The sequence below is a fragment of the Musca vetustissima genome, unplaced genomic scaffold (genome assembly GCF_032173495.1).
Source record: "Musca vetustissima isolate MV318-11 ecotype Yass unplaced genomic scaffold, APGP_CSIRO_Mvet_v1 utg73954, whole genome shotgun sequence".
Taxonomy (NCBI): domain Eukaryota; kingdom Metazoa; phylum Arthropoda; class Insecta; order Diptera; family Muscidae; genus Musca; species Musca vetustissima.
The window spans coordinates 1-140,249 of NW_026873023.1; the positions used below are offsets into that span (position 1 = coordinate 1).

At 33.7% G+C, this 140,249-nt stretch overlaps 5 protein-coding genes across 5 annotated transcripts; 2 read left to right on the top strand and 3 right to left on the bottom strand.

Annotated features, from left to right (window-relative positions):
• The first annotated feature begins 435 nt into the window (after positions 1 to 435).
• On the top strand, positions 436 to 4,281 carry LOC133322124 (telomerase-binding protein EST1A). The gene is given in 13 exon segments (XM_061531176.1): positions 436 to 1,179; positions 1,237 to 1,499; positions 1,501 to 1,711; positions 1,771 to 2,088; positions 2,160 to 2,221; positions 2,288 to 2,433; positions 2,498 to 2,615; positions 2,687 to 2,782; positions 2,852 to 3,473; positions 3,532 to 3,682; positions 3,740 to 3,890; positions 3,946 to 4,082; positions 4,148 to 4,281. Coding segments are annotated over 13 exon segments (3,153 nt in total).
• Positions 4,282 to 7,183: 2,902 nt separating this feature from the next.
• On the bottom strand, positions 7,184 to 16,784 carry LOC133322135 (nuclear hormone receptor HR96). Its single transcript, XM_061531187.1, has 5 exons — positions 16,067 to 16,784; positions 14,765 to 15,999; positions 7,736 to 7,945; positions 7,458 to 7,670; positions 7,184 to 7,384 (listed from the first exon to the last, which is right to left on the bottom strand). The coding sequence occupies exons 1-5, from the start codon at positions 16,773 to 16,775 to the stop codon at positions 7,184 to 7,186; spliced, it is 2,568 nt and encodes an 855-aa protein (XP_061387171.1). The 5' UTR covers positions 16,776 to 16,784.
• Positions 16,785 to 19,824: 3,040 nt separating this feature from the next.
• LOC133322160 (ER membrane protein complex subunit 6) lies at positions 19,825 to 20,250 on the top strand. Its single transcript, XM_061531207.1, has 2 exons — positions 19,825 to 19,970; positions 20,038 to 20,250. The coding sequence occupies exons 1-2, from the start codon at positions 19,838 to 19,840 to the stop codon at positions 20,244 to 20,246; spliced, it is 342 nt and encodes a 113-aa protein (XP_061387191.1). The 5' UTR covers positions 19,825 to 19,837; the 3' UTR covers positions 20,247 to 20,250.
• A 138-nt stretch (positions 20,251 to 20,388) lies between these two features.
• On the bottom strand, positions 20,389 to 21,485 carry LOC133322170 (beta-1,4-galactosyltransferase 7). The gene is made up of 3 exons (XM_061531217.1): positions 21,365 to 21,485; positions 20,722 to 21,301; positions 20,389 to 20,654 (listed from the first exon to the last, which is right to left on the bottom strand). The coding sequence occupies exons 1-3, from the start codon at positions 21,459 to 21,461 to the stop codon at positions 20,399 to 20,401; spliced, it is 933 nt and encodes a 310-aa protein (XP_061387201.1). The 5' UTR covers positions 21,462 to 21,485; the 3' UTR covers positions 20,389 to 20,398.
• Positions 21,486 to 29,426: 7,941 nt separating this feature from the next.
• LOC133322147 (titin) lies at positions 29,427 to 98,158 on the bottom strand. The gene is made up of 7 exons (XM_061531197.1): positions 98,039 to 98,158; positions 51,487 to 51,525; positions 41,448 to 41,645; positions 41,032 to 41,286; positions 34,746 to 40,939; positions 30,885 to 34,714; positions 29,427 to 29,679 (listed from the first exon to the last, which is right to left on the bottom strand). Exons 1-7 carry the CDS (start codon positions 98,127 to 98,129, stop codon positions 29,577 to 29,579), a joined length of 10,710 nt encoding a protein of 3,569 aa, XP_061387181.1. The 5' UTR covers positions 98,130 to 98,158; the 3' UTR covers positions 29,427 to 29,576.
• Positions 98,159 to 140,249: the final 42,091 nt, after the last annotated feature.

The following is a 140,249-nucleotide window of genomic DNA, read 5'->3' on the forward strand; positions in this document are numbered from 1 at the left end:
TTTTCAAAATCTGGTCGCCTTACCTTAAACAGCATCCAATTAGAAATAGGTTTTGTCGTTCATTTTAGGGAATCTGAAATATCATCAGCTGATTTTCTCTTCTTCCATGCCTTTTCTAATACTTAATTGTGTCCGTTATGCATTACACTCATTCGTAAATAATAGTTATTTCGGTTTTTTGTTTTGTGTTCGTTATCATCAATCGCTCTATCCCAACTCCTCTGTTTCTTGGCTGTGGAACGTTTTTATATTTGATAGGTTCATAAAAAAGTATCGCGACCAACTTCACTAGAATCGTCATCGTTTGATTTGATGTGTAGACCAAACCAGCAACAGCATTCATTTTCTATCCAAAAACCCAAGTGTAATTCTAAAATTACAAAACATCTAAAAAGAAAGAACCATAAATGCGGTTGATGGCGTTGTGTTTGAAATATGAATCGAAAGGGAACACGAGAACAAAATGATATTTCCATAATTATCGGGAACCTACCAAAACGACTACAGGATAAAATCATAATACGTGAAGGGAATAACAGCAATAGTGGTGGTGGCACTGGCAGCGGTGGCAATGTGATAGACACAAATAAAAAAGGCGCGGGCAAAAGTAATCAACATGAGACGACAAGGACTAACAACGATGGCTTGCTTCTGGAGACGCAAATGGCAGACGGAGGTGTGGTGGCCGATAGAAGGCCAACGCCAATGGATGGTGGTGTGACAACCATTGATTACTTTTTGCGATTGCCAACTGGAACAGATGTTGAACGTACGGGCAACGTTGTTAGGTCTGTTTTGGAAACCAGCGGACCTACAACAAAGCATAACGGGCAGAGGAAAGTGCTGCAAAAACATGCAACTGAGAATGGGGACAGTCAAGAATCGGTGTCAATACCAGGTTTGATACGTCTCAATGCGGAAAATGTCAAGAAACTGAACGAAACGTCGTCGTCGTCCCATTCGAATGGTGTGCGTAACCATGAACGACGCAACAGACATCAGACAAGACAGGAAGTCTTAGCAACGTCGAAGAATATCATGCCAATGTCTCCGGTCAGACATGTCCAGAGGATAAATCATCCGAATTGGTTTGACCTGTTGGAAGACACGTGGGCAAGTCGATTGCCACAATTGTTCGAAAATCTGCAACAGATATTGCAACAAAATCAGGCTATAGAGGTATGTTTCGGAGTAGCGATTTCCTTTTGAACAACTTTTAAATGAGGTTTTTTTCAGAACTGGAATAAATTACGTACTCTGCGCAATGAACTGCAAGATATCTTCCAACAATTGCTATTGAAAAATCTTAAATTTTGTTGTGAGCAGAAGGTTGATTCGTTCTTTTGGAAAGTTCTCTTCTACAATATGAGGGAACATTTAAAGGAACAACAACAACAGCAACAGGGTGAAACAGAAATCATCAAATATATACGAGCAATAATTGATGATGGCATCAAATTCTATGATCATCTATATGGGGAGTTGGAAAAGCAATATGTCTTCACAACGTTCTCAACAAAAACTGGAATTTATTGCCAAAGTTATGGCCCAGAAGATTTTAATATGTTTGGGTGATTTATGGCGTTATAAAATCAAAGACGCCCAGGGTCAGGATTATAGTACGGCAGAGAAATATTATCAATCCGCTCAAGCTTTAGTACCATCAAATGGTGTACCCTATAATCAATTGGCCATCATAGCAATACTTAATGTATGTATTAATATTTGTTTGAAATTGCCATGTAATTATTTATTGGAATATATTTTTAGCGTAAAAAATTCGATGCCATTTACTTCCATATGCGTAGCCTTATGTCTTCCAATGCCATATACTCATCAAAAGAATCCCTGTTGGTTTTATTCGATGAAATACGCAAAAAATATGAAGAGACCGAATTGAAATCATCACCAGTACATGCGAATTTTCTTCACAACAACAATAGTTCCCAGTCCAAATCAATGCGCAAAGAGGTGTGGATTTATCCAGATGGCTTGCGTCGTTTGCATCGCACCGATTTCAATGGTAATAGTAATTATAAATTGGCCGTTAGCGAAGAGAAACGTTTCAAAGAAATGCCAGTTGAAGAGGTATGTTTTTTCATATTTTCGAAATAAAATTTTAAAATTTAATATTTTGCGACTTCTTATAATTTTATTAGCTTTTGCGACGCATTATATCATTGTATCTGTACATCATTGGCAAGTTATTTAATGGTGTGGGGTAAGTAAAAGTAAAATTTGTTTTAAAAAATATGCAAAGTTTCTTATATTTATTTTTGTTTTCTAGCATGGAAACCATTGTGGAACACCAACGCAAACTTTTAATGCAATTTGATGTTTTGTTACAACATAACAAGTTAGGAATTACAAGAACAAGACTTTTGAAAATATTGGCCTTAAATATATTTGTGATGGAGCATAATTTAAATAAAGGTAAAAAAGTCTAATTACACGAGATATGAAAATTAATAATTTACCTTTGGTTATTTTATTTTAGACACACGACGTTATCATGCATTTAACTTTTGCAATCAATTCTTTGGACTATTGCTGCGAAAAACAAATTCACTGCTGACCGATTTAAATGACAATCCCGAGGAATTCGATGATGAAAAGTAAATATTTTGATTTCTTCATACCCTATTATGGTTGAATAACTTAATGTGTGTTATTCCCCTCCGCATAGGTTTATGGATTTGACTACAGTTTTGCAGTATAACAGAATTTATATATTGTGGCTACAGCACCATGTTAATATTTGGGAACCCATTAAAAATGAAGAGTAAATTTCGCAATAACAAAAAAATATAGCTTCAGTATAATAAACCCATTCATATTTGAATTATTTTAGACACATCTACTTTAACACCTGGCCTGAACTTGAAAAACTTTTCGAGTTATTGAAAGAAGAAAATCTTACCATACCATCGGACAATGAAATTAAATATGAAGAAGATATCTTTTTGGCCGGTTTCACACCCACAGCAGCAATAATACCCAAACCCAAAGATGATAACCTATCCGATGAGGGTTTACAGTTAAAGGCTAGATTGAAAATCATTTATGATTTTGAAAACTTCTATAGAATGCATAACAAACGTTTGGAAAACGTTGAAACATCATCACATTTTATTACTGAAGTATTAAATTCAGATATCAAACAGGCATTGGATGATTTACAAAGTACCCAGACACTTGGTGGTAATGTTGTTGCAGCTGAGGAGGATAATAATGAGAATTGTAATAATGTAAATGAGGCGAGGGATAATACAAATTGCGATGATTCGGAAAACAATACCGAAAATATTGTTGTCAATGGTGATGCTTTGCCAATGAAAGCCAATAATAAATCGTTGAAAGTAAACCCCATCAATGGTAAAATGGAAAATGACCAACTGTCACAATTGTCGAAACTGAAACGTGAATTGGAGGCAAAATCAAATGTCAAGAAAATGTATTCAAATAAATTGGAGGTAAGTAATCTATCTTTAAATCAAATTCCTCATAAATGTTAAACACTTGTTTCAATAGGAAATTTTAAAATTTGTGGACACAAAATTGTACATTGAAGTCCGGCCAAAATATCTATTGCCCGATACAAATTGTTTCATTGATTGTTTGGAAGATTTTGAACGCATTGTTAATGAGTTTAAACGCTATACATTAATTGTGCCATTAACTGGTATGTTGTTGTTTTCTTACTTTGGAAAGTTACTAAATTTTGGTCTTCTTGTAACAGTGGTCAAGGAACTCGATGGCCTTTCAAAGGGTGTTAAAGTGGAGTCAAGCCTAGAAAATATGCAAAAACATCGCATACATCACTATGATGATGTATCGACCAGGGCCAAAAAGTCATTGGATTTTATTAAATCTGCCAAAAGTCATGTGAAGTAAGTTAATTTTTTTAGAAATGAAAACAAAAAAATTATATAATTATTTTTTCAGGTGTGCCACAACCAAGGGTTCCATAATAAATGCCTCATTATTTGCCTTGGTCGAGGAGGAACATGTTTCGAATGATGATAAAATTTTGGCTACCGCTGTGGCATTATCCAAAACCATGAGCACTGAGACCATCAAAGGTAAATGCTTTGGATTCAAAAATAAATTAGAAATTTAATTTATTCCATCCTTTTTTTCATTGCAGATGGCAAATGTTTCATACAAACCGAATTGATTCTAATTACAACTGATCGTAATTTACGTGTAAAAGCTTTGTCACGTAATTTAACCGTTAGTGAATTACCCGAATTTATACAATGGGCCAAAGACTGTAATTAAATGGAAAAAAAGAAATGATAACTATGTGTGCTTCACAAGATGTCTCTACCACATATATTTATACTTGTCATTTGTCGCAAGATCATTTTTTTATTAATCTAAACCAAAACAATGGTGTTAAATTTTTTTTTAAAAGGTATACAGACCCAGCCGAACATTTTGTTCTCAAAAAACATTTTTTTAAAGGACTCTATTGGGCTATCCTTTACATTTTCTATATATCTGTGTACTCTAAAGAATATTTTTATAAATTATACAGCTTTAGCTGTATATAATGGAAGAGCATAGTTAACATAGAAATTTTATAAAACTTTTTATTGCGTGGTAAATCTGAAACTAAGGAAAAAATTTAATTTTATATGCAGTGTTTTACACCAAGTGTGCAAAAAAGAAATCTGTTGAAAAACATGAGCGGGCATTAAATTGGCAACAAACAAAAGTATTTGTTAATGTTTTGTAGTAGGGGGGTTTTATTTTTGAATCGTTATTTTGTGTAAATTGTATTTTGTTTTTATATTACATCTATGTTTGTGTGCCCTTCCATTACACAAGTGTTTTGTTAACGCTCTACTCTGTAATAATGGTGTTGGATAAGTAAAATTATCAGTTAAATTATAAATAAAATAAAAAGAATAATCACAAAAAAATAAACACAAGTGTTTTCGTTCAACTTAATCGTGAAGAGGCATGTATATGTAGATGAATAGAGGAATTCAAACGTAATTTATATTTAACTTTGAAATGTGTAAAAACTCCAATTACAAATTACCCCAGGATTCCCAAGAAGAATTTTTACGATCTAGAGAGAGAGGTCCAGAAGTACAAAAAATAGCCTCTAGATTAACAAGTTTGAATTATATTTACACTGAAGAATGGTTAAAAATAATCCTCGGAGAAAACTCGCAGAAGGACGACAGCTATCTAGACAAACCAACTGAGATGAGGGTGGGGTAGACGCCTCAATTCGCGAATTGTTAGCATGGTGCATAACATATGTCCGGCATTGTGGTAATGGTACACATGCCAAACCTCATCGGTTGCCCAGCCAAACCCCACTCAGCTAAAGCCTACTCCAATATGTACACAAACTGTACAGGTCGCTGCCTTTTTAATGCTCAAGTTCGAAGCCGAACATGGTTGAGAGAAAACAAGTAAAAAAATGTCAGTCGGTAAAGTTCTTAGCCTAGTACAAAAAGCACGGTATAAAAAGAAAAAAGTTAAGTATTTTGGAAACTTCCATCTCTGTTATGAACACATGTTAAATTTTGTTTCGATCTGGCAACTTCCTTTCTTCCATGTTACACAAAAACAAAATTTTACATGTGTTCATAACAGAGATGGAAGTTTCCAAAATACTTAACTTTTTTATGTTTATACCGCGCTATTTGTGCTAGGCTATGAACTTTGCGAACTGCCCTCGTATACCCTCAGCCTTACGGTGGACTTCGGAGTTACACACAGGTTATATTATTCGTTTTATACAAGTATGTTTTTATCACAGAGGTTTCGGATTTAATGTGTCCCCCCATCTTCCTACTTGATCAAGGCTTAGTAAAGCTAAGAGGTTGTAAAAAGTTTCGTTCAAATCGCATAGTCTGTTCGCATGATATTTTAAAATTATTTTTAGCACAATTTTGACCATTTTTTGGGGAAGGTACCAAATAAGATATACTAAGATATGCAAAGTTTGAATGAATTCGGATACTACCTTCGAGAGTTATCGTGCGCACCAGCCGACCAGAAAGACGGATAGACATTTGTAAATTGACTCCAAATTGTCTGAAACGGATTTGGTCCAAAGAAACATGGGGTCTAAAACCAATATTTCGATGAAGCACATTCTTGCCATTTCAATGTGTATATACCCTCATTAGCCATATTCCATATTCGAAGTACGAAACAAAAAAAAAAAAAAAAAAGTTTTGAAGACCATTCCTTTTCCTCTCTCTCTCTCTATCTTATAGAAAGGATTTACACCGCGTAAGCACGTCAAGAATGATATTCTTGATTCGTGATCGGCAAAAACTAGTGATTGTAGCTCAGTCAAGAGCAAAACCGCACTGACACATGCTGAGTATGTGGCCAAGCCAAGATTCACATGTCTTCGTTTTAATTTGGAAAGCAACCTTCCATCATTTCAAACCAAAAACAAATTTATTAAGAAAAAAACAGCAGAGCAAACATTTGAAAATCTTCAGCGAATCCACAGACTTGATGCATATATCCAGTTTGAAGTTTTGATGTTATTTCAGAGTACAACTCGTGTTATTCCAAATTAAACGGCGTTCCACAGTTCTATGGGGTAATTTTTGTATATTGAGTATTTTTTTCAAATTTTACTGCTAGTATTTAAGTTAAATGCCCACGAATTCAAAAATAAAGTAATTTCTTCTTATGGCGGGTTTCCATACTTAATTTATTTAGTTTTGTTTTTTTTTTATTTTAAAGCAAAATCGTATATCAATTTTTTATTGTTTGATATATAACCTTAAAATATTTCTTATTGCACAGTAAAATTAATTTTAGATAAATAAAATATTTGCATTTTTTCTTTTCTTTTTGTAGACATACATCATATAACGTGTGTAAATATATTTATATATAGATAGAAAGATAGCTATTTGTTATACACATTTTTTTAGGTTACTTCTTTAACAGTTTTGTACATTTATCACAAGTACAAAATAGACACTAACGAAAGAAAAAAACATTTAATTTTTAATACTATTTTTCTGTTGTACAATTAAAAAATAATTAAATTATAGGCATTGCAGAGCATTTGATGCTTAGAAATATTTTAAAGATAGATAACATATATATTTAAAACTAAAAAAAGTTAATATAAAAGGACATGTGTGGTATATAACAATAACAACTATAAATACAATATGAATTTTGGGTTTTAGTGATTTTTCAAATCGAATATTTCTCTTAATAAAGGTTCAACCTGTGATGGATTTACATTTAAATAGACACCAATAATAAATTGATTCAGACGTTCAACGTCTGATATTTTTTGTATTAGTTTTATAAACGCTGATTTAGCTTCGCAACCGGGATAAACAGATTCCAAATATCTTCGCAGAAGATAATAATAGGAATTCTAGAATAATTGAAAAAAAAAAATAATTTAATTTTTAATAAAAACAAATGACGAGCTGTGTAAACAAACTCACCTGTTCCAATCTGATGACATCGGAATGAATAATACGCGGCCTTGTTGGTGAGAACAATACAATGGCACACATTATTAATATGATATTTTCATCCATTCGCCATTTCTCATCGAATGTGCTGATAAATTTTATATGCTCTTCGTATACATTGCCTTTGGCCAATTTCAGAACTTCAGCTCTAATATTGGACATATCTTCTTTGGTATGGGGTATCTAATTTTGTTAAAAAAAAATTAATTAATATTCACTCAAAAGAAATCTGAAAGATGTTATAATACCTTCCAAGTATTGCGATCATAGTCATATGTCATCACCGATCGCATAATCATCATTTCTGTGCATCCACCTTTTAATAAGGCCACCTGATCCTCTTGACACATATCACGAAAAGCGGCAATCTTTTTGGCCATTTTAATTAGACGTTTTATAGCAACGGCAGTTAAATTGATGACTTGTAATAACTTGGGATCCTGATTACTATCACCTGGCTGTAAATGATTTTATATGGGGAAAAAATTCTACAAGTTTATAAAAAGTATTTAATAGAAATGTATTTACTTAAAAATTAATAAATTGTTCAGTATCAGCTCCAATAACCATCTAAAAGTACTGTGAAAGCACCAAACAAAAAACAGCAAAATATTTTTTTTACGGCGAAGTGTCACCCTTCCAACGAGCATAAATCTGAAATTGTTTGATCGATACTTTACGAGAAATATATCGGTACATTCATCTGCCGAAAAAATAATGGACTTTTTTCCCAACCGAATATAAACAAGTGGAAAAGTGTCAATCGGTGTTGCCGGCAGATATATACTCTCAACCTATGGTTTTCGGATTTCTTCAGAGTTACAAATAGGTTTTATTATTCTTTTTATATAAGCTATATGTTCAAGGAGGTTTCGGATTTAATGTTGATCAAATTAGCTTCAAATAAAATTTACAAGTTTATATAATATCGACCCTTTTTGGGGGTGGTGAGAAGAGAGGACAGAAGGGTCCCAATTTCGGACTTGGTAAAAATACTAGGTTGTGCCAATTTTTAGTTCAAATCGTTCTTTCTATTGGTTTGATATCGGATTTATAAATATTAAAAATTTTGACATTTCGTGGGGGAGGTACCAGAAAGTGTGGACCAATGGGTCCCATCTTCGGACTTGATCTTACTTACATATCTGGCTTATGGCAGAACGGTTGTTCTATAAGCCGAGCTTAAAAAAAGCCAGGCGCGTCGGTCTTGTGCGCATCTCATCCAATTTGAAAGATCATTTTTCGAGATGTTGTCTTCTACTTGATCTTTCCATCGGATTCGTTGCCAACCCCTTCTGCGTGAACCATCACTTGGCTCGCTTTTATATGCCTTTTGAGCTGGGGGCATTTTCATCCATTCTCTCAAGGTGGCCTAGCCAACGTAGTCGCTGCAGCTCGATCCGTCTGACTATGTCGATGTTCGAAAATAGATGGTATAGCTCATGGTTCATTTGAAGGCAATATTCACCATCGACGCAGATCGGTCGATAGATCTTTCGGAGAATTTTTCTATCAAACACTTCAAGAGTTTCCTCATCTGCTTGCTTCAGATCCATATAACAGCACGGGTAATATCAGCGTCTTGTAGCGTGAGTTTGTTCTGGCGAAAGGTGGCCTTGCTTACTCAGCTCATAGTATCATCTGTTGGCCAACATTATTCTCCTCCGGATTTCAAAGCTGATGTTATTAATTTTCTGTATGACGGTACCTAGGTATATAAAATCGTTCACTACCTCGAAGCTGTAGTTTTCGAGTTCCACAATTGGTCCGAGTCTACTGGATGACTTGCGCGTTGATACCATCAGCTTGGTCTTTACGCCATTTACCGTCAATCCCACTTTGGCAGACTCAGCTCAATTCATTCAAATGTGGCTGTTACCGCTAGCAATGCTCGAACCATTATGTCGATGTCGTCGGCGTAGGCGAGTAACATATGTTGTACAGAGTGACATTTCTGTTCACATTTGCATCTCGTATGAGAACCATCAGGATGTTGAGCAGGTCACAGGTCCTTGTCTGAATCCTCGTTCGGTTTTGAAGAGCTCCGAGAGGTCCTTTCCTGTTTTAACTGCTGACATTGTACCAGTTAAAGTTATCCTGCATATCCGAATGCGAACATGACTTTAAACACCTCTGAACAGAAAGTGCTGTCGGCTTTGTAGTCGACGAATAGGTGGAATGTGTCGATGTGTTTTTCGCGGTTTTTTTCCAGTATCTGACGCAGAGTGAAAATCTGGTCAATGGTGGATTTGCAGGCCTGAAGCCGCATTGGTATGGTCCAATAATGTCATTGACCATTGGCTTCAGTCGTTGACACAGCACGCTGGATAGCACTTTATATGCAATGGGAAGGAGACTTATTTCTCTATAGTTGGCACATATTGTCTTGTCATCTTTTTTGTTTACGGGACAAAGTATGCTGAGGTTCCAATCATTGGGCATGCATTTCTCTAGTCAAATTGTAAAAATGAGCTGGTGCATGTTCCTGACCAGCATCTAACCACCGGTCTTGAATAGTTGGGCTGATAAACCATCGGCACATCCTGCAGTCGCGGGCAATCAGCGGGTTCAAAGGGAGAGGAAATGACCTATGATCCCTGAGCTGATGAAGCGAGAATGGAGCCTCTAAATACCCATCTCAAAGGTCTGGGTGACTTCCTCTTAAAGTGACCCCCCTAACGCTGGGATGTCATGCGACCTCGTGCTCATCAGTGTTCTACGGTTTGCAGTCAGGGCAGCGACTGTATTAGAACGGAGGCTTGATCCCTCACTAAAATCATTTTCTATAAAGCCGAATTTTAATAACTCCCGCCTTCTAACAACAAAAACAATATGGTATGCTATTTTTCGACTGATGCCTGTGTGGCTGCCTAGGCACCCCTCAGTGTCGAACTCAGACTTCAATGAACCCCCATGTTGATGACCCAACCTCATCCCCTGGACCTCTCTTTTACCTCAAATCATGTGACTCTCGATGACGTGAACAAAAGCATGGAGAGGCAGACGGATCTTCTCCTCAATTTATTAGAGGAAACCGGCTCCTTCCGCCTTAATCAGGAGAGCATCCCTAATTAACTCTGGGACGACTCACCCTTGTCAGCCAAGGAAGACATCATGGAAACTACAGTGATTAGCACTACGGTGACGAACACCGTAGCTATCATGGTGTCTCATCAGCAAAGTGAGTCCTCCCAGATGATGAGTAGGGGTGTTAACCCTGGCGAGGTTGGGGATCCGAACTCCATCTCCATGGCCGGTAGTGACGTCGCGAGACTTCTCAGACAGTTGGCTGTCGAAGCGGAGACTGGGACTTATGAGACTCCCGTTATATATAGAGATTTAGTGTGAAGAAAGAAAATTATTGCCAGCAGTTTTTCCATAAATAACGGTTTTTGTGCAAAAAAAAAAACATGGACTTAAAAGTGGCCACATATTTAAAGTGGCATATTTTATTTGGCAATTTGTGGAAACAAATAAAATTAAGAAATCTATCTATATTTGTTAAATTTTTTACAGTGCACCTATCATTGGGAAAAACATCCTTAATATCGAAAATAAAGGTCCGATGGTACCAGAAATTTCTAGAATTAGTAGATATAATAATTTTTAAAATTGATAAATATTTGAAATAAAAATTCAAAACATGGGGAATGATACGATTTCGAAAGGCTTTATTGAAGAAGACTGGTATCTGTTGGCAGTATGTGAGAACATGTCGATTAATAATGGCATTTATTATATCAAATCGATTGTTGGAGTAATACAAAATATATTTGATCAAAAATTTTTTATATATATAAATCCGATATCAAGCGAATGGAAAGTTCGGATTGAACCAAACTTTGCACAACCTATTATCTGTACCAAGCCTAGACCAAGTTCAAAGATGGGACCCATTGTTCCACTTCTTATGGTACCTCCCCCACAAAGAGTAAAAATTTTTAATATTTATAAATCCGATATCAAGCGAATGGAAAGCCCAATTTGAACCAAACTTTGCACAATCTATTATCTTTATCAAGCCTAGATCAAGTCCGATGTTGAGACCCGTCTGCACTCTCCTCAAGCGCCACCCCCAAAAATGGTATATATTATATAAACTTTTAAATTTTATTTGAAGCTAGTTTTATCAACATTAAATCCGAAAACCATAGGCTAAGTGTATATATCTGTCGACAACAACGACTGACACTCTTTTACTTGTTTTAAATTGTTTTTTATTTCTATATATAGTGTGCTATAGAAATTTAGTGTGAAGATAGAAAATTATTGCGAGCAGTTTTTATATAAATAACGGATTTTGTGAAAAAACATCGATTTCAAAGTGGCCACACATTTGAAACTGGCAATTTATTTGAAAAAAATATCTAAAACAACAAATTGATGTTGTCGTTGGTACAAATAAGAAAATTGAGAAATCTATCAAAATTGACAACAATTTGTGTACAGTACACCTAACATTGGGAAAATCACCCTTAATATCGAAAACAAAGGTCCGATTGTAACAGAAATAGCAAGAATTAGTAGAAATCAATACACAATTTTTCAACTTAATAAATATTTAAAATAAAAATTCAAAAGATGGGGCTTTTGATGAAGGCCGAAACCTGTATGCAGTATGTGAGGAAATGTCGTTTAATAATGGCATTTATTATATCAAATCGATTGTTGGATTAGTACAAAACATATTTGATTAAAAAAATTCTTCGGGGCTAGACAAAGACATTAAATTATTCAACTTCAATGCTACTAATCTAAGTCGACAAAATATAAAATCGTGAATCATTGAAAAATGTATATTTTTTGTAGGCACAATAAAAGGAGAAATATCTTATCTAAATCTGCCTACTAATGTCCAAAAAAAAAATGCTTTGTATTAACTACCGCTCATCACCATACATCCAGCGCATAATGCTTTAACTAAAGGCCTAAAACTTTACAATGATCTTATGTTTTATATTCTAGTAATGTATGTTGTATATTAATGATATTGCATCCTTATTCCATATTCAATGCACATTTTGTGATGAATGTGCATAGAATCTATAATTTATAATAATATCGATTAACAATATCGATCGAGCCATTACTATCAACCCATTCAAATTAACTTTATTGTTGATGACATTTGGAGAATGACGATGATGAGCAAGTGTAATCCCTTGAAGTGTTAATTGCATGAACATACCTACACATGCAGTAGTCACCTATCTGTGAAATGATAAACATTTAAATTAATGACAAAAAAAAATAAAAATAATATCGTATGGTAAGATAGATAATGATAATAATGTTCATATCAAACCCTCTAACCGATATTGCTGTTGGCCTGATATTTTCATTGATAACGGGCCATTGATAAAAAATTATACGTTCAACAGGTGTTTTTATCAACAACAAAAAGGAAAACAACAATAGCAACAACAAAAATTGTATCAACTAGAGGAGTATTGTGTACGGCGGTTTAGTTTGTTTTTAAATGACTGTGAAAAGTTTTGATAAGCACATTAACACCAGACTGATATGGATTATTTATTTACAAATTACTGGAAATTTTTTTTGATGATTTTTGACTCATACAAATATATTGATTGATATAGTCTTAAGCTGCAGGTCACCATGCAGCAACAGGTGTTCAATTACAAAATCAGTGGGTGAAAATGATAACGTAATATCTATCGTCTATAGAAATGTTTGCTCAAGTAAAAAACAATTGAAGATAAAAAATTTAAAATGAAATTTGATCAAAAGCTGGCCGGAAATAACTAAGACAACTTGTGAGGTTTTCTATTAAATGGGAATGAAATGGATAAAAAAGATGGCTCGTACACAATTGCGACATCAATTGTGTAGAGTACTGTAATTTATCTGAGAATGAGGTGGACCTGGCAAAAATTTAACATATATTATATATAAATGTCCAGCGCTATGTAGGAGAAGGCATAGACTGTTTGATAGAGATGAGATTGTCACACACTATTCTTCTTCAGAATAGATTTAATTAGGCTTTAAAATCTAACCTCTTCGTCTCCTTTTCCATTTTTTCTATCTTCTCTTTTTTAGGTAATCAAACAGGGCACAATTGATGGGTCTCCAAGTGAAAAGAGCTGCTAAATGAATGGCTGAACATCCTTTATTCTAAACTAAAATACGGGTTTACTAATATTTGTGGGAGTAGGAACCAAAACGTTAGGTTTGAATTAATCTGAGGATATAGAAGGGTTTACAATATATCAACCCGATGGCAGCCGGTTCAATGGAGACGATTGACTTGGAGAAACTCTTCCCTTAGGGTCGGCTCCTCAACTACAATAAGAACCTGAGAGATTCTAACTCATGTATGGGTTAATAATGGATATTTAATTTAAGACACGATTGATTTCAAATAAAATACTAGGGACCGAAGTGTATTAATCTAATGGTTAATGGAGAACTTATGTTTTCCAATAATATGGAAAACATTTAGAGTATTTATGAAAGGTATGGAAGTGAGTAATCCAGACCTGAAAGAGTTAAGCAAAGGGAATCGGGTCTATATCAATAATAATATGGGACCTCAAAGAAACTGGGAGGATGAATATATATATGGGAGCTATATTTAAATCTGACACACGGTGGCTATACTAACTCCAATACGCTGTGCAAAATTTTGCGTCAATTGGTCTAACTTTAGGTCTTTGGTGTACCATTTACTTAAAATCGGACGAAACTATATATGGGAGCTATATGTTAATCTGAACCCACTTTTCCCAATTTCAATATGGGAGCTATATTTAAATCTGACACATGTTAGGCTATACTAACTCCAATACGCTGTGCAAAATTTTGCGTCAATTGGTCTAACTTTAGGTCTTTGGTGTACCATTTACTTAAAATCGGACGAAACTATATATGGGAGCTATATGTTAATCTGAACCCACTTTTCCCAATTTCAATAGGGTTCGTCCTTGGGACAAATAAATAATCCAATTCTGATCATAAATGCGACCTATACTTTGTTTACAATTTAACATGGACAGACATACGGACGGATATGCATAAATCGACTCACAAAAGGAACCATGTGTCTTTTGCCTATTACAAACATATGTACAAAGACAAAACGGACTAGGTAGCTATCGGACTAGGTAGCTATCTACTCCCAGTCCAAAATTTTGCGTGCTACAATTCTTCTAAAGCAGTTGCACGACTGCTTTCCTTTTTTTTGTAGCATTATATTTAAATTTTTTGAATATTATTAAAAATCTATATTTCGTCAATATCCAAAATCCACTTACCTTTATTCTTTCGTCACTCATCAAAACACTTAAATCATCATCGACCGGCAAATAAAGTGCTTCACTGGCCAATTTCAATTCACGCAATTTCATAATTTCCGTTTCATTTAAATCTCTCGACATATTGACACTAGACGGTGAGCACACCTGTTGCTGTTGACATTGTAACGGTTGTTGGTGCTGCTGTTGTTGTTGTTGTGGCATACATGCTATATTTTTTCCACAGCCAACAGTAGTCGCAGCCGCTGCTGCTGCTGCCGCATCATATAGTGGGCTATTGAAACTCATCATTGTATTATTGTTCTGGTAATGTTCTTGTTTAACACGAGGTTCAGGCGGTAAATTATTGAATGCTTGAAATTCTATACGTATCACTTCGGTTAGTACCGATTCTAATGAATTTAAACTATCGCCAGGTGCATAATGACCTGTAGCATTTTCTGGAAATGAATTTTGTATAAATGTTTTGATATCGAAATGTTCACTGGCAAATTCGGCAGCAGCTGCAGCATCAACGTCTGACGGCGATAGTAGGCCTACATTTGATGTGCTTGGTTGTTCATCGGCGTGTGAGGATAAAATCGATGAGGGTCCACTGTTCGTAATGCCTGGTGATGGATTTTGATAATCCAATGATGATGCCACCATACATAAAGGTTCCGTGACCGATGAAGGTGACGGTGTCACATAGTTATTACAATCCAAGGAAAAGGGCGTACTGGGTGATGGTGGTGTTACGGGTGGTAAAATGTTTGAAGTTAAATCATTTGGACTGGGATAGTTAAGCATGGATTGTATTAAAGCATTATTTGTTGTGGTCGTTTGTGATGTAGTTTTGGCTATTATCGTCGTTATAGGCGGTGTTAATGTATTTGTCATGTTAATTTGTTCTTCGTTCTTAGGCTCCACCGTAGTATCTTGAGGTGGGGTGCTTTTTGACCCCGATTCAATACTACTAGTTGCTGTCGCTTGCGTATCTTCACCCCCATTGTTTAAAATTCGATTCAACATTTTCAATGCCTCGGCTGGTGTATTCATAAATTTGTTCATTATGTCGACAGCATTTTCAGGCGAATCCATTAGATTTTTAATGAATTGCAAGACATCCTGCGGCGAACTAACAACTTTCGATATTATCTCTAATGCATCGGTGGGTGAACTCATGAATTTGGTGAATACTGTTAAGGCATTAAATGGGGAGTTCATAAATTTGCTAATAATCTTTAGAGCATCGCCTGAAAGTAAAAATAAAAAGTTGGTTAAAATAAACTGGTTTATAGCTGATAAGGCAGGCCTATTTACCTGGATAGTTGATAAGGTGTGATATCAACCGCAAAGCATCTTTCTGTGAGCTGATTATTTTCTCCAACGTTGTCATGGCTTCAGCTGGCGTACGCATTAATTTACTAATAGCTTGTGAGGCACGATCTGGATCACAAACAATAAATTCCACCATTTCCTCGCCCGTCATAAGTTCCGGGTTAATATTGGACATATTATCACCTGAAGTTGCACTGGAGGTTGATGTGGCATTTGCAGATACTTTTGCCGAGCCTGTATTGCTGTCAAATGATCCGCAACTCTGCGAATCATAATTAGCTGCCGCCAATCCGGCATCATAACCACTGCTATCAGCAGCCGCTGCGGCAATGTTACTTTGACCCTCTGTACTGCCTTCATCGTCGGCATCGCCTGTTTGACCACGCTCTGTCTGTTTACGTTTGGCGCGATTTGTTTCTATTTTGCGTCGTTTTATCATTTTGTCTTCTTCGGACATTATGTTCTCGCTCTTCATGCCAATGTCCAGACATTTTTTCAGACGGCATTTCTGACAGAATCTTCTAGTGACCACAGTGATTTCGCAATTCTGACTAAAGGGACAGGTGAATTGTTTCTTGGCCAAGGCGTTGCGGCGAAAGAAGGCCTTACAGCTTTCACATGTTACCGCATTAAAGTTATAACCCAATGCTTTATCTCCACACACGGCACACACTTTGTTCGTAGGTGACATCTTTGATAGCTCATCGACAATCAGTGTCCCTCCGTTTACTTGCTTGCTTTTGTTGTTGTTTGTTCAAATTTTCCAATTAGAATATGTTTGTTATTGTTGTTGTTTACAAATAGCCAATTGTGGTTTCGTCAATGTTTTTTTAGTTTACTTTTATAACGAATTTCATTATGATTCCAATTTCTAAGCAGAGTGTCAATTTTATGATTTTATTAGGTCCATTATTCTTAATTATTTTTTAATTTTTTTCTTCACGACGGACAATTCATTGACAAAGTTTAATGTCAAAAGCAACTGTTATATATTAGGGATGTATAGGTTGAATTTTGGCTAAGTCATTATTTTTTTTTTTTTTTTTTGGACTCGACAGTTGATTTTGGGATACCCGAAGTATTCATGTACCAGTTGCTAAGTTATCGGTTATCGATTGTTAGTTCCTTTTATTGGTATTTTCTTCTAGTGGTGTGTGCGTATTATAGTTGTATGTTGTTTTTCTTAATGAATTTGCACAAATTAAACAGAAGTTTTTGCAGAGATGGAAATAGGAAAACCATATGTTGGAATTTACAGCCTTTATTAAAAACAGGTAAGTTTTGCCATAGGTGTGTCCTGTGAAAAGACGATTAATGAGTTTTATGTTACCAGGAGTTAGTGCCATAAAACCAGTGACGAGTTGGCGGTTCAGGAAAAAATTCTTGCTTGTGATGATATTTTTGTAATTTTCATTCCATTCTCTTTTCTCCGCCGGTTGTCATATGATTGTCATGACATGATTAAATATAGATTTTTAAAGCAGATATACATAAAACATTTAATCATGATTAAAAGCTGAATCAGGGTTTATTTTCTTAATCAAACTGAATTTACCACGATTTATCATACAAATTTAAATCACCGACAGGTTTTGTGAAATTCAAGGCGGGGTTTGTACGAAAAAATACAACTCCCTCACAATGTACCAAAATTTTCAACTTTTTTCACATGTTGTTTGTTTTTAAATGTAACGGTTGCCAAAAACAAAAAAATAAAGGTCAAAGGAAAATAAAAATTATTTATAGATTTTTTGATTTGTGATTTATTTACTTTCCAAACGGTCATAGCATTGGAAAAACATCTCCATTGCTGTAATTTTCCTTTTCATTTTCAAATTGCAAACAAATATTTTTGGCGCAAATTAATAATTGTATATGTATACTAACAAATATCAGCCGATTGACATTGTATTTCTGGATTTCGTTAATCGAGTCGATTTAAATTCGTATATGTAAATGTACTTTTAATGCACTCAGTCACTTATGGCGGTTTAACAGCTCATCGATTGATTATGATATATTACGAGCGAACTCATTACCTATTTCACTCACTTTGATTTCAGCAAGCCCCGAAACCCAAGAAGACTAAAAAATTTATGAATATCTTGAATCTACAGTCGTAAGACGCATTAAACCTTATGCAGTTAAAGTTCCATCTTCTCCAAGATCGATACAATATCTCAAGATCAAAATGGGAGTACCGCAAGGCGGTGTCCTATATCCCATTTTGTTGAACATGTATCTTGCGAAACTCCCCATTTCTCCACCAGATGTTTCAGTGGTGAAAGATTATTTATTTGACGACGTAGGTGCAAGAATTTCCAACTATTTAGCCACCATCACCAACTTCTTCGGGGAGCGCAATTTAAAATTATCCACTGCAAAGTCTACTGTTTCACTTTTCACTTCCTGAACGCGAGAAGTCAATCTATAACTTGACATTTCCGTTGAATGTAGGCGCATCCCCACCGTCCACAATCCGAAAATCCTTGGGGTGGTCTTCGATAACCTCCTTCATTTCTCCTCGCATTCCAATTATATCAACCAGAAGGTGAAAGCTAGGAATAAAGTTCTGAAAGCTTTGTCTGGCACCTCCTGGGGCAAGGATAAATAAACGTTGGTAACGTCTTATAAGGCTATAGCTCGTTCCATCCTGAATTATGTTGCCCCAGTCTGGACTTCTTTAATTAGTGAGACACAATGGATACCCTAGCAAACAACCCAAAATAATGCACTCCGAATTGCAACCGGCTGTGTCCAGATGACGAGCGTCGATCACCTCCATGAGGAGACCAGGATGCTGTCAGACAAGCAACATAATGTGTTTTTGACTAGACAGTTCCTGCTGGCATGCTATCAGCGTGTCATCTTAACCACGTCATTCCATCGGACGTCAACAGATTTCATCAAGTGGCGGTCTCCGCCATAGACTTATGACTAAAGCCGATTGAGGTGGCACAATTTCTCCGGCTACCTTCTTCAAATCCGATTTCCTAATAATGAATTAATATATTTTCCTTTTTCAGTTTTTTTTCTATCAACTTTTTCAGGAAAGAACTTTTATCAACATCTAACCTGTTATAACAACAACAAGCTTTGATGTTTCTCCTTGAATTGGAGGAATTATATGTTTTACCATTGTGTCCTTCAAGGGCGAATAATACCAGAGGTAGGTCGGGATCGTTTACCTAAAACTGAAAGAAACGGTTTGTTAAATTCAATTCAGAACAAGGTCAGTTGGTATCTTCAGGCTCATGTTGATGTCTTCATACATATGTAGAAGTTTGGTCTGTTTCGATATCATAAATGAAAAATTGATATCTTAGTTAAAAAATTACATTTTTGGAGGTTCTTGGACGGACATTTTGTTTTTAAGTTGTTTAAAAAATATTTTTTTTTCTGGTTTTAGAACAGGACTTCATTAATATAAGGTTTGTTCCCGTACTGCAAGAATCTACTATTTTTTACTACGATAACACTTTTTTCCTTTATGATATCGAAAACAATATTAAAATCTCGTAGATTCTTGCACTACAGGAACAGACCAATAAATTATCATTGAGTATTTCACAATTTTCTACTGAAAATCGAATTACAGATCCCTAACTTATGCTTACTGAACACATTTCTCGCACAGCTGTTTTTGACAGTCTTCAATTATTTTTCTTGGTGGATGAGTTCGTAGTTCACTGTGTCGTGTTTCTGCAAGTTTTTAACATTTTATTAAATAAATAAATTAAAAATCATTTCAAAATGCAACGTGTAAAACCAACTGCATCTAAAACCGGCGAGCTTATTGCTTACAGCGAGGCAGCCATACGCAATAACATTTCTGCTGTGGAATATTGTCGTACATCTATGGCAGCTATTTCCGGCTGTGCTGCGGGTATGTACACATTTATGCCAATAAACATTTTAATTATCACTAATGCTTGGCTTCTGTTTGTTTTTAGGAATATTGGGTTTAAATGGCCTACTGGGATTCTTGTTCTACTTTTTGTCCGTATTTATTTTGTGGCTTTTGGTCCTAATGAAATCTGGCACCCATTGGAGAAAATTCTTTATCAATCGTCAAAGTTTGTTGACCAACAGTTTCATGGGTGCCTTGTGTACCTATGTACTATTTTGGACATTCCTCTATGGCATGGTTCATGTATACTAGAAAATAATCATCATATGCATTCTATGGACTTTTTATGTGGCTTAGGTTTAATTTAAAAAAAATAATGAGAAATAAATACAAACAACAAATATATAGGACAAAAAAGAGAAAATATTGATTTGTGTTAATGATGGCGATTTATTTGATTAGTATCACTGTTTCATTTGTTCTTCGGCAGCGGCTTGGGCATTACCACTGCAGTCACACCATGGTGTTTTATTCAAATCACATTCCAGTTCAATGTTGAGTACGGTTATTTGAGTGCCATCGATGAGCATGTCATGGACTTTGGTTATTTTGTATTGCAGAGTATTGAGGCCCGTTTCACGGTCACGTCTACGAGTTACCTCCTTTTGATTGAAGCACTTTTGAGTATCACGTTTGCGATGATAACGATTGTGTATGTGGCTATAAATCAAAATGAAAACATAAATATTAAAACAGAAGCACATCGATACGATTTTGGTGAACTTACTTAAAGGTATCATTTACACCAGTCTTTATACCCTGCGGTCTTGTCACCTTCAGACCTGCGTCTCTGATTCGAACAAAAAATTCATCATCCTCCAGACCCCAACCCCAATATTTATTCGACATGCCATTCATTTTCTCAAAATGGTCATTTCTCACCAACAGAATGCCACCCACAAAGTTTTCATAGTGATATTTGGGATGTAGCTCAGGTGCGGCAATATGCAATGGCCCCGCATCGCTGGGATAATCATAATGTAAATCATTATTTAAGGGCAACAAATCAACATCATGCATGGCAATATAGTCATAGACTCCGCTCACAAAACGAAAGCCCACATTAATGAGAGAGGCGCGATTGAAGCGATAACGATCAACTTGATTTAAAACAAAAATATGATGATGAACATGCTGTTTCTTTAGGAACGTTGTCATGTGTGGCACAAATTGTAGCAGCTCCTCGAAACGGTCGCGAAATGGCACTAACACAGCTAACTTATGTACAACTTGTAATTGATCCGGTGGTTTGTTCAACAAGTCGGCCGATTCTTTTGGCTTGGGTCGACTTATGGGACAAATGCAATCTGCAATGAAAAAAACCACTCTGGTTATGTTTCCAATTTACAAAACTAATTCATCAAACTCACCTGAGGGCAGTGACATAAAACTTAGCACCACAACACCGCCCAAACAGAAAAATAGGCCACATATAAATAGCCAATTTATGGTTGTTACACTCGCCATGCCGCCTTCTCTATTTTTGTCTATATGTACGTATATTTATAAATTCGTTAAACTAATGATACTACAATTAGATATACAATTTCTATGGGATTGCGTTAATCTCTTGCTTGATTATGACATGTTTTGTTGCGTTGAAATTGCTTTTCCAGCAGGATTTCATACAAAATTGTATGACTTGATCCTATTCCCTTTGGACGAACGGTGAGTTCAGTGTATTTTTAGCAGCCAGATGCAAAATAAATGAACGACCTAATCTAAAAACGTTTTGAACGTTGCGAACAATGAACGACTCTGTGAAATGAATCGGCGGATCTAGACCTAGCTATTTCATCGTCTAGTTACTTTAGTCAATTTACTTATTCATCGTTCTGTCTCGTTTGTGTTGCCGACGCTGCCATGGTACAATAATACAGGGTAGGATATCTTGAGGTGAATAAAAATAAATCAACTTTGTTGCTGGAAGAAGCCGCTTCTGTCAAATATAATAGCGCATTTACATACGTACTTTATATGACGTGGATCTACGAAATCCTGAAAATAAATTAAGGTTATGTACACAACTTTGAGATCATTAAAAATGAACGTCAGGTGAGCTAGTAAGGAGAGGAGTTAATAAGTAGAGACGGTAAATTGGGTAAATACCCATTTGTGGGTATTTTTTTTTATATTTACTATATTGAATCGGTGATACAGCATCTTATAGTACGTTTACATTTAATCGGATTTCATTAACCCAGTGGGTTTGAATTGCCAATTTCATTGTATATATGTCAAATAAATCCTGATAAAGTATGTTATCCCAGTTCTAATGTAAATGCAGCATTAGACCCTATTTCCGGGGTTTCTGTTATCAAATCGATTTAGAATGGATAGTTTTGCGATACTTTAAAGACATGGGTTAATACCCGAGTATTTACCCAAAAATTGGATATAAACTCATTAACTGGTAAATCACATGACATAGGCGGCCAAAATTTGGCTCACATGTTTTTAATGTCAAAGCAAATATTGAAATGGAAAATAGGGTCTTTGGGTCCATATAAGCGTACCTCCCATAGGGTCCCATATAACCGTACCTCCCGATTTACGGTATTTTTGGTCTATTAGACACATTTTACAATCAAATTGTCTGTAATTTGCATAGAGAATTCTCTCTGGGTACTAAATATCCATGCAAAAATTTATAGATGTGAGTCCACGTTTTCTGGTAGCCCCCATACAAAGGTACCCCCAATTTGAGTATTTACCCAAATGTTGGGTATAAACTCATTAACTGGCAACCACTTGATATAGGCGGTCAAAATTTTGATCACATGTTTTTAATGTCAAAGCAAACATTGAAATGGAAAATAGGGTCCCTGTGTCCAAGTTCTGATATAGCCCCAATATAACCGTATCTATCATTTTAAGGTATTTTTTGTCTATTAGACACATTTTACAATCAAATTAACTGCAATTTGGCAAAGAGAGTTTTCTATGGGTACAAAATAGCGTTGCAAAAATTTGTCTACGGAGATCCACGTTTTCTGTTAGCCCCTATATATCGGTCCCGATTTCGCTTATAAATCTGCCGAAATTATTGACGAATTGGAGAGCAGGAAAGCTGTATGTACACTTAAGATACCCTTTGCGGTGTATAAGTAAAGTATAGTTAATTCGGAACAATTTGGAATAAATTTAAAATTTGTGCCTCACTGATAACGATATTTTTTTCTTGTGAAAGTTTAGAAAACTCTTTTGGTTTTAAAATTTAATAATGGTGATGAGGTCGATGTCACGGTTACATCAATATATTTAAATTCTTTGTGTGGTTGAGTTTCGGCCGCGAATTTAGGACATTTTCATTTGGATTGATTTATAAGAGGCAAACAAGGTCTGTTTGCAAGCAACTTGACGACACTATTCCTACTTCTCAGCTTATCGAGATCTCTCTAGCGATCATTATTTTCAGCAGGATCTAAATTTCAGCTGTCCAAGTATATGTCTGGCGTCTACACATATAAATAATTTGCAAAGTTTCAAACCGGATGAAAGTGTTGTATTCTCTATATGCTCGAATAGCTTTGCGATTGACGGTATCGGAGGCTTTTGATAAGTCACGGAGGCTTTCTATTGCACGGCCCAATCTGGTTCAGTTCTCTGCATATAGTTGTGGTTTTGTATATACATCCATGTGATGTTGAGCAACTGGAAACCAGCTTTCTCGGATCAGAGAGAGGAGTAGTGTCTCAGCGTCATTGCTACTAGGGGCAGTAGAGATAGGCTAACGACATGTGGAGTATAGCTGTTAAGTAATCTTATCCAGGTACATTTAGTTGCTTAAACATTTTACTGATAATTCGTCCGAGTAAAACGCTTTAGATGACTTAAGAGTTTCGTATGACGTCGGCAATATTAGCCTTCATATATTGTGGTGGTACCTATTCGGCTCGATGAAACGCCCTCATTTTCGACCAGTCACTTCCGAGATGATCTATGCACTTTCGGTTAAAATAACTCGTGCAACTATTGTGGTGTTCCCCGGTCATTACGTATTTAAGCGATAGTTGGCTAATTAATTATAATGAATATTGAAACATTGTATTCGGAGTCCTGACAGGGAATCGCCCTAAGGTACCATAATGGAAAGTAAAGAAAATATTGTACCTTTTTTCTTCTGACCATCGACGAATACTCTACAGATGTAGAGGTTCGCAAATTTCTGTATTTTGGATACATCTTAACCATTGAAGATTGGAATTTGATTAAGATTTTTTTTCAAGCCTCCAGTTCGACAAGTGTCCTTATAAAATTATATATACATAAAATACAATCAACATTTTGGCCACAACTAGGCACTACCAGATCCTTTGGTGCTCTGGTATTCTCTGTAGACCAGACGGACGGACAGACGATACTAAACAACCTTAAAAAATAAGGAAAACTTTGAAAAAATTATAATAATTTTCTTAAGTAATTAGTTAGTAATTTTGTAATGTTATGACACAGAAAGGGTACTGGTAGGCAGCTCTGAAAAGTGATGGTATATTGGTAACAATTAAATAAGGATATAATCTTTTACAATAGTATAGCTTACATACCTTAACGATGTACATTCACTCAGCCACATACAACGGACGGACATTCATCTAGACAAAATCACCTGCAAATAATGAATCTGGAATGGAAAGTGATAAAAACTTGTAATGATCAATAACTATTAAACATGGAGGAGTAATAGGACAAAAGGTAAGGAAACGTAGATTAAAGTAAAGATTTAAAGGTGGTGTATTCTGTCAGTGAAACGTTAGGAATGGAGGGTGGGTTTTTCTCTTACAGAACCAATCTGGCTAGTTTATATTATGATCCGCTGGCAATAGAATTTTGGTTTTTGGCTAACTCACTGACAAGAACTGCGGCCCCACAGACTGAGCTTACACGCAGGTGTAAAATGGTCACCTAGCCAGTACCGTCAGTGATTTGGTTCCACTTCCAAACGCTAGGACACTCTTCGGATGTGTCATTGTTACCTCGTTAAATGTGAAAGCCGCTCTGTCATCCTTCCTACCAAAACTAATCTTATCTTATACTTATCTTATACTTTTCGAATTGACATTTAAAATCTAGTAGACGAAAATGCGTTTATATTTACGACACCCACTCGATCTCAAATGTCAATTCTATAGTGTATACGTCAAATATAATCCACTGAATTTGTGAACAGGATTAACGAGACGTATACGCTATAGAATCGACATTTGAGATCGAGTGGATAGCTATTAAAAATGTCATCGAGCTAGCGAAAGCTGGCTGTTTTTTCTCAAGTCTAATGACAAAAATTTGGACTTAGTTTACGATGTCATAATGGAAGTCAATTCACAATAATGGATTTTGACAGCAAACTTGAGTGGTAGCTGATATCCAGCTAGGCTAACTGTATGACTTTATCAATATACCTTGTAGTTGTCACGATGCACTCTAAATCTAAACGTAGTTTAAAAAGCAAGGGTTAAGTTCAAAATTTAGAAATAGAGGCGAGGTATAGTATAAACGTGCTTTTAACATACAACTTAAGAGAGTAAAAGCGGATTTACATATAACATTTAATCATGATTAAAGGCTGAATCAGGGTTTATTTTCTTAATCAGGCTAAATTTACCATGATTTACCACACAAATTGAAATCATCGTGCAGCAGGATTTATTTTAAATCATGATCGAAATCATGATACTACTGAGATGCAACGCGGGTTTTGTGCGAAGAAACACAACTCTCTCACAATGTACCAAAATTTGCAACTGTTTTCACATGTTGTTTGTTTTTAAATTTAACGGTGACAAATACAAAAATGACAGATCAAAGGAAAATAAAAATTAATTATAGAATTGTTGTGTTTTTATTGTTTTTTTTAATTTCCAAACGATCACAGTATTGCAAAAACATTTCCATTGTGGTAATTCTTCTATTCTTTTTCAAATTGCAAACAAATATTTTTGGCGCAAATTAATAATTTTGTATGTATACTAACAAACATCAGCTGATCGGCATTTATATCATGATTAAGGGTATGTGTAAACAATTAGTGTGTATTTCTGGATTTCGTTAATCGAGTCGATTTAAAATCGTATATGTAAATGTACTTTAAAAGCGGATTTACATATAACATTTGATCATGATTAAAGGACGAATCAGGGTTTATTTTCTTAATCAGGCTAAATTTACCATGATTTACCATACAAAATTAAATCATCGTACGGCATGGTTTATTTTAAATCATGATCGAAATCATGATACTACTGAGATGCAACGCGGTTTTTGTGCTAAAAAATACAACTCTCTCACAATGTACCAAAATTTGCAACTGTTTTCACATGTTGTTTGTTTTTAAATTTAACGGTTATCAAATAAAAAAAAAATTACTTATAGAAATTTTGTGTTTTTCATTGTTTTTTATAATATCCAAACGATCACAGCATTGCAAAAAACATTTCCATTGTTGTAATTCTTCGTTTCATGTTCAAATTGCAAACAAATTTTTTGCAGCAAATTTATAATTTTGTATGTATACTAACAAACATCAGCTGATCCGTATTTAGATCACAATTAATGGTATGTGTAAACAATTAGGTTGTATTTCTGGATTTCGTTAATCGAGTCGATTTAAAATCGTATATGTAAATGTACTTTAAGTCTAAATCCACTCGATTTCAAATGTCAATTCCATAGCGCATTGACATTTGAGATCTACTGTGAAATTGTTAACTCTCTTTAAGCCAGATTCCATATATAGGCTATCTTATTAAAGTTTATTGAGTAATTCATAATTTTTCAACAATAAATCATTAAATAAAACCCTAACATTTAAATAAAAATACAAATCGATTTTTTTCATAATTTTTTATTATCGCTTTTTCGTTTTAAACAGAATGTTTATATATAAAAAAAATTAAAATACAATTTATTTTTTTATTATTATTAAAATTACTTTTTTAGTGGTTCTTTTGTTATAACTAATTAAAAAACGCTACATATACATGGTGGCGTCTTGGGTTTTCTTTTGTTTTATTTTTTTTTTTGTTCAAATAATTTTCTGTTTTGTTTTATTTTAATAATATTCGCACATAATTAATTAATATCTACAATTGCAGGCAATACAAAATATAATTAATAATAATTTTATTTATTTTTTTTTCGTTTATAAAAGCAGTTTATACGAGACACAAGTTGTTGGTGTTCCATTAATTTTTTTGTTGTGTGTTTTTTAATTAAATAGAATACTAATAGCGTTTATAGGGGAGGGTCGGGAGGATAGTATAAAATAAACAAGAGCTGTTTAAAAATGGGCTAGTTTTGGGCATAGGGAAATAAAATAATAAATATATTTATATATATGTGTGTGTAAAAAATTGGTATATAAAAAAATACTAATAATCTAATGAAAAAAAGTATAAAGGAAAGTTCTTAATAAGCTAAATACGTTGCAAAAGGCTAGTTTGAATGGAAATCAAAGAAAAGAAAGAAAATTAAAAATATATGATGCTAACTTAAGCTCAAGTGATTGAAAATGAAAAAAATTATTAAAATAAAGGAATTGTTTTTCTTTTTTGTTTCTTGAAAAATAAGCTCTATCGATAACAGATTATGTTTGGCAATTGAACTTCAGAGGAGTGTGTCCCATGAAATCCGTTGCATTGCATAATCTCATTTATAAAAAATAAAATATTTGTTTTTTTCTTTTCTACATTTATAAAATTTTCTTACATTTATTAGTTTTTTTATTTACTTTACTTTAATACTATTCTATTTTTTTCTTTCATTTCTATATAAAGTACTTGCTTTTTTCAATCAGTCGAGCATTAGTTTTAAGTTTTCTTTTGTATAAAAAATTGAGTTTTCTTTGTTTTCTAAGTTTCCTTATTTTCTTTTTGTTTTTTTTTATTCATTTTTTTCTTTCGGATTTCGGGGACAATTGGGGAGATTGCATTTGAGGTTAGGATTTCAGTTTAGTTAACTAGCTTATCAAAACTACTACGTTTACACCTAACACTTATACAAATCTCTTTCTTATCCAGCTATTGATACGTCTAGTTTAAAATTTTTTAAAAATTGTTTCATTCATTATAAAAAAAAATTGTTACGTTACGTTTTCGTTTATAAAAAACACTACTATTTATATCTATTGGGGTTTAATTGAGAGTTTACATTCAATATAAATCTCTAGTTGGAATTTTAGATGTCCGAATTGAAATTGTTGTGGTTTGTTCGGGGTGTAATTTAAGCGGAAAAGGTAATACAGATTCTATACCTGTCAGGGTTGTAATATGTGTTAAATAAACCATTCAGTGTAAAAAACGATCTATAGAACCCTAATTACATATGTTTGTGCTATGACATCTGTATTATCCCCTTCCATTTCTAATTGGATTGAATAATTTGGGCTTGGCTATTTGTTTTTTTGTTATTATTAATATTGTTGTTGCTCTTTTTATTTATTTTTATTTATAAAAAAGAGAAGACTAGAAGCAACAGTTTTATTTTGCATTTAAAAAAATATTATATATAAAATATATTCTTTTAATATTATAATATATATAAAAAAATTGGAATAGAACTTAAAGCTAAAGTATAAAAAAGGTTAAAAAAAGATTATAGTTTGAAATACAAAAGGTTTTTTTTATATATATAAAACCGGAAATACAGTTTTTAGGTTAGGTTTAATAGTATAAAAAAATTTTTAATTTTTAGAATCCCCTAAACAGTCGTAATACTATTCTTTTATCAATTGGTTTTATTTTTTGCAGTAGATAAAAAAAGTAAATTTTAGTTAAGCGGTTTAAGAGTCTCTAATGAATTGTTTTATGATGTTTTTTAACTAAAAGAAACTTTTTTGGTTCGGCAAAAAATAGCCACGAAAAAAAACCATATTACAAGTGGGATAATGGGATTCTAAACCTAAATTACAAAATAAAGGAAAGTATATATTAGAAATTGTTATAAAGCGGTTAAATAATGATGTCAGGTTAATGTAAAATTTATTATTGACATAATTAAGATTATGTTTTTATGGTATAACCCTAATATTGTCAATAAATATCAATTACATTAAACTGACAGCTATAAGTTTTGTTTTTTAATATGTGTGTGCGTATTTGTTTCGTTTTTTTTTTGTTTACTTTTCACTTAATTAATTGCACCTATACTAAGTATAAAGTACAATATCACTGGTTGCTTTTCACAAGCTAATTCAAGTATTGTATTTTTTTTAATTTTTTTATGACAAGGAGAGTTTCTTTTCAAAAGGAAATCAAAATAAAATTAAAAAAAAATTAACTTATCTCTCCTTTGAAAATTCCGCTTCCATCATCATTCAATATTGGCACCAATTTTTTAATTATATCCGGTTTTGTGGCTAGACTATATATAGAGAATTTAGGGAAATTTGTAGGATAGAATTTAGTGTTAAAAGTTTTATAGTTTATAAGTTGTGAAAAGTATATAGTTGCTGGTTTTTTTGTTGGTTTCCGTTTTTTCTTGTTTTGTTTTTGTAACTGTTACTTAAATTTAATGTGTTTTTGTTTTTCTTTATATAAAAAAATAATTTTAATATAATTAGTTTAAATTATCATGGCTAGGGGTTCATCTTTTGCGACCAGCCGCTACAACAGCCATCACTTGTTGCATAGTTGGTTCAGGAACACAGGCCTGAGGATCACATTTCATTTTACCATCACCGCCGCATCTGTGAGAGAAAGGAGGAGAGGATAAAAAAAGGGGAAAAGGGAGAGAGAAATATATATGGATTAGTATTATTAATAAACAAATATTTTAAAAATAAAATAATCGGATGAAAAAAAAATTCACAAGATCTTTAACTTCTGTCAATAATAAAAATAATAATTGAATACTACTTTAATCGTGATTTAAATTGTCATTTTTGCTGTATAAATGTCAAATAAATGATGATTTCCGTATAACACTTTCAAGGTGAACGTAGCATTAATCTCAAATTGATCCTGATTGTTATTTGACGTACGTTTAAATTGTACCGGATTTCGTTAACCCAGTGGGTTTAAATTGTCATTTCCATTGTTCATATGTCAAATAAATCCTCATAAGGTAGGTTAATCCGATAAAAAGTTCTAATGTAAATGCCCTTTTTATTGTATGTAAATATTGGTCGACCTACATATCCCTGGTAATATATAAACAATTAAAACTATGTAAACGTATGAAGTATTTTAAGAAAATATGTCATTTAATTGTCTTCTACTTTAAATATATTCCTACAAATTTAAATTACCAATAAAACCGTATTTAATAGTCAGTGTATGAACATAAATGTCAAACAGATCAGGATATGTCAATTATTGTGATAATGCATCTAAATACCAAATTAGAGTTCCCATTTTATATAATTTTTTTTTTATAAAAACAACAAACTGGGATTCAGCCTGACTATTTTGCAAAAACATTTTATATAATTGCTAATGAATGGCGTCTTTGTTGCCTAAATATAACCATAAATCCTTTCAATATGAACGTAGCTTTATAATTTTCATAAATTAACTGTCATATCTTCGTGTTGATGATTAAAACTTCTATTAGCAGGGCGAAACCCTCGTTTCATTGGCAAAATAATTCAATTGATCAAATAGGTAAAAGTCGATTTACAAAACCCTGGTTGATTTCATTGAGACATGGCACAAGCCTCCCATGTAAAAAGTGTAGCATATTTCTAGGCGTTCACTTTATATGACTAACACCAATGAACCATTCAAATTTCTTTTGTGTATACAGTACACAATTGACCATGTACTGCATTTCAAATAGCAAAAGGACTGTGCAGGCAATCGAAATGATCGCATTTTTTTCTAACAAATTTCCCAAGCACTTCATTTTGTTGTTGTTCTCATTTCGATACAAAAAATGTTTGCGTATACTTACGTGCAGTTAATGCATGGACCACTTGTCGATTCGATTCTTTCACCCACACTATATGAACGTCCATTGATGAGACAACCATTACGCTGTACATTATTACCATACGAATGATGTAGGAAATGTGGTGGCAATGTGGTACTTGTTGTCGTTGTGCTTGTCGTGATATTGAGTACAGTAGCCATCGAGACGGGACATTCGTAACGTGGACAACAGAATCCAGAGATGGGTTCTTCATGGCAACCGGCAATTGGTGGTGGGCAAGATTGTTGCAAACAAATGATATCGCTGCGGAAGCAGAAACAGAAATCGCAAGGATCGTCGCGTGGTATTTGTTGAGCGGAAACGTAAAGTTTGCCACCATAACGGCAAGTGCCAGGACCAAAGATTTCTGTGTCTTCTTCGTCGGTATATTCATCTTCGTATTGGGGTGGATATTGTGGTGCTTGTCCATAGATTGGTGGTGGTGGTGGATAGTGGGCTGCGGGATGTGTTGGCACGGTAATGGGAGCAGGTGTTGTTGTGCTGGTTGTGGTTGTTGCGGCTGTTGTGGTATAGGCAGATTCATCGGCAGCAGGAGCCATTGTGGTTTCATCAGCATGTGTGGCATTTTGAGCTTCATCCAGACGACTATCAATGGCTGGTGGTGGTGGAAGTGTAGTAGTGATACCATGATGGGCAAACAGAGGGTGAACAGTTGTGGTGCGTTGCACTTCTTCACTTTCTGCCGATTCTTCAGAAGAGTCCTTTTCTTCCTCTTCTTGGGAAACAGCTTCCGAGGATTGTTCAATGGCCTGGCCAACTGTGGAGGCTTCAGCGGGTAATTCAGTAACTTCTTCGTGATGAACTGGCATTTCCTCGCTAACCTTATCTTCAGTCTTATCTTCGGTAGCCTCTGTAACATCGGATTCTTCATATTCATCAGCTTGTTGAATTGGTGTTCTGAGTGTGGTGGCCTTAACTTCATCTTCTTCACCTTCAGATTCTTCGACAGGAGCAACATCTTGAGCGCTAGTGGTTTCAATTGTTTCAGGTGCCTTGGTGACATCCTCTTCAGTCTTGTGTGGCATGGATTCCAATTCGGCTACAGTTTCAGGAACCATGGTAACAGGAGATGCCTCATCGACATGTGATTCAGTAGATTCGGATTCTGTTTCAGGTGCCATTGTAGCAGGGGATACATCTTCGCCATGAGCTTCAACAGATTCTGCAGCTTCAGTAACAGTGGGTCCAGCGGTTTCGGTTTCTTCCTCGGCGGATGGTTCCTTGGTAGCGTCTTCGCTAATAGCATCAGCAGTTTCGGGAATCTTGGTAACTGCTTCTTCCTCAGGATGTTCAGGGACAGCAACTGGGGCCATAGTAACTTCGGCATCAGTAGCTTCAGGAGCCTTGGTAGCAGAAACATCTTCAGGTGCTTTGGTAACTGCGGCATCTTCAGGAGCCTTGGTAACATCAGCTTCTTCTTCAGTTTCCGAAACAGTTTCAGGAATGGTGGTAGCAGCATGGACATCTTCTTCTGGCTGAGCAGTTACAGATTCAACACCTTCAACAGATTCAGGAGCTGTGGATACTTGTTCTTCGGATTCTTCAGCAGATTCTGCAGCTTCGGTGGCAGATTCTGTAACATGATCCATAGCAGCGACATGAGTGGTAACATCTTGAGGCACAGCTTCTGGCAATTCAGGAAGTTTGGTAACAACTTCAGCTTCTTCTTCTTCCTGTTCGGGAGTTTTAACAGTGTCGACTTCAGCTTCTTCAGTAGCTTGTTGAGCAGTGACGGCTTCAACATCTTCGGAAACAGATGGAACCATTGTGGTAGCACTAACATCAGCAGCATCGTGGGCAGTAGAGCTTTCAACATCCTCAGTGATTTCAGGCAATTTGCTAGGTACTTCTTCGGCTTCAGGAGCTTTAGTAACTTCGGCCATATCTTCTTCGGATTCTTGAGATGTAACGGATTCAACATCAGCAAAGGTTTCGGGTACTTGGGTTGATACTTCTCCAGATTCTTGTTCAGTGGCAACATCAGCGGATACAGGAGATTTGGTAACATCGGCCGTTTCTTCAGATGGAACACCTTCTGTAACATCCGATTCAGGAGCCTTGGTAACATCAGCTTGGTCATGGCTTGGTTGAGCTGTTGTGATTTCAGCATCTTGTTCTTCTTCGCCAGATACAGAAGGCATATCTGTGCTTGGTACAATATCTTCAACAGATTCGGATTCTTCTTCATGTTCAGGAACCTTAGTAACTGTGTCGAGTTCTTCAGCAGGTTGTTCAGCACTTGTGGCAGTAGTTGGACCAGCAACATCTTCCGAGGGCACAGCGGTGCTAGATTCAGAAACTTCAGCAGAGGTCTCTTCAGGTTGTTCCATAGCGGGAGCCTTTGTGACTTCTTCTTCGCCTTCGACAGCAGATTCGGTAGGAACAGCAACATCTTCTTGAGATTCTTCAACACTTTGACTTTCAGGGGCAATTGTAGCACTGGACACATCCTCTTCAGTTGATCCGACAATACCAGAAACATCATCATGTTCAACACTATCAGGAGCTTTGGTTACATCAGCAGAAATTTCCATATCCGAAGATTCGGTGATGGCTTCTTCTTCGGGACCAGCAACTGGCAATTCAGTAGCAGCAACAACATGATCTTCATCTTCTTCTTCGGGTAATTTATCAGAAGTGCTTTCAATACCTTCAACGGATTCTGGAGCTTGAGTAGCTGCAGGAATATCTTGTTCAATTGGCATTGTGGTGGAGGATCCAGTGACATCTTCAACAGCAGGAATTTCAGTAGAACCTTCAACAGGTTCAATGTCCATTGCTGCGGATGTTGATGTTTCTTCAGCTTCTTCAGGAAGTTTAGGAGCCGATGTAGAACCAGTAACATCAATTTCTTCAGGAATTTTAGCAGTGGAGGTTTCAACATCTTCTGCGGGAGTAGCTTCGGTGATTTCAACTTGTTCGTCTTGTTCAACCTTTGGTACTTCAGGTTTAACTGTAGCCTCGCCTTCAATTTCGCCTTCTTGTTCTTCTGATGACGTGTCCTTTTCGCCTTCTTCATCAATGCTGGAGGTGGTTGTGGGTTGTACAACTGGTTTGCCTGTAATTTCTTCAACACGTTCTGTAACAAAGGCACCAATATGTTGTGGAAGAGTTGGTTTGATTTCTTCTTCTGATTCCACAGATTCACCGGAAGCTTCTTCAGACAGATCCAATGTTGGTTCTTTGTGTTGTTGGGTCGGTACGGAAGTAACATGTTGGACGGGTTCTTCTTCAGCTTCGACTGGAGCCATAGTGCTTAAAACGGCTTCATCCTTTTCAGAAGGTTCTTCAGCTCCAATCATTTCGGTAACAGATTCTTCATAGGTAGCAGGAGCCACAGTGTGTTCTTTTTCCTCATCGGCGGATGGAGTACCAGATTCAACATCAGCAGAGATAGGAGCCATGGTGGTTTCATCAGTTTCACCTGCTGGCAATGAGGGAACGGTGGTATCCTTGTGGGTACCATCTTCAGCAGTGGGTGTGGTGGTTGCTTCTTCGGTTTGTTCTTCAGCGGTTGTTGGAGCCATTGGACTAGATTCTTCCTTGTCGGTTTCTTCAACGGATGAAGCGGTTGTAGGTGCCACAGTGCTGGATTGTTCCTCTTCTTCGGTTTCATCAGAGCCAACTTGTTCTTCCTCCTCAGTAGATTTGACAGTTGTCGATGGCATGGTTTCTTCAACAGTTTCTTGTCCTTCTTCTTCAGGTTTACTAGTTTCAACCTCATCCACAGTAGGAATTTCAGTAGCATGTTCAGATGTGGTATCGACTTTAATGGCAAATTCGGTTGGTTGCTGAGTAGCACTTTCGTCGATGGACGGGAACATGTTCTTCATCTTGTTCAATGGTTGGAACAGCAGCGGTTTGAGTTTCTTTGTCTTCTTCTTGATCTTCGGCTGGTGCCAAAGTAGTTTCTTCGGAAGCGATCATAGGTCCAGTGGTATGTTCTTCTTCCTCTTCTTGCGACTCAGTGCTGGTAACGGTTTCTTGTGGTACTTCAGCGCTTACAGGAGCAGCGGTAGAAGCGACAGCTTCTGTGGATGTTTCCTTGACCATATCATCTTCAACATGATCAACACTGGCAGTTGTGCCCAAAGACTCTTCAATGACTGGTACAGCTGTGGTTTGTTCTTCTGCTTCTTCTTCGGTTTCAGCGGATGTCTCAGCATCAACAGGAGCAACAGTGTGCACATCAGATTCACCAACATCGGATTCAGTTGAGACGGAGCTGGATTCCTCAGACGATTCTTCACTTGATGCAACTGTGGTCTGAGCTTCTTCAGCAATTGGAGCGACAGTGGACACGGCGGGAGTTTCTTCAATTTCATGGCCAGTAGTTTCTTCAGAAGGTTTCTCACTTTCAACATCGCTAGCCATAGTTTGTACTTCAGGTTCAACTTCCACGGGAGCCATGGTGGAGGAGACTTCATCAACAGCGGGTGAGGCAACGGTTGTGTGATCTTCTTCATCAGATTCTTCCATTGTTTCCTTTTCAGGTTCTTCTTCATCCTTAGCAACTGTTCCAGCTGTTGAGGGCTCAACTGCTTCAGCAGCTTCAGTTGAGGGAGTGACGGCAGCTGGTTCTTCGGATACCTTATCAGTGACAACAGGAATTTCAGTAGACATATCAATTTCCTTATCGGCTGATTCGGGAGCAACGGTATGAACTTCTTCTTCTTCAGTTGTGGTTGGTGAAGCTGTTTCAATTTCTCCAGAACCTTCTTGATCGACTTCTTTGTCACCTTCAACAACAGGAATTTCAGTTTGATCCTCAACTTCCTTATCTTCAGTGACAGTTGGTACAACAGTGGCAATTTCAGGTTCTTCTTCTGCTTCTCCAGAAACATCCTTATGTTCTTCTTCTTCTTGTTCGACAGCAGCCTCTGTGGAGGATGGTACATGGACATCGGTCTCTTCTGCAGCAATAGTTGTGCTTGGGAGTTCATCCAGACTAACGATGGGTTGAATTGTGTGTTCTTCGTCTTCATCCTTCTCTTCCTCCGATGATTCAATTGGTTTAACGGTTTGATATTCATCGGTCGAGGGAACAATTGGTGCCATTTCCATATCGGTAACAGTGGGCATAACTTCTTCGGGTTGAATTTCCACAGGCATTTCGGTTTCTACGGGTTTCACAGCATCCTCAGTAGCATCAACTGGAACCATGGATACGGGTTTAACCATATCTTCAACAATTGCCGATTGAGTAGATGGCTCTTCACTATCAACCATAACATCAGATTTGTCATCGGCAGCAATATCAAGTGGAGCCTTGGTTGTTTGTTCTGCAACTTCGACATGGTGTTGTTCCTCTTCGGTATCCTTAATGTGGGACATGGGTTCTTCAGTGCTACCCACGGGCATTTCAATTTCAGGAATGCTAACAATTGTAGCGGTTTCATCATCAGTCTTATGAGGAGCAGAGGTAGTAGAGGTGGTGAGTTCATCTGCGGAACTTTCATCCTTTTCGGTAGAGCTGTCTTCGGCCTTGGCAGGAATGCTTTCAATGTCACAGATATAGGTAGGACAACATTTGTTGGTGCTGCTCTCATCCAGAATACATTTCTCAACATTTTCTGGAGTTTCGCAGACAACACGTTCGCAGGTAACAATACTGCTGACACACTTGCAGGAGATTTCACATTCATCGGCTGTGGGAATGACGGAGTTATTGGCATAGGTCTTGTGACCAACCAAGCAATCGCCTTCACCAGGAATGACAGATGGAATGTGCATATCGTGCATGTCTTCAATGGATACATCTTCAGTGGTAGGTTTAATGGTGCTACTGACACCGAGTTCCTTATCTTGGTCTTCTCCTTCTTCGGAGATGGGAGCAACAGTGGTTGCGGCAACACCTTGTTCAGCTTCAGTCTTGGTTTCATCAACGGCTGGCAGGCCAGTGAAATCTTCAATAATAACCATGGGACTGTCGGTAGGTTTAGCCATTTCTTCCTCAGGAAGTCGTTCAACTTTGTGTTCATCAGTTTCGGGAAGAGGTTCTTGTGCTTCACCTTCAACGGGTTCGACAGCAGGCACAACAGTGGATGTTGGTTCTTCAGCTTTAGTTTCATCTTCCTCACTTGAGGTTTCTTCAGATGAATCCTTATCAGTAGCGGCAGTTGTGGGCGCCATTTCAACAGCTGGAGCTTGAGTAGTGACATCAACAATTTCGGTTTCCTTGTCCATTTCTGGTTGAGCTTCTTCCTCACCTTCGTTTTCGATGGTAGATGCAAAAGTGGCAATGTCAACTTGTTCAGGTTTCTCATCAGCCATTGTTTCGGTAGCAGTTTCAGTTGGAACTTCAGATTTGATTGTGGTGGCTTCTTCTGCTGATTCAGGTTGTTCTACAGCAGTTTCTGATGGTTCCTTGTGCTCTCCTTCTTCTTCACTACTTGGTACAGCAGCATCGGTATCAATCTTGTGTGTGGTAACCGATTCAAGGCCGGCTTCAGTTGGTTCTTCAACAGGTTTAGCGGTGCTAATTTCAGCTTCCTCTCCTTCTGAAACACGATCTGTAACGGCAGGTTTCATTTCTTCTTCTTCTTCGGTTTCAGCAGATTCGGTAGTAGCAAAATCGCCACTGCCCATTTCCTCAGCAGGAACAGTTTCTGGTTCGGAAGCTTCTTCTCCGGTTTGGACGGGAGGAATATAAGTTGGAGCCATAGTGCTGGGAGCAATTGGTGTGCTATCACCAGAAGCTTCTTCAGTGTCCTTTTCAACCATGGATTGGTCTTCGGCGGCAACGGTTGGAGTGGCAGCATCGGTGGCAACCTTTTCTGGTTCTTGTTCGGCAGGCATTTCAGTGGCCAATTCATCAGTGGATTCAGCAGATTCGGTGCTGGCTTGTTCCTTATCTTCTTCAGTTGATACATCAGCTTGTTCTCCTTCGGGTGCTTTGGTTGAGGTTTCATCAGCCATGGCTGAAGCAATGGTGGTAGCTTCTTCTTCGCTAGGTTTGATGTCTTGTTCTTCTCCAGCCTGAGGTTCTTCAACGGCAGGCATTTTAGTGTGATCTTCGCTTTCTTCTTCTGAAACTTCGGATGAGGCTTCTTCTGGTTTAGCTTCTTCAGGAAGTTCATCATGAGCCACTGGTGCAGCGGTAACAGTTTCTTTGTCTTCGGATTCTTGTTCTTCCTCAGCCAAAGGAGCCTTAGTTGTAACTTCAGTCTCCTTAACTTCTTCTTGTTCCTCTTCATCCTTGGCAGTTTCAGTGGATTCTTCAGTTTCAGTTACATGAGATTCAGTGTCCATGGCCATAGGAATATGGGTAACACCTTCAATTTCTATTGGTACTTGTGGTTGTTCTTCAGGAGCCTTGGTGGTGGCATCAACAATACCAGCAGCGCTATCAGTGACAATTGGTTCTTCTGCAGATTCAGTTGAAACATCAGCGGTGTGTTCGGGAGTTTTGGTAACCATTTCCTCAACAGATTCGGAAGATTGGTCAGCGCCAGTGGGCATGGTTCCAGTGGGCATTTGAGTGGCTTCTTCTTCGGTAGCTGGAGCCTTGGTTGCCAATTCTTCGACAGTTTCAGGTTGTTCTTCGCCAGCAGGAGTCTCAGTGGCCAAAGTATCAACAAAGGTTTCAGGTTCCACAGCAGCGGGAGCTTTGGTTGCCAACTCATCAACAGTTTCGGCATCTTCAGCAACGGGACCTTTGGTTGCCAATTCATCAGCAGTTTCACCTTCTTCAGTGACTGGAGCCTTGGTTGCCAATTCATCAACGGTTTCACCTTCTTCAACGACAGGAGCTTTTGTGGCAAGTTCATTACTTTCCTCTTCAGCAGCAGCATCACTTTCCTCTTCAGCAACGGGAGCCTTGGTTGAGATTTCTTCAGCACCTTCCTCCACATGTTCATCAGCAGCTGGAGCTTTAGTAGAGAGTTCATCAACAGTTTCAGTAGATACGTCAGTTTCTTCCTCAGCGACTGGAGCCTTGGTTGCCAATTCATCGGCGATTTCAGTGGATACACCTTCTTCAGCGACTGGAGCCTTGGTTGCCAATTCATCGACGGTTTCACCTTCTTCTGCAACTGGAGCCTTGGTTGCCAATTCCTCAACAGTTTCATCTTCTTCGGCGACTGGAGCCTTGGTTGCCAATTCATCGACGGTTTCACCTTCTTCAGCGACTGGAGCCTTGGTTGCCAATTCATCAACAGTTTCGCCTTCTTCAGAGACTGGAGCTTTGGTAGACAATTCATCGACGGTTTCATCTTCTTCAGCGACTGGAGCCTTGGTTGCCAATTCATCAGTGGTTTCAGTGGATACATCTTCTTCAGAGACTGGAGCATTGGTTGCCAATTCATCAACGGTTTCACCTTCTTCACTGACTGGAGCCTTGGTGGCCAATTCATCAACGGTTTCACCTTCTTCAGTGACTGGAGCCTTGGTGGCCAATTCATCAACGGTTTCACCTTCTTCAGCGGCTGGAGCCTTGGTGGCCAATTCATCAACGTGTTCACCTTCTTCAGCGGTAGGAGCTTTGGTTGCAGATTCTTCATCCAATTCAGTAGCCACATCATGTTCGGGAGCTTTAGTAGAAGCTTCATCAACCATTTCAGTGGAGATTTCGGCAGCTTCTTCTTCACCTGCTGGTGCCTTGGTAGCCAATTCTTCTTCAACGGATTCTGTGGAGACATCAGCGTGTTCATCAGCAGCAGGAGCAACAGTGGTAAGTTCATCAACAGATACGGTTTCCTTTTCTCCTTCTTCTTCAACGGCGACAGGAGCTTTGGTGGCGAGTTCATCAACAGTTTCAGTAGATTCGCTGGATTCTTCTTCGGCAACTGGAGCCTTAGTTGAAAGTTCTTCGATAGCTTCACCTTCTTCGGCAACTGGAGCTTTAGTGACATCAGCATCGGTTTCTTCTTCCTCTTCAGCTGCAGCCGTAGTGACATCAGCAGTCTCAGTAGATACTTCAGATTGTTCTTCTTCGCTGGAAGCAGTAACAGTTGGAAGTTCATCAGCAGCGCCCGATGTTTCTGTGGAAACAGCAGCTTGTTCTTCTTCTACAGGAGCCTTAGTGATAAGTTCTTCATCAGCTTCAGTAGATACGGAGGATTCTTCTTCGGTAGGTTTGCCAGTAGCCAAAGTATCCATAGCAGATTCAGTAGCTGAGCCAATGTCTTGTCCTTCTTCTTCGGTAGCCTTGGTTGTGAGTTCACCTTCAGTGGATATTTCTTGTTCAATTGTGGCCTTGGTACTTGTTTCAATTTCATCTTCTGCTCCTTCTTGGGCAGATGTGGTGGCACTTTCGGTAACATATTCATCGGCGGGAACGGGTTTAGCTTCCTTGTCGGTATCCTCTTCCTGTTCTTCTGTAACATCAGCCGTGGTAGCTTCTTGAGCTGAGATAGCTTCGGTAGTCTGGTCTTCTTTATCTTCGCTAACAGGTTTGATGGTTGTGGCAGATAATTCTTGTTCTCCTTCTTCTTCATCCTTTTCAGCGGAGACAGGTTCCTCTGTGGCCTTAACTTTATCCATTGGTGATACGGTAACACCTTGTTGTGATTCTTCTTCGATGTGTGTCTGCAAGAGCATATCTTCCTCGGGTATGGCACCATGGAGATCTTCAACGGGAGCAGATGTTGTAACCTTGGTTTCATCTTCATCTTTGCCGGGTAGAGCGGTTGTGGCTTCATAAATTTCAGTGGTGGCTGTATCATCTTCACACACATATTCGCTGGGACAGCATTCGCCTTCATGTGGCGGCATGGCATGACATTGTTTTCCATTGCCAGCCAACATGGGCATCTTACATTCTTGGACAGCACAGATAATGTCACCACGCATACAATAGCAGTTTTCACATGGATTCTTGCCTTCGATACGAGCACCATCAGCATACAATTCTCCATTGTGGATACAGTCGGTCGAGACACTGGGTGACATGGTGCTGGTAAGGATAAAGCCAGTTGTGGGACGTTCAGTTGTGGTGGTGGTAGTCGTAGTAGTGGTGGTGCTGGCCTCTGTGGTCGACGATAGATCTTCCAAGCCAAGAATATCGTTTTCATGGTCTGTCAAAAGAATTGAAAAAAAACAAAAAGTAGGCCAGACATTATCAATCATGCATCACACTGGGGTCCATAATGAGATTTGTTTCACTTACCGCAATTATAACGCACTGGACAGCAAGAGCCCTTGTTGTAAATTGGAGTACAGCCATCGATGTGCAGGGTACATTCTTGCATCAGACATGAGGTACGATTCTTAATACAATAGCAGAGTTCACAAGGTTTATTGGGATTCGAGGGAACCTGGGCACCTTCCAAATAGAATTTGCCATCAATACTGCAGCCGAATTTCTCTGGTATGCTCAATTCAGTGCCTGGTTCAGGAGCAGCATGAGAAATACCTACGGGAACTGGACATAGAAGGAGGAAAATTATCATCATTATCGTAACCATAATCATTGACAATTCTCGAGACAACGAGAAAATAAAGCAATTTTGCTGGCTATTCGAATGGGATGGATGGTGGTTCGGATGGATTGCATGGATTTTTTGCATAGATAAGTGGACTTACCTTCGGGACATGTAATGATTGGACAGCATTGATCCTCACGTTTCTCCACTATGCAATCATGTCCAATGGGCTTCGTGAACGGACATACACGCAAATAGCACATGAGCATCTTATTGTGGCACGTACAATTCAAACAGGGCTCATTTGTCATGATTCTATCGCCTTCATTGTAATGATTATAGTTGTAGTAGCAGCCTTCTGCAAAGAGAAACAAAAAAACAACAAAATTAGAATTTAGAAACCAAATTGCTAAAGAAATGTATGTACATATATATGCAGAAAGAAAGCTAACACCAAAAGGAGTAAGATGCAACAACCATCGTCTCTCTATATGATGACCGTCGTCAGTCAGTCAGCCAGGCTCGATTGGCTGTCTAAGGAGCTTAACAATCTTATTAGATGTTCGGATGGTTCGTTAGCATTTTTTTTGCCTGCTTTCAAAATATTCTATGTACGTATGTATGTTGCTATAGTTTTGGGAGCAGGAGCCGAGCGTACATGGTCATGATTGTGGTTATGTAAATTGTTTTATAGCCTCTAGGTTGCAACTAAGTGGCCTTACTGTCTTGGCTCAATACTAAAATTGGACGGGTTGTTGGTTTGATTGGTCTCTTTGGTTAAGAATTATTGTGCAATAGCCAACAGATCGTTGCAAATAACAGCCACAACAACATAATAATGCTAATAGAAATTCTATGGCTTTGGAGAGTAGAGAGTAAAAGATTTACTTGTGTTGCCACCAACCTCAACTCAACAACTATCATAACTAGCCATCATTCAACAAATATTAGTTTGAAATATTTGTTTTGCCTACTATTTTATTATGAAAAATTTAATTTTTTTATTTGAGGTTAGGGCTACTTGGATTTGTGATTTCGTTTCTAAGAAAGAAGGAGGAAAAACAGAAATAGGTTTCGTTTGCAGGGAAAAAAGGAGCAAATTTCAAAAATGTTTTTAAGGAGCGAACCATGATGCCATAGATTCCGTTAAAGCCTTTACTCAATTGGGGAATGTAATGGAAATTCCTTTGTAAGAAGGCTGATTTGGAAAATAAGAAATCTGATTTGGAATATATTAACACCTGGACCAAATTTTCCCTTTGGTTGCTATTTAAATTCTGATTTTATTTTAAAACATTTTTCCTTAAGAACCACTTAAACTAATCTAATTTAGCCTAATCTCAAATACACAATACTTTTATCATTAAACTCCATGTCCTAATAAAAAAATTAATCGTTTTATATAAAATACATAAAATGTCATTGCTTCAGCAAGTACATTTGTAAGAAAAGAGTTTTACGCGGGAAAATACGACAAGTGAATTATCGATTTATAAATCCCTATTTCAATTTTGAAATGGAAAATCAAAAACAATTTTGATTAATAAAGGATTCTTTCAGGTTCTGGAGCATACTGCAAATAAACTCTATGAGATGGGTTTTTAAGCATTTATTTACATATACGATTATAAATCGACTCGATCAAATGTGATAATTGTAAATGTCAGCCAGCTGATGTAACCACTAGCAGATGCTGTACTGTATCGTACAAATTCAGTGCTGCATTTCAATAGTTCGTTTAACGAAATCCTGAAATGATGTAAACGTTAGTAAATAATTGTAAATGTCAGCCAGCTGACAAATTTATCCCCATCTGCAACTTTTTCGTACTAGAACAGTGTTGCATTTCAAGATTTCTGTGATTTCGATCATCGTACTCTTCAAAAATATATCCTTCATTCTTCAAAACCATAGCATTGTTATTTCAATTCGATAAATTTCGTAAATGTCAGGCAGCTCATAAATTTATCCCCATCTGCAACTGTTGCTAATCTATTCAAAAAATATAGATTTTTTCTATAAAACTAGTGTTGCATTTCAAGAGCTCTGTGATTTCAATCATGTTTCAAAATGAATCGAAATAAAATATGACATATTTTGTGTATGGTATATCAACACACATAATTGTATTGGCGGAAATGCAATAACTCAAACATCGAACTACAGATCCCTTTTTATGAGAGGATCATGATGCAATAATAAGGTGATGTATCAAAACAAAAACATTTGTTTTTGTCTCGATTATCTGTCAAATATAATATAATATAATATAATATAATATTGCAAATGGTTGGCCACACTGCACATCGAATTCGAGTAGAAATTACCCACTTTGACAGTTAATCGAGACATCAGCTGCGCTAAATGGACTACCTATTCATTGTGCCATGATGCAATAATAAGGTGATTTATCAAAACAAAAACCTTTTTTTATCCGACCATCTGTCAAATTTTATCAGTAATATTTTACTTGGTTGGCAACTATGCACTTTGACAGTTAATCGAATGGTCAGCTGCGCTAAATGGACTACTTATTTTGCCATGGACAGGATGTGCAAGCTTTTGAAGCAGAGTACCATTATGCAATAATGAGGTGATGATAAAACTCTTGTTTTTGTCTTGGTCATCTATAAAATTTTTCCTTATATTATTTCAAATGGATGACAACATTGCACATCGAATTCGAGTAAAAATTACGCACTTTGACAGTTAATCGAGTCACCAGCTTCCCTAAATGGACTACCTATATATTGTATCATGGACAGGAAATGCTAGTTTTTATAGGAGAGTACACACAATAAGTTTGAGTATTTTACGGAAATCATCATAAATTTGACATACATAAAAAGGTTATGACAATATTTTTTTATGTACATGTAAACAATAATGATAATGTAAAAGCGTACTTGGATTTCAAATGTCAATTCCATAGAATTAAGGTGACATATACCTAAATTCTTTTCACAAAACCAGTGGATTATATTTGACGTATATGCTATGGAATTGACATTTGAGATCGAGTAGATTTTGTAAATCTAACCGCACTGAGGGTTTATTGGCTGATTTACATGGTATGGTGCAAACGCTTCATAAATTTAACACAAATATTTTTATATTTTTTTTTTGTAATTTAATTTCCTGCATGAATTTTATTTGAATATCTTTAAATCATAGCACTCTTGCACTGTACTAGATTTAGTAAATCCAGTAGATTTAAATTGTCAATATCATTGCATAAATGCCAAATAAATCTCCACGGAGGAGGTTAAGCCGATCAAAAGTTCCAATATTGATGCCGTTTAAACCTGTTTCCCTTAAATTTCATATTTATCTAACCGACAAAATCTACTAACATTTTGTACACTCTAATTTATACGTCATCTGATTTATTTATACATTGTATTTTTATTATAAGTTTTCATTCTCCGAACACAAGTTATGCATTATTTATAATTAATACTAACGCAAATGTTGTAATCTATTTTGAAAAAAAATTAATAATACAACAATAGTATATTTAAAGTTCCATCGCATCTTCATGGCTCATATCATGCAAAGGTTAAGTTTGTTGGAGTTCAGACATATCATTACTTCTTGGCATATTGTACGAGTACATGTAAACCTACTTACATAATGTAAGTTACTATAAATATATCTGTGTGTGTAATGGTATAAGGCCTTTTTTATAAAAGATGTAATGTTTTTTTTATTATAATGGGGAGACATACATATGTTCCAGTTTTAACATTTGTTCTTATTATAGGCTCTCTCATCACACATTTAACCTTAATTTGTTATGAAAAGAGCACACAGCAGACGGCATTGTATTATGCACATAAATATGTAAATTTAAAAAAATATATTACATGAGATTTACCTTGAAAGAAGATCGGGGTTTTTTATTGTACAAAAATGTAGACCTTTATTATAAGTACAGATAAAGTGCGTGACATTGTCATCAACAAGGCGCCTAGTTTGTTTGGCATTACCATCGTTATTAATTTTGACAGCTGATTAGATTTATCGATTACTAATGCGGTGTTATAGATCCCTACATTTGTGATACATTTAAATGGCATGTATCATGATGCAATAAAAAGGTGATGTATCAAAAGAAAAACCTTTCTTTTTTGTCTAGACCATCTGTCAAAATTGTCCTTATAATATTTCATATGGTTGGCAACATTGCACATCGAATTCAAGTAAAAATTACGCACTCTGACAGTTAATCGAGTCATCAGCTGCTCTACATTTTTATTGTACCATGATTAGAACTTTTTACCGGGTTAACCTACATTATGAGGATTTTTTTGACATATACGCAACAGAATTGACAATTTGTACCCACTTTTACGGAAATTGTATTTTTTTGGACAGGTTTACAAAGATATGACAATTAATTTTTTGTTTTATGAAAATCCCATATTTATTTCAATGACATATTGTTACGAAAAAATCATCTGTGATATCTATTCTATTGACCTTCCAATTTTAAAATCAAATTATTAATATTTTAAATGACAACTTTATAGCTTAATCTAAAATAATAATAAACTCATTATTTTATGAATTATTTCCTAGTTACTTTTTTATGTTTCATAAATGTTCTATTCCCAGAGAACATCGCACAAAAAATAATCGTTTAATACCATAGACAGACGGCAGCCTTAATTTGCATTAAAAATTTCTTAATTTGAATTAATATTTACCCCTAGTTTCTGCATTTACGAAACAGTTTTTTGCTTCAAAACAATTGTTTGTCTGTGTGTAGGATGAATTTTTTTTACATTTGTTTCGATATTTTTCGGGATTACATCTTTAGGAAATAGATACATGACATAATGGAGGAATAGCAACTATGATCATAGCTAAACAGCCCCCAATTTAAGAAACGGTTGAAATTTGCCTTCATTTCATATTTTTATTTTCATAAATATAAATAAATTTGACAAGAAACAATTAATTTTCGACAGCATTGCCATATTGAAATTGCCTAATTCAGTATAAATTCAGTTTGATTTTGTGCATTAACAAAACATAAAAATGAGGATAATGTACAAGTTAATTTGAATTAAGGCTGTTAATGCAAATTAAGGCTATCGTCTGTCTAGGCTATAACAAATATTGCAAACATTTTTATCAATATAGTTTTGTTGTTATTTTTTTTGTGTAAAAGTGTCAAATTGTCCAATAATTACAGATAATGGATAATTTTCAGTTGAACGTGTTGCGTTGAGCTGAACACAGAAGCATTTGTCTGGTATCTCTGTCACAAGAGACTTCAACAGGGTCTAGGAATGAGTTTTGCTCGCTGCGGTCATACATAAAGACATTATGTTTTGTGTAAACGTTGTGTATTTTTTTCGTTTATTTTTTTGTTCTCGCCATAATAACAATAATAAAAAATTATGAACATCTAGAGAATACATTAGTAAGTTAATCTAGAAAAAAAAAACATTCTACGTATTACAATCGCTGATACAGCAGTGAGCCAGCATGCGCTACTGGAGGCTATGTTTGTTGGATCAGGTAGAATTGGAAGAACAGTAGTTTGCAGAGAAATGATTTTTTTAATATTAGATTTTCTTGGTTTATAAATCCTGGAAGAAGCTTGGTGTCATGTGTCTCCAAGATCCTTCCCTGTCATTATTTCTATCGATTTTATAATCGACTCGAGATGATCTATATGTCAGTCAGCTGATTGTTGTCATATATACACAATGGATTTTATTTGACGTTTACGCTATGAAATTGACATTTTAAACTGATTTCGTAAATATAAACCTCCTTAAACCGTTTAGACATTAAATGAGATAATGATACAATAGTAAGGTGATGTATCAAAATAAAAACAAGTGTTTGTTGATCGACCATCTGTCTGTTTACATTTAACCGGATTTCGTTAACCCAGTGGGTTCCAATTGTCAATTCTCTTGCATATGTGTCAAATAAATCCTCATAAAGTAGGTTAACCTTTTAAAAAGTAAGTATATGTTGTTTAAGGTGATGTATCGAAATAAAAACCTTTGTTTTTGTCTCGACCATCTGTCAAATTTTTCCTTATAATATTTCACATGGTTGGCAACATTGCTCATAGAATTCAAGTGGAAATTACGCACTTTGACAGTTAATCGAGTCATCAGTTGCGCTAGATGGACTTCCCAATTATTATGCCATGGTAGAAACTATGCATTTTGACAGTTAATCGTATAGTCAGCTGTGCTAAATGGAGTACCAATTTATTGTACGACGCATGCGATGATGTAAATCCTATTCAGCTGATTATTGTTGACATACAATACAAAATCCAGTGTTGCATTTCATTAGTAACGGGATTTAAATCCTAAGGCTGGGTTTACATTCATTAAAGTTTCTGTGAAACCCTTTATATACAATTCGAATAATGTTTTATTATTTGTCAAATAAAATATTCAAATTTTATAAATCATGTGTGAATCGTTTTTATCTTCCAAATTTATTTATTTAAATTCCATACAAACCACTTTACCTCATCATTATTATCACCTGTTTTAGGTCTCTAAATGCTCACACAGTAAATTAGTCAGAAAAACAAGCCCAGACACAAAACATCCGCACATAATGGCACTCACAACGACAACACTAACAGCACAGCACAAATAATTTAAGTGATTTAATGCCACATTAATTTGGCTAGTATTTAATCAGGCAACATGAAATATAATCGGTCATTTAACAGCTTTAGGAATGGAAGTGACAAAAAACTGATTATAGTTTTTGTTGTTGTTATCCACTCGTTAATAATAATAATAAGGAGGTACGAGCATTGAGCGATGCGTGAGGCCCTAAACATAGACTATACCAAAATGAATAATAGGCCATTTAAACAAGGCAGGCAGTCAGACAGATTATTTGCAATATACGGCTGTGGACGACAATGGGAGGTATGGCTAAGGGGCAAAACACAACAAGTCTTTAATTGTAGGCTTAACAGACAATATATCTAGGAAGGCAGGCACGCGTATAAGTCTAGTCTTTGCTGCGCATACCTGCAATACCAGACGTTAAAACTATAAAATTATTGTTAATGTCGGAAACGTGAACGACAACAAGTACGACTGAAGAACGCAGAGTACCTCTGATTGCAGATATGGAATAGATGCGTAGCAAAAAAATGCTATCTTCTCCTGACCATTTTTATTTTCATGCGTTTTGTTCTTGACAAGAAATTGTGTCAAACGTATAAATGAAGGAAACAAAAAAATCGGAGCGAATACAAATGCTATCGATCAATTAATCAAACTCGTCTGATCACGTTTTTGTCCTCTTTATAGCGAATCAGAGATAAAATAAGACACAACTAAGATATTGGCAGACAGAGTGGCGCGTCACATGTGATTGTGTGCTACCAAGTGAACTATATAATTTATGAGGTGTTGTATTAATATTTATATATGTATGCTTCAGGTTTTTGTTTCATTCATTCATTTTTGAAACAGATTTCACAGTTTTGTTGGATAAAATAGCAAACGAATGAACATGGCAAACTACATTATTTTATAAAAATACACTCTCTTTAATTTTTATCACCAAAATTTGGAAACTCTAATTTTTTATATACGAATATTTAATAAAATACTGATGGATCTCATACAATTTTGTACAGTTTCTCCCAAAGAAAGCATGCTTAAATTTACTATTTATTGTCTTTTTGAAACGGCATTATTTTTATTACCAACATTTGGAAACTTTAATTTTGCATATACGAACATTTTATGAAATACTGATGGAACTCCCACAATTCTGTAAAATTTCTTTTAAATGATTAAATTTACTATTTTTGTTTTGGAACTCTTTTCGAAGGATATTAAATCAATTCATATATGACTAAAAAAATTACATCCATGATGAAATACAAAAATGGTGACGTTAGATCGAAATATATAATAAACGATTGTCTGTACTCAAAAACATCGCAGCAAAAAAACGTTTGCTATTTTTCTTATCACATCTGTATTCAGCTATTTGATACTATGGGGACTACCTCATAAATCTCCCATTTGCACATTGTATTGTTATTTTTCTGTTGTTGTTGTGTTTCATTAATATAATTTTTATTGTATTATGACATCAAATGATTTTGTTTTGTGCAGGAGGGTGCTGCGAATGGAAGAGGTTGAGGTAGTGCTACTGTTTGGCATACCAGAGAGTTTTGCGAATTTCTGATAAATGTATATTTTTTCTGTTTTGTGTGTGTTTCAATGCGGAAACGTGTTTTTGTTTAATGTATTTAACATTTAATTGTTCGTTTAGCACCTACCTCATCATTTTTTGTGTGTGTTTGATGTGAATTACTTTTTTTCTGGCTGGTTGGCCAGACATGCCCCGGTACGGTCTGGCAAAAAAGGAAGATGGACATTAAAGCAAACCATATCAGTCCAGACAAAATGTTTTTTTCTGTTTGCTCTCTGTGTGGTCAAAGTTTTATTTCATTCAAGTGGTTGGTTTTATTTGTGGGATGTATACATATATTTTAATTGAGGAGTAGAGGAATTGAAAACCACATCATAGACTTGTTTTTCTTGGCTCGCCTTTTGCTTTGTGTGCCAGCTGGAGTATTTTTCGTACAAAAAATACATAATATTTGCACAAAAATTGAAGTTCAAGGTAATTTTGTTGGTCTTTAAATAATAATATTGAGTATTGACGGAAGATGCTTTGTTTTTTTCTAATGCACTTAATATTCATTTTTATTTTTATTGGTTTTTCAAATCAGATTTGAAATGCGAACTGAAAAATTCCCACACTTTTGTTAAATTACCTTTCATATCTATCATGTCTAATTTGATTCTAATGAGTTCAGCGGAATGATTTAATGAGGATTTAATATTCTGAGAGATACTTTTTTTATAAAGAAAAAAAACATAATTGATGAACTCAACAGTTTTAGAATAATGCTCTTTCAGAGATCTTTGGAGGATATAATCTCAATATATCTTGGAAATTAGAGTTTCAAAATGTTGGTGATATAAATAATGAAATAATATACAAAATATAATTACAGTCTTATATATAAAATTAGAGTTTCAAAATGTTGGTGATAAGAAATAATGTCCTTTTAGGGATCGTTGAAGGATATAAACTTAATATAACTTCGAAATTAGAGTTTCAAAATGTTGGTGATATAAATAATTAAATGATAAATATTTAAATAATATACATAATATAACTGAAATAGGGAATCTAATACAACAGTATTCTATATAAAATTAGAGTTTCAACATTTTGGTGATAAAAAATACTGCCCTTTCAGGGATCATTGGAGGATATACTCTTAATACAATTTCCAAATTAGAGTTTCCAAATTTTGGTGAATGATAAACAAAATATATGTACATCATATAATGAAAATTTGAGTTTCAAGATTTTGGTGATAAAAATAATTTGGTACAAACAAGGGTTTGAAACAATTAATGCTTCTTGGAATCATATAAATAGTCAAGAGTAAATTAACTTCTTTTCACGTAAACTCCTATCTTTTCCTTCTTTTACATTTGGAAAATATGAAAGATCCTTGAAATTTAGACCAGTTTTGATTTCATTTCTCTTCCTCACATATCCTACAAATAAATATCATATTTAATATGCTCGCTCTCCTAAAAAATAATCTTCCAAACTAATATTAAACATTTATAGTCGGCATGCAAACTTTGTAATAAAAAATACATGATGATCGGTGTTTTTTTTCAACGCTCTATAATTATTCAAGCAAAAAATAACGGTCATCTGCAATAGTTTAAAATCTATGTAATTTGCATAAGCACAAGCGTGATGTAATGTTTTCAAAAAAAAAAGTAGAAAGAAGTATTAAAAAAAATAATCCTACAACAATTTTTTTGTAGTTTACTAACATTACACGGATCGGCCAAACTCTCTAAACATGACCAACATGAACACATGTTATATTTTTGAGCTATAAAATGGAAACTGTACATGGCTGCGATCATTATAACTACTATGGCCAGATGATGATGATGCAGGAGGCATTCATCATAAATTTCCGGTAATCATACCCATACCGAGAGAATGTTGTTGCAGTTAAAGCTAAACGGCTAATTGAAATTTTGTTGTTGTTTAGAACATTGAACCTGGTGTAATTATACGAAAAACTTGCTTGCTTAATACTAATTTTTCATTTTTTTAGTCCAAAGCATTCTTACCTGTGTATTGTTGAATTTCCGTATAATCTTGCAGGGGAGCTGGAAAGATAAAAAGAGAAAAAAAAAATAATTTAATTAAGTTTTCTTTTTTTTGTTATAATCTTAAGGCAAACAAAAGACAATTTTAATTCCTTAAGAATTACTATAATTTATTGTCCTGTCCATTCTATGATGATACACCACCATTCACTGTCTCAAACCAAATGTAAATTATCACTTTTCATGTCAACAATAACAACAGCAGCAGCAGTAGTAGAAGCATCAGCAGCCGGCTTTAACAAAAATAATTTTCTCCTCCTGGCTAAAACCGGGTAGATGGTGTTTGCAAATGCCATAACAACGTTTCAATGTCTGGCGTCGTCTGTGTTCGTTCGCTGGCTTCCTTTTTTGCCTTGACACAATCTATGGATAGCAATCTATGTTTGCATGTATGTATGTCTTCTGGTTCTTGAATAAAAACCAAGTGTCTAAGTAATGGACAATTTGTTAGAAGTTGGAATCTAAATTTAGAGCTTGAATATGTACAGATCATGATCGTCATCATCATCAACACCGGCAACGAAACTTGAATATCTTAATAGGATAGTTGTAGAATAGAAGGATGGGGAGGAGGAGCTGGATGAAGATCAGAAGTTTATCTCCTGGATTGCTAAAGGAAATTAAGACAGGTGAAATCTAAACTATTTTACATATTTGCGATAATTGCTTTATTTTTATATTTGCAGATTAGTGTGCAAAGGTCTTAACTGGAATAGCAGTCATCTTCGTGTATGGAAAAATTAGAGTTTCTAAATTTTTGTGATAAACAACAATGCCTTTTAATAGAACATAAAATTAGAGTTTAAAAATTTTGGTGATATAAATAATTTTGAAGACTGGACCTTTACTAGAATCTTTGGAAGAGATAACATCTTATATATAACTGGAAATAAGAGTTATTATGAATCTTCGAACACGAAAAGTTAAAGTTTCCAAATTTTGGTGATATAAATAACTTAGAGTTCCAAGATCTTTACTGGAATCCTGAATAACAGTCTTCGCATACACAAAAATTAGAGTTTCAAAATTTTGGTGATAAAGTTGTGATAGTGGGCTTTCAGGGATCTTTGGAAGATATAATCCTAATAGAACATAAAATTAGAGTCTCAATATAAATAATTTTGTATACTGACACTACAGAAATGTTTGCACTTAATATAACTAGAAATTAGAGTTTCAAAGTGTTGGTGATAAAAATTGCGATAATGGGCTTTCCGGGATCTTTGGAGAAAATAATCCTAATAAAACATAAAATTAGAGTTTCAAAATTTTGGTGATATAAATTGCATTACTTGCATTTTTGTATTCAATATAACTGGAAAATAGAGTTTCCAAATTTTGGTGATAAAAAATGGCAGAGAACAAAAATTGTGGTTTGATATCTAAATGTATTTCTCTCAACATTTTATATTTAAAAAACATCACCTTGAGATTTATGAGATCATTCCCGGCAAATTATTTGACAAATAATGTATTTTACCATGCTGTTTTTCTAAATCTCATTTTCCTCTCCCCACTTTTCTTTTTGCATTTTAATAGCCCTCAGCTTTCTCATTCTCCCTCTGGCCATAACAACAGGTGTTGTTATATGAGGTTATGTTCTTAGACATTTATGTAAATCACTGGTGAAAAATTACTTAGGGAAGTCATTTATTATCTCACTCGTTTGGCGGTTTCCAAAGAAAAGCCATCAGCAAGCAGGGACAGGGCGACATGCAGACTACAACAATTTGCCAAGTAAGAATAAAATTCTACGAGTATTAGAATTGCAAAAAGTCGAAGCAGAAGAAGGCGAAGAAAAGGTTCAAGTGTTTTGTTATTAGAATTTTGCGTTTTTTGTCTGGATTTACATTTTTTCTTTTTTCATTCAGCTTAAAACAGGTGTGTAGTTGCAAAGAATTTTAAATAGACATAGACTTCCGTTCCGAAGGCACCTATTCCTTGTTATTTCTCATTATACATTTGACATGCCATTTGTTAAATAAAACGAAGATACTATGTGGGGGGTAAATAAATTTTGCGTTAAATCCGCTGATGATAGGAGTGACCTGATTTTGGAAGGAAATATGTCGTACTATGTTTTGCTATTAGATCCAATAACAATCCTAAAAAACGCGATTCAATTGTGAATCGCTATACGGGGTATCGACCTGATTTTGGAAGGAAATATGTCGTACTATGTTTTGATATTAGATCCAATAACAATCCTAAAAAAGGGGTTTCAATTGTTAATCGCTATACGGGGTGTAGAGTCCTCCTCATTCCAAACAAACCTCTTCTTCTGCATGCTCCCATTTTTTCCTAAGAAATCGCATCTTCTCTATTACAGAATCTGTAATGCCTGTGATCATTCCTTTAGAGTATCAAGCTCACTTCGTCTATTCCTTTTAAAGTGTTAATTAAGGGGAAATGCTGTTGATTATGTACCGTAGACGTTTTCTTCTTCTTCTTCTACTAGATTTTTTAATTAACTTTTAAATGCACATTAGTGCTATGAGGAAGATAGCAGTCGCGCTATTTGAAGATGGCATATTTCACACATATTTACACAAACACTTACAGAGATTCTTTACATATGTATGTAGAACATAAAAGATTCTAGGTAAATATCTGGGTTTACAGAACTGAAGCTAATGGAAAGAACAAAACAGCAACAAGAACCACCTTCTTCCAGGCACAAGTACGAAAGAAACTTGGCAAAAATATGTTGTATGACCATGCATGTATGTAGACGTACCTACATATGTTGTCTAGTATTTAAAATTGGCCTTAGGTATGGCAGAGACTTGGTCTGAGTATCCAGGTGAAATAAAATCTAAAAATACAAAATACTTCTGGAGCGTGTGCTGTTTTGTGGTATTAGTTCTACGGGTATCGTTTACATTTTGGTTTGGAGGTGTTGTAATAGTTTGGCAGCGAAACTGGGGTCATTGAACTGCTGATGTAATATACGAAAACGATTTACTTTCCCATTTTCCACTAGAACAAGGAAAATTAAAAATTTTCAAAAAAACAAATTTATTAATATCGTGTATGTGTCTTAAGTCTTTTGTTTTCTAAACCCCATGGGGAACATCAATTTCTTTAAAATGGAAAAAATATCTATTTCTGTGGGCCTAAAATCAGTACAGAAGGAATGCTACTCCATTGAGTAATAAAACCCAGCCCACAAGCATTCGTATCTCCCTCCCTCTGCCTCTCACCCGCTCTCTCCCTAACTAGTTTACAAAATAATAAGGCATATTGTAAGAAATACTTTAATTATCGCACGAAGACAAGTCAAGGCACTTGCTGCATGTATATTTTCCCGAATAACGGTAAAATGTAGAAAATAAATAAAAAAAGTCCATGCCTCCATGTTCCTGTTGTAACAACCTCAAGCAGATGACATAAAACATATGTAACACAACTGCGTAGCCAAACTACCAACCTACAACAAAAGTACCAGAGGAGTACCAAACGTAGCCGTTTTTATAGTTATCTGCAGTTCAGCAAAAATACTAATAATAATAATGGGAAAACGACCTCGTAAAAATAGCAGAAAACACAACCGAACAAAATGCAATTTCAAGTGCAATACCACCAACCAGCCGCTACAAACATCCAAGGCAAGGCTTAAGTACATATGGCCCCCCCTTTATGTAAAGCGGGACATGTGGTCTGGCATAATGTTTGGCGGTGTTTTTTTTGGAGGTTGGGGGGTAGTAAAACAAAATCTAACTGTAATTTTTATGCATTTTAACAACTTGCCATAGAGACAGACTAACATACACTTATATTCTCAAGATTCACAAAAATATGCAAACAATCGTAAAATATCTAAGAATGTAAACCACAAAACCCAACCAACAAAAAGAAGAACAAGAAAACTAAGCTAAAAAAGAATGGTTAAGAAAAATTCTGCCAGTACACCTGAGTCTGAGTTGGAGAAGAAGAAGATCCCGGTAAAATTGAAATGTGCATTATCATCATCATTATTTTTTGCCGAACAGAAGAAACTCATATCCATGCTCTTGATCTGGTTTGTTAGGAAGAAATTTATTGGCGCTGTGTTGAGGTATTTTGTTTGCGGTTACACATGATCTGCGTGTTTTTTTTCCGGAGTGATTGACATGCCAGATGATATATTACAAGAGTTGGATTTATTGGAATTATTATGAGCAAACAGAAAAAGAACAAATTTAAGTTGGCATGTGCTTAAAATAGACATCAGAGATTTTAAGGTCAAGAGCATTGCTATCTGTGTGGGAACTTGCGGAGTTTAAATAAAATTTCCTATCAAAAGTTACTTCGGAAAGTGAATTCTTTAAAATTGGAGTTTCCATATTTTGGTGATAAAAAAGTGAATGGTATAAAATTAGAGTTTCCATATTTTGGTGATACATTTTGAGTTAAATGTTGACACCTTTTTTAAATTATTTATATACTCCAAATTATATGTCAGCAGATAAAAGAATCGATATTAGAAAAGATTTTTTTTTTTTAAATTAGAGTTTCCATATTTTGGTGATAATTACAAGTTAATCAAAACTGGAGGCTGTACATGTATGTATAATAAGATCAATTTGGAAGGAATTAGAAAAATATTTCAACGTTAACACCAAGCTTCATTCCTCTTCACCCAAAAGGATATTTTCGAAAATTCATACTTGAGGTATCAAATACTTGAGATATTTCCTCAACATAGAATTCAAACTAAAATTTTTAGAACAAATCCCTCTTTTTTTGATATTTATTTCTTTTCTAAACCGACAATTTATGGTCAGTTTCTAAAAATTCTCTCTCTTTTACCACATATTCTAAAAAAGTGCCTTAAATTGCACTTCCTATAAAGATATTATAAAGTTTATGACATTTATTGTATCATCTAATGACACATATGATATTGTATTACTGCACAAGCAAATACAAATAGGCAATGGAATAAAAAGTGGGGAGACATTCCTTTTGGCCATTTGACAATATGTGGCCATGTCCTCATAAATTACCAAAGACTTATCTAAAATAACGCTAATTTTTTTTTTTGGGAGCGAGCGAACGTACAACTTTTATAATAAAAAACGGACAAACGAGCAAACAAAACTTTTTGTTTTGGGAGGGAATGCCTAGGCAAACATAAACCCAAGAGATGAGAGTGAACCAGCCATCCAGCCAGTATGCTACTACTATTCCAAAAAGGATCATTGTAAATTGAAAGAGCCATAAATAATGACCAGAGAGGTTTTGTTTAACCACACGATTAAAGATGTTGTTTGTTGCTGCCTACCATACCCATGCCTACAAGCCAATAAATGGAATTTGCCGAACTATGCTGCGTTCTTCTAAGAGTTCGCCTTACGTTTCCCTCAGAACTCAGCCACACAGACTCCCTCATGTATTTAGTTTTCAACATGCCATCATTTTTCTTTTCTATTTGGTGCGTAAGTTCTCTAGCCATGTGTAGGAACTCGTAGACTAACAATATGTAATATGACAGTCCATAGAATAGAGCTTGAAAAATGCCGAATGTTTATGGCAACACCAAATGTTTTCAGTTGTTGTTGTGTGGCCCAAATGAAAAAATACCAACCAAATATTTGCTGCAAAAGTTTGTTGTAAGTCGCATATGTATGTAACTATAAATTTTGCATGTTCTCATAAGTTGTCTACGGGATTTGCTGAAAATAGGGTAGGCCACATATGTTCGAAGTTAAGGCCTAAATGTTTTGTAAAACTTGGTGTATTCTAAGTAGTTCTTCGATTTTGCCATTTAACCAAGATGATGGGCTAGTTTTCAGTGCAATATTAACACATTTTGAATAGGGTTGTTGTTGGGAGAGGATAATTTAAATACACTTAAAGATCTTCAAATGGTACAATCTACTACTTATCTAATTCTTATTTGTACCCAGAATTAGGGTTTCCAAATTGTTGGTCATAATAATAATTTTCCCTATGAACAGATCAAACAAATAGTTTTTTTTGGAAAGTGAATTAATAAAAAATTAGAGTTTCCATATTTTGGTGATAAATAATGCTTTTCAAAGTTCAAAAGTTTTCTTAATTCTTCACATACACAAAAGTAGAGGTTCCAAATTTTTGGTGATAAAAATAAAGGTCGATATTAGGGAAGTGAATTGTGTAGAAATTTGAATTTCCATATCTTGGTGATAATTAGGATTGTAAGGAGATTTTTGGTGATAAAAATAAATGTAGATTTTAGGGAAATTAATTGCAGATCAGAAAAACACATTTTATGAATGAGGAAAATTGTATATTTTGGTGATAAATATATATATATATATATATATTTTTTTTTTTTTGATAATTCTAATCTTTTTATTTTTTTGCTGGTAAAAATAATATTCAGTAGTTGGATAGATGAATTGTATAATGAATTATTCATTTGCAAATCAAGGAAACGCTGAATAGAGTTCCCAAATGTTGGTGGTAAAAATAAATTTCCTATCGACAGTTCAAACAGACATATTTTATAAATGTGGATGGTTTAAAATTTTTTAGAGATAAAAATAAAAACCGATATTACGAAAGTGAATTCTTTAAAAATTGGAGTTTCCATATTTTGGTGATAATTGGGATTTCTGTTTTAAATTAATTCAATTCCCTACTAAGCTACAGGACTCTGGAAGGCAGCAGTTCTTTAAGTCATATATTATTATTTTTCCATAGTCATATTTCTATAACCCATTTAAAATATCTCCCATAAGATATGTTGCATGGGTTTTCATTGGCTCTCCTACATGCCTCTGACCATGTATTGAAATGGATGCTACTCCCAAGATGTCTTTGGCCATTAAAGCCACACACATTCACAGTATTTATATGTATGTTTAGTCTACTAGATTTGCTAAATAGGTTGGATACCCCAAGTCTCCACAGGTTTGGTGTTGAATGAGGAAAAATAGATGAAAAAAAACCTAAGAAAATAACAGGCTACGGTCACACCCCCTTAATGTATGACGGCTGTGGCGGCGGCCAGAGTTAGTACCCAGTGGTGCCTAATGCATTTAGCAAGTTTTTTTCCACATCCATTTGCCATTGTTTGTTGTTATTGTTGAAAATAAGGCGTACATTTGTTGAAAAGTCTGGTCAAGATGTTCAAATGTTATTTAGTTTTGGTCAAACTATTATCTTTGGTACTACCAGCCTTGTTCAAAGACAGTTGCAATTGTCTGCAAAGTCGTCTTTTGTTTGCAAAGATGAGGGAATTCTATTATTTTGTTTTGCTGTTTTCATTCTTTCTAGCTTTTCCTTATAAAGCTATTGCCCATTGCGATCTGGGAGTGGATTTTTTTTCTGTTGTTCAATGATTGTTATGACATTGAAGCTCATGCGTAGAATTTTTGTTCAGTGTTATTGTAATGCGTACCAGAAGGGGAGAATAAACGATGTAAACGATTCATGACAAAAGAGTTTTGTAAATGGAATTAATTTTGTTGGGAAAAGATAAAAATCGGAAGCAATAGAATCTTTTCAGGGGAGCTTTTCGAATTCTGTGTTTTCATAGTTCCATTAGGCTTCAAAACTCATAGAACATCTTCGAGGTAAGTGAATTATTTAAAAATTGGAGTTTCCATATTTTGGTGATAACCTGCAGTACTGTACTATATTGTACTACGTTGATATTTTTTGATAGAATTTTCTGAAATATAGTCATCCCAAACTATTTTTTTGTTTTGCCCCAAAATTAGGCATTAGACTCAAACCTCATAGAACATCTTCGAGAAAAGTGAATTGTTTAAAAATTAGAGTTTCCAAATTTTGGTGATAACCTGCAAAACGGTACTATATTGTACCACTTTGGTATTTCTTAATAGAATTATCTGGAAAAAAATTGAAGTATTTTTTTGTTTTTCCTCCAAATAATTTGAATCCAATTTCTTTATTTGGCATAATTGTATTGTAATAAGGAAATCGTGGAAAATTATGCAACATGCAGCACCATACAAGTTTCCAGACATTTTTTTTGAATAACAATTTATGACTTGTGGCTGCATAATTATTTATTATTGTTGTTCCAGCCAAGAACAGAACTTTGCAAGTTAGGCTCATCTTCTAAGAGGTGGTCCTCCGACTCCCACTTCCAGTTTATCGCAGTAGCAAAACTGCTAACAAACATCACGTTATGGCCATAGTATAATATTACCTCAGCAGCAGCAACAACAACAATGACTGTCTTGCTAAGAAAATTTGGTAGTCAAGAGCAAACAGCAGGAGGTTTGTGATTCGGAAAAAAACGCCAAAGCTGCTGCTTTCAACACCAAAACAAAAAAGAAGCTACTTTCTGAAACCTATTTTGCATAATAGCATTTCCTACAAAAGAACCGTGAAAATATAAGAGCAACTACGACACAATCATGTTAAATTACTGGTAAATTCATTTGTTGCAAGTTGCAACATCTCCGTCAGTCTGTTCTCCTTCAATTCAATAATCCTAAAACCTTTGGCAAAAAATTGGCCATAGTCGCTATCTTTGGTTTTTTTCAGACCAAGAACAACGATAGGCAGATAGATGGTGATGACTGATGCTGGCTGGCCGAGTATGGTGGTCATGTTAATGTAACTGATATTGGTTGGAAAACAATGGCAAGAGGTTGGGGGAAGATATTCTGTTTTGGTTTGTGGCCTAGACTTAAGTCTGGATATTTACCTGTCTGTCCTTAGAATATTTGTTATTTTTTCGACTTCTTGATAGCATTGTTGGGTTTTCTATCTATCTGTCTGGATAAGCTGTGTGATATTTGAGACATTATGTTAACGCTTAACATGATACACCCTTTTGTTGTGCCTAACAATTGTGGACCTCAAGCTCACGATCAACGCCAGCAGCCACAGGCAGCAGCAGGAGTAGAAGTCTGAAAACCAACATTATCAACCTCATTGTCATGATCTTTAGGTTTACAACAACAACAATAAAATATACAAGAACTTAACTAAAGGAAAACTTGTACATCATTTTTCACCCAGCAAACTGAAAGAACAACAAAAGTAGCAACAAAAAGGAGAAAAAAATTCTAAATCAAGATATGTGATCAAGGCCATGGAAATTGCCATTTCGCCCCCCACCGTTTGCCAACAAAAGAACACAACATGCAACTTGAAGAACAAAAATTTGTTTGTCTTTTGGAGTTTGGTGAAATGTTTTGTCTGCTTCTATTTTCTAAATTGCATAATTGCAAATATTGAGAATATTCTGCCAAAACCAAAGAAAAACAGAAGACTCAAAGCAGATTCTGATGATATTCTCATTAAATCTATTAAAGCATTATTATATCATAAAGTCCAAAGAATACTGGGAAAATTTCAGTTGGTCTGTTATTAAAATAATTAGTGAAATGAATTCATAAGATAAAAGAGAAGAAGAAGCAGAAGAAATTGAAAAATAAACTACAAAACACAACAAAGTTTGCATGATTTTCTTTCACGTAATGAGGATTTTTCAAACCTATAATTAATTCCAGCCAAACCAACCAAATTTACAACAAATTGTCATAAAACCTCTCAAAATAATTTTGAAGCCATTTGTAAACAACTTCAAACGAGAGAGGGTTAAACCAAGAAGGTTGATTTAAATACTCTTGATAATATTTACAAATAATTTCAATTTATAGAAAAGTGTTTCAAACACTTTTTAGTTATTTTCAAACTTGCCAACATACACATAACAATTACATCAAAATTAGTTTTGTTTTTTCCCCAAAATTAGGCATTAGGATTCAAACCTCATCGAACATCTTTGAGGAAGGAGCATTGTTTAAAAATTAGAGTTTCCATATTTTGGTGATAACGTTTAAAACTGTACTATATTGTACTACTTTGGTATGGCAATTACTTTAAATTATTGCAACCAACAAAAAACTGTTGATAATTTGCTTCAAACATATGTTTATCGGTGTGAAACTATTAACAAACCATCTCAAGCTATCTAAAACCTCTTCGAAGTTCGCTTAAAACTTCTGGTAAACTTCTTAAAATTACTTTAAAAAATTTAAACGCACTTCAAATGTCCTAAAACCTGTAGAAATAATTATCAAGCCCGTCAAACCTTTGTAAACAAGTTCATGATATTGATAATTAGACTCAAACCTTTTGATAGTATTCACAAAATCATCTCAAACTATTGAAGACTACTTCAAACCGTTTGTAGTTAAATTTAAACTTATTTATATCAGAGTCAAACTATTTACAAACTATCTCAGGCTATGTAAAACAGCTTCAAACAATTTAAAGTTTGCTATAAACTTCCGGTAATTTCGATGTCAAATTACATTTAAAAATGTAAGCACACTTTATACTATTGATAATGGGCCATACACATTTAAAATGTTCCATCAAACCACCGCAACACGCACCGAAGTGTTCCAAACTCACTTCAAACTACTTCAGATGGCTTCGAACGAGGTATAAATTACTTCAAACTTCTTAAAATATCCTCTAAACACACACTGAACTGTTTAGACAACTTTTCAAAATACTCCCAAAAACTTAGAGAATGTCGAAATTTTTACAACTTATTTCAAACTACTCAATATTGGCATCAAACTTTTTTCTAAAAGGTTATAAATAGTAAAAATTAGTTTGGAACGGGCCAAAATATACTTCAAACTTCATATACAACTCATCAAAATGCTCAAAACATACTTCAAACTACCCATTATTTGCATCAAACTACTGCAGGTGACTTCAAACTAGGTATAAATTATATCAAACTTCTTCAAATATAATCTGAACATACATTAATTGGTCTAGATAACTTTTCAAACTACTTCCAACAATCCAGAGATTTTTACAACTCATTTCAAACTACTCGATATTGGCATAAAACTTCTTCCATCATGTCATAGTAATAATTTGGTTCAAATGGGACAAAATTGTTTCAAACCTCATACAAAACCAACAAAATTTTCTTTTATTTATTTCTCTTTCGAGATGAGCTACATGATCGGAAATTTCTTCAAACAGGTTCAGGTTCTTTAAGGTTAACTTCAAACCTCTTGTACTGGGCTTCAAACTTCCCTCAAATTACTTCATACCATTCTAAACATATTTTTTCTCTTCTATCTTTCTATTTTCTCCTCCACTCTTGGTACTCCACCTCAAACAATCTTTAATTTCTTTGGAGTTTGGTTCATACCATTTGTTGTTGCTGTTTGTTGCTTATTTATAAATCTACTAATCACCGATATTCATCTAAATAAATCCTCACATAATCCCGCAATTTACAAACACGCTTTGAGCACTCAAAAAAAAAAAAATATTTCCATTTCGGTGTAATTTCCGCCTAGAAGGCCAACTAACTGTGACAAGTGAAGTGTGGCTAAACTTGTTAGCCAACATTTGACAAATGTATCCTCATCATCATTGGCAACAGCAGCAACAACAACAGAATTCTAAACACCATTTCGAACGAACGAAGAAAGAAGACGACAGACAGACCAAGACACCAATGCTGGCTGTTGTTTCAAGCCGCATCTTGTAAAGATGTGTCAACACCAGTTCTAAACATGTCTTAACATTTATATACATTCGTATGTATGTACATGTACTTGTACACATGTCTCCGCATTGGACTCATATTACAATTTTCAAACACACACACGCCCGTACAACATATTGTCAATTTGCAAACATATAAATTTTGATTTTACACCGACCACGGCTATACGATCTGCAATTGAAATGCGATCATTATGTTAGTGACAGTTTATAAAAAATAATTCAAAATCATTTCAAGCTTATTATATTCGGAACCTTTTAATTATGTGGTTACACTGTGTGTGTGTGTTTTTGTTGCATATACAAGTTCGATACTGAGTATCGTTTCCATGTTCATACAATAACGGTTAAGATAAATGACCATCGTTGGAGCATGACACAACTTGTGTGTTAAGCTTGAGCAGCTTGAAACAAATATTCAACTGATATCTATCTGCCTCAGTAAGCATAAGGTGTTGTTTATTTGTTTGTCGTTGTTGTTGTTGTTGAGGCTTGAGATAAGACACTGATACCACCGCCAGCAGCGGTGGCTGTGACGTCGGCGGGTGTTAAAACATATCTTGTTATACGAGTCTGACTGAGGTGGCGCTAAATGCTTAGATTTCCTACGTTTGTTTTTTTGCTGTTCGGTTTGTTTGTGATATCAAACATAAATTTGATTTGACGCCTTTTTAACGGTGCTAATATGCATGTAATTACATGTGTATGAATGGCTGGTGGTCGGTGAGGTGGGGGAAGTTGTTAATTTTTATGGCAAATAAAACGATGTGGGGTTTTTTTTTGGTTCGCATTTAATTAAAAATCATTAAGTTAAAAGATTTTATAAACATTAAAACCTATATAAAATTTCCGAATTAGATTTGGACTACTTGGAACTTCATACTGAATGTCATATCCATCGTAAATTATTCTCCGAACTTCCTCAAATAGTTGTAAATTACTTTAAACCACCTTGAATTATTTTTATGTACCTGTAATCGTGGTTTGATTACATTCATACTTCTGTAAATTACTTGTAATTTATTCCAAACTACACTGAATTATCCACAATATATTTTAAAGTATATCAAACATTTTTAAAATATTTGGAATTTATATCATACAACCTAAAACTGCATATATTTTACATCAAACTACATAACTTTAAAGCCTGTTGAACTCTCACATTTTACTTCAAACTTTTTTCAACTATAACTGAACTTCGGTTTTTATGGGAAATTACATCTAACTACTCACAGATTGCTTCAAACCTGCTTTAACTTTTTAAAAATTGCATCAAACATTTTCGAACTTTGATTAATTCACTGGAAATTATAACCAACTAATTTCAATTCACTTCCAACAACATCTATGTACTCAAAAATTCCTTACAACCCCTTCAAACTAGCTAGAAATTACATCAAACCTCTTTAAACTTCGATTTAGTCACCAAAAACAGCAGTAACTAGCTGAAATTGACTTCGAACAACATTTAAATATTCCCTGGGTACTTCAAATAGCATCAATGTGGTTAAAGTTAACTTCAGAATATTTCAAACTAGCTGCAACCACATCAAACTTCCCAAAAATGATCTCAGACTATTTTAAATTTCCTCAAACTACTTTTTAAACACTTCAAACAACATCAAACTTTGCAAAAATGTCCTCAAATCACTTAAAATTAAGTAAAGAGTTTCTAATAACGTTGGAAGCCATTTAGATTGGTTTGATCGGGTATGGACTTGAAGTTGTTTTGCTGAATGTTTAAAGTGATTTGCAATTGTTTGATGAAGTTTGAGCTGAAATTGCAATGGAAAACTGAAGTTTGAAGAGCAGTAGCTGCAATTTGCAACTTGTTTCAAATTACCATAAATATTGTAAAGAAATTCAAATAATGATAACAATGTTGGAAAACATTGAGCTTAGTTTGACCGGGCTCTATAAGGAGTTGAAGGTGCTTTGCTGAAAGTATGAAGGGTTCTGTAATTGGTTTGATTGTGTTGTTAAAAAAATAGAAAACTAAAGTTTGAACTTGAATAAGCAGCAGTTTGCAATCTTCTTTCAAATGTTGGAAGCCATTTAACATGGTCTGACTGGGTTCTATATAGAGCTTAAGGAAGTTTGAAGTAATCTATAAATGGTTTTATGTATTTTATGGTGACTTTATGGCAAATTATATTATGTTTGATGAGGTTTGAATAAAAATAGGAAGCGAAAATTGAGGTTTGAATCTAGTATGAAAAGCAGATTGAAACCACTAAAAGAATTAATCATTATGTTGGAAGCCATTGAACTTCGACTAATCGATATTTTTAAGAAGTAGGAGGGAGTTTGGTGAACGTTTGAAGGAGTATGTAGTAGGTTTATTGAATTATTTACTTAATGTATGACTAATTATATTAAGTTTGATGATGTTTGAACTGAAATAACAATAGAAAACTGAGGTTTGAAGCTAGTTAGCAGATGTTTGAAACAATTTTCTAACGTCGAAATCCAAACTTTTGCAAATTTTCTTTTAAAAACATGTTTCTAATTCATGTAACTTTTCAGATACAAATATGTGCATCTATAAATGTGTATGTAAACCAGTCAATCAAAACTTCCATGTCTGTGTGCCGTTTCATTAAAAATGACATGACCATACCTAGTTGTTATAAAAAAAACCTTTTAAGAAGACAACAAAACTATGGAGTTGTGTGTTTTGACCCATTTCCCCCACGCACAATACTCCATAACTACAAAGTCCATAGAGGGGGGAACAAAATGTCCAACTTAGTGGTCAAAACTCACAATCACACACACATGGACATATTATGACACATCATAAGAAGCCGGCATTATCACTTCAGACTTCATCATCATCAGCTGTTGCTGCTGCATTAGACTCCACCGCATTCATATGCCCATATATGTATGTTTGTATGGGTAAATATGTTGTCTGAACCAGATAACCATTTGTAAATGTTCACGTCATTCATATGCAACATCAGACGTTGATGACACCAAACAGCAACATCAACAACAACAAGTGTTGTGATGTTGTGCATTATAACAAAGTTGTATGAATGGATGTAGCCATCCATCCTGTCATAGACACATAGTTTGTGGTGACATTACTTATAAAGAGATGCAAAGTGCATTTTGGTATTATAGACTAAAAATCAGGAAAAAAAGAAAGGTTATGGTCATGTATATGAGGGTGGAACGAAAAAATTGTTCACAAGAAAAAAAATTTTTAAATGAAATTAGAAAATTAAAAATAAGTCCACTTCTTCCTTCAAACATGGTTTGAATGTAGGGTTGGGAAGATTTTTTTTTTTTTTAAATTGGAAAATTAGAAAAAATTCCGGTGGGACGAAAAAAATATTAAAATAATTTTTTTATATTGGAAAATAAAAATGAATCCAGCTCTTCCTTCAAACATTGCCTATTGATTATCATAATCAATAGTGTCGTCGTTGTTATTGTGGTAACAACATTTACTGTTTGTTTTCATGACATTGCAACATGTATGCATCGTCTATGACATATCAGCTTACAGAAATTGCCATCAAAATTTTTTACAACAACATTACAGCATTAGACTGAATATTAGACACCTTAATGGTGGTATCAATGGGGAAAGCACACACACACACACACCCATCTATTTGGCATGAATTTGTGTACGCATGCCAAACACACATTGCGTTTGTGGTTTGAGGCTGGATAAACACCGTTCGCATAATACTGATACAGTTTATTGAGAAGAGAAAAATATCTGAGACATATTATTCATTCATGCATGCATGCCTGACTGCTTGCCAAGCAGCCAACTTGCATTGATTCATTCATTGATCATGACATTGCTCCTGAATAGGTAATATATCCATCATCACATACAAAACATATAGTGTGTGTGTACGACTTGTTGTCTGTCCATGTTTTATGGATCGTATTGCGTTTTTTTGTCTTCGCAAAAATCTGTCGCCGTCGGGGTGTTGATTTTGTTTCTTCTCATTTACCAGTCATGCCCGTCTAATTTGTGTAATTTGTACGATGTTATCAATAACATATAGCGGCACATTGGGCTAATGATTGATTTTGTGCTATTGCTGTTGTTGTTGGTTGTTTCAAACCAGAAATAAAAAAAAATATATTGCACCAAAAGCAAGTTATGAAAGAAGATTTTTTTAAATACTTCCTTTTGCTCTTCTTTTAGTTGATTTTTTTTTAATTTGCCATAACTCAGGCCTGCGGGGTAGGATTTTTTTCTCTATACATAACTGAAATAATTGTTGGTGAATGGGAAACATGTGCTCCAAAGTATGTTAATGATTTTTGAACAACTATGAAAATTTACAAAAGATTTCTTGGAATAATTTACCATTAGCTTAGGTTACGGAATGTGGTATTGCACACTTATAAGACTGGAGACAGTTATTTGAAACGGTATCGCGAAAATTTGGAATAGGGAGAGAAGAGTAAAAGATATGGCGTCGAATTTTTTTTTTAAATACCATAACAAAAAACATGGATTGACCTTCAAATCTCCTCATATACCAACCCCCTCATATGAAATCACTAATGTTCAATTTCAAAGTCCCAGTAATCCGTCCTCTGTCATTATAACATTTCAAACCTAACATAATTTTCATCAAACCACTGGTAGTTGGTATCAAAATTCTTGCAATTCTTGCAGTATCATCAAACCTCTGTTTCATATCATCAAACTACTTGTGGTATACATGTTCTGGCTTCAAACTCATTGCAGACACCATCAAACTAGTCATATTTACTACCAAACAAATATCCAACTTATTTTTGGAGTTCAAACCGCATGTATCAAAACCAAATGGGTTCAAACTTCTCATGGGGAACTTCAAACCAAATATAATACAAATCTATCACTTCAAACTTCATACATAAGACGTCTAAGAACTTGCATGCAACTACAAATCTCTTGAAATTTTCATCTGGTACTTGTGACTGACTTCAAACTGATGTTCGCTATACTTCAAACATCATTCACATTATTTGTAATTCCCTTGTATGATTTCAAACCATTTGCCTTGAACATAAAACAAAGTGCAAACGACTACATAACACATGCCTTGTTAATTTTTGAAATTCAACCAAATCTAGTAGGTTTAAATCCACATGTATTGGACTTCAAACCACATACAACTGACTTCAAACTACTTGTAGTGTTCTTCAGATAACACGAAAAGGATATTAAATTATATTTGGGCGCCATTAAATCACTTCAAATCACTTATATTAGACTTCAGACCACCACATCGAAATTCATTTGGGCGCCATTAAACTATTTCAAACCCCTTGTATTAGACTTCAAACCACTTATAATCGGCTTCAAATAACTTCTCAAATTTATCGATGATTTTAAAATCATCAAAATACGTTTGGGCGCCATCAAACCATTTCAAAACATTTGTATTAGACTTCAAACCACCTATGAAGGACTTCAAACAAGTTCTTAATTTAATGTAGTTAGATGCTCATTTGAAGTCCACTTAATGTAGTTTGAAGTTAATTTAATGTGGTTTGAAGTTCAGTTAAAGAAGTTTGAAGTCCATTTAAAATAGTTTGAAGGCTATTTAAAGTAGTTTGAAGTTCATCTAAAGTAGTTTAAAGTCGATTTAAAGTAGTTTGAAGTTCATCTAAAGTAGTTTAAAGTCGATTTAAAGTAGTTTGAAGTTAATTTAATGTAGTTGGAAGGTCATTTGAAGTAGTTCGAAGTCCATTTAAAGTAGTTTGAAGTTAATTTAAAGTGGTTTGAAGTTCACTAAAGTAGTTTTACGTTAATTTAAAGTAGTTTAAATTTATTTCAAAAAATCCAATAGATTCGACGTTGACTTTAGTTAGTTTGAAACAAACTGCAATATGTTTGAAGGCAATTTGAAGTAGTTTAACATTTTATCAAAGCTTGAATCGAAGTTCATCAAGGTTTCATGGTTGCAAACAAATCCCAAATAGTTTGAAATTAAATTACACATTTTCATAATTTTAATCGGAAAAAAGAAATGAAGAATAGTTATATAACAATTTGTACGTTTTTCCAAATATAGCCGGGGGGTTGGATGGTTTGGCACACCTGCCACACCAATTATCCCAACCCTTTTGCAGATTTTCATGGCCAAGCATGCTCATGTCACGGGGCAATAAATTAAAGAATAAAAAAAATAATAAAATAAAGACAATTACCGAGCTAGCCAAGTATTACATTTGGAAGCGACATGTATGAAGAAGACGTCGCGCCATTAACTGAATTGCAAATTCTATTCTCGGTGGTTGTTGTAGATTTTTATCACTTGGGATTTTTTTCTTCTTCTGCGGGCTTTTGGCAGAAAGTGCAATGACTTTTCACCGTTTATTAAATCTTGGTTTTGGCCAGACTTGAACGTCTTTTTTGCTATTCTGTTTGAAATGGAAAATTTCGTGTTTGGAGTATAAATAACCACAAACCCGAGGAAAAGAAGAAGAAGTTCACTCAACTTGGAAAGTCTCTTTGGTTGGTGTTGTTGTTGCTGTTGCCATTTGTGTCTGGTGTTTGACACCTTTACGCATCACGTAGCGCTAAAAAAGGTTCTAATTTAAAGTATCCACACAAAAAGAATCATGGTCTGTCTAGAACCTCCTCCGAACTCCTCTTGAGAGCTCCCCTCTCTCTCCCTCTGTTGTTGTTGCCTGTGTATTCATTGTGTAATACTGTAACTTAGGTCAAGAAATAATTATCTCCCTATGATGATCGTTGTCGTCGTCGTTTTGCATGGGATTTTAATTTCATGTTTTGGTTACATTTGAGACCGAACAACCGACCGAACGAACCTCCAACCATAATGTTATAAATTTCTTGTTGTGTTCTTTTCTTTTATGATACTAAAGGAGTGAGAGTTTGGTAATACTAGATGAAGATAGTCAGCGGGTTGAGTGTTTTGATGGCAGAGAGGCTAGCTTTAAAGTGTTGTAGATCATGATGAGTTAACGTAATTTTTCCCTGCTTCTCTGCTTTGCGGAAGCTTTCAAAATTCTTTGGGGTTATGTCTTTTCCTTTCCTGATTGTTTGACTTGATTCTAAAGGCTCACGCAATGGGGAGAAGAACAACAAAAACAACAGCAAATCAGTAAATGTTTGGGTGAAGCGAGGCAGAGTGGAGGAGAGCATGGCATTACCTTTTTTTCTTCCTCTTCTTCTTCTGATTTTTAATGGATTTTAATGGCATTGGCGAGTATCATCCATCTATCATTGTATAGTGAGTGCTGTTTAATGTTATGCAATCATAAAAAAAAACTCCCAATGAAAATGATGATCTTTTTCCATGGAATTTGTTTGCCTAGCTATGGGGGATATCACATGGCTTATGGACAAATCAACGAATCATTAAAAAGGATTATGATTTCCTGTCTTTATGGAAAAAGGTAATCATAAACCAAGTAAAACCAAGATTCCAACTAAGAATGTATGTAAACAAATCAACATAATTAATTTTATAGTTTTGCTCTGAGACAATTGATATTTGTTGTGTTGAAAAAAAAAAACATGGAAATACACCTGCCCAGCTAAGCTAATGAGAATTTAATGGCTTTCCTTATGGAATTTTTTACAACTTTAGAAATTAGTTATAATGGCTTCCATATATACCAAAGGGTTTTGTGGAATTTGAAAGCCATTTAAAGTAGTTTGAAACGAACTTCAAGCAGTTTGAAGCTCTCGAGAGGAGTTTGATGTTATCCCAGACTCACTTAAGAACCTAAAATATTAAATTATACCCAATTTGGTTGAACATAATACCCAAAAATCATAAAAAATATCGAATAATAGGGATTACACTAGTTGGGCGCCACTTCCAAACATAAATCAATAATGCTTATTTTTGGTGGGGAAATTGTCTACCTAAGGAGAATTCCAAATACCAAATTACAGACAATTTGGTTGAAAAACATGACCAAGCACCGCAAAATACGGAAAATTCGGAAGGTATCGTTGTATGGAGTCTAACCAAAAAAGTAGGCCAGTACTGATAATTTTTGGTAGGGCAATTATCTACCCCATGGCAATACCAAACATCAAATTACAGCTATTTTTGTTCAAAAATGTGGCCAAATTCCCCAAAATACCGTAAATTGGGATGTACCGTAATTGGGCGCCACCCTGAAATATAAATAAATATTGATAATTTTTTCTAGGGAAATTGTCTACCCACAGAGAATTCAAAATATCAAATTACAGGCAATTCAGTTCAAAAACGTGGTCAAGCTACCCAAAATACAGAAATTTAGGAGGTTCCGTTATATGGGGGCTACCCTAAAATGTGGACCAATATTGATAATTTTTGGTAGAGTGATTTGCTATGAAATCCGTACCCAAAATACCAAATTATAGCCAATTCGGTTGGAAAACATGGCTAAAATCGCCATCAAACCAAAAATGTTTGATGTGGTTTGAAGCGCCTTTTAAGGTGTTTTAATGAGTTTTGGGTATTTTTGGTACCCACCCGATTCAATAATAATTCAATAGTCAGTAAAACCCAAAATATGGTCACACAAATTGAGTTTGAAGCGAACCATTTATGTTTGACGCCTGTAAAAGAGGATCGAAACACAATTAAAAACATTTATAAAAAGTTGTTGGTGTTATAATGAAAAAGTAGAGCAATCCTATAGTGTTTTTAATTTCCAAGTTTTTTCACAATGTTCGATGAGGTTTGAAGCTGTTTCATGAGTATTTTGTAGCTTTTAAAGCAGATATTGCACATTTTTTATCGTTTTGTTATAAAACGCAATATAACTCTTAATGAAAATGTCTGTAGATATGCCACTGAAAACGTTTGAAGCGAACATAATTTGTTGGCGGTGGACTTACATGCTGTACATGATCAGGAATATAAAATGTTGGTGGTTTTTAATGTTAAGTTGAATAGTAAACCAAATTGCTTCGGTATTTCCAAACAAATTAAAAAGGTTTGATGTGGTTTGAAACTGTTTTAGTTAAGTTTGCATGAGAGAATCAAAGGTATTCAATAAATTGATTGAATTTTATGTCAATTCAGTGGAAATATAAAGTGTAATATATTTTATTTTCCAAAATTGAATGTTTGAAGAGGATTGAAGTGACTTTTGGAGGTTTTTTTTTTGTTAAATTTGAATGTAAGAATTCAAAAGTATTAAAAAAATTGATTGCAGTTTCAGTAAAAATAACAAATTTAATATATTTTATTTTCCACAAACTAAATGTTTGATGAGGTTTGAAGAGATTTTTGTGGGAGCTTTTTGTTGTTGTTTATGTTTGATTGAATTTTGTTTAGATCCACCATTGTCATTTAAAAAAGCCCGTGGTTTTATCCTGACATTTATTTAAGCAAATCTAAAGTTTGCGTAAGTATGATGCGGTTTGAGGTAATTTTATGGAAGGTTTAAACTATATTTATAAAGAAAGGGACTCAGATATGCAATTTCTTAGAACTGATATGTGGAGAAATGGGTTCCAAGAGTGTTCCCTATAAGTTTAAAGTGGACGGTTGTTTAAAAAAATCTCAAAATTTTGTAGAATTTTGAGTTTGATGCGGTTTGAAGCAATTCTATGGGAGATTCGAACTATTTTTAATGAGGTATGAAACTCAGATAAAAAATTTCTTAAAAATTGTGTGTATTGAAATGGTTTTCAAGGGTGTTCCCTATATGTTTGAAGTGAAAAATTTATTATTTTACAATTACAAAAAAATATTTGAAATATTTGTCACTCCTATTTAAAATTTAACTGCTGAAAAACTATTTTTTCGGTAACCAAGGCCTTCTCATACCCAAAAAAAAATCAGTTATGTAATCAATTCCGTAACAAACAAAAAATGTATCAATTTATGGAATACCTGAAATTCTTTCCCATGATGACGATGATACAATGCTAATAGAAAGGAACAGAAACCTTCCTATTAAATTTCCTTCAAAGAAAGTTGTGGTGGTGCTGGTTATTGACACCACAACCACAGCATGTTGGCACAACATTAGATACAACAAACACACACACAATTTGATCGTGGCCAAACATCAACATAATCATGGACAGACAATCTCTGTGAAGGACCACAAAGATATTCCATATTGCATGTTTAACTATCGCCAGCGTCATCATCTTAGAATGTTTATATGAGAATAGGGGAGGAGGGGGCAGAGGGTAGGCTAAATTGTGAAATTCTTAGTTTTTGGCGTGTGACAAGAAAATAACGGAAAAAATCGCAAACGATCGATGATCAGTAAAATGTGATCGGTGGCGGCATGCAGCAGAAGCAGCCGTAATCGTATGGCCGTTCAAAGTGTTGAAAAAGGAGCCAAGAAGCAAGTTGTGTGTGTTTGTTGCTGTTCGATGGTCATGATGATGAGGACTTGATGCTATCTCCATGGTACAAAAAACAAAAAAAAGCAAAACATGTGTGAAATGCAAAACGCCTGTTTATTTACCTGGTAAATGGAATCACATAAGCGTTAGCGTTAAGAGATGCATGCCAATGATGTCCACGATGCCATTGATGAAGATGATGATCATGAGTGGTGATAGTGTAAGCAGAGGAAGAAATTGTAATGGACATCCACCTTGACTATCGATAGAAGCGATGAAGTGCTATGTGATCATGATCAAATAGTTTGCATGTTCAGGTACTCAGGAGGTACAATTCCAAATGTGTTTTCAAAACAAACAAGCAAACCAAACACACACACACACACAAACACACTTTGTTTGCTTTACAATGAATCTCAACAGTTTAGAGCTTGCTGAGGAGTTAAGAAGGAGTTGATACTGGATGGATGGTGTGTGGACCAAACGACAAGAAGAAGATAAGTGTTTGCTTTTTTTTCTGTTACAGAAGAGGAGCCCATACTATGTATCTTTCTCTGTGTGAGTGTAAGTGCGATCCAGGAACACAATGTTAAGATAAATGACATTTTTACATGTTTTCTCTCTCTAAGTAAATTCAAATAATACCACAGTAACTTGATTGTTGTTGTTGTGATTTTTTGTTAACGAATGGAAACAAATGCTGTTACGTTGTTTGACCATTTGACCACTTAAAATGCGTTTTTTGTTGGTGGCAAAAAAAAAACACAGTTTAAAGAATCCTAAAAAATGTCTAGGAAAAAATTTAACCCACCATACTCATATAGAGATCAACCGTAAAAGGTCATCTTTTGAAATATTCTGCTGCTACTTCTTCCTCTTATTTTGATTTTTTGTTTCAAGAATTTTAATGAAGTAAAAGAAAAACTCATTGAAACAAATAGAAAAATATGTGTGTGGTGTTCGTGTTGAGCTTCAAACACCCAAAGGCTTTTCGATGGCATGAATTCCATGGGGATCAAACACTCTCCTCCACTCTCCATCTTAGTGGCTGAAGAAGCTGTGAAAGTCCACCTTTACACTTAAAAAAACCGTTAAATCACAGTCAAGTTCGAGAGTTCCATCACGATTTGTCGAAGTTACGTACACGTACTACTCAAGTCAATTGATGTTTGATGTTGCATTATCAAAGGTACCGACATTCAACCAAGAATTTGTTGCAGGGTTCATAATGCTTGTCATGTTGTTCTTGTGTGAGAACTAGTTTGATGTGCGTAAGAGTACTGAGGCGATGGGAAGAACAAACCTTGCAACAAAACTCGCAAGAATCTTAAAATCCTAAAATTCAGGATACTGTTATTGCAACTAAATATATTTAGACTAAAAAAATTGAATGAACTTTGAAGTTCCTATAGTAGAAGTTGCATTTAAGACCGTTTTTAGAAGATCAAAAGACCACGACCTCAAAACCCACAATCGAAATTAATTCCGAAGCAATTTAATATACTGCAAATGGAAATGTATGTTAAAGTTTTGATTTTGAAAGCAAAACTTAAATCATTAAGCTCGACTCGAATGAGTATAAATAATTCACTTAAAAATTCCATTCAAATGATCTCTGCCCTTACAAGGCAAAATTCAAATAAGAAAAATGAATTCAGCTGAGCATGGCTAGGGTTGGAACTAAGGTCCTCGAAGCAACACAAATGTTGCTAGACCACTTAACGTTCTGAGCCATCAACACACTTCCTAAGACGTTGCGCAAAAACATGTGTATACCATGGAAGTAATTGTAGGTGTGTGGTTCAATTATCCATCGCTGCTTTGAAAAGGACTGTTTCTAGAACAAAAACAAATGTCGAACCTTGGCAAATTTGAATTTAATTCGCATATGCAAGTTCGCATCAGGGCGAAATAAATACAAGTTATCAACATACGACCTTTGTAAAGGCACATAGCCCAATATGTCTTCTGAGACGCTTAACCAACGGCGAAACGCGTCGCATAATGGTGGGTACGTAGGTCCTTCTCCTGGCTTTCTTTTTCATTGCAAAACTTAAATTCTTTAAATTCTGATTTTATTGTGAAACATTTTTCCTTAAGAGCCATATAAACTTTTAAACAATATATTAAAGTTTGAAAGTAGTTTGAGTAATTCGATGTTCAATAAATATTCTGGAAATTTTTCAGAGATATTTCAAAATGTTTGAAGGGGTTGTTTAGCTTATTTTTTATACGATTCTGCTCATCATCCCATTTTGATGGATCCAATATAACACCGATCGAATTATTTAAATCTTGTAGACATTCTAAATATGTTTGAAATAAATTAAATTAGTATGAAGCTTCTTTTTTAAAATGATCCCATGTTTACATCGTTCGTTCCTTCACCAGCAAAAAATGCGGAAACATTTTCGGGGAATTTTGTCAAATTACCCATCACTTTTTCGAAATTAATCATTGGAACATCAAACAAGCAGTATACAACATCATACCATTTGGAAGAAGAATAAAATAACCACGCATTCTTTACGCCAAATTGTCAGTTAACTACTTTTTGGCATTTCATGTATAAACATACATTTCGATGTATTATATAAGTATGTATGTCCACAACGAAAAATGTCAAAACGGTAATTTAACAAATAGAGATTCTTCTTCTTCACCTCTCTGCCAAAATAGAATTGTATGTGGTAACGGTAAAATGCTATAACATTGATGTCATGCAAAAAAAAAAACAGCTAGAAGAAGAGATTCTTTAAAAATCGTTTCTTCTAAATAGTCGATTTTGTCAAATACCATATTTCAGCGGAGATGAAAATGTGCTGGTGGTACAAGACATCCCATTTGAAGAAGGAGATATAGTAGACATTTGATGACCAAAAGACAAAAACAACAACAATTTTAGAATTTCATATTAGCCAACTTGAAAACAGAAACGGGAAAGTAACAACAAACATCGGGAATAGAAAAGAGGTGTTGTCCATTTGCCATAAAACAATATTGATAAATTGTCAATAGTCAATGCTGGTTAGATAAACAGCAACAAGAACAACAACAATAAACATCATTTTTGTAATTTTCAGTTAGAGGTGGTTGGTGTTGTTGTGATTTTTTCTAATGGTGTTCAAATACACCCAACATTTATTCCTGGATTCCGTTTGTTTAGGTAGCAGGCAAACGGTTTTCCCGTTTCGAACTGTGTTTGAAGAAAAGCTTCTTTGTTGTTGGCATTGTCGACGTGTTGCATATAATTAAATCTTCTTGGACAAACATGTGTACATAATTTTTGTCGTTTTTTTCTTTCTTTCAAAGGAATTGTATAGAAAAATTCATTTACAGGAATTCTTTGAATTTGAAAACAAGTGAATTGTTGTGACCATGACGACAAGAATGGAATGTCTTGAATAAATATTAGAGGTGGCTAACACTTAACTCGAAGCCTACGGTTGATTTTTATGATTTTTGAAAATGTCCATTTATTTAGGAATTTGAAAGCGTTACAAAATATATATGTTTAATGGTTACAGTATAAAATTAGACTAGTATGAGACAAAAGAATAGAGTTAGGTCGTTCCGTATCGACCTAGTTCGCAAATGGACCATTCGGTTCTAGTTCTTTTTACTCTCGTTCACCTAGTTTATTCCTTCCATTGTACGAATTTGCTGACGTATACCACGATAAATGAATGAACTAGTTTCTGTTGATGAGCGAACCGAATAAAACCGATAATAAAAATGTTGTAAATTTTGAAGCGTTGCATACAACAATACAAATTTATTCAATTACATTTTGTTTTCCTATTCTTATACATCCAACTTAATTGTACTTTTACATACTATTCTAATACTAATTATTACAACTAAGAAAAAAATTTATTCACAGTTTGTAATATTTGAATTAATTTTAACCCTTTCAGTGTCAATTTTTTTTTGTAACGGTACATAGGATAACCGAAAAATCACAAAGAAAGAGAGTACTTTTAAATGTCGAATATATTCGACAAAATGCACTGAAAGGGTTAATTAGAATAATAAAAAAAGAGATTGACTCAAATATTTTGAAATCTCCCTTGAGTAATTTGAAATACGCTTCAAGAACGAGATTAACTCTATGTCGGAAACGAACTGTTCCTGAATTTTTCTTTGCGGTATTCCCAAATGAAGAGAGCGTGTAATTAAGTTTACTTTCTTAAAAGGCTCGCTCTGAAATAGGGATATGTAGGTCGAATTTCATAGTTACTTTCTACTAATCGCAAAGATATTGGTACTTTATATTTTATTCTTTGATCATGATCTGTTATAGTAGCAACTTCATAATGAATTTTAATTCGAGCCAAATTACCCGTAGGACACCCTGGCGCTCCAAATATTATTATTATTTTCTTCATAGTTATGGCTATTATAATTTTAGGGTTCAGAAATTAATTACTTCCGTTAATTTTAGGAGCTTCAAATGAGACACTTACTGGAATAAATAATAGAATAAATAATTTTGTACAAATCACAAAGATATTGGTAATTTATATTTTATCCTTCAAGTAGGAACTTCTTTAAGAATATAAATTCGAGTCAAAATTTTTTGATTTTTGTCACCAGCTTTAAATTGCAAGTCTAATCACAAAGATATTGAAAATTTATTAATTCGAGTCGATTTTGGAACGAATTTTGATTATTTTGTACTAATCGCAAATATATTGGTAGTTTATAATATAAACTTCTTTAAGAATATAAATTCGAGTCAAATTTGTCTCTCTAATTGGTATTATTGTAATTGTTCATTTTCTTATTATAATTTTCTTTATAGTTATATCTATAACTGATTTGCAAATTGATTAGTTCTTTTAATTTTAGAAGATTCAGATATGGCCTTACTCGAAAAAAAAAATTTTAAATTTCCGATTTTTATCTCCAGCTTTGAGTTAAAAATCTAATCACATATTGGTAATTTATATTTTATTATTGGATCATGATATTTTAGTTCAAGTCGATTTGGGACTTCCTGGTGCTCTCATTTATGTTATTGTAACTATTCATGAATTCGGAAATGGATTAGTACCTTTAATGTGAGGGGCTTTAAAATAACTTGTATAAGTTTCAGACTTCAACCAACTGTTCCTAACTGACTAGTCGACTCACAGCGATATTGGTAGTTTATTTTTTTGGAGCGTGATTTGGTATAGTAGGAACTTTATGAAGATTTTAAATTCGTATTGAATTAGGTAATCACATTCCTTGAGGGCTATCAAATTTATAATATTATTGTGACTGCTCGTGGTTTTAAAATATCTGCAGAATTCGGAAATTGATTAGTTCCCTTTAAGTTAGGTGGTCCAGGTATGGTCTTCTCTTCAACATATAATATAAGTTTCAGACTTTTGCCTTCTGCTTTTAATATATTCGAGTAGCTTTCGTATTTAGTTTTATAAATACCTGTTGTCACATCAGTCATTTATTTTTTAGGCAGATTTATTTATTTATTTTTTTTTTTTGCAAAATTTACTCACCTAAAAATAAAAAAAATGAATATTAATAATTTATTTTAGAAAATATACCCAAATAAACGTTACAAATTAAGAACTTCTGTTTTCAAACAAATATGGACTTATTCTTTTCCTCCAAAAAAGGTATCAAAACTGTTTAACATTCCAAAACTAAAAGCATCTTCAATTGTCTCATAACCACAACAAAAGCCCACACTTTTTGGAAAAAAATAATCCCCAAGAGCTACAATTCTTAAATACATATGTATTTATGTTAAATTTTTTGTTTGTTAAGCTTCTATTAACGGTACTTCATTTATGTCTTCAAAAGAAGAAGCCAAAAACTGAATTATTGAAAATGTTGTATTTTTTTAACGCCTTGTCAAAATACCGCTCGTTGAGAATACACAAAAGTACGGTTTTTTGTGTGTTTTGTAAATATAAAACAAAATCAATGAATATTTATGACAAATAAATGACAAAATAAACAATAATAACCAAAAGAGAGACAGCAGAAGAAATAATCATTAATAACAATTTAAACAATAAGTAGAATGCCGGCAATAAATCTGTGAAGAACTTGACGATGTGAAAAAGAGTTTTGAAAACAAACATAAAATAATGTGTTTTGTTTTGGAATGGTAAATGAGAAAAAATAAGAATTCATTAAACATTTTTTTGAAAAAAAAACCTACATGGAATTTAAAGAAGATGTTCTTGTCAAACATCAAATGAGTTGTAAAGACAATGGTTTGAAAAAGGAGGAGGAGGTTAAAGAACTGGGTGTTTTAAAATGAGAGTTTTATGTTTGAGTTGGCAGGTGGTCTCATAAAATTTGCTTGGTGTTGTTATAATAATATAATACGTCAGTTCTGGATTAAAATATACATATTAATTAAGTATTTATATATTAATATTTATCTATATTTTGTGTCCTCTGAGGGTACGCCAAAAATGGCTTATTTCCCTTTTTATTGCATCATGCTAATTACATTGTTATCTTTTATCGTACTAAATGCTATCGATAAGTGTATTATTTACAATGGGTGTGTTCGTGACATAATTCAACAACAATATATAATTGGTATACAGACTTCATTTCAGATTCTGCATCGCTTAATATAAAATTACATCTTTTATGAAATATAAAATTTGTTTTTAAGTTTTAGGTGCAAAGCTAACCCAGTTAACCCAGTTTTGAAGATGATGTCTTGTTCCTTTCTCCAATGTAGTTTTCTTTTCCACGTACACATTTATTTTTTTAAGTACACTTATGCAAAGTTCTGCATTTCCCTTATTCATAAACTCCAAATTTATTGTTCTTCTTTTATTTATTCCATTAAGTCAACAAATAAGTGCTAAAAGTTTGTTTACCCCGAAAAAATTTTAAGCAAACATGCGTAGCAATTTTCAAAATTTACTTTCAATAAATAACAAAAAATCTCAAAAGAAGAGAAAGAATAAATACGCACACGAAAATCAAAGGAAAATAATAAATCAAACAATTAAGGCCACTTCCAGCAAGTGTTGAATCGTATTAACACCACATTCTCCGATGACTATCATTCAAGGAAACAAGAAAAAGAAAATGTTGCTACTTTATGAAATCTCAAAGTTGTTGTTTTGGTGGAGGCACTCAAAAATAATTCTTAAGATTTTTTTTTTATCCAAAAAGAAATTATGACTTTCTGAAGTGCTCCATATTCGGATCCCACCAAAATCTAAAAAAGGAAATCAATCAATTTTCCATTAAAAGAAAAGTATTTCTTCCGCACAGCATTCATAATTTGAGATTAATTGTTTCGAAACACTTCTGTTTTCCCCAGAAATTAATTAATTTCAATTACTTTTTTCTTATTCGGAAATTATATAATTATTATTGCTTCTTGAACCCTCCCTAAAACCCAAACTTGCTTATAACGGTTTAAGCATTTAATTTTGATTTTATTTCCTTTTCTTTGTTTTGTTCGGATTTTGTTTTTTTTTCTTCTTTTGGTTTCCGTTTGCTGCTTGCTCATTTTGTATCAAAACAAAAAAGCAATGCGATTACAAATTACTTTTACCTTGACAATGAAATTTTTTTGTGGTTGGTTAATCTCTTGAAGTCATTTATTTATTTTGGTGTATGGAAGTCTTTGGCGGTGGTGTTGTTGGTGGTAGTAGTGGTGGTGGCATTGTTTGTGTTTGGCTTAAGCTCAAATGATGCCAATGTTATGTTCAAGAGTTATCCGCTTGTTTTCTTCAGATTATCTCATTAAAGTAAGGGGGTTGCCATATTCGATTTTGTACGAAGTTTAATCGATAAATTAAATTGTTTCTTGTATCCCCTTGGTTATGGGAGAATTTATTAACTCAATAACCAATAAATTCGGAAAAAAGTGTTCCATATTTCTGGGAACTATCAGACTCTGGAAAAATGTGGCTTGACCATTTATACTGCTTAAATCGAACTGGGAAAGTTAACTTCCAGTGATGACACCACTAAGGAATGTTAGAACGTCCTATATTCGACCTCTGTTATTTCAAAATCAGGTTCCTTTATTGCCACATATAAGAAAATAAATATTAATTTAAGAGTGTTTTGGACGCTTTTTGAAGAGGTCTTCAGGAAGGTTCTTTTACATGAAAAGTGATGCCAAATCCATTGCCTAAATCAATCAGCTGATAATTCTTCTTCATATGTATTGTGATTCGTCTTTCTGCAAAAATTAATTTCGGCTCTGAAACTACTCTGTAAATTAGGAATGCCTGCGTATCCAATAGACCTTTAGCAGAACTTTTAGAACATTAGTGACTAATTAATATGTGGGGCTAAACAGAGATCATCACAGAAAACTGAGAGTTTGTAATTGGATTTCGCTCAAAAGTCAATCAGGTGTACAAATCAATCAGCTGCACATTTTTATTGTCTAACATTCATATTCATATTGTGGTTCGTCTTTGTGCAACAATTAAAAATTTTGGCTCTAAAACTACTCTGTAAATTTAGAATCCTGCAATTCCACTCGCCCGCTGCTGAACTTCTACTTTACTACATGGTGAAACGGAGGGTCTCACAGATAACTGCGGTTATGTCGTCGAATTTTGCTCAAGTATTCCATTGATATTTGTTTATAAATATTTTTAATAATCAATTGTATACCCTTCCAGAGCTAACTCAAATCTGGCATCACCTATTTTTTTTATTTAAATATTTGTAAACAAAATCACTATTCCCCCCACAAGAAGCTTATTATGATGACCACGAAGTGCATTGATCTCATTTTTTGTTGGGTTTTGTTTATTCACAATTTTATTGTTATAATGATGACGATGAAGATCGTGGTAAATGAGGGTGTGTGGAGGAAGTCTCATAATATCAACATACAAAATTACTCATCGAGAAAAATTAAAATTTATTAAGTCAATGATTAAATTCCATAAACAAAAACAACATAGAGACCCATAGCCGGACTGAAACTCGAGCAAAAGTCGTGCTTCAATTAGCAGACCTTAACCTAACAAACCAGCAGCAACAGTTCACATTTCCGCAAGTAGATACAAAACATGCGGGCCAGGTCATTATCATGTGCTGGCTGGCTGAGAGGAGAATAAAAAGAAACCCAACAACAAATTGAAGTTCACGTGCTTTATTTTGGCTACTTGGCAAAACCTAAATTACCGTTGATCGTGTGGATCCGTATACCAACTATACTGGTCGTGAGGGGCATTTTTGGGGTAGGCGTTGCTACCCACTTTATACCAACATTTTTATTTTATTTTGCCGCAAAAAAGCAAAACAAAACGAAAACCACTTTAGCTTAAAGGTTTTTGACCTTTATGTTTCGTTTTAGTTGTTGTTGCTGTTATTATAAAATTTTCTTTGGAGCATATCAACCAAGAGTCTGTGTGTCTGAACTTCTTTGATATCAATTTTATTGCTACCATGTGAATTTCGGAGTGTGTGTGTGTGTTTGTGTCAGTGTTATAAATTTACACCTAGTTGCTAATTAAGGTGTCCGATATATTTTTCATTGTATGTACATAGTTGTTTTTTTTTCGGTTATAATTTAAGGCCCAATTAGCATAGCTGGTGCTACCGTGTCAATGGACTCGTGCCGAAATTTTTTTTGAAGTGTGATCATGACCCATAAATAACGGTTGTTTTATTTATTTTTCTCTTAAAGAATTCCATAATATTAGCTAACGGTGTCATAAACAAATAAATTTGTTATTATTTTATGCTTAATAGAGGTATGAAGTGGTTTGATTGGTCATAGAAGTGGGTCACATTTTTTTGGAGTTGACTGAGATCATGACTATTTTTGAGATGAAAAAAAAAACACATTTTATGAGATAATCGATATTTAAGAAACAGGTTAAAGCCGTTTCAAAAATGTGCGTGATTAAGGGCTCAGCTAATCAATAAATATTAAAAAAAGCTAAATCATCTGAATTTCAAATATTGATAGAATTAGTCGGATACTTATAGTTTGGAGACCACACCATTAAAAGTTAAACAACAGATTAACGATCATAAAATATGAAATGGATTCATAGTCTAAAATAACGAAGTTGTGCAAAACATTCTCAATGTTTTATGAAGAATGCCAACATGTGAGAGCCTTTTCTAGAATTTTTGTAAATAATACACCATAATTATATTCTTTAAAATAATGAGCGTATGTCAAAATTCTTATTAACCTTGACTTTGAAAGTTCAAAACTCAAAAAGAACTTCTTCAGCTAATCTTTTGATGAGTTCAAATGTTATGACCTTTTTGTTTGTATGTGTGTACGCGCGCAATAATTATAAATCAATTCATCTATTTTGTTTATGGGCTTCCATTATTATTTTGTGTGTTCTTCAATATTTTGCGTGTCCGCATTGCTTATGGCTTATAATTATAAAAACATTTTAGCAAATTACCCCTAAAAAAAGATGATAATGATCAGCAACTTCTTCCGATTAAATAAAATTACTTGTTCATGTTTTTATTTATTTGATGTACTTATTTCAGTAAAAAAACGACCATTAATAATTAAAAACTAATTAACAAATAAATCAGTAAGTTATAAAATCATAATTAAACAGAATTTGAAATATTAAATTTGTTGATTTGAAAATTGAACTTGTGAAGAGAAAATTTTAAGAAGAATTGTTACAGGTTTTCTGTTCCAAGAGGATTGTTATCCTCTTGTTGATTGTTTATTTGTTGTTTATTTAAAAAACTAAGATGGAGAAAGTGCCAGATTTTGCCGGAGAGTCCTGGGAAAAAACTTGATGAGCAGGAGAGTAATGTAAAGTACAGTCTGGAATGGGTAAACATTATTAAAGACAAGTTGTATCCGAGATTAAGGAATTATATTTCCCAATTTTCACCAAGAATTCCAGAATGTATAATTTTGCATTGCAGGAAATCTACAATGAAGCCGATTAAGTAATTAACCAATGTGACGACGATACGCTTTATGAAGAGGAGAGAAAGATCAATTACAGGCGATTTAATCGAAATGCCCAGGAGTTTAATGTCTTATGTAAGCATTTGACAAAATAAATTCCCTTCCGGACAGTAGGTCTAATAAAGAAATGGGTAAACAATATTAAAGACGAGTTGGAAGAATTGAAATAACTGATTAAGGAATTCTAATTCTCAATATTCACCAACTACTCTAGAATGTATGATTTGGCATTGGAGGAAATCTACAATGAAGCCGATTATGTAATTAGCCGATTTGACGACGCGAGACATGTTTATTATCGTGATAATCAATATCGAATACCTGAAGGCAATAAATATATATCTCAGGTAGTTGATTCCTGAGGAAATAGTAGGAAGACCACTGGAGAATATGCATGAGTTGGAATCAGATGTCTATGAAAAGCCGGAACAAAAATAACTTCTGCAGTTTAGCAAAGTGGAAGTGTAGCTAAGGAAAAAGGAAGATGGTCATGGTGTAATTGCAGTTGAAACAAAGTTTGTAGAAGAAATTGGGGAAATCAAGGCGACAAACTAAGCCCCGATTTTAAGTGCAGTGTTGTCTTCAAAAAGTTGTCTAATTGCAGAAAATCTGTGGAGGACTCTTGGAGAGTCCTCCTTTGAACAGAAAATTTAAATATCGATTAGTCGAAAATCGATTTACATTTCCCTAGTAGAAAAAACTACTGGATAAAACGCATGAGTTAGAATCAGATGTCTATAAAAAGCAGGAACAAACATAAATTCTGCAGTTTAGCAAAGTGGAATTAATGGGCAAGCTGAAGAAAAAGGAAGATAATCATGGGGTAGTTGCAGTTGAAATAAAGTTTGTAGAAGAAATTGGGAAAAACAAGGCGACAATCTGATCTCCGATGTTAAGTGCAGTGTTGTCTTCAAGATGTTGTCTAATTGTAAAAAATCTATGGAGGACTTTAAAATGCTTTGAACAGAAATTTCATTTGTCAGCTCCTCTTGCCAATGATGGGAAAACTTTCCATAGATCAAATTCTATTATTAGAGCAAAGAAATTAATGATACAAGTATTGAATACAAGAGAAGCCTAAGGACGAGCTGCGTCTTTCTGCTACATTTGATGCTTAAGGTACAGTTAGGTCGTTCAGAACGAACTAGTTCAAATGAACTATTCTGCGGAAGGAACGACCGGTACTAGAACTCGCACGTTCGTTCATCAAGTTCAGATTGTTCCTTTTGATACAATTGTTCATTCACTGACATTCACAAATGAACGATTGAACTAAAGGGAAGGATGGAACTAGAGTGAATGATTTAGTTCTTTTAATTCTGAACTGAATGAATAATGTTATTTAATATTATCGACATATTTGATAAATTTTGTAATATTTGAGTTACCTATTCTACAACTCCCATTTTTAAAAGCTCCATTATAATTTATGTTTTCAAATTTTTTAAAAAACACATTTATTAGCATTAAAGTTCCTTGACTTTTATTCAGCAAAAAAGGCCTGTCTATTAGTTAATGATGAGGCAAAAGTTCATTAGCCTTTAGAAGGGAGAGATCATAAGACCAAATAACTAATAACTCAAAATAAAAACGATATTTGAAAAAGGGGTGGAATTTTGGCAAAAAGATTACAAATTGATTTAGGTTCCCAAAGAATGAAACAAACAAAAACTACAAATCAATTTTTGAGTTCAGTTTTTTGTTGGAGATTGATAGGAGGAAGATATATAGACAAAACAAACAAAATTTATTTCGTTTTTTAAAGAACACCTGTTTTTCTTAATACCCTAAATTTTTTTCCTCTTCTTCTTCTGGTTTCCTTTTAGATTTTCAAATAAAATGTTTATTTATGTTTTTTTAGATTTTTTGGGGCTTTTGATTGATGGCTATATCAAATAAACGCCTCTTTTAACAAGTTTCGTAGTGTTGTTTTTTTCTTTCAAGCTTCTCAACATCATTTTGTTATGGATGGATGAACAAAAAAGCAACTGCTGATGATTGTCACGTTTTAAGTGTTATGTGATTCCAGTGTTCAGGGTGTTGATGATGATGATTATAATCAAATAACTGAGTCATAGTCATAAACAATAAACATGATCAACATTACGATTTTTTGATGGTGATAGGGAGGGAGGGAGAAAAAAAGAAGTAAGTGGATAGTTCCAAAGTTCGTGGACCAGTGAATAAAAAAAGAAGAAAAAATTAAAATACCATAAAAATTACAATATATGAAATATTGTAAAGGTTTTGGCAGATATTGCTTGACTGTTTTTAGAATTATTTTCCACTCCACCGATTTTCAATAGAAGTTATTGTTAATACAAAAAATTCAAAATATGTACATGAAATTTTGAAGTTTAAAATCAAGGTGGTAAAATCAAGAAGGTCTCCTCCTTTCTTATTACAGATTTTTTTCTGTATTGTTATTATTATTTTCTATACAATACCCCGATGACCTTGAAGTTTATTTAAAGAAAACAATTTTTGTTAAGTCATCGGCAAATGTATGTAAACCATAAAATAATAGCAAACAATTCCAATTGTTATATGCAAATGTTGTTGTAGTTTATTTTTAAATTCAAAATACAATAAAAATAAAAAAAATCAAATAAATTTCCTCCGCGAGAAGAGATCATCAAACTTTTTGGGGGCTATCTTTGTTTCTTAATGGCAAATAATCAACAACTTATCTTGATATCCATGAAATTGCCTTCAGGCCCATGGGCGTTAGAAGCTATTATCATTAAAAAATAGCATCTTCACACGGTACTCAAATATTGAGTTTTGGCCCGATGGAAGGAGGGAGCAAGGAAGTGAGAAATATAAATAACAGATATAAATATTGCATGGTGTGAAGATTATCAAAATATTATTTGCCCCCATCAAAAAATAGCAAACATACAACTTTGAATGCTGAGAAGATGTTCAAAATATTATTCCTCTTCACACTTCTCTCTGCCAAAAATTATGGTTAGGTACCCTTCTAAAACATTTCAATCTCAATACCATAAAGTGTCATTGTTAATTATCTGCAGTATCGGTTTATTGGTTTTATTTTTTTTCAATTACTTTTATTTTATTGTTGTTGTTTTCTTCTTCTCTTTGTCTCTGTGGCCTTATGTTATATTTGAAACGGCTTTACTGAAAGATTTTTTGTTTTTGTTTGAAGAGGTAAAGAAAAAAAACTCATTTTATTGCCGTGATTGATTTTATATCATTAATTTTATTTTTATAGAGTCATTCACATTGTGGTTAATTAGTTTTTTTTATAACGTGTTGATATTTATAAAATTTATGGGCAATGAATTGGATATTTAAAAAATATTCAGTTTTTTTTAAATATCAAGTGCAGTTATGAGAATCCGAATCCAATTATTTTTGGCATGAGATCCTTAGAAAACAAAAAAAGGACCTAAAACTATGCATCACACTCCCCGATTTTTCTATTTTTTAATGGATGAACAGATAAAAAGATTCTGGATCAGAATAAAATTCCAGCTCGATTTTGTCATGCCAACTGAAATCATGGTAGAGCGACAAGGCGACAAACTAATCCTCGATGTTAAGTGCAGTGTTGTCTTCAAAATGTTGTCTAATTGTAGAAAATCTAGAAGCGGACGAATGTAATCAGCATATTTAAAATGCTTTGCACAGAAATTGAATCTATCAGCTCTTCTTGCCAATGATGGGAAAATTTTCCAAAGTTCAATTTCGATTATTAGAACGAATCGAAATCTGTCTAGAACATTTAATACTGAATGTAGAGTTGGATCGTCCCAGAACGAACTAGTTCAGAGGAAATATTCAGCGTAAGGAACGATCGGCTCTAAATGCGGTTTTTCGTTAATAAAGTTCATCTAGTTAATTTTGATGCAATCATCGAATTAATGATGTGTGCTCGTGAACGATTGAACCATGGATCTAGATGAATGACTTAGTTCCTTTAATTCCAGAAATGGATAACTCAATTTTTAAGAAATCAATTCATCTATGATTAACCTTAAAGCTATACACCACATTTATATTTATTTATTATATCCTCATCCACATGGTCGTGTGTATATTAAATTTGTCATTTTCGTCAAGGTAGCATCGATTTTCGGTTTCTGTATTTGGTGACACCAAAAGTCCCTCTATTTTGGAGATTGCCGACTCACTGCTGTGGTTCAAGCAAATGGAATCGCAATTCATTATGGCTTATATTGTGCAAGATTCCACGAAATTCCATACCGTTGTCGTATCCATCGAGAGCAGTGTTTTGGAGAAGGTATCAGACATCGTCGTCGATCCTCCTGATGAAAACATGTACAAACATATAAGCAGTTTCAAGAATTCAGATGAAAAGAACCGTCTCAGAAGCTCCGGACGAACATTGAACTAGGAGACAAAAAGCCTTCAGATTTCTTATTCGAAATTCTGGGTTTATCTTAAGGTAAGGTTTGAAACGACATTTTGAAACAGATGTGGATACAACGACTTCCATCAGAAAGGAAGGCAATATTGTCCGTTAGGGAAGACAATATTGAAAACGATTGCCGACAAGAATGCGGTTAGCAGTGAATTGGATGTGTGCAGGCTTTTTTCCATCGAGCTCTTGTTTAAAGGAATTTGAGAAGACATTGCAGACCCTCTGCACTCAGAAACTCGGTATTTTGAAGAGTTTGAACAAGGTATTTTTTCAACCAATTGAGCTGTAATTTGGTGTTTTGAGTTCTTATGGGGTAGCATATTGTCTTACTAAAAATTAAAAATCTAAACCCCAAAAATGTTGGTATTTTAAATATTTTGGTAACGTTTAACCGATTTGGCTGTAATCGGGTGTTTTGAGTTCTCGTGGGGTCAATGTAATTTTTTGGGATTGCTCCCCTATATATTGGTATCTCAAAAAATTCGACATTTTAGGGTGAAAAATCTTCCTACCAAAACGTATCTGCCATGTATGATGCATACTTTTAGGGGCACACATTTTATTTCATGCAAATATATCATCTGTCAAAAAACCCCCAAACTCAGTGGAGGGTCAAACCCAGAATATTTCAACATAATTATTTTCTCCTTAACTCTCTCTTCTATTTTCTATAAAAAAACTCAATTTTCCTTTCATGAAACTGACTGTGTGACCATCGACTTACTTTCTTTTGTAGCTGACATGCATACCAATAATAAGTATTTGGTAATGAATAATAGCCAAGGTTTTTTTTGGGAATGGGAAAATGTTGAACAGTGAAGCCTCGTCATAAAGGAAATGTTGACAAAAAAAATTACTGTCCTCGAGGTTTATGAAAACCTTTTGTCAAATTTTCAAGTTTTTGGCTGATTTTTGTATTTTTTTAAAGGTCTCCATATCTGAGTGACGGGAAATTATTTTTATCAAAGCCCCACTGCCTACTTTCAAGTGTGTCATATTTTCCAAGTTCCTTCCTCAAACATCATGCAAATATTTAGCCAAGTAAATAAACTTCAGTTGTGGTATTTATATTTCATTTATTGTTTTTTGGTTTTGAACTAGGATGTGGTTTTGTTTTTGTCTTCCCCAGCCACCACAAAAACATGCATGCCACAATCGATCTATCTATCCTCCACATATACACACCGTTTGCAACTAATGACCCATTTTATAAACTTTTGAAATTTTCCATAGTTCTCAAAAAAATGCATTTTGCATTTGTTGTGTAAATATTTCTAAGAATTGTCATTGAGTTGTCAAAATCTATCAGGCGACCGGCTGGCTACATAGAATTATGTGAAAAGTTTACTTCACCATTCATATGGATGGGCAGGCATATGGGCCTGGGCCAATGTTAGTTTCTATGTTCCTTCAAGTCGTTCATTCATAGATTCCCATTCATTTGCAGTTCGATTCGACTTCTGCGAAAAGAGGCGGCGTTAACGTTGACGTCAACGTCGAACCAGCCAGCCAGCATTCCGTCTGTCTGTCGGTCTCTGCATTATTTTCATTTTCATGTCTGACGGAGAAGAAAGGGACACAATTTATGCCAGACATGTTGGCCCAAACACCACATCACATGTGCATTGTTTTGGGTTGTGTGTCATGTCGTGTGTTGCATGCATGTTTGTCTGCCTCAGAACTTTTCTTTGGTATGATGTGCAACAAAAACAACAACAACAATAAGCTAACCTACCGCCTATTGAACAAAACAAAACAAAAAATATTGTGTGTTTGACAGTTGGTTTTTGTTTGATTTCTTTGTTGGCTTTTATTTGAATGACGATGTTGTCATTGTTGTCTTTGTTGTTGTTGTTGCTGTTTGTTGTTTGTTTTGGTATTGTTTGTGACCCTTTTGTTATTGTCCAAGAATTGACGAGATGTTGTGGACTTAAATGCACTGCTTAACCATAAACTGTCAAATGTCCATCCATCCATCCATCCATCGTTGATGGCTAAAGGCAAATAATTGTTCTAGCTAAAAGGGGGACAGACGAAGTGTAAGACCAACAAAAACAAATCGAAAATATCTCACAGACATGTAACCTCATTCCCAGAGATATTTATGTGCAGTCAATGCAGCAAAAAGTGATCTTGAAACCAATGACATATTTTAAATATGAAATATTAGAGAAATGGGAATGAGAACACAAAAGAGCGAGAGAGAGGGACATTGAAATATAGGAAAAATCTTTCTCTTGATTAAAAAAATATTCAATATTAATATTCGAAACATATTATTTAATGCGTAGCTCTAATTAAATGCATGAGTTGTGTGTATGGACAATGTGTGATGCATACTTTTAGGGGGAAATTTTTTATTTTATGGAAATAGAAAAATAATAAGGTTCAATTCTATTTTGCATCAAACAATAGCTGAATATGGTATTACAATTTTTTTCAAATAGTATGGTAACGTATGACCTAAACTTTTTTACGAAAAACCGAAATTTGAGTGGGGTAAATCAGAACAAAATATGAATATTTCTGAAAGCTCTGTCAGAGTTGTAACTGAACGTATTTATTTTATAAATATTTTCTAAACATCTGATGGGCATTCTCTGGGAGAGTTAAAAGTGTGGATTTACCAATTTTCTTAAGAACTCTGAGAGTTACGAGCCAAATTTTTTTTTAAGCTATGTTAGAGTTTTGGGAGTGGGTGTTTAAAGATAATATTAACCATTGTGGGAGTAAAAGGTAAAAAAGTGGATTTGTATGCTTTTGTTAACTTTTAAACGTAGATTTCTTGAAGTCCTTTGGGAGTTCAAATGATGATACTTTTTACTGACTTTTGTCAATCACTTTGGAAGTTAAAAGCTTGCCATTTTTTAATTAACGTGGATTTTTTAAAGAACATTTTCAAGCCCCCTGAAAGTTAAAAGCGGGATAGTTTTAAAGCTTTGTGGAAGTTGGAATCGTTATATTTTTAAATCTCCGTGGAAGTTAAAAGCTTGGTCATTTGTTCAAGATTTACTTTCAAGCTCTGTGGGAGTTATAAGCGGGGGTTATTTGAAAGCTTTGCTTGACTTAAAATAATTTGTTAAAGCTCTGTGAAACTTGAACTTGTTTAAGCTCTGTGGAAGTTAAAAGCGTTATATTTTCTTAACGTTATGTTGGATTTAAAAGTGTATATTCGTTGATGCTTTGCTGGAGTTATAAGCATGTATTTTTTGAAGTTTTGAGTTAAAGGGTGGAATTTATTAAGCTTTAGGGATTTTTTGTGCGGTTTTTTTAAACATTTTTTTTAGATTCTATAGGAATTACAATCATGATATATTTTTTTAGGATTTAATAAAAAGCTATGGTTGATTTCTAAACGTGGATTATTGTAAAGCTTTGCTTGGCTCATACTAATTTGCTAAAGCTCTTTAAGAGTTACAAAAAAAGCTCTTTAAGTAGTTAAAAGCGTATATTCTTTAAAGCTTTGCTTGAGTTATTAGCGTGAGTTATAATTTGCTAAAGCTTTTTAAGAGTTACGAAAAAAGCTCTGTAAGTAGATAAAAGCGTATAGTCTTTGAAGCTTTGCCTGAGTTCTAAGCGTGGATTTTATTAAGCTTTGGAAATTTGTAAGTGCAGTTTTTATATAAATGAAATATCTTTTTTGATTTTTGTCCAGCTCTGTGAAAATTAAAATCATTTTAAAGCTTTGTGAGAGTTATAAGCGTGGGTTTTTAATAAATGTTTTTCATAAAGTTATATCAGAGCTGTAATCAAGGACTATTAAAGAAATCTAATACTATTTATTGAACGGGGTTTATTTGTAGATTTTTTAAATAATATATATAATAATAAATAATATAATAATATTTGCGGAATTAATAATATTATTATGGAAAAAGTAATTTAAAATCCCCAATTGGTATGATTTTCAGCTGAGGCGATTTGCACCTAAAAGTATCCAACACACATTCTCTTGAAGGTATAGAAAATTGTTATATTTACAAAATATAGGATTTTATGTTTGTAATATTTTTACAAATATATTTTTGTATCAAATACCTAAGGCTATTGAACTCTATATTATTATTTTGTGTACCCTCTACCGTATTCCTTTTTATTATTGCACATTTCCTTAAATTGCCCCTTTCTTTTGTTTGGGTTATTTTTATTTTTATTAAGATTTGTTCTTTGGTTATTTTGGCAAAAATATTTTGATTAAGCCTTCATAACGAAATCTTGGGGATTACAAAATACGTCAGGAATAACAACCGTATGGGGGTGGACAAGGAGAGGGGAGAGGATACATTTTGGTTATATTTATTTTACATTCAAACAAACACAAAACCAAAATGAAATGAAAACATTTGACAATTTTCGCCGATAGAGAAAGAGATGTGATTCTGATGTGGGTGAGCTGGCCGGCCGGTCGGTGGTGGTTGCAAAAGGAAATGCTGCGAATATTTACATCCTTCTTAAAAAGGTGTAAATGTTCGGCTGCTTGAGGGTGTGTGTGTGTATGGATGTTCGGTTTATTAACATTACTGGTCTAAATTAAGAAACATGTGTTTCAAAACAAACACAGCCAAACAAACAAACATTGCTGAAATACGAAACCTGTAACAACACACGGAAATCATCAACAGCATGTAACAGACATTTGTCCGAAACCAGGATCCGGCCATTTGTGAGGGAGGGGTGGTTTGCAAAAAATTTATTGTGTGCTAAAATGAATTTTTGCAAGGGATAGTCACCCTTAAATTGGAAAGGGATTTTCTGCTGGACCATAACAGAATGCATTTTCTGTGTAACAACCATTCAATCTATTTGATGCACTAATAGATTTTTATGTGGCTCTAATACCACCTAAATTAACAACAGATGACCCTTGATGATGCTGATGATGAAGCCGATTTTTATTATCTGCACTTTCCATCGATTTCAATTTTTGGCCAATCTATTGATGAAGACCGAAAATGACAAATTACCCTTATCTATGGCGGGCCGTTGACAGTCGGGTGAAAAAAAATCCTGCTAGGTAATAACATTTATACAGTGTAATTTCAATTATCTAACCACCCTCCACCTCTCTCCCTTAGATTGGCTGACCATTGCACCAAAAAAATATATATATAGAGACATGTGCCAATCAAACACCCAAAAATCTGTTGCATTATTTCTGCTTAATCATCTACGCTGATATTTCATAGCTGGTGTGGGGTCGCTTGCTATCCCTGTTGTTAGGGAGGATGTGGCAAATGTCAGTGACACTGTCGAATTTTTTTTGGTGCGTGTGTTTGATTGTTATGTTTGCCGACCGTACTATATACAAAATGCATTTATCATTCACTTGTCCGTGTTGAATGTTGCAAAATACTTGTGTATCTTTTTTGAAAATAAAATATCTAAATCCCATTGTATATAAATGGTGACAAAACAGATGGACAGACAAAGGCAAAGGCAGGTCGGCAGACAGACAAACAGACAGCCAGCCACACATACATACACATGTGTGAATCCCAAATTTCATGAGTGTGTATGGGAAATATTTTATTTGTTCTTGTGTCCATACCTACATACAAGCATACATATGTAGATATTTTTTGTTGTGTGTTACTTATTTGGCCATATATTATTTTTTTGGTTGAATGGGGGAAATTTGAAATACTGGATGCTGTCCTCAATTAACACCACTCCCCCTTGGTGTGGTGTGGCGACACATAAATTCACTGCAGATGATTTTGCAAAATGTTCCCCCTACTTCCCAAACTTCCATTCTTCCCCTCTGCTACTGCAGAAAAATCCAATGAAACATATTCATGTCCACATTTCATTTAAAACAATGACATTTTTATTGAGTCACACTTACACACATTTTAATTTAAATTGAACAAGATTTTCAAGTGTCAGTTAGTAAAAATAAAAAAAAAAATCTGTCTGTCTGTCTTTCTTTCTTTCTGTAATGCCATAAAAAGGAATTTGCCGTAGAAGCTATACTGTCATTGTGGTTTATAAAACTGCAATTTATGGGAAATGAATGTAATTAAAAATAAATATTTGAGATTTTTTCCTTGTGAAATTTTATAGACAATGGAGTGTTAGTTTTTAAGTAAATTGAAGGAGAGTATTTTAAAATAATACAAGAGAGAAAAACAAAAATTTTAAATTTAAAAGTAAATATAAATTGCAATGAAACAGACATTAGAGAGATTTCAAATTTGTAACAATTTTATTATTATTAAATATTACAGCTTGAGATTTATTATATATATAGTAAAATATTGTGCAAAATATCTCTTTCTCTAAGGTCATCAACCTGGAATTACTTTTAATTGGTAATATTGGAAATTGCACAAAGAAAAGCCCAAAGCATACTTTCAGTTAATATGTCCAAGTTTGAAAGGATTTTTTTAGGGATATCTATTTTTCCTAGAGATTAACTTTGAAAGGTGACTTGTAGTCAAATTCGATTGAGGATATTTCTCTCTTTGAAACCAGTACGAAAAAATTAACCAATATGGAAAAAATCGACCTAAATTTAAAATTTTGCCAAAAATAAAGGTTTAAAATTTAAAAAAAATTAAAGCAATTACCCAAATTTGTATGTAATATTTTAATGGTTAAATATTATAGCTAGGAATTTATTTTGTTTGGTGGCATACTGTCAAATATTGTATATAATATTTCTTTCTATTCGCCTAAGAATAGTTTTAATTTATTATTCGACCAAAAATTGGAAATTACATCAAAAAAGATCAAAAGGTCATGTTTTTGTTATAACCCTATTTGAACCGATTTTTGGGTAGTGCATAAAATGCCTAGAGATTTATTTTATTTGGCAACTTCTAGTGAAATTTCATGAAGAATATTTCGCTCTTTGAGATCCTGCCGATAAAACGAGTTATATAAATTGACCAAATTCAAAATTATACCAAAAAAGGTTGGAAAAGGTTACATGTTGGTATAATTAAAAAAGTGATTTTTTGAGGATATATCGTATCCACACATTAATTTTATAGGGAGACCCTAAGTAAAAATTCATGGAGAATATTTCCCTCTCTTAGAGCATGTCGACAAAATGAACAACAACAAAAGAAAATGACCAACATTCAATGTCGCACAAAATAAGACCCAAAAATAAGCTTTCTTTAATAGTGTATCGAATTTTGAACGTGATTTGAAGTGATACAGAATATATCTACATGTTTCTTGTATTCCGGGACCTATAGTAGAATTTGATTTAGAATACATCCTACATTGACATCATCATCGAAAAATTAATTTTGTGTGGATTTCGGATCAAATAGAAAATTATACCAAAAAAGAGCAAAAAATTCAGTTTTTTGTTTATTTTCCAGATTTCTACCGATTTTTAAATGATATACCTTAAATATAGATGGTTCATTTGTTTTGTGACCTATAGTAAATCTTTATGGAAAATATAATTTCCATTGACCTCACCTCTCTAAAATAAGATGGTACGTGAAAATGTGGTCCAACTTGAGAATACTTCGTAGAGAAACCATTAAATGCTATTTTTGTAAAAATCGGCGAAATTTATACCGATATTTCAGTGATATATGTTATATATACCGATGTATTGTGTGGAATTTGGTATAGAATATTTTTCTCATTGCCAGCAACCATCTAGTATGGAGTTTTGTGGGGCAATTTGACCAAAAATCCGAATCATACAAAAAATATCCAAGAATTTGTTTTTTCGGCATATTGACCAATATTTGTATAGATTTTTTTGTAATATGTATTATATTCCGATTTATTTATTTTTGTAATCTATAGTCAAATGTTATGAAGAATATGTTTTCCATTGACAAAATGTGGTAAAATGATGTCTTGTGTCAAAAATTGGGCCAACATGAGAATGCTTCTTAATGAAACCATTAAATGCTCTTTTTGCAAAATCGGCAAAATTTGTACCGATGTTTTAGTGATATATGTTATATATACCGATTTTTGTTGTATTGTGACCTATTATGAAATTTGGTATAAAATATTTCTCTCATCGACATCAATCTCATAGAATGGAGTTTTGTGCAAGAATTCAGCCCAAATACGAAATCATACAAACAATTACCCTAAAAATCATTTTTTTTAATATAGCCCAAATTTGCACCGATTTTTATGTGATATACGTTACATATAGAGAGTTCGTTTGTTCTGGGACCCATAGTCGAATTTTATGGAGAATAATTTTTCCATAAGTACCAACTACCTAAAACGAAGGACAATATGAAAAATCGCTACATTTTTAAACCCCTTCGTAATGAAACCAAGAAATTAACTTTTTGCATATACATCCAGCTCGATCCAGGCCTCCGGAATGATATACCGATTTCTTTTGTATGGTGACGTGTACTGAAATTTGGTGTATGATATTTTTTCATTGACATCAATCCTCTATAATAATTTTGAATCGGAAAATTCGGCCAAAACTCCAAAGCTTACATAAAATTACCAAAAATTCAATTATCTACCCATTACAATAAGTTTTTTTTTTAATATTGACCGATATTTAAGTGATATACGTTATATATAGAGATTTAGTTTGTTTTGTGACCCATAGTGAAATATTGTGGAGAATAATTTTTCCATTAGCACTAACTTCCTAAAACGAACTGGTATGTGAAAAATTATTACATCTTGAAAGCTATTCGTAAAGAAGTCAAGAAATTTACTTTTTTGTAAATACATCCAGTTCGATCCGATTTTTAATGATATATTCTATATATACCGATATCTGTTGTGGGGTAACTTATAGTGAAATTTTGTGTAGAATATTTTTTTCCTTTGGCATATACCTATAAATCGAATTATTGTGCCCGAAATGGACTCATTTTCAAAATAGTATAAAATTGTCATTGAACAAAAATGATGTTTGTAGATATATCAATATCCGAACCGATTTTGTTATATCCATCGATTTCTGTGGTTCAGCATCATATAGTGAAATTTTAAGGAGAACATTTTTGTAGAAAATGTCAACCCGTTAAAATGTTGTTTAGGTTCTGATTTTACTACTTTTTCGAAAATACCCCCAAAATTGGGCCTCTATATTTTGCTCCCTTCATCTTCTTCCTTTATCGGTTTAGTCCTAATTTATTCTTTCTTTCCTCTTTATTTTTTATATAAAAAAGGTATCCTATTAACTACAATATCACATTATCATATACCTTATTATGAGATTATGGATGTCATTATATATAAAAATGACAATATGTTTACCTTTATTATACCCCACAAAAAATTACAAACATAAATTCATAAAAGCGAAATAATGACTAAAACGACAAAATCCCAGGCTACAAATCCTTATATCCATATATGAGAAAAAAAAAACATAATTTTATATATAAAATATAAAAAGGCATTGACTACTTACCAGCTTGTATTAATAATGGCAACATAACAATTGCCAGCATGGCTGACAAATATATGTCGAGTCCCATGGGACTCGAACGTTTTCTTGTCATTCTGTTTCTGTTGGTCTTAAACCCTAAAAAGAGAAAAAGAAAAGAGAAAAAATAAAATAAATATAAATAAAATTCAAGATATATATTTTTCTTGTATTAAAAAGTAATAACAACAAAAAGCAGCGTTTATTATACAAGTAATAAGGCCACGTGTTTCTTTTATAAGAACAAATGAAGGACACGTGTCGATGGGGGGTACTTTTTCGCCTGCATTCTTCGTTTATTCTGCCATTGGCAAATAAAAATTTGTATTAGCCTTTAAGCCAGTTTTGTTTTGATATAAAAAAGAAGAATAAATTGAGATATTTGTTTGTAATTTCCGATTTTTTTTCTGTGAGAAAAAAATCTTAGGTTAGGAATTTTTGATTTCCCCAGGTTTTCGGGAAACAAAGGAGATTTTTTTTGGGGGAGGGGGTGTATAATTGACAAATTAGCCTTGCAGTAAACTGCAAATGACAAGGTATGTAAGGGAAAGGGGAGGAAGTTTTTGATATTTTTTTGTAAAAATTTGCTTATAGGGAAATTGTTTATGAGAATTTCGCTTATAAGAAACTAGATGCAACTGACATTCTTTTAACCACAAATGTTAAGGTATTGAATAAAAATGGAACGTTTTGAGGGTTTTTTCTGAAAAAAGTTTATATCCTTGAAGTTGTTTTGCCTTATCCTCTGTTCCTTATAACCGCATTTTCTTCCAGATAAGCTGTCATAGTTTCATCAAAGTTTTATTTTACCGCAATTTGGGATTACATATCAAATTTTTTCTCCTTATCTTCCTAAATTGCTAACATGTTACATATCTACACTTCCTTGCCTTTACCTCCTCCGCTTCTCCTCCTCCTCCTTCCCTTTCTCTCCAGGACTTCAATGAAGTTTGAAGTGGAAGATGAAGGAAAAAACAACTCCAAAACATTAGCGTTGATAAAACTTTGTGATAACAACTTAAGACGAAGACGACGATGTACCGAACTGTCACTGGTCATTTTGTAAATAATAAATCATAAACTACTTCTGTGGAGATAAAAACTAGATGTCTATGTGTATTCGTATGTGTGTGTGAGTGTACTTCAATTGCGCATTGAAGTAAAAGTAAATTATCCAATAAAAGCGCATTGAGATCCATAAAAATGTTTTGCGGTATTAAATTTCTTATCGCCGTTAAGGATACCTCCTTTGGCCAAAGTGTCCTTTATGTAGTTCTTAGTGTGTCTGTGGGTTTGTTATTTTGCTGTTCGTCCAGCTATTAGCTGTTCATATTTGCTTTTAATCAAATCTCTGGGGATGCAACACGTGAGCATATCAAATGAAGTTTTATTGCATGCCGCATAAGCGGGATACTAGCTGCTGGTCGAATGGTCGGTGTGGTATGTCCTGACATGGGGCGTAAGGGGAGGAGGAGGACAGGAGTATTTATTTCATTTTTAGTTGACATCTGTTGGTGGTTGTTTTTTTTCTGTTCCTTGATTTTTGTTTTGGCTTTTAAGTAGTCAAATATGTTGCAAATATTTTATGATTATCCTGGAGATTTGTGGGTGAGTGTTATTTCGATTTTTTTCTTCGGACGATAGTATATTAGGTAATGTCAAATGCCGAAGAAGGAGGAGGAGAGTGGATATTAGACATTTTTGGTAAGGAAGGGGAGTAATGTAACCTTGCTTTGCAAATGGATAAATAAAGGATATCAAATGGTGTGGAATGTCACGGCAGTTGTAGGATATCCTATTACAATTTATGGAAAATTACGTGGAATTTTCGAAAAAAGAATTTCAAATTTTTTTCACATTTTCTATTTTTAATAAAAATTATATTCGGAACTATTCTTATGCGGAATTCTTTCAGAACTTGGCAATAGTTTTTGTATCTGATCAGAAATGGTTTGGGAAGAAGGGGGATGTCTCTGGGAAGATAAGGGCCTTCTAAATGATCCAGCTTGGTCTGAGACCCGTCTTACATTTTGAATATATAACTTCGAGGTATCTTGAAAAATTAACAGAATTTTTTTCCTGCCCTCGTATTTTTTATAAAAAAAATCCATTCTTATTTGTTTTTCGCACAACCATTCAACACTTGAAACCGTTAATCGTGCCATAAAAAACAATCTGTAAATCTCATTTGTTTTCGTTACGATTTTGTTGTTGCCATTAGACATTTTGCTATCATGGCCAAAAGCAAATATACCGCAGACCTCTTGACTGAATGACTGACTGATCGACTCTAATATTTTCTTGGCTGGATTGAAAGATCGAGTATTCACTATTGATTGTTTTAACGCCAGCACACAGAACACCTTACACACACACTCTTCAAAGCCACATATCTATCCACCGCAGAGGAGGATGAGAAGTTGGAAAAACAAATCAAATTAACGCATTTTTCCAATTTCTCAGAATGCATTCGATGAACGCAAAGATAGACAGAAGATGAAATGATCGCTATGGAAAGAAAATAAACATTAGAATAAATATTAGAGCACCAGCAATGGATGGTGGAAATTTTCAATGACTGGTGGTCGATCGATCGGCCGATCCAGAAAACCAACCATAAGAGATAGAAAACACAATTAAATTGGCACATATATCAATCCATCAGAATATGTGTGTGGTGTATATCGACAGATTGAAGATTAAAAACAATTGAAATGAAATTAGGTTTGTGGTTTATTAGTGTGTTTGGGTTAAAAGGTCCGATCTACTCTGCAGTCGGACGGATGGATAGACCACAAAAGAAATGGTAATGTATGTTTTAATTTTTTTCTTTCTGGAAAATATTATGAAATTTTGAAAGAACAAAATTGTTATGGTTTTTTCATTGTTTATAGTTACAAAATTGATTTCTGAAAACCGAGAATGAAAATTAATCAGAAGATTACAAAATTACAGGAAATACAATTTTCAATGTAATGTATAAATTGGAAATTTAAAGGCCAAACCAAAATAAAGACCTAGTCCTAGGATTGGTATTTCTTTCATTATAAAAATATGAAATTCTGAGTTTTTATTTGAGTTTTTGCCTCATTAAGCTCGACTCGAAAGAGAAAGATCTGATTTAAAATTCTGAATGCTAAATTAGTAAAATCATTTTAAAATTTGTCTAACCAATCAATTAGACGCGAAGCAGGCAGGATTATAGTTTGTCATGGTTCGAAATTTATGGTTTGATTTGAAAAATATATTTTCTTTAATATATATAGGAGCTATATCAAAAGCTGAACCGAATTTCAGGAAACTTAACACACATCATTCTAGGCCTAAGCTGTGCCCAATTTCATACAAACCGAAATATATATAGCGACTTTGGTACACCATTTACCCTAAATCGGACGAAAATATATATGGGAGCTATATCCAAATCTGAACCGATCTTCACGAAACTTGACTCATATCATTCTACACCTAATTCATTACACTGTACCAAATTTCGTGAAAATCGAAAGATATATAGGGACCGTTTGCATTAAATGGGACGAAAATATATATGGGAGCTATATCTAAATCTGAACCGATTTTTCCCAATTTAAATAGGGTTCGTCCTTGGGTCAAATAAGTTACCTATGCCAAATTTCATCCAATTCGGATTATAAATGCACCTGTACTTTGTTTACAATTTAACATCGACAGACAGACGGACGGATATGCATAAATAGACTCAGAAAGCGATTCTATGTATATTCTCAAAAGGAACCATGTGTCGATCTTGTTGCCTTTTGCCTGTTACAAACATATGCACAAAGACATAATATAAGAGTAAAAATGAAGAGTATAAAAATAGCTGTTAAAATATATTTTTTAAAAAATCCGCACTATAGTAGCTGCTTATAAATATTTTTAAAAAATCCAAGTCTATGGCAGATAAAACAATAATTTAAAAAAATCCGAGCATATAGTAGCTGCTAAACAAATATTTTAAAAAAGCCCAAGCCTATAGTTCGATTTGGAAAAAAATTGTATAAAACTTATCCACGCATTTTGATTTACTATAAAAATTATCTTTCAAACATCAACGCCTATGATTTCATTTAGAAAATATTTTAAAAAATTCTAAGCCTATAGTTTGATTTGAAAAAAAAAATTGTTTTAAAAATGATTTTATAAGTATTTTTTGTTTTTTTTTTGAAGACAACTTTCCTTGCCATTTTATTGAATTGTCGTTTTAGTTTTTAAGCAAATCATGACTTGCTGGAAAAGACGAATCAAGTGAAAGTTTAGAACTCTTCCCCATCATTGAAAAATGCTAGTGGACAATGTGGTCCCCCAAAAAAACATATATGACAATTATTTCTTTGTTCAGCTTCCTACCTACTTTATGCCACACAATAATAGCACTAGAAGAGTACTTGAGGAGCTTAACAAAAATGCCAATTAAAAATTTTTATATTCCCATACTTGCCAAAAAGCACACACACACACAAAATAAAGGATGGCTTTAAAGAAGAAATCATCATTATAAGTCAAAAATGTGTGTAATCAGCTTAGGAGAAGCAGAAGAACAACAATATAACCAATAAAGAAGAGGAAGGAAAAAAGAAGTAGAAATAACAAATGTCAAAGATAATCAGCAAATTCCAAACCGAAATTCTCTGTTTTTTGGCAAAGAATGTCAAACTGGCAGCAGCTGCCAGTGGGGAATCAGTTCTGCTACTTTTGGAGGAAATCTGTTTTTGGCTTTCCTTCTTTTTTACATATTCAGAACACGCAAAAGGAGTTGTTTGGGAAAAAGTTTCTCTGAATGATGAAATGTTGTTGCTGATGATGGTGCTGCTGCTGATAGATTCATCTATTCATTCATCGACTCATCTAAAATATTTTTGCTATCTTATGAAAAATTCAATAGCAGTTTTCCTTTTTATTTTGTTTTTTTTTCTCTCTCGTCGGCCAATTGTGTTCCCATAAATTGCCAAAACAAAGGAATTAAAAATGCATTAATACCACACACATATGTTTCCATACATACAAATGTATGTGTGTGTGTTTGAGGCTCATCTTCTTCTTCTTCTAGTGGTGGTGGCCACAACTGTTTGATATGCAACAGCTTCTAGTTTCTAAAATAAAATCTATCCATCTATGGCCAAAAACAGAAGTTGAGGCCAACGAAAGAAACTTTTTTTTCGTATCTTCCCCAAAAGTAGAAGACGAAAGTCAATGTTTGGTTTCTTTGTTTAATTCGTGTTCGAATTGTATTGCTGCTGCCACTTTTTTGGCTGGTTTTTTAAGGTAGTCCAGCACCAAACCAAAAAAAATGAGTTTAAGGAAAATCGCAAACTCGCACAAAAGGAAAATCATACAACCCACCAAAACCGAAAAAAAAACGCCATACGTGCCATCGTCGAAATTCACAAGAAGTTCGCTGGCTGGTTGGCTGGCTGACAGTCAGGTCGCATTGTCTGGTCTTTTCGATTTTGGCATTCATATGTGAAAATATGCTTATGTTTGTATGATTTGTTTTTTTTTTTCTCTGTCTTCAATCTTGGTTTTGAGGCTGTTAGACTGCACTTGACTCCTTTCTCATGGCGGAGGTGGAAAAAAAGAAAATATAGAAAACAGGCAAACAACCAACCAAACAATGTTTAAAAGAATAATCATTTCGAGCACCTATTTTTACTTTTTTTCTTAAAGGTTTGTTTGTTTGTTTCGTGTTCTGAATACATGTTGAGTTTTTATTAAAAATACTTCTCATCAATGATGGTTTCAATTTTGTTTGGAAATGTATTTTCTACAAACATATATTAGAGGTTTTAAATATACACATGGGTGGTGTTATGGGTCAGAAAACTTTTACCTTCTTGGTCTAGATTGTAGCTAAAAAAGACGTGGATAATATTTTTAATTGACCAGAAAGCTAGTATTTTTAAAAAGTATATTTTTAAGTCAAACCACATGGGTGGATTTTTATAAAATATTTTTTTAAATAAAACCATGGGGGTGGAATTTTTAAAAAATATTTTTTCAAGTCGAAATATAGGCGTGGATTTTTTAAAAATATTTCTTAGGTTTGGATTTATTAAAAAATATTTTTCATGCCAAACCATCGGCAGGAATTTGTATACCCTTCACCAAACTGTGGTACAGGGTATTATGTCTTTTGTAACAGGCAAAAATAGTCGAATAGACCCATGGTTCCTTTTGAGAATATGCATAGAATCACTTTCTGAGTCGATTTATGCATGTCCGTCTGTCCGTCCGTCCATGTATTTTTGTTAACAAAGTGCAGTTCGCATTTATGATCCGATTTGGATGAAATTTGTCACAGGTCACTTAATTGGCCCAAGGACAAACTCTATTGAAATTGGAGAAAATCGGTCCAGATTTAGATATAGCTCCCATATATATTTTCGTCCGATTTTATGTAAATGGTGCACCAATGTCCCTATATATCATTTTGAAATTTGGTATGGCGAACTGAATTGAGTCTAGAATAATGTGTGCGAAGTTTCGTGAAAATCGGTTCAGATTTAGATATAGCTCCCATATATACTTTCATCCGATTTAAAGTAATTGGTGCACCAAAGACCCTATATATCTTTCGATTTGCACGAAATTTGGCACAGCGTAATGAATTAGGTCTTGAATGATGTGTGTTAAGTTTCGTGAAAATCGGTTCAGATTTAGATATAGCTCCCATATATAGTTTTGTCCGATTTAATGTAAATGGTGTACCAAAATCCCTATATATCTTTCGATCTGTACGAAATTTGGCATAACGTAATGAATTAGGTATAGGGTAATGTGTGTAAAGTTTCCTGAAATCGGTTCAGATTTAGATATAGCTTCTATATCTGACCAAAAAAAAAAAAAATTAGAATCCGTTGCAGAATGAAATGTTTATGGATCCAAATTCATTCCTTTAAAAATGCGACGTCTGTTAGGATTTATCTGTTGAATATACCCAAAGTGGTGAAGGGTATCATATAGTCGGCCCCGCCCGACTTTACTACTTTCCTTACTGGTTTAAAAATATTTTTTTAAGTCAAACTACAAGCCTGGATTTTTCAAAAATATTTTTTATCAAACTAGAGGCATGGATTTTTTAAAAATATTTTTAAACATTCCAGGGCTATGTATTTTTTAAAAATAGTTCAACTATAGACGTGGATTTCTTAAAAATATTTCTTCAACTTGAACCAAAAAATTACTCCTCTCTCCCTCATTTAAATTACATTACTCTCTTGGTAATAAAATATGCTATGCTATTAAATTCTTACGAAACGAAAAATCATAATTGAGTCTATTAAGATTATAATAGTTATATCCATATTAAATTCGTTCCTCTTATCCTTCCCCTCCCCTTCCCCACCATCATCCCGACAACTGATAACAAATTTACAGGTAAATTTAAATTACGCTAGTGTTTAGATATAAGTCACTAATAACAAGCGATTAGCTTCTTAAGTAGACTTTTTTGTTAAAGAAATTGTTCTCCATGCTCTTCTCATTTAGGATTTCCATAGAATTTTGTTTTTCATTCTTCCAGCTGAGAATGATTGCCATGATTATGATGATGATGTTAATGATTAGTGTGTGTTTGGAAAATTGCTAATAAAATGGACAGACAACGGGCGTGTATCATGGAAGTAGCAGCACACAATGTTGGCTACATTACAACGGTGGTTTGGACTAATCAAACAACAACAACAACCGGTCTTGTGATTTGTGGTAACATCATCATGTCCTTATCCGGACAGTATTTGGAGAAATTTGTATTTTGCAGAACATTCAACAGCAGCTTCATTTTTTTAAAAAAGGTAAGAGAGTCCAGGAAAATGAAAAAAAACTTAACACAATTACCATTAGTAAAGGTAAACGATGGGGAGGGGGAAGATGTCGTACATCCATCCCCGCTTAATGCTGATGATGACGTGATGACATGCAGACGACAATATAATAATAATAACTAACCCGCCAGCCAGCAGTGGCCTCTCAATTTCAAGGAGCATCAGTTGTTTGAATTGGCTTTGAAAGGATCTTTATGTGTTTGATGTTGTTGTTGTTGCTGTTGTTGCGACGAAAAAAGCGTGTCAAACTAAAAGTTGAGGAGATTTGTCTGACAACAACACCAATTGCAATGGAAGACAAAGATGAAGATGAGGCATAAGAAGCCGAAGGAAAATAAGCATGACGACTTTTAGCTTTTACCATAATTTAAATAAGCCAATAAAAAACTTAAAGGAACAGAAGTCTTGGTCTTGGCTGTTTTGGAGGCTATAAAAACTCGAAGAAACAAAATATACACTGAGAAAAAAATTGAGGTGGATTTTTTAAAAATATTTTTTCAAGCCAAACCATAGGCGGGGATTTTTTAATAAAATATTTTTCAAATCCAACTACGGACATGAATTTTTGAAGTCCAAACATAGGCATGAAAAAAATGTACGCCTAGATTTTTTAAAAATTATTTTTTTAGGTCCAATAATGGTTATGGATTTTTTTAAATATTTTTTTCAAGCCCAACCAAAGGCGTGAATTTTTTAGGCTCAACCACAGGCGTAGATTAAAAAAATGTCAAGCCCGACCAACCATAAGTCCAACCATAGGCGTGGATTTCTTAAAAATTATTTTTTCAAGCCCAACCATAGGCGTGGATTTTTATTTAAAAATTATTTTTTCAAGCCCAACCATAGGCGCTAATTTTTTAAAAATTATTTTTTCAAGCCCAACCATAGGCGTGGATTTTTTAAAAATTATTTTTTCAAGCCCAACCATAGGCGTGGATTTTTTAAAAATTATTTTTTCAAGCCCAACCATAGGCGTGGATTTTTTAAAAATTATTTTTTCAAGCCCAACCCTAGGCGTGGATTTTTTAAAAAATATTTTTTCAAGCCCAACCATAGGCGTGGATTTTTTAAAAATTATTTTTTCAAGCCCAACCATAGGCGTGGATTTTTTAAAAATTATTTTTTCAAGCCCAACCATAGGCGTGGATTTTTTAAAAATTATTTTTTCAAGCCCAACCATAGGCGTGGATTTTTTAAAAATTATTTTTTCAAGCCCAACCATAGGCGTGGATTTTTTAAAAATTATTTTTTCAAGCCCAACCATAGGCGTGGATTTTTTAAAAATTATTTTTTCAAGCCCAACCATAGGCGTGGATTTTTTAAAAATTATTTTTTCAAGCCCAACCATAGGCGTGGATTTTTTAAAAATTATTTTTTCAAGCCCAACCATAGGCGTGGATTTTTTAAAAATTATTTTTTCAAGCCCAACCATAGGCGTGGATTTTTTAAAAATTATTTTTTCAAGCCCAACCATAGGCGTGGATTTTTTAAAAATTATTTTTTCAAGCCCAACCATAGGCGTGGATTTTTTAAAAATTATTTTTTCAAGCCCAACCATAGGCGTGGATTTTTTAAAAATTATTTTTTCAAGCCCAACCATAGCGTGGATTTTTTAAAAAGCCCCAAAACAGATCCATAGGCGTGGATTTTTTAAAAATTATTTTTTCAAGCCCAACCATAGGCGTGGATTTTTTAAAAATTATTTTTTCAAGCCCAACCATAGGCGTGGATTTTTTAAAAATTATTTTTTCAAGCCCAACCATAGGCGTGGATTTTTTAAAAATTATTTTTTCAAGCCCAACCATAGGCGTAGATTTTTTAAAAATTTTTTTTTTCAAGCCCTATTTTTTTTATTATTTTTTCAAGCCCTATTTTTTTTTTATTATTTTTTCAAGCCTTACAGGAGGCGGTTATTGTTATATATTTATATAACAATAACCGCCTTTATATTTATATTTTCCCTCACCTTTATATTTTCCCTCACCTGAAACCCCTTAGCTAATCTCTGCAACATTGTTGTTGTAACTATTAATAGGCCTTAATGCAATTGCAACAACCGAACTCCATTCGCCGCATTACCCCTTTTTTATTATAACGTGACCATAGTTGCTGCGATGGTGATTCGTTCAGTCGGTACTTTTTATGCCAAGTGGCATCCTAAACACCGGTTATCCTGACCATTGCCAATTTTGCCATTTTTTCATTCTCTCTCTAAATGAATTGTGGCAAAATGGAAGAAGAAGTTGCAAAAAAAAAAAATCCGCAGAATCTTACTTAAATGGCACTTGTTCTAATCTAAGCTAATAATATGAGCCAACTTAGTTAGATGTTGTTGTTGTTCTTTCATCGCTTCTATTGCAACAGCATCTACATAGAGTAGGCCTGTGCCAATAGATGGTAGTATGTGTTGTTGTTGCTGCTGCGATTTTGTTCCACGAATATATTGGGTGTGCGTGCGTGCAATCGCATAATTGGTTTGTCCCACAACAAGTTCATATAGATGCTGGATGGCTGGTTGGCTAGCAAATATGGATAGATGGATGGATGGTTGTTTGGCGAACTGACTAGATGGATGGATGGTTGCATCGTCATCATCATTGTCAGACACCATAAAGCCGTAAAGCTTCTTGGATATGTTTTTTCTTTTTCTTCCTCTTTGTTACCATCAAAGGTGTCTATGATACTAACATTGTTAGACATGCGACTGAGTGCCAGGCCGCAAGCCAGTCGGGCTTTGCAAATGTCCAGCTAGATAATGCTGTCTAAGTCTAAAATGTGGTAATTATTCCTTACACACACACACACACCGAGCCTTATTGTCTTCTTCTTCTTGTTTTCTAGAGTGTTGCTTATTTTCATATTGAAGTGGCTTGTATTTATTACACATTGTTGCAAGATATCGGAAAAAGGAGGGTAAGAGACAAGTTTGTGTTTGAAAAAGACTCTCCTAAAACGGTGATCAAAAGCTGTATTTTAGGCTAGGAAGGATTTCGAAATATTTAAAATAGATCGGAAAATGTATTTCAGGGGATCTTGAAAGTACAAAAAAAAATCCTGAAAATATCGAAAATTTAGGTTATCGTTATGTGGGAGATATACCTAAAAATGAACCAATATTAATCGGTTTTGGTAGGAAGATTTAGCAGTCAATGAGAACCCTTAATATCAAATTCGAACGAATTCGGTTGAAAAATTTGCCCAAAATCGCCTAAAACCGAATAATAGGGGTACAGTTGTATGGGGGGTATTCGGAAACTTAAGTCAATATTCATAATTTTTGGTACAGAGATTTGGTATCCAATGAGAACTCAAAATACCAAATTCCATGTAATTCGTCTTCAAAACGTGCCCAAGCAACCCAAAATATCGATTTTGAAGGTCCCGTTATATGGGGGCTACCTCTAAAAGTAGACCAATATTGATAATTTTTTGTGGCGAGGTTTGCTACCCAATGAGAACCCAAAATACCAAATTACGGGTAATTCGGTTTGAAATCGTGCCCAAGCTCCCCAAAATACCGCAATTTTGGAGGTTCCACCCTATGCGGACTATCCTAAAAATAGTATCAGTGATAATCATTTTTGGTGGAGAGATTTGCTACCAAATGGGAACCTAAAATATTAAATTACAGTCAATTCGGTTGAAAAACGTGCTCAAGCTCCCCAAAATACCGAAATTCGGGAGGTTCCTTCATATGGCGGCTATAATAAAAAATGGCCCAATATTAATAATTTTTGGTGGGGAGATTTGCTACCCAATTAGAACCCATAATACCAAATTACAGCCAATGCAATTTAAAAATGTGCTCAAGCTCCCCGAAATACCGAAATTTAGAAGGTTCCTCTATATGGAGGCTATCCTAAAAAGTGAAACAATATTGTTAATTTTTGGTTGGGAGATTTGCTACGCTTTGAGAACCCAAAATACTACCTAAAAATGTAACCAATATTAATAATTTTTGGTAGGAAGATTTACTATCTAATGAGAACCCAAAATACCAAATTACAATTATTTCGGTTGAAACCCGTCTTCAAGATGCTCAAAATACCGAAACTTGGAAGGTTATGGGTGCTATCCTAAAAAGTGGACTAATGTTGATAATTTTTAGTGAAAATATTTATTGCCCTATGACAACCAAAAATACCAAATTTCAGATAATTCGGTTGAAAAACGTGCTCAAGCTCTTCAAAATATCGAAATTTGAGAGGTACCGCTATATGGAGGCTACCCTAAAAAGTAGACCAATAATTTTGATAATTTTTTGTAGGAAGACTTGGCAGCCAATTAGAACCCAATGTACCAAATTACAGCATATTGGGTTGAAAAATGCGCCCAAACTCCTTAAAATACCGAAATTCGGATAGTTCTATTCTATATGGGGGCTAGTCTAAAAAGTGGACCAATTAGAATATTTGGTTGGAAGATTTGCTACCCGCGAACCCCATGAAAATGCAAAATACCGAATTACAGCCAATGCGGATGAAAACTGTTCTCAAAATACCAAACACTTGGGGTACCGCTGTGTGAGGGCTACAACAAAGCGTGGCCCGATATATCACATTTTCAATACCAAACATTCTAGGAGTACTCAAAATATATGTGGCAAAATTTAAAGCTCTATCTCTAAATATAAGATGTTCTATTGTGTCTTCTACAGATCTTCATTTTATGGAGGAGGGAATAGAGAGACTCATCTATTTTCAATGCAGGATATTTTACCAAGGATTTTCAGAATGGTTGAAAAATCTTAGAATCCCTATATTACAGTTGGGCCAAAATTTTTTAGAATTTGAAATAGAAGGCCTCAATTTCAACGAGGTTTGGATGATCGGCAAAAAACCTCTGGGTTTGAAAACAACAACAAAATATAAGAAAAATTTTTAAAAATAGATTTTTAAGAACCTTTTTTTCAAAGTTTAGATCTACTATATTCCACAATGTCTATTGAAATTTTGGTTGTAAATTTTCGACCTGCTAACAAATTTCCAAATTTCGGATTCATTTTTCCCAGTACTCTGAATTGATTTTCTTTGACATTCCCATAATTTTTTTCCAGCAATATCTAATGTAACCACATTTCACCTGGATTCCAAACAAAAATTCCCAGAAACGACAACAACAACAGCCATTGAGTGTTTGATCACTCTCTCAATGAGTTATTGACTGTCGACAGACACAAAAATATATGGAGTTGGATGTGTGGAGTTTGGTCATAGCTCCTCCATTGAAGTTCTGCAGATTTGTTTTTTTTTTCTTCTTTACCAACTTCCAGATAATCATAGGTTAAACAAATCTCTGGTACAAGCTCACTTGTATTTGCAGAATGCTGTAGCGAAAAAAAAAATTCTGTCTTTACCATGGAGTGCTGGGGAATATACCGTCAAGTCCAAGTCCACGTCGTCGTCGTTATGGTTGCAACATTGTTGCAAAGCATTAGTTGATGTTTATCTTTTCAATCTAATCATCACAACAAATGGCCACAACAATACAATGGAGAATCATCATCTTCATCATGCAGACCATGTCGAATAGAAAATAAGAACAACAACAACGATTGGGGACCTCTTGAAATTGGTGGTGGGGCGCAAAGAACAGAGAAGAAATTTTCTTTAACAACAACAACGAAAAATCGATTTGTTCAATATGTTAGGTTCGAAATGGTTTGTCTATTTGACTCATTGATTTGCTCTCCAGACCAAATGACCATGGTCATGATTTTTTCTATGTGTGTGTGTGTGTACTACTTTACCGTTATTTAAATACCAGAAGTGGTGTATGGCTGGGCCTCTGCAAATGCAGGGCAACAATTAGAACAGCAGGTGAACATGACATGGGAATGAAATTAAATGAACTTATTAAACAAATTAAAAATCACCTCAAGAAGAAGTGGCGGATCTTCATGATGATGATGATCACGATGATAACTATCACGATAATCACCACAGAAAACATAATGATGATCATTATAATAAATATGTGTTACCCATTTGGCCACAGGTGTTTTACGTTTTTTTCTGTAAGGTAGGTGATCTGGTCAAGTGAATGGTGGTGGTGCACCACACGTTACTCTGCAACCCGGGGGTAAAATTCATTCATTCACTCACTCACCCAGTCCATCCATCCATTCATCAGTATGTACCGCTTACACCATGCCAAGTGACTTAATTAAAACATAGCTTGAAGATAATTATGTAAGAATTTTTTTTCGAAGAATGTTTTCAAGCCACCACTCCCCATCACCAGCGATCGCACCCATCACTCTAACTTTTAGTGGCCATAAAGTGTAATGTTTTATTTTGAGGCTTTAATTACACTTCGGTTTCTTAACCAAGAACGTTGTTAAGCTTCTTGGCAAGAGCATATCTTTTCCATATTTTGAATTCTTCAAACGTTTCGATTTAAATCTAATTTGAAATAAAATACCAGTTCGTTGGCAATGGCCTTTGGTGGTTATTTATGTGAATCGGCTTTCCTAATATAGACATATAGGCCTCTCTAGAAATTAAAATGAGCATAAATTGAGAGTAAGAATGCCTTTAGCTGTAACCTCTTTAAAGAGGTGTTGAAGTAATTAATGATGATTGTTGGGATATATATATACATATATATGAGAATATTCCGATCATGGGAAATTTTTTTTGTAAGAAAATGTTTGTTATTGTTGTGAATGGGGTTGTTAAAAGAAAAATTCGTTGTAATGAAATTTCCATAAAAATTTAAGTTTAATGGGACAGATATTTTTGTAAAGTCTTCAATTTAAAAAAAAACATGAGAACCTTGAAAATATGTAAAATGAGAAATACATTTGCTCTATGTTTAATTTTCACTAAGAACATAAAAATTAACGAAATATAGGTAATTTTGAATTTTTATGCCAAGGACCTCGGATATAAAGAACACATGCCAAACTCTTTTCTATATATAAAAAACACTTCTTGAGGAGTATTCGGTATGTCCAAGGTCTCTTGAATAATCCTTTAAACATAAAATATCTGCTGAAAAGCTTTTATAAATGTTCTACTACACAAATAAGGCCTTTTAGAGGGTCTATAAGTTGTAACATAACTTTGAAAATAATTACCTATGTAGAAGACCCTTGACAAGACTTCTATTTGAAGAATAAAAAAAGGCATCCTGAAATATTTTCTTCTATAGAAATTTTTAAGTGGCCTTCTTTATCCTCAAGGCATCATTTTCACATAAAAATACCTGCAGAAGATTAAAAGTAAGTTAGAATATGATCCCGCTATATAGAAGCTTCATTGACGTCTACTCTATTTGAAGAATAAAAGAAGGCATGCTGAAATATGTTCTCTCTATAGAAATCTTTTAAGGGGCCTAATTTATCTTCAAGGCAGCCTTATCATATAAAATATCTACGGAGGGTCCCCTGAAGGTTATATTTATATGTCGAAGTTTTCTTCAATGTTCTTAAATATAAATAAGATTTTTGGAGGCTCTTCAGCCAAAATATTTTCTATATCTATTAAGGGACCTTCTCTATCTACAAGGCATCATTTCCACATAAAATACCAGCAGAGGGTAATGTCTTTTAAGGACCCTCTGAAGGTTATCTTTATATGTAGAAGCTTTCATAAAGAAGCTTAAAGATTTAAAAATAACTTCGCTAAGTAGAAAGCTCCATGTGGCGACTCATCAATCTGAAAACTGAGAAAGACGCTATAACCTAATTCTTGAAAGGTCTTGTCCAGCAGATTTTTAGACAAGGTGGTTCGAATCTGCTCTCCGTAAATGCCCGCTTACAGAGGTCCCTCCATGTATGGACGACTTTTCCATGAATGGTGCAGAACACCTTTTTAAGGGCGCCTTCATAGGTATAATTTTGAGTATTCAGAATAATATTTCATATGAACTTTTTCTTCAAATGGAAGACTCTTCAACAGACCTTCTACGCCCTGGAAGAATCTTCAATTTGAGAGACCTTCTACACTCATAATGAATCTTTCTTTTGCCAAATACCTTTTTACGACCCATCAATCGGAAAACCGAGGAATATACCCATGAAAGCGCCACTACAAAGGTATTCTACGGATTCTTGAAAATGTCGTCCATATATAGAAGGATCTCTAAAGGGTCTGCTATTGTAGAACGTTTTTAAAATGGTCTTCTATTAGAAAAATGTATTTTGGAAGCTCTTCCCCATATAGAATACCTCTGGAAAGGTCTTCGGATGTTGAAGAGTCTTACATTTGACGAATGATTCCTAAGGGCCAATCGATCGGAAGACTGATAAAGGGGCCAAGGGGAATTGCTGAGAAAATGTTGCAACCAATTCAAAAGTCCTGCTCATGATTATGATCTGAGAAGTAACTTTTAATCACCCCAAATTGAAGATTTCAAATGGTATTTCAAGCTTCTTGTTCTCTTATGGAGAAAGAAATTAAGAATGCGAATTTTTTGCAACTATTTCTATTGAGTCATAATTTTTTTTGACCACAATTGCATTTATGCGTATTATACTGTATTTTTGCTTGTTTTTATTTTATTTATTTATTTTTTTATTTGGATTACACAAGACAAATAATTATTTCTTGGTATCTAATGAAAATATCAAAAAATTAAACTTGAACCCATTGTTGTTCAAATGAAATGATTCAATTCCAAAATAAAATAACTGCTCTATATGCAGGGCATATGAAAAAATAAAATGACAACAACAAAAACTCAACACCTTAGATAAATCCTCAGCTACACACACCCCACCCAATCGAGCTGAAGAAGAAAAATCAGTGCAAAAAATTCAGAGTTCAACAAAATTCGACCATGTGTTACAAAATCCGCACAGCCGAAAAAAAAACAAGTTGGGAAGGTTTTCGATTTTTTTTTGTTTTGGCGACAAAACGTGCCCGGAATTTTGATATGCAATTGGTGTGTGTGTGTGTGCGGCTATAAGCTTTTAATACGCACCGTGTTTGTTGTCGTTGATGAGTTAACAAACATTTTATTGGTCATTGTGGTAATACCCATTGATTGCCAAGAGGTTTTAATGTTTGGTTATATCTCTTTTTTTGCCATGGCAATTTTTTTGCATTTATGGCTATTTTCTAATGTCTAACACGTCTGGGTGTGTGAATGTGTTTGAGCTTCCCCTAAACGCGTCCATTGAATTATTTGCGTTTGGTATCTTGTGTTTATTTGCCGGCCGTTGTGGATGAACATAATTGCCAAAGAACGTTAATGGCTAACATGCGTTAAATTAACGAAATCGGGTTATAGTATGTATATTGTTAGAAGTTAAATGAGAATTATGTCACACACATACACATACATGCAAATGCATATGGTTGGGGTATAGGAGGCAAATTATAATTAATTCCATAACTCGAAGCCCCCCAAAAGGCAAGGGTTTTTTTTCCGGAATTATGGAAATTCGATTGTATATTAGTACATAAAATTTATATAGCCAGAAACATTATATATAACTTTAGTTAATTTTGCACAAAAAAAAATTATATGAATTTAGTTTCTTATAACCGATTTTTGAAATTCTGAATTATTTCAAATTGAAATTATAAAATCTTGTAAATTTAGATAATTTTCTATTGAAGCATCAAATTTCGTATATACATTTTTTGTAATCAATAATATCACTTATAAGACAATCGTTTCTTATAACCGATATCTTGGCAAAAATTTAAATTCATCCATAATTTTGCAATAACATGTCTACATCCGCAAATGATTCATTACTAACTAAAAATAACCATATTAAAATTCCCATCATATTTTTTTTCTATTCCTATTGAACAATATTTTTTTTGCACACACAAATTTTGTATGTGTGTGTTTCTTTGGTAATCACTTAAAGCAAAAATAATTAATATACAAAAAAAAAAAAACAAAAAATAAATACCGAAAATAATTAAATATTCATGTACCAATAACCTTCAATATTGAAGTATTATTGGGTAATGTTCTAATATTTAACAATGATGAGATCATCATCAGCAGCAGCATTTGCACATCTTCATTGATGAATTATCCATGTGGCACACTAACACTCACACATCCATATTTTCATGTATATGTAAACCACAAAAATTCTTTAAATAGATTAACCATGATGAGATCCACAGGAATTTCCGCATAGATCGACATCTGATATTTCATCACTCTCACCTCTAAACAGAAGTCATAGATGAAGTAATGGGTTTTTGGTTCTAAGCTGGAATTCCTTATCTCCCTTCCTTTCCTCTGCTCCCCTACCCTCTTTACTCTCCTTCAGAACATTTACATAGATATTTTAAATGAAATCAATGCAAATTATTTGTACATGAGTAATCATATTAATGAGACATCATTGAAAACCGCTAACGATCGAAAAAAAAAGAATAGCTAACCGGCAAAACCACAAACATGTAACGAACATTCCCCCACGCAGGTTCGAGGGGAACTCTATTATATAGATGTCTGTAACATTGTGTTTTTTTTTTGTTAGAATATTTTGGTTAGTTGTTGCTATGTGTGCTCTCGGAATCCGATGTTTTATGTCTGTTGAACTAATTCTAATAGCCGCACAAATCAAAATTCAAATCACGTTAACTTCAAATATGTAACGGTGGATTTTTGTTTGTTGTTTTTATTTTTCGAAAAAAAGTGTTAAATGTTTTTTAAATGTAGAAGAAAGAAACTTTTTTTAGGTAACATAAACGAAATCGTCTATAAATTGAAGGGATTTTAACGTAATTTTTTTAGTGATGATTCTATAGCCCGAAAAATTCTCAGGAGATTTTCAGTAAGAAGAAAAATTGTGTATAAGCCATATAAGTTTTTGAAGAGTCTTCTATTCAAAAAAGGAAAACTGAGAACTTTTCAAGAAGTCGATTTTATATGGAAGGCTCTTCAGGAGGTCTTCTGATCATAAAAAAGAAAACCCTTGAATAAGAGTTCTCCTGAAGAGACATCTCCATTGCCTGAATCTTCAAATAGCTTTCCAAGAATTTATTACAGCACATTGGCCGCCATCACACCTTTAACCCCCTCCCATACTCGACCCAACTTCTTGCCTTCCTACCAAAATGTGCTAAAATCTAAGTAAACATTCCAGCACTCCACAAAACTCCCTACAAAACGAAAAAAATTCCTTAAAGGAAAAAAATCTGCATAACCCAATACCACCGGCATCTACTTGTGGCAAACAGCTTGTTTGTTCCTACAACAACAACAATAACGGCTGAAATATGTTAGCGGACATGTGTAAGAAAAATGTTTGTTTCAGACAATTGTGTATGACTTTTTCTTCAACTTCGCCAAAACTTCGTGCCTGTATGTATGATGGAGGATAATGACGATGATGGGAGATGAAGACGATGATGCGGATGCTGGTATTTGCTGCAGCAGTCTGGTGATGGTAGGTCAGTCAGTCAGTTAGCCTGGCTGGCTGGCAGTCAGGCATTCGGGACTCTCGTATATTGTTGTCTTAACGCATTTGGCCAAAAGTGGGTATTAAATCATAGCAACCATGTTTTTGTGTCTTTGTTTTATTTCTCTTTAAACAAAATGCTGAAGAGGAGGAGAAGGCGGATGATGCTGATGACGAAGAGTGTTATGTGTAAGGTATTCCTTTTTTTCTTAGCAGGGTTTAGTGTCAATGACGACTGTCTGTCTGTGTGTGTGTGTGTCAGTGTCGGTGTATGACCATATCAAAAATGATGCCAAAGTCATGATTCATATACCGTTAGTTCTCAGTTCTTACCCCGAATCCGATATTAAGCTGCAGCAAAGCGAAAAAAACTGCTAAAACCAAACACTTCAAAGAACAAACCACCATTTCAATTCGTTGTTGTTGGTTTTTGATTCTTTTCCTTTCTCTGTATAACGTAACAAACAGCAGACGACACCGTCATCCTCATCATAAACCGTAATCATGTACCTTGGTCTCGTAACTTTTTTTTTTTGGGGATTTTCAGTTTTGGCAACATAATTTAAATAAAACTTGCCACATCCTCATTATTTCTTCTTCTTCTCTTTATGTTTCTTTTTTTGACGGATAAAGTCATTATATATTTACGCATGCTTGAAGATGTATTAAATAGCCATGGAAGAAACTTTTTTTAAACTACAGAGCCAACAGAAACAGAGATTTTGTAAAGGACCCTCATTTATAGCCTCCTTGAGGTTGAAATATCCTTAGGTACATGTCCGAAATATTCGAAATTAATTTCGAAAAAAATTAACTGATATTTATTAATTTTCATCTTATATTCATTAATTTCGAACTCGATTTAAAAAAAATCGAACTCGATTTCGAAAACTGGTTCGAAGTTTATTTTGAAAAATATTAAACAAATTTTATAGAATTTTCAACTATTTCGATCTAAATAATCAAATTTCATTCGATTTTCTCAAAAAAATGCATGTTCGAAAAATTCGAAATTAATTTCGAAAACGTTTTGTAACAGATATTAATTAGTTTCTATTTTATATTTATTAATTTCCATTTGAGTAATTAAAAATCGTAAAATTTTCGAGAAAATTCAATGTTCGAAAAAATCTAACTTTATTTCGAAAATCTTTTCGAGGTTTCTTTTGACAGATATTTAATAATTTTTATAGAATTTTCAATTATTTCGAACTTAATAATCAAATTTCATTAGATTTTCTCAAAAAAAAGAAAAAAAACAAAGAAAAAAAATACATGTTCGAAAAATTCCAAATTTTTTTCGAAAAATTAAATTTTTATTTTGAAATATTATTTTTGTATATTAGGTTTTATTTTATATTTATTAATTTCAGCTTTTGTCAAAAAATAAATGTTCGAAAAATTCGAAATTAATTTGGAAAGCGTCGATGTTTATTTTGATAAATATTAACAATTTTTTTTATTTTATATTCAATTATATTCATAAATAAAAATCATAAATTTTTTCAAAAAAATTTCAATGTTACAAAAAATCGAAATTAATTTCGAAAAAAACCAATATTAATTAGTTTTTTTTTTATATTATTACTTTTTGACAAAAATCACAAAAAAATTCTATGTTCGAAAAAAATGGAAATTAATTTCGAAAACCATTTCGGGGTTTATTTTGACCTATATTATACATATTTTATAGAATTTTCAATTATTTGATTTATATTCATTAGAATTTCATTAGAAAAAAAAAACAAAAAAAAACATGTTCGAAAAATTCAAAATTAATTTGGAAAAAAAACTATATTAATTGGTTTTTATTTTATAAATTATATTTTATATATCTTGGCAATTAAAAATGTTGCCTAAAAATGCATGTTCGAAAAATTTGAAATAGATTTCGAAAACATGTTCGATGTTTATTTTTCGAATAATTCTAATAAATTTTAACGTATTTATGTTCATTTTTTTTATCGAAAACTCTAAAATTTTTTCTGAAAAATATATGTCCGAAAAATTCGAGATTAATTTCGAAGCAATTTTGATGTTAATTTTAGTTAAAATTTAATCACTTTTTGTCTAATTTTTTTTTAAATTAAATTTTAGTAATCGAAAATTTTGTTATTTTTCGTAAAAAATCATGTTCGAAACTTTTAGAGATTTGTTGAGAAGTTATCTAGCTATTGAGAAGCTTTTGAAATGCCTATAAACCCTCGGAAAAAATGTTTTTAACCCTTTAAAAGGATCTGCAGAAGAGAGTTCATGAAGGACCTTCTGTTCGCTGAATAACTTTTGATGAATCATCTGCAAGAGGCCACAAATATATAATATATAGAAGGTCCATAAAGAAGAATATTTTTCGAGGGATCTTTTATATCCAAAAGTCCTCGTGAAGTACCTTTCAAGACCCTTTTCTTCGAAAGTTTGGAAAACAAACTTCCCGGAATTTTGCAAAAACTTTTGTTTCAAACCAAACAAATTTTAAAGTTCATGGTCATGGCAAACATGATAGACAATTTTCATTTCTTGTTGCTGTTGTTGATGACAATCGGACACGACTTCACCAGGTCCAAGACATTCGTTCGGTTGTTTGTTTGTTACGTCTTTTTTGCTTAGTAGATATATGTTTACGTTTTCTATACTCGCTTTGCTCGCTCAATGGATTGAGCAAACATGCATTTGCCAGTGACTTCCTTTAACCATATTTGTAAAGGTGACAGCCAGCAACAACAAATACAACAACAGCACACTCGCAAAACAATGAAAAATTACAAGTACCTACAAGTCACTCTTCTGCACACCTACAATGTACTCATATAGATAGATTTTTTTATTTGTTTGTTGCTGTAGGGGTACGTCCAACCAGCTATGCAACCGTAGTGCTGCCATGGTTAAACCGGAGGACCATCTCTCTATCTCGTTGTATATGTGTGTGTGTGTGGAAAACGTGCAATTGGTAAGGTGACAGCCACCTTACATGACCATATACGGAAGACGTTTGGTTAGTAGTGGCAGTGGCAGCAGATAGCAAACGGGTGTAATGACAAAGTAATGGCGGTGTTGAAAATCGTCATCATGATGATGACGATGATGAAGCGACAATGCTGGATGATAGGTACCTGGCCACTGTGGCATGTGCGAAAGCTATGTGCCCGGCTATATGCACATGGGGAGATTGCTTAGGAAAATATCCACACGAGTATAAATTTTTAAAACAGTAGTGGTAGAGACCAATTTACAACACTTCACCTCCTAGCACACCTCCTACACATGCCGGCGACTCCTCCTGGCATATAACAAATCTAAGCAGTATTTTCATCATCACCTTATTTTGTTTGGTCTTCTTCTCCAAGGTTTTCTCGCCGTTGTTGCTGTTGTTATTCTTCTTGTTAAATGTTTACTGTCAACATTGTTTGTATTGATTTTTCTTGTTAGCAGTTCAGTCGGAATGTATGTCTGTATGTATGTTTGTATCCTTATATTCCTTTTTTTAAAGAAAATATATGAATTCTTCAACACTTCCCCTCTTGCTTTCCTGGTGCCAATACGTGGAACAAAGAATAGCCGTTCCATTTGGACTTTGCCATTGATGATGATCATCATGTCCGTGGTATAGCTCATTATCACCATTTTGCAGCCTGTTGCCGGCTATTTTTTAATTTTTCATACCTTCGCCATCATCAATGATTGGCATTTCCTGGTTCACCACCACCACAACCACTCACTCAGTTGTAGGCCTTCTTATCCTACATTCTTCATTGATTTTTATCTTCGATGTATTTGCAATTGACCAAATGATATCCCTTGACTTGAAATCACTAAATACTAATATTGATGACTCATCTTGAAAATATTTGAACTATGTATGCTCATACATACATACACATTTAGAACCTGTCATTGGCAGAAAAAAATCGCTGACGCCAAAGGATTTGCTAAATGTCTTGGCAAATATGTTGAGGTAAAAGAATGGGATGCCATGGCGTTACCATGAAGTTCAAAGAACTTAATTTTAGTGGATAATCATGTGAGAAGCAGGTGTCGAAGGCCCTGGAGAGGATATTTTCTTCAAATGATCTTCTCAGTTGTGTTTTATGTTTGGAAAGCATTTAAGAGGTATTCTAAAGAAGTTCTTCTGAAGTCGAAGTCTTCCACAAACATATTTCTTAGGAAGCCATATATCAATAGATCGAGGAGTATGTTATTTATGTTCTCATTTATCTATAACCTACTGGAAGTTTAAATATCCTTAGAAGACCTCGTTTGGTTATTAATGGGGTCATCGATCCACAGAAGCCTGATAAATGCCGAACCTTCTTATATAAAAGTCTTTGTAAAGGTCTCCAAGAAATAAAATAGATGTCCTTTTGAGAGGCAATCTATCCACAGAAGGCCGTAAAGGACTTTTGGAGAAGGTCCTATATCTATAGATCAAGAAGTATATTATTTACCGTTGATCTATAGAAGACGTTTCTCCAGATTTAAATACGTCTCCAAGAGTCCGCATTTGTATATAGCCTACTGGAGGTATGAATATCCTTAGAGGACTACTTATTAAGGTCCCCTACCTTTAGAGATAGTCACCAAATTTCCTTTCATTTTAGATGGTCCACAGAAGGACTTAGAGGACTACCAAAATTTAAGACCTTTAAGAGATTCATAGATATCTAAAGCTCAAGAAGTAAATTATTTGCCGAAGATGACTACATGAGTCACAATTTATAGATATCCTCCTAGAGGTTCGAATATTCTTAGAGTACCACTTTTTGGTTATTTGTAGGACCATCGGCAAGAAGGCTTCTGCAGATTGGGTCTACAATTTGATGATAAAGGCCGATTTTCTAAAAATCGAGCACAAGTCTTCTATGGAGAAACTTTCTGAGAGGACCTCTATATCAGAAATGTTTAGAATTCGAAGACGTAGTGGTAGAGCCCGTTAAAATTGTCACCCTAAAAAGATTTTGAGAGGTCTGCTATGAATATTTAAGGGTTTTCCGTTAATAGGCGACTTCCCAAAGTACATTGTTCCCTTTAAGCTCATTTATCAGATTCAATCTATATTAAGTATCCCTTCAGGTCCTACATCTGAATTCTCTCAGCTGAATTACTTGCAAAAAGGGTCGAAATCTGAATCTCTCCTCTCAGGAATTCTCATATCTATTTGCCTCACTAAAGGGGTTATATCTGCAGATGACACAGCATATATGAGGTCCTATTTATAGAAAATCTGACATGAGGAGATTTTGGTAGTGGTCCTCATGGCAGATTTTCTATAAATATGACCTCATATATATAATTCAGATGTAGGAACTTAAGTGATACTTTATAGACTGAAACTTGTAAATGAGCTTCTGAGACACATTTTGAAAGGAAACCCCTTTGGTAGGTCTGCTATAGAGCTAAACACTTTGAAGAGATAATTTTTGGATAAAAAAATTCCTCAGAGGTGTACTGCAAATAGAGGACCATTTGATTGATCGTATATAGATGGAATACATAAGATGGAAGGATTATTTATCAGAGATTTTTGGCATATAGAAGACTCCTTGAGATGCCTTCGTTACATATTAGAAGTATGGAAAGATCTTCTGCAGATGAAAGACCATTTGAAAAAAAAAATATCGGACACAATTTCTTCAGATAGAGGGTCTCTTAAAATGTCTTCAATGGTTATGGAATTTTTGAATTTTCTGAGAGGTCTGCTTGCCATAAAATACCTTTTGAAAGTTATTTAAATAATTGTTATCATTTTCAGGTAGGCCTTTTAAGAGGTTCTCCATTCAAAAATTAATTTTTTTAGGAGTTTTTCCCGTACCCACCTAAAATTACACTTTGTATACCCCTAGGAAAAACAATTTTTCTATTTCTTTCGAAAATAAAGACATTATTTTACTATTTTATCGCTTTTTTCTCTCTGGTTCTCTAGTTTTCCTTTCATCTTCAATAGAGTCGTCTCAAACCGGCAACTGAAGCTGTGCCATGGAATATTAATGTTTAGCCAACTCCTTAAAGGACATAACTAACATGAAGCACTTCATGTGACTGTCTATGTCTTTCCCTGTGTATTTCTGCCCTAAGCAGATAGACTACACTATTCGGCCAAAGAAGTACGTACCACAAATCCTTATTATTTATCACGTGTGTGGTACGTACTCCAAGCTGCAAGCAAACTACATGCCAAAGTCACTAGATGCCTTCATTCGCCCCAGTCGTTATGAAGTAGACATGCTGGGGCAATAAAGTGTAACACAGTTCATGAACAAAACTAAAGCAAGGAGATAGAAAGGAGCCCCGAGGCTTTTGCAGAGACTAGAGAAATGTTTGAAGACGAAGCAGGACAATAAGGATTTGTAGACGTGTAGTGGAAATTGTCGTTAAAATTTATTTTTCTACTAAGGTGTCGATTTTTATTGTTGTAGTGCCAGTTTTTGCCGGTAATATATGATTGTGGTGGTAATGTGGAAATTATGGGACAATGGGGAGTCTTTTGGAGGGGAAAATGGGATTTTTTCTAAGATCGACAAAGAAGGAAAATAAGAATCTTAAAAAAGGGGAAAGGGTATTTTTCTAAGGTCTTCGAAGAAGGAAAATAGAAATCTTAAAAATATTTTTGGGGTATAATATCCTATTTCATATATTTATATACCTCCCCGATATCTAGAAATATAGTATGTGGTGTATAAAATTTCTTTAAGACTTATCATCATTCCTTTGGTGGGTTACCCGTTTCCAATTGGAATTGAAAATAAAGAAATGAAATAAATTTAAAAAAGGAAAAAGAAATATCTTAGGATAATATATGCCCCAAGACAACAAAGACATTTTTCAATTGCTTCTTTGTTGTCCTTCTTCCAGGATTCCCCTATCGACATGGGGATGAATTGAAATCCAACTCAGCTCTATAACAAATATTATAAGCTAAAAATATTGCAACGTTGTTTTTTTTTTGCAAATATCCCTAAACATGCCAGGAGCTCTAAGGCAACTCCTTATACAAATAAGGCAATATTGAAATTTCCCCCTCCTTCTCTTCCTTTGTTTGCCATATTTGAGTACTTGTTACTTGTCAGTGTTAAATATTTGCAAGTAATTTGAAAAATTGGAATTGCCTTTGATTTTCAGTCTTTTATCTGTGATTCTTTTTTTATTTTTTTCATTTGTTTGATATTTGAATTTTTATTTGTATTTTTTTTACACACACACATCTCAAACAAAGAGGATGTGGAACCTATTTGTATGAACCCAGTAGAAAATACTCTCTTGCGTGACAATTTCATTGACGAAACGTTGACGAAATTTATGGAATTGTCAATCATGACTAAACACAATGTCGTTCTTCTCGAAATATGAAAACAAAACAAAAATAGTCTGAATCGAGTGTACTATGAAATATTGACAGAAACGAAGAGAAAAATGTTTCTGAAAAAAGATACATATAAGAAATTTAGGTTAAATTTAAATATATAAGAATTAAGAATCTCGGTTAAAATAGGTAAGTTTAACTGAATATATAATTATTTGTATCATTTCTTAAATGCTTTCATTTGCTCTTAGGATGGGGCAAATAAATTACAATTGGTGAAATATTGTAAGTAATATCTGAAAGATGTTTCATATTTTAAAGCGTTTTAATGTTGTTGTTTCTTTACAGACGATGTTAAAATGTAGAAAATCATCTCGACAACTTATCATGCAATGTGTTTATTTATATTATTATAAACGTAAATGCAATGTTATATAATAAATTATATGCTATAAAAATATAAATTGAAAATGTATATGTATATTTTTATTTGAATTTTTAATGGGGTATGATTGATGACAATGGGTATTCAGTCGCCAACGACTGTGTAAACGACATAGTCGTCAACGAAAAGTAGGGAATTTTGTCGCCGAAGTTGTCGTCAACGACAACTTCTCTTACCCTGTCGCCCAAGTTGTCTTGCATGAATACTGCGACACTTGTGTGAAAATTTCGTCAAGGATCTCACATTGTTGTCTGCCAAGTGTCTTCAAGGAATTGTCATTGTCTTGCACGATTCGTTAATGTTGTCTGCAAGACACTATCTACTGGGAAATTCCGACTTTTACAAAAATGTGTGTGTGTGTGATTGTGTGTTGTCATACAACCAAGAACAACAAGTGAAAACAAATTGAAAAATTTGTTATTTATTTAACTGCATGATGTCTGCCTGTTTGAATGGGTAGTCAAGTAGTCTACACATATTGGCGAACATGGATTACATTATGATGGGTGGGATGGGAGGGCGCAACTCCCACTTTCTGAGAGCAATAGTTAAAAAAATTAAATTCTTTATGTAAAATTATTGTAGTCAAGTAGTCAACATATTGGCCAAGTTGTATTATTTTATTACGGGGAGAATGTAAGATTCCCGCCCCTAAAAGCTAAATCTTCCACTTTCATATTGGCTTCGTTATTTTTTTGTTTGGGAGGTTCTCGAAAACTCCATGTTAAATCCTAGTAGTGGGCGAACTTGAACTATTCAACTAGGTCGGAGGAGAAACCACCCTCCCTATACTTTCTTCTTTTCGAAAAATCTAAAATTCCAAATTGTGTTTTTTGTAATTTTCTATGCTCCTCTTTTTTCTCCTAAAACCCTCGTTCTGTTTAAATTACTATTTTTTCTGCTTCTTGTTATTTGTGTATGTGTGTCTGTGTCTCATCATGTTGCACATGTGCTACTGTCCTTATGCAAATACAGTGTCAGCCACTCATCAAACAGGATGTTAATTAAACTTACTCAAATTGAGAACAGTTAGTTTACCTGTAATGAAAAAAGAGAAAAAACGGAAAATTAATTACTGTCAAAAAATGAGAAAAAAACTTTAATGTTTTCCCGAATTAACGTAGTAAATATTTGAATAGAATAGTTGGAAGGATGCTGATGTCCTGTAAAGACCAACAAAAAGTAAAAAAAACACACACACAGAGACATTTACAATCATATGGGGGAATTTATTTATAGCACAGATAACTCGACAGGTTTTCTATAAACAGAAGGATTTGTAAAAGGTCCCCTAAAAATGGAATGCAATTTAAAAAAGTCTTCTAACGATAAGGACTTTTAAAAATATAAAAAATCCCCACTTTCTACTTCCTAAGTGAATAGAGGAGCTCTTAAAAATTTTAAATACTGAGGTTGGATAATGGGTCTAGGACCTTGAATGTACTAAAAATGAGCCTAACGTTTGAAAAAACATATCTGAAATTCTCAAAATACCTAAAATTGGAGTACCGCATATATGGGAGCTATAAAATGTGGGGACTATGTCATAATAAACTTCGATAAGGAGAAAAATAAATACCCACGTTGGATAATGGGGCTAGGACCTTGAACATACTGAAAATGCGGCGTGATGGGTGAAAAAATCTTGTCTAAAATCTTGGTGGTACCGCTATGGGGGCTATACCAAAACTTGAAGATTTGATACCAGCTGAGAACCCAGAAAACGTACCTGAAAATCTCATAATACCAAAATTTGGGTGGTACTGCTATATGGGGTCTACCCAATAAAAACCCAAAAACTCAAATTAGAGCCAATTCGAATGAAAAACTTCTATGAAAATCGCAAAATACCGAATATTGGGCGCTACCGTTGTATTGGGTCTATATAAAAATATGGACCGATAAATTTCTTTTTCAATATCCAACATCCTGGGAGTAGTACCAATGTATGTGGAAAATTTCAAAGCTTTCTTTTAAGACGGTGTATTGCTAAATCGAAATAATTTCTTTTTGATCAATAATCTACAATTATAATTCGGATCAACTATATTTCCTATCTACGCTTATAGGTCTGAACCATCTCGAAGTAATAATATTTGAAGATGCACCACGACTAAAGCTTTGATAGACATTTTAAAAATATTTCATTTCTCGGTAAGAAGACTGCGGAAGACTGCTGCATCTACAATTGTAGCTCGGATCAACTCTATCCTATCGTAGATATGATTACATGGCCGAACCACTTTAAAGTAATAGTTTCTGAAGACGCTCCCGGAAAGAGTTCAACAATCCCTCCGATTAAACCATTGGTACATCTTTTGAAATATATTTTTTTAACTCTCGATCAGGGAACTGACTCAACTGAACTCAACTCTATTTTCATATATCCGATTATAGGTCCGAATCACCCCAAAGTAACAATTTTGAAGAAGTTCTTGGAAAAGAGTTTATCAGTTGCCATTACTAAAGCTTTGATTTCAAATATATTTTTTTAATTCACGATCAGGAAATGATCATTGCCTATAAAAAGTATATATTTTTAATCCGCAATCTGTGTTGTGATGGCCTTTAAAAATATTTTCAAAAATCCAATACTATCACCTTTTAAAAATTATTTTAAAATTTTAACGAACTATCGCCCTTTTTTAAACCTATGATTATTGCCCTTAAAAATATGCAAAATTATCAACCTCTATTTTTTTAATTCAGGATTATTGCCTTTTCAAAATATATATATTTTTTTAATATTCGCCTTTATCGTCCTATTTTCAATTCATCCTATTAAAATCAGTTTCGACCGTTAGGCGGTATTTTGAATTAACATCGAAATTATATTTCACTTTTTCTACTCTGTTTACATTAAAGACCACATAGAACTCATATACACCTTCTTTAGCAGCTCACTCACCCTCCTCCTCTTCAGGAAAAAAAAAACACACATACACACGGAAGAATTGTTGATGCTATAAAATAAAACCCGGCTATAACCTGACGCTATATTTTTGGTTTTAGGCACGTTCCTACAGTTAATTACATTGGTAGTCAACGTAACAACGTTGCCCCCCTCGCTGGCCCAAAAATGCCTTAAGCCTTCTTCACGCATTTGTGCAGGGTGGGGTGTGGTGGTGCAGAAGAAGTTGTTAAGGTTGTTATAGGCAATATAAAAAATCATACTCTTCTAGGTGGTTATGTTGTTGTTGTTGCCGGTGTTACAATAAATTAAATTTTTTACAAGTTCGGCTTTTCTCTTTTTGCCATAATTTCGTTTTTCTGAAACAAGAAGCAAAAACAACAACAATTTCTTGGAGATTGTATGTCAAAAGCCCATCCGTCATAGTTAACAAGATTCCGCATTACTTATATACAGACATATTAAGAATTTGCTTTTATTGGGTTCATATGCTTGTCATATTGGTTAAGGGTTTTGCATTAGTCTTCATTAGAATTTGATGGAAGCTGTAACATGGCAGATGATTTTTTTGGCACTTTTTTGTAATATGTTTCCCCCCTCAAGTTGCCATGGTAGACTTGGCATGCTGTCAGGCATACATCATCAGCCCTGTTTAAAAGAATATTTTACCTTCCTTGTCGCAGACAGTTTTTTTTTTATTTTTTTTAGATAAGATTAAGTTACCGTAATTAATTGAGATTTGATTTTTTTTCCTGATTATACCTTATGGTATGGTATAAAAACTGGCATACTTTACCCTCCGTGCGCTCTTCGAATAACGCTAATCAAATTTAAATGCAATTTATTGCGGGGCTTTTTTGCTAATTGGGGGTAACGGGTTTTTGTAAAAAAAAAATAAATAAAAAAGGAATCAATTTGAAAATATGCGGCTAAGGAAATTAGAATTTGGTTGGCAATATTGCTACTTAAAAATGTTTATTGGGAATCATGTTAGAGTACTTCGGAAAAAAGGTTTGGGGTTCAATTGATTTCCTTGAGGGTTAATTTTTATTTATATATGAGAATGGCAGATTTGAGCTAATTTTAGAAAATTGAGGACTATCGTAGAATAATATATCATCTATGGTCCTTTATACATATATGTCCCGTTTAAGGGAGATATATCGATATATGACTCTTCAATGGATCCTCTATTCATACATGACCCTTTAAGAGTCCTCTATTGTATATGACCCCTTAAGGATTCTCTATTCTCTAGTTTTTAAAGGACTTGAAATAAATTAATTTAATTTTTTTAATTTAATTTATTAATTTCTCGATTAAGAAATATTCCATGTCCTTCATAGTTTTGTATCCTTGTATCAAACTATCCTCCAATTTCTCTACTTCCCAATTAGCATCTACTTATTTGCAATTCTATTTATTTATTCTCATTTCTTTCTTTAGACCACTGAGTGTACCGGACAAAAACAACAACAACTACACATCCTTTAATTATAATTGACTTTTAAAAGGACACATGACGATAAAAACCACTTTGAACATAACCAAAAAAAAAGAAGAAGAAAAACACAACAACAACTTGTCAACTTTGCAACAAGGACTTCTGTCGGTCGGTTTTTTGCCTCCACGATGGCTAATAAAATATTTAAAGAGTTTAATATACTTTTTCAATTTGACATTAACAAACAAGACAGGACATAAAGAAAATGAAACGCGGATGCAATGACGACCAGCAGTGAGATTTTTCGAAATCATGTCGGGGAATATACAAAAGAGAGGAGGGAATTGATAGAGGAAGAGGGCCTTAAATGTATATTTAGGGGTCCTCTAAAGGATGGACGATCTTTGAGGTTCCTAAAGTCACTAAGGCCTCAATTTTAAAAATATTTTTTCCAACAGCAAAAAGGCGTGGATTTTTAAAATAATTTTTTTCCAACAGCTAAGAAGGCCTGGATTTAAAAAAAAATGTTTTTCTAGTAGCTATGAAGGTGTGAATTTAAAAAAAAACCTAGTAGAGAATTTAAAAAAAAACCTGGTAGCCAAGAAGGCGTGGATTTTTAAAATAAATTTTTTCTGATAGCCAAGAAGTCGTGGATTTTTAAAATAAATTTTTTCTGGTAGCCAAAAGTCGTGGATTTTTAAAATAAATTTTTTCTGGTAGCCAAGAAGGCGTGGATTTTAAAAATAATTTTTTCTGGTAGCCAAGAAGGCGTGGAATTTTAAAATAAATTTTTTTCTGGTAGCCAAGAAGGCGTGGATCTTAAAAATTAATTTTTCCTGGTAGCAAAGAAGGCGTGGATTTTTAAAATAAATTTTTTCTGGTAGCCAAGAAGGCGTGGATTTTCAAAATAATTTTTTTCTGGTAGCCAAGAAGGCGTGGATTTTCAAAATAATTTTTTTCTGGTAGCCAAGATTGCGAGGATTTTTAAAATAAATTTTTTCTGGTAGCCAAGAAGGAGTGGATTTTTGAAATAAATTTTTTCTAGTAGCCAAGAAGACGTGGATGTAATTTTTTTTTTTTTCAAGGCTTGGAATTTTAATTGCTGCAAGGCCCTGTTTTTTAAGCACACCGCCTCCTTAGAGCACTTCATTTTGTTTATATACCACACAAAACCAACACTAATGTATGAAACTACTACATTTGTATGTACATTAGTGTATGTATGTGTGTGTGCTGATCTGTGGCTCGCATTTCCATTTGTAGGTATGCAGCCAGGCAATGTGTGATTTTAATGATGTACATCCTGTTTCGTTGAAAAAAAATGCACGGAAAACGGAAATTTGTATTTGTAGGCCAGGTTGGGGTGGAGATTTTATTGGTGGTCTCTCGTGTTCTGCAGTGATGCATAATAAGCATCCATGAGTTCATGGTCTTCGCTGGATGCTGGTTTTGTTTGTCATTATCCTTTGACAGACATTTGATGTCTGCGTATTCTTTTTTTATAAAATTTTAATAAGACGGACTTAATAAAGAGAAATATTTTCTTTATGTTAATATATAGCTTGCTTTTTGGTTTAATTTCACTTTCAACCAATTATGTGATGCAGTTTTGAGGAATAGAAAATTATTTGAATTTTTTTGTAAATTAGTTGTGAAAAAAATATCTGACAACCATTAACACTTTGGTTATGCGGGGCTATTGCTCGACAAGTCTGTTGGTAATTGGTCTGGTTTCTTTGAAATTAATTATAACTGGCCGTAGAAGAAGTGAAGTAAAACTGGCCCTAACTTACTTCCGAGACAACATCATTAAGCCAAGAAAAAAAAGAAAAAGTAATGAAAGTGTTCTGAAAAAATGTCGAAATAAAATTGAAAGTGGTCGAAAGTGAAAAACCAAAAATAAACTGCCTGCAAGCACAAGTAATAGCAATTTCACTTTTAACAAAAAAGGGCCATCCAAATAGTCCACTGAAGAAACTAGACAAGGTACCACCAGCTTTAAGTAAAACAAAAAACAACAACTATTTAATTTTTATAACTTGTCTAGAAACCAGAAATTGAAATTGAATTTTTTTTCTAGTTCCACCATAACAATTTGTCTTGAAAAGGAAGGAAGAGGGCAACAAGAAACGTGCCGCCAAACTAAAGTCACAATGAACTTTACGCCACAGGGTTCTTGGAAAGCATAACAGCCCAAGAAGAAGAAGAAGTTGAAAAAAAATTATGAAAAATTGATTTCGTGAAGTTAGAGGTACTCTACTTGCTGCACAGCTTGTAATCGAGCGAGAACAGCCCAAATATGGCTTGCTGCGTAAAAGAAGACATTAATGATTTATGATAGGCAAACCCCAAAAAAATTACTAACAATTTTTGTTAATGGATATTTTATGTTTTAAATAACAATAAAAACAAAAAAATAAATTTAATAAAATTTGTTTAAGGAAGCCAAATGAGAAAATAAACAAACACTTCCGGATAGGTGTAATTGAAATATGCTAGAACAATTTGAATCAAAATAACTTTTTTCTGAGACCTTAGGACCCAGTCGCCAGGAAGCGGTGGATTTTTTATGTAATTTTTATCCAGTAACCAAGAAGGTGTGGATTTTTAATTTTTTTTTAATATTTTTTTCCAGTGCCTTAGAATGCATGAAAATAATTTTTTCTAGCTGTCAAGAAGGCGTAGATTTTTAAAACAATTTTTTTGTAGCTGCCAAGAAGGCGTGGATTTTTAAAAGAATTTTTTCTAGTAGCCAAGAAGGCGTAGATTTTTAAAATAATTTTTTAAGGCCTAAAGGAAGGCGTAGATTTTTAAAATAATTTTTTTAAGGCCTAAAGGAAGGCGTAGATTTTTAAAATAATTTTTTTCCAATACCTTAGAGGCGTAGATTTTTAAAATAATTTTTTCCAATACCTTAGAAGGCGTAGATTTTTAAAAAAAAATTTCCAATACCTTAGAAGGCGTAGATTTTTAAAATAATTTTTTCCAATACCTTAGAAGGCGTAGATTTTTAAAATAATTTTTTCCAAATACCTTAGAAGTCGTGGATTTTTAAAATAATTTTTTCCAATTACCTTAGAACGCGTGGATTTTTAAAATAATTTTTTCCAAATACCTTAGAAGGCGTGGACTTTTTAAAATATTTTTTCCAATAACTTAGAAGGCGTGGACTTTTTAGAGTGCGTGGATTTTTAAAATTAGTAGCCAAGAAGGCGTTGACTTTTTAGAGTGCGTGGATTTTTAAAATTAGTAGCCAAGAAGGCGTGGATTTTTAAATAATTTTTTTCTAGTAGCCAAGAAGGCATGGATTTGTAAAATAATTTTTTTCGAGTACCTTAGAAGAAGTGGATTTTTAATTTTTTTATTTCCAGTAGCTTAAAAATCTCTATATTGCATCTGACCTTGCCTCATTCTCTGTCTCTTTCTTTTTCTCTTTCTTTCCCTGTATCACTTGGAAATCACTGTCGTCTCGTTTTTATTGATTAATTACGTGAAATTGTCATTTGAAATGACAGCGTTTAAAAAAGTTCAAGGCACACAAACAACAACAACAAAAACTCAATTCATATTTTGTCACAGTGTGTTTGTCAACAAATTGGCTTATAAACAGAAACTGATTAATAACCATTACCGTTGTCAAATGTTGACAAGTAAAGAGCGACTTATGAAATATTGACTCAATGCATTTCAATGTCAGGGAATGACTATTCAAAGCTAAAAAATATTCAATATTTAAAAGGTTTAAGTGACTGGCAAGAGATTTGAAAAGAGCTCTCAGGGGGAAAAAGGATCTGCGGTTCTGGAAAAAAACTCGCCGTTTTTTCTCCTAGATTCTGAAATGAAATCCTTCTGACTTCTTTTCTAGTTATGGATTTTTATGTCAATTGTGCTACAATTTTTTTCAATTTTCTTCTTTCATTTTGCCTAAAGGATGTTTAGGGATATCTTACACACAAAAAAATTCCTTTAGTCTAGAAGAATCACAAAACCAAAAGATTGAAAAAATAAACAAAACAACCAGAATGGGTTATGGTATCATATACTCAAGAGTTAATTCACTTAACAAGGCAATTGTCTGTGTCCCTATGGTGAGCGTGAGTGCGTACACAAGGACTCCTATCTAGGCAGTAATGACACGGCTACTACCTTTTGCAAGTAAGTGCTAGAAATAATAATGACAAACGACAATGGCAATGACAGGAAAGAAAAATGCAGAAGCAAAACAAACACACACACATAGCTACACATAATGCCTAAGTGAAGTCAAGTCACAAGCATACTTGTGGTTGGCAAATAAAGAAATTTCCGAGTCCTTAAAACCAACAAGGAGTCCTTTGCAGAACATAACAACAAAACATCGTTGTTTATGTTTTGGCTCAGCTAAGCAGACAACGGAAACGTGTAAAATAAACCAAAAACAACAACAAAAAACACAAATGGATGCTTATAAGGATATGGCAAAGGACGCAGATGATGATGATGGATGCAGTAGGAAAAAAATATTGTAATATTTCTTTATTGCCAGCCATATTCTCGCCTCAAAAGAAAAAAACCAAATCAAAAAAGGAAATGGGGAAAACCACAGAAACATTTGATTTTCCCCATAGCCCTTTATCTGGTGGCTGGTGGAGAGACTAACAATGATTGTTGCAATCCACACCAGCCATTTTTTATGTTTATTGCTGCACTTGTTTCAGTTTTTTTCATCTCCTCTTTGATGTCATTGTAGTTGCAATTTTCTGTTTCCCTTTTGTTCTTGTCGTTGTTGTGTTTTTGTTATAATCATCGTCAAGGGTCTCTTTTGAGATAATTTTCACACTTGAAATTGTCATAGTTTTTTCTTTTACATTTGTTTGCCAAACATTTGTTTTAGAAGTGCAATAATGCGTAGCCAAAGCGATTTTCCAAAGAACCGGATGTACGGATATACGGCTGAAGGCCTTGCAAAAGGTGTTGATTGAGTTTTTGATCTATTGTTGTTGCTAGATTGCCATTTTTAATGGGAGTTTATGGGGATAACGATAAGGGAAATAAGTTTTCCCTCATCGTTGAGTGGATAATGGGGAACTTAATCCAGAGTAGGAAAGTGGACATTATTGGCTTCGAAGAAAAAAATAATTAAAAAATCAACGCTTTGGTGGCCATAGAAAAAAAATAATTTAAAAAATCAATGCCGTTTAAAAAATTTAAATATTTTTTCTAGTATCTAAGAAAGCAAGGATTTTTGAAATAATTTTTTTTCTAGCAGCCAAGAAGGCGTGGATTTTTAAAATAATTTTTTCTAGATGTTAAGATGGATTTTTAAAATATTTTGTTTTCTAGCAGCCAGGAAGGCGTGGATTTTTACAATAAATTTTTTCTAGCAGCCAAGAAGGCGTGGATTTTTGAAATGAATTTTTTCTAGTTGTTAAGAAGGCGTGCATTTTTAAAATATTTTTTCTAGCAGCCAAGAAGGCGTGGATTTTTAAAATAATTTTTTTTCTAGCAGTCAAGAAGGCGCGAATTTTTGAAAAAAATTTTTCTAGATGTTAAGAAGGCGTGCATTTTTAAACTATTTTTTTTCTAGCAGCCAAGAAGGCTTGGACTTTCTAAATAATTTTTTTCTTAGAGCTCAGAAGACGTTGATTTTTCAAAAGTTTTTTCCCTAGAGCCTTTGAGGCGTATACTTTTAAAATAATTTTTTCCTAAGGGCCACTAAGGCGTAGATTTTTAAAATAATTTTTTCCTAAGGCCCACTAAGGCGTAGATTTTTAAAATAATTTTTTCCTAAGGCCCACTAAGGCGTAGATTTTTAAAATAATGTTTTCCCAAGGGCCACTAAGGCGTAGATTTTTTAAATAATTTTTTCCCAAGGGCCACTAAGGCGTAGATTTTTAAATAATTTTTTCCCAAGGGCCATTAAGGCGTAGATTTTTAAAATAATTTTTTCCCAAGGGCCACTAAGTCTTAGATTTTTAAAATATTTTTTCCCAAGGGCCACTAAGACGTAGATTTTTAAAATATTTTTTCCCAAGGGCCACAAGGCGTAGATTTTTAAAATAATTTTTTTAATGTTCCTATCAAAGGAGTAGATTTTTAAAATATTTTTTTCGAAGTAGTATTTTTTAAATTAAATATTTGTTGTTGTTTTTTTTGTATTCCATCTTCATTGTTATTCTTTTTTCTAATATTTTGACATTGATTTTGCAATTCCGTTATTTTTCAATATTCTCATTAAAAACTATTTACCCAAAATAATAATCGTTTTAAATTAACAATATTATTGTCACCCTGATCATAAATCAAGATCAATATCACAGCAAATAATGACCAGCAGTCAGACCATTCAGTTAGATATTTACCTGGAAGCAAAAATAAGTAGAAAAAACTATTTATTAATAATAAATCTCAAAAGTTTCAAAATAACATTAATAACAACAATAACAAGTACTTATTGCCTAATTAACTTATATCAGCTATTTAATTAACAATAAATATCTAAATATTGCCACTTCTTGGCCTATTGTCAAATAAAAAATATTTCAATGTTAAGTTCAGTGATAAAAATCCGCTGTCAATTGACAATTGATTATGTACCAAATTCTATACCAAAAACAAAAATTATTTGCTTAATTAAAAGTCAATAATGTCGTGTGTGTATTTGTTGTTTATTGTTGATGGGATTAAAATGTTAAAACAATTGTTAACAATTGAAAGGGTCATTTTACAAAAAAAAAATACTGAATTGAAAAAAAAAATCAACAACAACCCACCAAAATTTGGGTCATTTTAAGTGTCTCATTTTTGTGGTGATGGAGGGCGTTGGAGAGGGGATTCGAAACATTTAAAAGTGTGTGTTTGTGTTTTTTTATTACACTGTTCACGAATTGAATGAAACGTGTTTACACGCTTACGCAGATTTATGTTTAAGCATAAATTTAATGTGTTTAACCAATTTCGGGTTTTTGGTGCCACAAAAGAAGGAAGGGGAGGGGATTTTGTTTTTTTTTTTTTTGGCAGTCATCTACCCAAAAACTGAAGTGCTGTTTAGGCCATACGCCTCCAATAAACACTTCAATTGACTCACGTTCCAAAAGTTAATTGAACTGATTTCATTTATATTCATTTTTGTCTATAGTTCTTAAAACCCCCGGCTTTACACCTCTTTCTCTGCCTCACCAAAGAGTTCTGTGTTTGTTCTTCTTTTTTATTTATTATTTTTTTTTTGTATTTTGAAATTGAGCTTTTCTTTCAGATCAGACCAGACTATATGTGAATTCTTTGAAATCTCTTTTTTTTTGTATTTGCAGACTGACATTTGTTTGCCATTCTTGCCATTGAGATTCGTTCTTTTGAATGAAATGGCCAAAATAAATAAAAGCGTGAATAATGAAAAATTAACTTTTTTTGAAGAAAGAAAGTTTGGTTTTTTTCTTTTTGTTGTTGTTGTTTACAATTTAAACAATTGCCTTTGAAAACTATAAAAATGACCCACATAATTATCAATGACATGAATCATTAGTGTTCTAAAAATAATATTGAACAAAAGGTGAAAAAACATGAAGAAGAAAAGAAAAAACTATAACAAGCCAAAAAATTGGTAAATTATGCAAAATATTTTTTGCAAAAATTCGGAACAAAATAGGCCAAGGCATGCTGCACAAGAGTTTTTAAAGTATTTTTTTGCGGATTTTTAAAATAATTTTTTTCCAAGGGCCACTAAGGCGTGAATTTTTAAAATTATTTTTTTCCAAGAGCCACTAAGGCGTGGATTTTTAAAATAATTTTTTTAGAGCCACATAAGGCATGGATTTTTAAAATAAGTTTTTCTTAGAGCCACATAAGGCGTGGATTTTTAAAATAAGTTTTTCTTAGAGCCACATAAGGCGTGGATTTTTAAAATAATTTTTTTCCAAGAGCCACTAAGGCGTGGATTTTTAAAATAATTTTTTCCAAGAGCCACTAAGGCGTGGATTTTTAAAATAATTTTTTCCAAGAGCCATTAAGGCGAAATCATTTTTTCCAAGAGACATTAAGGCGTGGATTTTTAAAATAAGAATTTAAAAAAAGACGTGGATTTAAAAAAAATTCCAAGAGCAGTTAAGATGTCGTGAATTTTTAAAATAATTTTTTTCTAGCAGCTGAGTAGTTGGGGATTTTTAAAATATTTTTTTTAAGGCCTATCCTAGGGGTGGATTTTTTAAAAAATATATTCCAGGCTTGGATTTTTAAAATAATTTTTTTTTTGTCAAAGGCCCACTACGACGTGGTTTTTTAAGATATTTTTTCCAAAATGCGTAGATTTTTAAAATGAGTATCGTGCATTAATTATGAATATTTAATTTTAGCAATATGATTCATAACTCTTATATTTTATTAATTTGTATATAATTATTATTCATGTGTATATAAATATTGTTTATTGTGTTTTTTCCCGTACAATTATGTCTTGTCATCTCTGACGTTAGATTACCATAAAAAGAATCTATTATCACTTCAAGAAAAAAAGTGATGAAGAACAATTTATTTTGACAACATACCATCATCACAAAAATAGAAAAAAAATACAAAAAAACATTTTGATTGAAACTTTCAATAACTATTCATGAATCACTAATGAAGATTTAAAGCAGTAATCAACAACAAAATAAATAAATACTACAACAAATATTTTATTTCAAATGCAAATTTAAATTTGTTGCTAATATTAATTATTGTTAGAGATTATTGAAAATTTGTTGATTTTAAGAAGATTTATAAAATCAATCTTGATTTAATGAAAGAATAAATTGTCGGAATTTTCAAAACCGTAAACAATAAATATTGATTGGGAAATTTTTGAAAAAAATATTAAAATCAAAATGGGGTAGTACTATACAATATGCCAAATTAAGAAATTATTAAGAACGAACTGCTTTCATTTTTTATTATACACTTTTTGAAAAATTATAATAGATTTAAATATTCTCTATATTCAAGTAGCTTTTCTATAAATTTCGCTTTATTATTATTTTTTTAAGTTTATAAATTTGCTTTACTAAAGATTCGAGAAAATTTGTAGGTGAAAGTGACAAATTTAAAAATAAAATCGCTCCAAGGACCAAAAAAATTATTTTTGATTTAAAAATATATATGTCAATAATAATTAACATTTTTTTCTAGAAACATAGATACCCCCAAGGTAATAAACAACAAGACATGTTTAATTTGAAATACTAAAAAAAATTCCCCTCACAACCTGACCTCCAGGTAGATTATGAAGCTGAGAAATTGTATTAAATTAATCAAAATTATCAACAAAAAACTAGTTGACAAATTTTATTGATTAATTTTCGAAACACTTTCTCCTTTTGTTACAGTTGACAAGAAAACTATCAGAATTTCTATGTCACCATAAAGATTTTTATTGCTTCCAGACATTTCAGATAACCAATAAAAACAAACAGATTCTGTAGTCAGATGATTACTGCAATCCGTTAGTTATTTATTTCATATCTCCACATATTTTTTTATTTCTTTTCTATCTTCATAAAAAAGATAAAATGAATACGTTGTTTTTATATTTATAGATATTTGTTACTGAACAAAATATTTTTTAATTAGTACCTTGTATTGTGTTTCTTTAATATTCTGAAGTTTCTTCTTCTTCTCCTTTTTCTGTTTTTTTTCTGAAACCATAAATCACGGCAAGTTAACCTCAAAAGAAGAGTTGATTACTTTATTTTGTTATTGCATTGGGTAAAAATAATGTTTTTCATTAGCATCTATTTGGTACGAGATTATCTTCAAAATTTGGTCCTTCGATCTTAAGAAAAATAATCATTTTGGTCCTTCGACTTGATTTTTGGGCATTTGGTTTAAATTTTGATGAACTCGCTTTTGTCACCCACTTCATTCTTTAATGTCCAAACACCCGGAGTAAATGCAATAATTCACCAATTAAATTTTTATATTGTTCCTTCGATTTTTTTAGCATATTTTTGCTACGAGATTATTCTCAAAATTTGGTCCTTCGGTTAAAAAAAAAAAAATAATAATAATAATGTAGGGCCTTTCGACTTTATTTATGGGATTTGGTTTTAATTTTGATAAACTCACTTTTGTCACCTCCTTCGTTCTTTAATGCGGGAGTAAATGCAATAATTAAATTTTAATATTGGTCCTTCGACTTGATTTATGGGATTTTTTTAATTTTGATAAAACTTTTGTCACCTCCTTCGTTCTTTAATGTCCAAACATCGGGAATAAATGCAATAATTCACCCATTTAATTTTAATATTGGTCCTTCGACTTGTTTTTTTTATAAAAATTGGATTTAAAATGGGTCATTAAAATTAAAATCATAATGTAGTAAAAATCAGGTCGAAGGACCAAAATTACTTTGTCAATTGGTTATAAACTAATGTTGGTCCTTCGACATGATTTTTACTACCTTGTGATTTCAATTTTAATAAACTCCCATTTGACACACCCTGTATGTTCAAACACAGGCACACACACAAAATACTGCAACAATGTTTCAATCATATTTTACTGCATTTGTTTTTGTTGCAAAAACAATTGATATGTAAAAAAAATATTGTTGTTGTTATTGTTGCCATTGTCCTGTTACATGATACGAGCATCAATAAATCTCGATTTGTCATCTGCAACAGCCAGTCAATATTATACTGATACTGAAAACAAGACAAAAAAGTGAAAAACCAATGCAAAACCTTCATAAAATAAAAATCTAAAACTGCGGCAACAGGATTATAAAAAAAAGTTCTGCAAAAAAAACTCCTCTTTTTGCAGGACAACACCAATGTGGATATAAATCAGAGTTTTTTTCTTCTGAAAAACTAATATTCTAACACATGAAAATTCTAATATGAAAAACTAGTGGCTTTTATAGTT

Excerpts from the sequence above, each read along its gene's own strand:
- LOC133322160 (XM_061531207.1), top strand. The coding sequence starts at position 19,838 with ATGCAACGTGTAAAACCAACTGCATCTAAAACCGGCGAGCTTATTGCT. Across the intron at positions 19,971-20,037 it reads TATTTCCGGCTGTGCTGCGG|GAATATTGGGTTTAAATGGC; the intron begins GTATGTACACAT and ends GTTTGTTTTTAG.
- LOC133322135 (XM_061531187.1), bottom strand. The coding sequence starts at position 16,775 with ATGTCACCTACGAACAAAGTGTGTGCCGTGTGTGGAGATAAAGCATTG. Across the intron at positions 16,000-16,066 it reads ACACCTTATCAACTATCCAG|GCGATGCTCTAAAGATTATT; the intron begins GTAAATAGGCCT and ends TTTTACTTTCAG. Across the intron at positions 7,946-14,764 it reads TGAGTGACGAAAGAATAAAG|CCAGGTGATAGTAATCAGGA; the intron begins GTAAGTGGATTT and ends AATCATTTACAG.
- LOC133322170 (XM_061531217.1), bottom strand. The coding sequence starts at position 21,461 with ATGGCGAGTGTAACAACCATAAATTGGCTATTTATATGTGGCCTATTT. Across the intron at positions 21,302-21,364 it reads TTTTATGTCACTGCCCTCAG|ATTGCATTTGTCCCATAAGT; the intron begins GTGAGTTTGATG and ends TTTTCATTGCAG. Across the intron at positions 20,655-20,721 it reads GGTGTAAATGATACCTTTAA|CCACATACACAATCGTTATC; the intron begins GTAAGTTCACCA and ends TTTGATTTATAG.
- LOC133322147 (XM_061531197.1), bottom strand. The coding sequence starts at position 98,129 with ATGACAAGAAAACGTTCGAGTCCCATGGGACTCGACATATATTTGTCA. Across the intron at positions 41,646-51,486 it reads GGAAATTCAACAATACACAG|AAGGCTGCTACTACAACTAT; the intron begins GTAAGAATGCTT and ends TTCTCTTTGCAG. Across the intron at positions 29,680-30,884 it reads GGTCCATGCATTAACTGCAC|ATGCGGCGGTGATGGTAAAA; the intron begins GTAAGTATACGC and ends TTTCTCTCACAG.